Below are 144,179 nucleotides of genomic sequence, written 5' to 3' on the forward strand. Positions count from 1 at the left end.
GGTTGTGTTTAGAACGGAGTTGTGATCCAAAACGGTTAGAAAAGCATTACAAAATATGTCTGTTACGATTAGATTGTAAACTCAAATATCTTAAGTTAGAACATTTACGAATGACAATATTTAAAAATTTAATGGCATGTTTGATATTCTATTGGAAATTTTTTATCATTTCTCAAAATATTTCTTAAGAATACTTCTTTAAAATAATTTTCTTTAAGACTCAAAAACTTGATTAGTTTGCAATTTAAAATTTTTAATCTTACGACTTAAACTAAACAAAGAGATCTAAAAAGAGAAGGTCGCATGAGAGGGAGAAAGAGGAGAGAGGAGGAAAGAAATTAAGAGATGATTGAATGAAATAGAAAGAAGGGAGAGGATCGGATGAGATCGAGAGGAAGATGAGTGAGAGAAAAAACCGAAAGAATGAAGATAGTAGATTGAAGGAAAGACGAAAAATGTTATTAAAAAAAAGGAAAGAAAAAGAAGAAAAGAGAGAGAGATAGATTTGGAGTGAGAGGGGAGAAGGGAGAGAAAAGAAAGAAGAGAGTTTTAAGTTTGAAAACTCTAAAAACTTACTTTTTATGTTGTTAGATAAAAGACTATATTTTTGAGTTAGTCGTGAGTTTGGTTTTTTAAAATAGTCCTACCAAATAAGTTTTTAAGGCCTAAAACTTGAAAATTATTTTTGAGTTTAAAAAGTTAGATTTAAGTAGAGTACCTAACAGATCCTAATTAATTCACGCGATTTGTAATTGTAAGGGACTACAAGTGCTTGGGAGTAATCTTAAAACTTGGCCCTAAAAAGATGTAAAATTTTCGTTACCTGAAAGAAGAGCCTAGCAACTTCAAAAAGAAAATTGGAAAATCATGGTAATTGACAACGATTTTTTGACGTAGACTTTCAAAATTGAAGGTAGGCATGTTAAGATCTAAAGGAGGAAAGCCGGACAAACCCTAGACCACTCAAACTAATGTTTTAGATGTGGACCTACTGTATTCACTCGAGTAAACATATTGCAATCTCATCATGTCAAAATAACACTCTACTTCCAGTTTCGACCATATTAACAGCTCGATGCATAGATTTTGTAGTATGTTTCGAAATATCTTATTAATTAGAGCATAATAAAATTTCAAAAATTTATTAATTGATAGTTGATAATAAAATAAATTTAATACTAAAGACGATACAATAAGATTGAAGATGCCCATATGTTATGGCAAAGCGATGAACTTGATGTGCATTGTCGTTCTTTACGATACAATAAGACTGAAGAAGCCCATATGTTATGGCAAAGCGGTGCACTTGATGTGCATTTTCGTTCTTTACGAAATGACAGGTCATTGCCCAAATCAAGATTATGTTTGATTAATAAGGAAAATGTGTTAAGATTATTGCGATGAAAATTAATACTATAAATAGTCGATGATAGTCTCTAGTTAATTATTTGGTCATTTCGTAAAAGTTTATCATTAATTTGAGAGTATTTTTGTCAAATTAACTCCTTTACGTGAATTGATAGTTTCTTCAATTTAACAAAAATTCTTCACAAAATAACTAAAATAATTTATAGTAAACAATCCAAAGACCAATTTGGTTGATTTTAAATTTTAAAGATCATTCATAAGAACTAGTTTAATTAAAAAGCCAAAATAATTCGTCTCTCCAGTATTTGGGGATTGCTCTGATATGATGTTCAGTTTGAACGGTATAGATACGGACAAACAATGAGCTCAGAAATATAAAAAAGTTGTAGGGCCCGCCCATCCTCCCACCATCTTAATAGCCTCTGAATCATGTTAGACCCGCTGGTACTTTTTCCGCCAACATGATCCTCTTCAGATTTTTTTGGTAAAGATTCCGAAAATTCGTTATGTTCATTCATTACACTGTACAATTAATTTTGATTATGTATTGTTTGTATTTAATTTTAAATAAAAATATTTAAAATAATTTCTAACCGCATAACATACGATAAATAAATATGATTTAAGAATCTCCGGAATCTTCACAAAAAAAATCCGACGAGAATCCGAATTCCTTTTCAGGGATGCAGTGGTCAGTCGGCTCCACATTGTGACGTGACGTTGACAATTGTTTTAATAGCATCTTTAAAAGATTTGTTAGACAAGTTGGATGTAACTAAGTTTTGCTGTCATATTGCGTGTAACATCCCACATCTCCTAGGGGAGTGGATCATGTAAGCCTTATATGTATATTCTCATATCTACCTAGCACGAGGCCTTTTGGGAGCTCACTGGCTTTGGGTTTCGTTGGAACTCCAAAGTTAAGCAAGTTCGCGCGAGAGCATTCTTAGGATGGGTGACCCATTGGGAAGTTCTGCTCACGTGAGTTCCCAGAAACAAAATCGTGAGAGCGTGACCGAGGCCCAAAGCGGATAATATCATGCTACGGCGGAGTCAAGCCCGGGATGTGGTGGGGGCCTGGACCTGGACCGAGATGCTACGGCGTTTCATATCTAATGATACATTGTCAAGAATAAGTGTTTTCTTTATATGATAATGTATTATTAAATTGAGAGCCACATAGCGATAACCCGTTTTATGTATGGTTTACTCCCATGATAGCTCAAAAATTGGAAACATAAAGGATTCACACACTTAGGGCGCGTTTACTAATCCCTAATCAAATTGAGAATAATTGAATTGAGGAAATTGGATTGAGGAGGAATTGAAATGAGGTGGAAATAGAATCAGATTCATGTTGAAGTTGTTTACTAAAACTGTCTGGAATTAGAGTAGGAATGATGTTGAATCTGTATAAGTTGTTTACTAATTCACTTCAATCGGAATTAAAACTAGGTTGATTACTAAATTGCCCTTACATAAATAAATTATTTTTATACTAATTAATTAAATTTATATAATAAAATTTAGCTATATAAAAATATATAAATAGGTTTTATTTATTTATTAACAGATGGTTATTTTCATCCATCCCTTACATCTCCCTCTTTCCCACACCTCCCTTTCATCCTGAAGGTCCAGTTGCACTGCCCTTCACCCACTTCTGCCTTTCCTTGCCCTGTCTCTATCTTTCACCCCCTTACGCATGCATAGCCACCTCCCTATAGCTAGGCCATTCATGCTCCAGGGCGGAGTGATCTCATTGTTGTCTCGATCCCGATCCACTACGTCGGTTAAGAGTGCAACGATTGGATTCATGTAAGAGTCCAGCAATTCAGTGAAATGAATGGAGATTAGGTTAGGTATGTGATATGGCCTTGCTCGGCGGAAGGTGTGGTGTTGACAGAGATGGAGAATGAGCAGCGCTGGATGAGTGTTAAATGAAGGCAATGTTGGGATAATCATAAACAAGTGAGGGCATAATTGGTAGAAGAAATCCATTCCGGATTCCTCAGGTATGCAGGAATTGAAATACCTTTCTCATGTAGGGAGTCTTCCGAAATAAGGAGTGGGATTCCCAAATTGGTGTGGAGCCCACATACAATGAAATTCCCCAAAGTTAAGTAAATGAAGGAGTATTCTGTAATTGGAATACAACTCTTTAAATTGATTCCAATTATGACACATAAACACGCCCTTAGGTTTGAATAAGGCATGCATGTGGAAGATGATTCACTCCGGATCAATTCTATCAAGATTCGGGAATCAACAAATCTTAATCATTAAAAATAGATATTACGGTCAGAAATTCTCTTTATTTTTTAAAGTACAATACTCTTTCGCATCTGTTTCGATGGCCAACGAGTAAAGCAGGCTCTTCCTCATCCTCATCCTCACCAAACTCTGTAATGTAATAGATTTTCTCCTTTAGATTCACTTCTTCACCACTCACAAGTCACCCATTGCCATGATTGCCGTCATCCTACCCCCATCTTCTCCTCCTCCCTCCCCCATCGACTGCACCATTTTCCCTCTGGTTTCATGGCCACACGATTAAATTTAAAGGAAAACTAACGAAAATTCCAAAAAAACTCTAGTTTTAATATAAATGACAAATAAAGGTGTAGTAAATAGTACCAAAAAGGGTAAAAATTGTTATAAGTGAATAGTACCGAAAATGTTTCGTTAAACCTCCATAAATTTAATGGTTAGAATTAACGAGTTTGTTGGCTCCAGAAGCAAAGTTCTAAAGATAATCTTAGTCCCAATGCATGTATGCATTCAGGTATCGTTTGGTATGTGGGACGGGACGGAACGCACTGGGATGAGGTGTTCCGTCCCACGTTTGGTGCGCCAAATTGGCTGGAACAAGTCGTCCCATGGAACGAATTTTAGTCATTTTTTGGTTCCACCTTACTCCCTGGAACGACTTGTTCCAGCCCATGGGACACAAATTTATAATTTTTTTTGGACAACAATACCCCTCATCTTTTTCATTAACTCCATTGTCTACCCTCCATCTCTCTCTCGTAGCCTCCCCCTATTCAAACTCAATCCTAGCAAACCCAAACCCAGCTTGATGAGATGCTCTCACGGCAGCGCTCTCTTGAAAGCCCTCAAACCACTCCATTTGAACGTCCCCAAATACTCCATTGGAGCCAAATTCAAACAACCCATTTTCTAATTCTTAGCAGGTGTGACTGCAACTCCATTTGAAATCAAGCAAGGTTTCAGAAGAGCTTTTTTGCTCCTTGGCCTTAGAAGCTTCGTTACCCTCCATTTCTCATGTAGCCTCCTCCACCACAAACCCAGGAACCCAACTATGGCTAACCCAAACCCGGTTTAGTCGCATAGCAAAGAGGAGACCATAGCTGTTAGTTCAGTCCCTTTGCACTCCACCTTTTTCTCCAGTGCTGTCACCTCCGCTTTCCACCTTCTTCTCCAACGCTCCGACGAAGTCTCTGTAAATTAAAAAAAAAAAAAACAATTTGCAATTTTTTTGTGTTTGGTTTGAAGAGAAAGAAATTAAAAGAAGAGAAATATGGGTTTGAATTGAAGAGAAAGAAAATGAAATAAAGAGAAAGTATGGGTTTGATTTACTGAGTTTGATTTTTACTGGGATCAATTTGGGCATGCGAAGAATAAGAAACATATGGAATAAAAGAAAGCAAAGAAGAGAGAGAGAGAGAGAGAGACAAATAAAAAGGGTAAGTTAGTCATTTAATTTCATTTCGTTCTATTCCATCTTGCCAGAACCAAACATGACACGAAATCTTTGTTCCGTCCCATTCCATCCCGTTTCGTCCCGTCTGCGTACCAAACGGTACCTCAATGCAAGGGCACCAAAGGCCAATTGTCGTCGCTTGACTAATTTGGAAATACGTGCAATTGGAAGATGTCATGAAATGTATCAGAATAACAATTAACAAAGAGGCTTTAATTAACTTTTAAACCTAAATTTATCAACAATTAGCACGTGCAGATCCAGCTAATTAAGGTTGGTGTTTGTGAGTTGGCTGTTGTGGCTAGTGGTCGAGTCAAGACGTTGAGGCATGAAGGCAATAGAACTTGGCACACGTGTGGGGGGACAAAGAGCCGTGTGTGCCGTTTATGCGGGGACCCAAAGTCCGTGACTTCTTCTTCCTATAATGTAGAAAGGGGCCTCTCCTAATCTTATATTCGGTCCTGACCATTGGTCCAAGAAACCACGTAGGGGCCCATTAGTCCAAAACCATTCCCTTGGAATTAACAAATAAATTTATAAAGATAAATTACATTTTACCACCTCAAGTTTGAGTGTAATTATAATATCATACATTATCTTTAAAACATTTCAATCTCATACATTACTTATTATTTCATTTCAACTTCATACAATCGTTAAAAAATTTGTTAAATTAACCATTAAGTGATGACATGGTAATAGTGCGTTCTATATTCTTGCTGACGTGGTTGATAACTTCTGACACATGGCCAAACAAATAATATTTTATTTAAAACTTAAAAATGAAAAAAAATCAAGGGCAAATTTTTCAAACCACCCCACCTCTTCAGAGAAGATGCACCAGCGGTAGCGACAATGGGTCCCTTTCCACTCCCTCTCTGCCACGATTTCCTCTCTATTAAGCCCTCCCTCTCTACCACGCTATCCTCTCCATGGATCCTTCTAGCTCCCACCTTCTACTCGACATCGACGACTACCAAGGCCACATCGCCCTCCTTGACCTTCACCTGAAATCATGGTCCTCTTGTTGCTGGGTTTTAAAGCTTGAAGCTTGCAGATGGTGGGTTTTTTTTTTATTTGATTTGTGCTCCAATTTTGAAGTTTTGGTTGTTGAATTTGTTCTTTCGAGTGTTCTGTGAACTGGGTAGAAGACATTGAATTTTGCCTGAAAATTCTGAATTAGGGTTTTCTGACATTTGATTTGGGATTGTATTTTTGTAATGTAATGGTAGCTATTGTAAAAGTGACTAGTTTTGCCTTTGAATTTGGAAAGTTTAGTGATGAAATTGATATAATAAGCCAAAAAAGTAGCAAAATTTAGCATTCAATTTCACACAAACATGTCGGACTGAATCTTTTCAATTCCCAATTGCCCTAGAACAATGGCGGATACATTGAGGGGCGGACAAAGATCCCAGCTGGATCTCTCCCACCAAGTCTTAGGGATCCAGAGATTCTGACCGTTGAAATTTGATCCAACAGCTACAATTATTATCACTTTTAGAAGGGCCCCTGGATGTAGCTGTTGGATCTTTCAACGATCTGGATCTCCGGATCTTTAGGATTTGGTAGGGTGAGATTCAGCTGGGATCTCTATCCTTGAGGGGCAAGGAGGTCAGCTGACCCTCCCGAACTTCGGTGAACGTCCATGGATACTTCGGGTGTTGACCCTCTGAACTTCATTGAATATCCATAGATACCTTGAGTGCTGCCTTTTTAAAGATTAGAGTTAGCTTCATACGTGCCCTCTGATCGACTTCAAGCCTACCAAGACTCGGTGAATGTCCATAGATACCTTGGGTGTTGCCTTTACATGCATGATATTTCTTGTAATAAAATTTTGCGCGTTGCGTACACTATTCTTACTGACCCCCATAATATTATTTGCTAGAACCTCTGCAACTTTGGTTTCAGATCTTAGCCCTTCTAATCGGGTACCTTCCATTGTTGGCCTCGCTTCTATTATTCAAAATTCAAAAAAATTGAATCCCAGATCTGCCCAAGGCAGTATCACCCCTGCCACTCTTGGTCATCGTCTTGCTGCTACTGGTAGGGTGAGAACTCGCTGGAGAGTGAAGCAGTTGGTGGCGGTGAAGGAAGGTACCGGAGGCCATGACGCGCTACCTGGAGAGCCTATCGCCACGAGTGAGGCCCAGAGGAAGTGGGTTTCCGGGAATCCACCAGTAAGGCCTAAAAGATTTGGGTTTCCGGGAACGGGCAGGTTGCGCATCACCGGAATTGAAAACCTACATGAAGATGTTGAGCACAAGCAAGCTGCCCTTCGACGTTAAACTCTGAAGAAAGAAAGTGGGTGGGACCCACTTTGTTTTGATTTAGTTTAGTTTTTAAATTAATTTTTTAATATTTAATTGTTTTTATATGCCACATCATCAAAACATGTTGGTTTTCTATTTGCCACGTCATTATTTAACATCACATCTAACAGAATATTTAACGGTCGTATGAAGTTGAATTGAAATATAAGTAATTGTATGAAATTGAAATGTTTTAAAGATATTGTATGAGGTTGCAATTGCACCAAAACTTAAGGGTGCAAATTGTAATTTACCAATTTATAATCCCACCTCATGAATTGTTTTGATGGACAAAGTCTTCCTCTCAATTTTATTGTTCAAACCCTCATCCTTTCAATAGCTATTATAAATGTATGGCATGTTTATATAAAGGTAATCGAAATTAAAAAAAAAAAAAACGTAATTTTGATTACAGAAAACTCCTGTTTACCAAATATTGAGAAATCAAGAGAGAGGTGGAGCCCACACAAATTAAGGAATCTAACTGTTGAAATTGAATGAATTGAATTCCCTATATAAATGATGCATTTGAGTTCCGGGAGGGTAAGGGAATCGAAATGCAATTTTCCATCTTTTATGCCCTCTTGCTTGCTTGCTCATCCTTGTGATTCTCGCTTAGGAGACGGTGGACGTGTTTCTTACTCACTGGCTAGTTCTCGTGTGATGTCGCTTTCACGACCACAAACATGAGGTCTAGAGCCAGATTGCTCGTGACTTTGGCAATGTTGATCCTCGTTTGGTCCTTGACGGCTACAATTGCTTTCGAAATCGTGCTATGCATAATAAATTTGGCTATAATCGTGTTTGGTGGGTATAATCATGCTTAGTGGCTTTCTGGGGTGTAGAGTGGAATGGGTGGGTTATAATCTTGTTTGATCTTTGAGGAGGATGAATTTGGCGAGTTTTTTTAAAAGAAAACTAATGCAAAGAGCTTGAAAACTTTGAGTTTTAATGATAAGAACAAAATGAAGAGTAAAGTGAATAGTGCCAGGACTTTTTAGTGTAAAAATATGATTTTTCGTTAAAGTGAACAGTACATAGAGTTTTTTGTTAAAATTCTTTTTTTTTTAAACTATTGTTTAACCAAACAAATTAAGAAAAAAGACTAATTTTTATAGTCACGACATTTTAACTCTTCATATCAAATTATCAACCGACTTGGGTCCTCTCCGGATCCATGTATCCTAATCCACCAAAGCCATGTATCGGGACCATTGAAATTTGATCTAACGGCTACAAACAGAGGTCCACTTTAAAAATTATAATAACTTTAGCTGTTGGATCAAATTTCAACGGCTTGGATTCATGAATTTGGTGGATTAGGATACATGGATCCGGAGAGGACCCATGTCCGTTATCAACCAAACAAATAAAAACAACTATTTTTTTTTGTCGGAAAATAAAAACAACTAATTAAAATTTGGAAAAAAAAAAACTAATTAAAAATAAATATATGAATAAAATAAAGATTTTTTTATTTTTTATTTTACAAATAATAATGCTAGAGAGACCAAACTTTCAAACAAATGATGTGTCACCAATAGGAAATAAGAATGTTAATGAATACCTAAGTAATAATCAAATCAACAATTTGGTTTAAAAAATTTAATCTCTTTAACATTATCCTTAAGTCGCATATTGATTCTTATTCCAATTTAGGTGAATTAGGTCAATTTGACTCCTACTTTGATTCCAGAACATGGAAGTAAACATCTTTAACAAAAATCCAATTCTCACTCCTTATTCTAACTCCTCGTCAATTCAATTCATTTTCAATCCATTTTTTCCTATTTTGATTACGGTAACATAAACGAGATTAGTATAAGTTATCCTATCGTTTGTCAACAAAAGAAAAATAAAACATCAGTTCTGAAGTTAATAAACATTTCCGTAAATGGAAATCGTATACTGAAAGTTGATCGTATATAAAAACCCAATAACTTTTGGTGACTTGGGAAAATATTACATAACAAAATAATACCATATTGTTCTTCGTTTGTGGGCAATTCCTTGTGACATGCAACATAAGAATTCACGACTACATTCAGTTTGGAATTACATAACAGTGCCCTTAACTGGAAACCACAGCAAGCGCTGATTAAACGAGTCCCTTAAAATGATGAGCGTACGAGCGGAAGAACCCTAGTTACTATCCCAAGGAACTTGTTCGACAAAGTAAGCAGAAGATAGATATAAAAACAAAATGGTTTTCCTTATGGTCATTTTCAAAGAAGCATTCAATCCACGTACGTCGATGCAATGCTACATAACACAATGAAAAATTCACATTTGGACAGCAGTAAATCACTTGTTTGGATGACTTTGAACCGCCTCTGAGAATAATCCAACTTATGTCGATCAAACAAAAATGTACAAAGAACCCTAAGTAATCGATTACGACTAGTGGAAATTCTTCGTTGAGCAGGAAAAAAGAAGAGAGGTGCCTAAGCTAAAAGCTGACCTGTTTAGATAGGGATACCGAAGCCTGTGATGTGTGATACGCAACCTTGAACTGGAAAAGCCAGTAACATCGAGCACTTTCAACGACGTATGGTACTTACCCTGAAAAAACCAAGGGGAAATATACTTGTAAACAGAAAGCGTTCCTTCTGATCAGTTTCTGGTGTTTTTAAGGCATAAGGGCTCATCATGAATAACTGCAGTTGAACATCATTTGCGCATGCGACATATATGGTTCTCACCTCTTTCTAGTTTCTAGACCACTCGTATATCACAATATAATTATAATGCAAATATAAATAAGCAAATGATTTCAAACAAAATCACTCTACTTGTAATTTTAGAAAATGTACATTATTGATAACGATAAATAAAGAGAGATCCACGTAAGGTTGTACATATAATAACCTTTCAAGAGGGAGAAACATAAGAATGTTGGAAATTCAAATAAAAACAGGTTGTAAAAGGTTGCTGCTAGTTGTTAGTTTCTTTACAGGTTGTATCCACACATGCTGCAACTACAAAGTCTAAAGTTTCCTCCATGTGTAGCTGAAATGGTGATGAAAGACAGCAAGTGTGCTGCCATGTGATGTGCTAGCAGGAAGACAGCAGTGTTTCTCCATGTGTTAGCCGAAAGGAAGGTATTACAACCTGCCATGATGCAATGCATGTGTATGCCAACTATCAAAGTTGCTGCATGTGTTTGAAAGGGTGTAAAGATGTGGAACACCATCATTCATTATATGTATTGTTGGATTGTTTATTTTTTCTGTTTTTGTATAAATAGGCCATCTTGCTAAGCCTTAGATAATATCATCCAAATCCCATTTCCATTCTCATTTTCAGCTTGTAAGCTTTAAGAGTTGTAAACTCTTCTAATATTTCAAAGTGTTTGTTATCACCAAGCTTGCTACTTCTTTCATATATCAAAGTCCAAGTGTTTTACCAAAGCTTGTTGCTTCCCTCCTTTCTCTATTTCTTTGTCCAATTTTATTGAGAGTGAAAGTGAGAGGTGTGATAGAGTTTGTAAACTTATCACCCACATATTTTGGTATTGAGTTAGTAAACTCGTGTGAATACCAACAATTGGTATCAGAGCCAGAATACCATTCTGGCAAGTGCAGTAGCTATGGCGTCCAATTTAGTGCAACTCTAGGTTCCCACATTGAAGAAAGAAAATTATGAAAGATGGTGCATCCAATTCAAAGCATTGTTTGGATCACAGGAGCTATGGGAAGTTGTTAGTAATGGGTATGTTGTACCCACTGCCGAGCAAGAAGCCGTATATACTGCGGATCAAAGGAACACTCTCAAGGACTTACGAAAAAAGGACCAAAAGGCGCTGTATCTTCTATACCAGGGTTTGGAAGATTCAACGTTCGAAAAGGTTGCAGAAGCAACAACGAGCAAGCAAGTATGGGACACACTCAGTACAATCTACAAAGGAGTAGATCGGGTCAAGAAAGTGAGATTACAGTCACTTCGAGCAGATTTTGAAACTGCTCACATGAATGAAGGAGAGAGCATCTCCGACTATCACTCAAGGCTCATTGTGATAGTAAATCAGATGAGGAGAAATGGCGAGAGACTCGATGAAGTACGAGTTGTGGAGAAGATACTCCGGTCACTCACATCTAAGTTTGAGCATGTGGTGACTGCCATTGAGGAATCCAAGGATTTGGAGGTGATGAGCGCAGATGAGCTACTAGGATCCCTCCTAGTTCACAAGCAACGCATTCAAAAGAATGCAAACCCCACAACGCTAGAGCAAGCTTTGGAGTCAAAGTTGAATATTGACAAACCAAATGGAGGTCGTGGGCAGTGGAACTCACGTCGTGGGAGTTCATCTAACCGTAGCCGAGGACGAGCTCGAGGAAGAGGTCGAGGCTATGCACAAAATCTAGGTCAGTCTCAAGAGTGGAGATCTACTCGAGGAAAGGCGCATATCCAATGTCACAATTGCAAGCAATATGGACATTATGCCAATGAATGTTCACATAAAAATGGTGAGCATGTCAACATGGCAGAATCAAGTGGAAATACTGATGAAGAACTTACAGTCTTGCTAGCACACCATGATTCCAGTAGCCAACAAGATGTTTGGTATTTGGACTCTGGTGCAAGCAATCACATGTATGGAAAGAAGGAGTTTTTTGCCGAACTCAAAAATGGGGCCTATGGATCTGTAAGTCTTGGTGACTCCTCAAAGTTGCCAGTTGAAGCAAAGGGAAGATCAAGATCACCCAGAAGGATGGTAGAGAAGAATACATCTCTGATACCTACTACATACCAGGTATGAAGAGCAACATTCTGAGCATTGGTCAACTGCTCCAGAAAGGGTACATTATACATATGGAGAACATGCTTCTCACTCTCAGGAATGCAAGGAGAAAGCTCATTGCACGTGTTCGAATGTCAAAGAACCGGATGTTTCCGTTGAATTTAAACACAACTATTGGAAGCTGCAACATCGGTGTAATGGAAGATGAGTCATGGAAATGGCATCTTCGATTTGGCCATCTTCATTTCAATGGCCTAAAGTTGCTGTCAAGTGGAGGAATGGTTCGTGGTCTACCCCAAATTGAAGCCACACGCCAAGTATGTGAAGGTTGTGTGCTTGGCAAGCAAGCACGACTATCGTTCCCTGTTGGTGATACATGGAGAGCAAAAGCACCACTGCAGTTGGTGCACACAAATATATGTGGTCCATTGGATCCCATGTCTTATGGAGGTAATAGGTATTTTATTACCTTCATTGATGATTTCAGTAGAAAGACTTGGGTCTATTTTCTCAAGGAGAAGTCAGCTGCCCTAAAAATTTTCAAGGAGTTCAAGGCACTCACAGAGGCTGAAAGTAACCACAAGCTTGTGGCTGTGAGATCAGATAGAGGTGGAGAGTACACCTCCAATGCTTTCCAAGCATACTGCAAGGAGCAAGGAATTAGGCATCAACTTACTGATGCCTATACCCCACAGCAAAATGGGATAGCCGAAAGAAAAAATCGAACCATCCTTAACATGACAAGGTCCATGCTTAAGGAGAAGAATTTGCCAAAAGAGTTATGGGCAGAAGCTGTAGCTTGTTCGATTTATTTGTTGAATCGATGTCCAACAAAGAGTGTCAAGAGGATGACACCACAAGAGGCTTGGAGTGGATACAAGCCGAATGTTACACACCTAAGAATTTTTGGGTGTGTTGCATATGCTCAAGTTCCAGAAGCCAAGAGGAGGAAACTTGATGATAGAGGTGAGAAGTGTGTGTTTGTGGGCTATAGTGAAGAGTCCAAGGCGTACAAGCTCTACAACCCACTAACTGGCAAACTAGTGGTTAGTAGAGATGTCATCTTCAGTGAGGAAAAGGCATGGATGTGGAACAACAAAGAAGTCAGTAAAGAGAAGATCGTCTCCACTGATTTTGAAGAACCAGAAGTTGTACCACCTGTTGAGCAACAACCTGCTTAAACAATCACAACAACTCCAGTGCACTGAATTGCAAGGAGTGGTCCTACATCTAGTGAGGAAAGCAGCTCCTCAACTCCAGTGAGGTTAATGAGTCTCACAGAGATTTATGGACAAGAAGAAGAAGAAACCAATTTTTTCTGCTTCTATGCAGACCATGAGCCTCTCTCATTCAATGAAGCTGTGGAAGAAATTTGTTGGAAAAAAGCCATGGAAGAAGAGATCCATGCCATCGAGAAGAATGAGACTTGGGAGTTGACAAAGCTCCCATCAAATCTAAAGGCTATTGGTGTCAAGTGGGTTTACAAGATCAAACGCACTGCAGATGGGAGTGTGGATCGATACAAATCAAGGCTTGTAGCAAAGGGCTACAAACAGAAGTATGGAGTGGACTATGATGAAGTCTATGCTCCAGTTGCAAGACTTGACACGGTAAGATTGCTAATCTCTCTTGCCGCTCATCATAAATGGAAAATTTATCAATTAGATGTCAAGTTAGCCTTCCTTAATGGAGTTCTTGAGGAAGAAGTGTACGTGGAACAACCAGAAGGCTTCCAAGTACAGGGAAAAGAAGATAAGGTGTATCGTTTGAAGAAGGCTTTGTATGGCCTCAAGCAAGCACCACGAGCTTGGAACTCAAGGATTGACAACTACCTTCATCAAAATGGATTTCAGAAATGTCCATACGAGCATTCAGTTTACATGAAGAATGGTGCAAAAGGGGAGTTCTTAATTATTTGTCTCTATGTAGATGACTTGTTGTTTACAGGAAACAATGAAGCAATGTTCTGTGAGTTCAAGCAATCCATGTTCAGTGAATTCGAGATGACTGACAATGGATTAATGTCATACTTTCTTGGCATAGAAGTGAAGCAAGGAAGTGACGGTATCTACATCTCTCAACAAAAGTACATGAGAGATATATTGGAGAAATTCAATATGGACAAGTGCAATATTGTCAACACTCCAGTTGCAACTGGATTGAAGCTGTCCAAGGAAGGAGAAGGTGAGTTTGTAAACTCAACCGTGTACAAAAGCTTGGTTGGAAGCCTAAGGTACCTTACAATCACAAGACCTGATATAGTTTATGGTGTTGGACTCGTGAGTTGATACATGGAAACACCAAGGGAGTCTCATTGGCTGGCCGCCAAGAGAATTTTGAGGTACATAAGAGGTACTCTAAACTATGGTCTATTTTATAATTTTGGTGAAGATGCAAAATTATTTGGTTATTTAGATAGTGATTGGGGAGGTGACCAAGATGAAAGGAAAAGCACAACTGGCTATGTGTTTTTTCTAGGATCAACAGCTTTCTCATGGACTTCAAAAAAGCAATCAATTGTTGCTTTGTCATCGTGTGAAGCCGAGTACGTTGCTGTAGCCTCAACCGTGTGTGAGGCAATTTGGTTAAGAAATCTGTTGAAGTCAGTGTGTCATCCACAAGTGGAATCGACTGTGATTCGTGTGGATAACATCTCAGCTATCAAGCTTGCTAGGAATCCAGTCCAACATGGAAGGAGTAAGCACATTGATACCAGGTTCCATTTTCTAAGGGACCATGTGAAGCAAAAGACAATTGAGCTTGTCTATTGTCACACAAAGGAACAAGTGGCTGACATCTTCACTAAGCCACTACCAGTTGAATCATTCCGGTTATTGCGTGAAATGCTAGGCATGAAGGCGTTTTGATTTGAGGGGGCGTGTTGGAAATTCAAATAAAAACAGGTTGTAAAAGGTTGCTGCTAGTTGTTAGTTTCTTTACAGGTTGTATCCACACATGCTGCAACTACAAAGTCTAAAGTTTCCTCCATGTGCTAGCTGAAATGGTGATGAAAGACAGCAAGTGTGCTGCCATGTGATGTGCTAGCAGGAAGACAGCAGTGTTTCTCCATGTGTTAGCCGAAAGGAAGGTATTACAACCTGCCATGATGCAATGCATGTGTATGCCAACTATCAAAGTTGCTGCATGTGTTTGAAAGGGTGTAAAGATGTGGAACACCATCATTCATTATATGTATTGTTGGATTGTTTATTTTTTCTGTTTTTGTATAAATAGGCCATCTTGCTAAGCCTTAGATAATATCATCCAAATCCCATTTCCATTCTCATTTTCAGCTTGTAAGCTTTAAGAGTTGTAAACTCTTCTAATATTTCAAAGTGTTTGTTATCACCAAGCTTGCTACTTCTTTCATATATCAAAGTCCAAGTGTTTTACCAAAGCTTGTTGCTTCCCTCCTTTCTCTATTTCTTTGTCCAATTTTATTGAGAGTGAAAGTGAGAGGTGTGATAGAATTTGTAAACTTATCACCCACATATTTTGGTATTGAGTTAGTAAACTCTTGTGAATACCAACAAAGAAGTGGTGGCACTTTCTTAGAACTATAGACAACTTTTACGACTTATGATGTTATTCTATATTAGCAGTTGAGCACCATAACACCGGACGGTATCAAACTGTCATGTTTTCAATACTACATTGTCAAGTGTAAGTTTTTTCTTCATATAACAATGTATTATTAAATTAAGGAGTCACGTAGCAATAAACCCGTTTTTATACAAGTTATCCCAACAATTGGAAGCATAAGAGATTCACAAACTTAACAATGTATTATTAAATTAAGGAGTTACGAAATGTATCAGGATAACAATTAACAAAGTAAGCTTTTAATTGACTCTTAAACCTAAATTAACACTCGCAGATCGAACTAATAATGAAGGTTGGTGTTCGTGAGCTGGTTGATTCTCGCCTTAATATTGTTGATTTGTTAACATTTTATCAATTCAGAATTGTCATTATATACTTTAAAAAGGTTGAAAAAAATTAAAAAACTTGTAAATTATATGAATAATGAATTATTTTCTGGAAATTCCAAAATTACTTTGATTTGATCCAATCTAAATTTTTATTTAAAGAAGCCACCTAATCTGAAAAGTAGAAATCTTATTCATGGTGATCGGATAGTCTGAAAATCATCTTTAATCCGGCAGCTCCATTCCTGCACATAACTGCATTTCACTCGGAAAAAGAAACCGTCTCTTGAACAACATATTCCAATGTGAACGACCGCGTACAACTTGAAAGCTATCTTTTAGATTATCACACTCACATGGTAATGCTTCCGCACTCGAAATCTCTGCTCCCTTCAAAAGGTTCCCTGATCTGTTCAGTAGGAAAAATATGAGATGAAATATTGTGAGGAGCATATGTACCAACAAATTAAGCTTCATGTGAAACAACAAAGAAAATCAAGGTTAATTGCAGCACAAATAGCTTTAGATATTTAGGCTAACCACGAAAAGATTCATCACGTCAACTGTCAAGATATAGGTTGTGAGCTTACATAAAAAATTTGACTGACTCCATGTTTCACATTGCAAATTAGGGTGTTTTGCAGTACGCATTGGGTTCGGTATCTTGCAAGTTTTAGAAAAGAACCAAAACATACACTCTTTGAAAACAACACTGTCTCCAAACTCAACTAATCCATTATCCATTATTAAAATTAAGGGGGGAAAATATACCAATTCCCCCCCTGTATTTATCATTTGTTTTCAATTTGTCTGCTGAACTTTCTATCAAGTTTCAAGCCCTCCTATTCCTAATCCCTTAAAATGTGTGTAATTTCTCTCTTCTTAGGTCCGTCAACTTTTCCTTTAAATTTGGAGTATTTTTTGTTGAATTCAAACGAGATTTTCCCTTATCTATAATAATATCGGAAAAAGTATTTGCATCCCAAATTAATTCATATAAAAGCAAACCGATAGTGTTAACATGTTCAAGTATCCAAGTATATGGGTTCAGTTGCGAAAACGCTTTCTTAATGACAATGATAACAACCTTAAAAAGTACTAACATCACTGTGTATGTACTTATATAACATACAAGAAATATAAAAGCGAGGAGACAATCTACTTACAATGGAGTAGAGCCGGCAATATTCCTCTCGCCCAAACTGTAAAAAGGTATCAAGCAAGCACGTTGGGTGAAGAAAGGAAAGTCATAACCAGGTTTTGGGCCATCTTCACCTTTGACTGTTGAACAGTTTACATTTCTGGCTTTCAAAGTCCCAGCTAAAGATCAAATCTAAAGTGCCAAAGAAGATGACATGAGCATTCAGACTTATTGCATAGGGTTTAAACACCATATCTGCACCAGGTATAAACATTGTATCCGCCCCCCCATACCAAACTATTCCTAACAACACTATATTTGAGAGTCCATTGGTCACCAGATTCACGTCGATCATTATAAGACCAAAAACAAAAAGTATTTGAACCATCACATGTTACATAACAAACAAGATCCTTTGACACCCCAAGACATCCCATTGTTGCACCTGTCTTATCATCGTCCCCAAGAACATGAGGGCGTTCAAAGGCTCGAGCTTTAATGGTATTGAGGTCAATACACAAAACTTTCTGTGAACTAGCAAGGCCATATAACACCCCCTGCAAGTATACAAAATGCCTGTAAACCTTGGAACTTTTAAACCCATCAGTGAACATAGGGTTGAATTGTAACCCACGACGAACACACTGACTTAGAACTACTTTACTGGGTTTTAGAATGCCATCATTCCAGAATTTGGTCCAGTAGTTATAATTATGGTGCAAACGTACGTAATTGAGTTGAAGATACGTATCATCGTTAGCCGGCCACAGAGTGCGGTGGTAAAGACCTATACAAGAGACTGCGACCGAAATCTCTGCAACCAACATCAGAGATTATTCAATGCCATGACTTGGCAACTGTCTTGCATTTCGTAGTGTCTATATACAAATATGGTTCCCAGCTGTCTAAGCAAAAAGCTAACCTGTCTGTATACGGATAAGATAGTGTTTTCAGGCCATAATGGCTCATTATGAACTGCACTTGAACATTATTCGCGATCAGAACAAATATGATTCCCAGCTCTTTCCAGACCACTTATGTATCTCAAAATTATATCCCGCAAATATACGTGAGCAAATGATTTCAAACAATTCACTCCACTTATAACACTAGAAAATGTACACAACTATAATATATAAAAACAAATAGATATCATGATAGTGCTACAAATGCTTTGAGGTAGCTTTCCATGAGCAAAACAATGAAGAACTAAGTAATAAAATCCTCTTTCACAACCTCCCAACATTTAGGGAGAAAGAGAGCCTAGTTATTCTTACCAATGGATGGCATTGGCCCTGGCTCAATAGAACAATTGGCATGTCTTGCTCGATGCTGGCTCATTCGGTCCCCAAGGGCATGAATTCAATTGGACTGACCCTTTTTCCGGCCTGATTTTATCATCACATCGGATAAGATATCTGGACCCAACTGGATTTGGCTGCCTTCTGATTAAGAAATCAGTAATCAGATGCCTCGCCTCCAAAATCAGTCGGGGTCAACTGGGTCTGAATGGTGAAGATTATCCCTGAATACCCTTTATATCATCGCCAATGGGTCAGTGTTGAATTCTACAACAAATGGGCTTTTTGTCACAAAACTTCAACTTCCACTTCTCAGCATCAGAAGCTAGAAAATGGATCAACCGCTGAAAGTTGCACATAGATTACAGGTTGCGCCATAGGAAGAGAAACCGAAGGGGTGATTTAGGGAGAAGGGAAGGGAGTAAAAATGGAGGAAATGAACTAAATTAGGTTAGATCATTTGTGTATAAATACCTACAGTGATTGAAAGGGGATTAAAAACTTGAATACAAAACCAATAACTTCTGTCCCTGATTCGATCCTGGTTGGAAACTGAAGGATGTGTTGATTGTAAAATGATATCAAACCATTAAATGACAGAATGGAGACACTATTAAACGACCATCCATAATAGCAGTACTGCTAAATGAATCTTCGTAATGGATGGCTCATCATAAAGAAGTGCACTTAAACATCATTTGCAATCGCGATCACTCTTATATCACAAAATAATAATCCTGCAGATGTAACTAAGTAAATCATTTCAGGTAATTCGCTCCACTTATAACTTCAGAAAATTTACACACACACTGCACACACACATATATATATGAAAACAAAGTGATGATAATGTCAATCTCCAAAACATCAAGAGTGGCACTGGAAAACAAAAAGGCTTGAACTTAGAAGAGGGTAATCAAACTAATTAGCAAAAGGCTGTAATCTGAATTTCTTTCCCTATCCAAACGCTTCATAACAACACCTATATAGCACCCCAGAATTCTCAGAATTATTAGAAAGAAAAAAAAAATACACCAATCTCACATACAAGTTTCCAACAACCAATAACCGTGATAAACCAATTAATTACGTAAATAAAAAAAATATGAGAGATATTACCAATTAATATAGGAATTACCAAACCATGAGAATTAAGTCGTTCTCAAATCTATTGGTACAGTCGGCTTGGCTTCCATGTGAAATGGGGATGGGAACCCAGCGAAGGAAGAAGTTATGAAGAGAATGGAGCTTGTTAAAGTACCATTTTACCCCTACTCAATCATAGCACAGGATAGGGTCATTTAGATTACTATCAGACTGTAATCGCCCGAACAACGCGGTATCTCATACTTCAAAGTCCAAATATAAGAGGAACTTTGGAATCTTTTATTTTGGTATGAAATAAGACCGCTCTTATTTAGAAAGATTATTCAATATGACTGGAACACAAGATGATACATAACGTGTCATTATACAAATGGTAATAAATTAAAAAAGTAAAATTTCTCACAACTTATATCAAAACAGGTGGTGTACCACTCGTATTCCAGTTACAATAAAAATTTTCTCCTTATTTTAGAAGCTCTAACGACAAAAATAATTCTTCTACAAATTGTAGGGTAACATGAGAATTTTCGTCGGCTAAAACTGACGCCATTAATTGGTTCGGCATGAGTGTTCAATCGATAAATTAAAAATTTTGTCGGGAGAGGAGTCTTGTGCCAACAAAATTTGGCTTTGTCAGCTTAGAATTTGTCGACAAAATAAATTTTTCTAGCAGTGGGGGGTTTAATTCTGTGCTGGAAGTGCTAATAAATGTGCTAAATGTTTCGAGACAATTCAAGGGGAAGGGTTTTTTGTGCTTTCATGGGCGCATACTGTTGCTCCAATAGTGTGGAAGGAGTTCGGGAAGCTGAAATGCACAGGAAGGAAAAGAAGAGTCTGCAGAATGACTTTCTGTTTGCTGGCCTGGGGATAGCATTTTGATCTTGTGCTGCAAAACAATGCCCTTCTCCCGTCAACACGATGGCTTTAGTGTATGTGATAGCACTGGCAACATGTAATCAGTTGAAATTCAGTGGAACTTAAAAGAGGCATCAATCTGAAATGAATGCTTGGATAAAAAGCTACACAATGCAAGGGCCAGACCAGGTATTCAGAGGTGCTTGTAAACCAAGTTAACTGCATCAGCGTGGACGTTATGCTGATTAAATCGGATGGCAAAGCAGCGATCTTTGATTTCACACGCTTTGGAGTTCCCTTGATGGAACTGCAACTCTGCCGAGTTTCATTTTTCTTTTCTGCTTGTCAATTGTCATGCTACATTGGTTGCTTTTCAATATTGTTCTCTCTGCTGGAAGACTGCAAGTGCTCCTAATAAAGGACTTAAAACTATTACCTATTAATGATGCAACTGTTTGACTGACTCCATATTTTACATTGGAAATTGGGGTGTTTTAAGTACCCATTGGGTTCACTGTGGATAATTGCGAGTCTAGGCATTGTGTGTCTTGATCTCCGGCGAATACAAGGGGTGCGGGTTCATGCTGGGTGGCTGGTGCTCCGCCGGCGGAACAGGATGTCGGTGGCTGCTAGGTTTTCTGTGGGTTTGTTGCTTTGGGCTCCAATCCTGGTGATGTACTGGCCTATTTTCTTCAATTGTTTTGGAGGTCCATATTTTGCTTTCTACTTAGAATTAAAGAAAGAGTTCGTCCCTAGATGTATAAAGGTAAATGTCAACCCAAATTACACGTGACAATCTTTTTTCATGTCATAAATTTATCATATGCCAATTGTTTATTATATGAGCCGTGTACTTTCTAAATACGTGACAAACATGTATTGAAAATTAACACAACTAAAACTAAAATTTGGTTGTATGAGGAATCTCTTGCCAACTGAGATAAGACAAAGTTGAAAAACGAAACTTGAAAACTCCCAAAAAATTAAGTGACAAATTTGTAATTTACTCACTAAGGCCTTCTACAATAGACCAGAAAATTGAGTATGATGCCAATAATATATGAATCAAACTCCATTTAGGCCTGAAATCTTAGTGCAATGAGAGTGATTCTTCTTTTTAATACAAAATATTGAACTAATGAAGGTGATGACAATATAATAAATGACAAGAGAAAAAAAAGAGATCTAATTAATCATAAAATAGAGAAAAAAATGGATGAATTCCACATTTAATATATAAAACTTAGGCATATCAAACTCACACTAATGTATAACATATGTTTTAGAGTAAAGTACAAATAACTACCTCAACTATTGGGATCACGACAATTTCATACCTCATCTTTTAGAATTGACAATGTCATACCGCATCTTACGAATTTGTGACAATGTCATACCTCCGTCAATTTTTCTGTTAAATGCTGACGTGGTAAGAGACGGGGACCATTTTCTATTAAAAAATTAATAAAATATTATTAAAAACTAAAAAAAATATTTAATATTTTTTAAATATTAAAATAATAAATAAAAGTAAAATTTAAAAAAAAAGGGGTAAAGTACAAAAAACTACCTCAACTATTGGGGTCACGACAGTTTCATACCTCATCTTTTAAAATTAACAATGTCATACCGCATCTTAGAAATTTGTGACAATGTCATACCTCCATCAATTTTTTTGTTAAGTGCTGACGTGGCTTGATTTGGGACATACTTTCTATTAAAAAATTATTAAAAACTAAAAAAAAATTATTTAATATTTTTTAAATATTAAAATAATAATAAAAAGCAGAGAAAAAAAAAAACCATCAGTTTGTCCCTCCCCCCGCTTCCCCTCCTTTCTCTTCTCCCTATCTTCATTTTCTTTCCCCCACCTGTAAACCCAAAAAAATAAAAACAATTTGAAAACCCAACAACCCCTTGCAGAAGAACAAGAAGGAGAAGGAGGAGGAGGAAGAAGAAGAGGAAAAAAAAAGGAGGAAGGAAAAAAAAAATCCCCTTGTCGGCGCGGAAGAAGAAGAAGGGAGAAGGAGAAGGAGGAAGAAGAAGAAGAGGAAGAAAAGGAGGAGGAAGAAGAAGAGGAAGAAAAAATAAAAAACAAATTTGAAAACCCATCAACACCCCCCTGCGGAAAAAGAAGAAGAAGGAGAAGGAGAAGGAGAAGGAGGAAGAAGAAGAAGAGGAAAAAAAAGAAGGAAAATTTTTTTTTTTTTGAAAACCCATCAAACCCCAAATCCACCACTTTCATCCATTCTCCACATCCTCTTTCGCACCCATCCTCCACCTTTTTTGCGCACCCATTTTTCCGCTGACGAGATCTGGGTTTTTTTTTTTTTGGGTTGCAGGAGGGAGAAGAGTGTGTGTGTGGGTATGGGTGCGGGTGTGGGGAAATTGAGTGCGGGTGTGGGGGGAAGACAAATTGGATTTTTTTTTATTTTTTATTTTTTATTTTGTTGGGATTTGCAGGTGGGGGAAGAAGATGAAGATGGGGAGAGGAGAGAGGAGGGAGGAGGGAGGAGGGGGAAGGGGAGGGACAAAATGAGAGTTTTTTTTTAATTATTATTTTAATATTTAAAAAATATTAAATAATTGTTTTTTAGTTTTTAATAATTTTTTAATAGAAAGTAGGTCACGAATCAAGCCACGTCAACACTTAACAGAAAAATTAACAGAAAAATTGACGAAGGTATGACATTGTCACAAATTCGTAAGATGCGGTATGACATTGTCAATTTTAAAAGATGAGGTATGAAATTGTTGTGATCTCAAGAGTTGTGGTAGTTTTTTGTACTTTACTTTTTTTTTTTAATTTTACTTTTATTTATTATTTTAATATTTAAAAAATATTAAATATTTTTTTTAGTTTTTAATAATATTTTAATAATTTTTTAACAGAAAGTGGTTCCCCTCTCTTACCACGTCAGCATTTAACAGAAAAACTAACAGAAAAATTGACGGAGGTATGACATTGTCACAAATTTGTAAGATGCAGTATGACATTGTCAATTTTAAAAGATGAGATATGAAATTGTCATGACCCCAATAGTTGAGGTAGTTTTTTGTACTTTACCTTATGTTTTATTTTGAGGAAAATTAATAAAAATGGCTTGAAAACTTTGAGTTTTAACAAAAATGGCAAAATAAAGGGTAAAGTGAATAGTGTAATAATTGACTTTTTAGTGTAAAAATGTGGTTTTTCGTTAAAGTGAATAGTAACAGGAGCTTTTCGTTAAAGTTCCCCTTATTTTTTTGTATACCGATATATTTTTACATTAAAAGGAGAGGAAATTCAACTAAGCCATGCAAACGACTTAATTTAGTAACAAATTCACCATCTATAAGATTCAAATCTTAGACCTCTCATAATACATGTTAAAATTTTGATGCATGATTATTATATATAGAGGTTACCCTCACCCAAACATGTGGAAGGCCTAATAGTCAAAATATGAGACACAGCCGATTTGGACAGATTCTTCCTCCTCATAGTATGCAACGATTTTTTTTTTTTTTTTTTTAAATCAACAGTATTCAACGATTTCATCAACGAACAATTAGAAATGCGCGCGTTTTGAAAAGGACCGTAAAGAAATGTAATCAAATCAATAAATCTGATCGTAAATATTGGAAAAACGTAAATGGCTAGATTCCCACGTTTGACATAGTCTTTGAATATTCGTTTGGAAATTTGGTGATGAGTCCATGGGAGTTCAGATTGTTAAGGGCAAGTTGGGGTGCGTCTCAGATCCGCCATAGATTCAGGGTTTGTCCTTCCGGTTTCTTTGGAGTCCGTGGGAGGTCAGATTGTTAAAGGCAAGTTGGGGTGCGTCTCAGATCCGCCATAGATTCAGGGCTTGTCCTTCCGGTTTCTTTGGAGTTAGGCCACGTGGGTTCTTAATTAATCATGTTTAAGGGACTTAAACGCTCATTAATCAGTTTCCCATCATCTTATACTTCGTCTCGGTCGAAATCTGGTTTTTTCAGAAGTTTGCAAGCCATGAGGTGAGTTTGATTCTTCCCACGTTGTTGCTGTTCTTTGAATTTTTCGAAAGTTGTTTCCTTTTTTCTGGGATTCATGGGTTATAAAGCGTGTGTGTGTTTTCAGTCAAAAGTTTCTTGGTTTTAGTTCGATGTTTCAGATCTGGCAAGCCACTGTGGATAATATTTATTGAAGTACATGACTTGGCATTGTTCTACTGGCCAATTGTAAATCCTTGATGTGGTTTTCAACCCAATATATAGCTTTCAGAGATGATTGACGAGAGCTCGTTTGTTAACAATCTCGCTTTTAGTTTTAGTTTTTTTTTTTTTGGTTAGAGATGGAAGAGATAGGGGGAAAAGAGAGAAGAAGAATTGTGGATGAATAATGGCGTGAGGGGTGTGAAATAAACGTATATAGAAAGGTACACAAAACGAAAGTAAAAACCGTGAAAGCAATTTTAAGTCGCTTTCACTTTCTAGTTTTTGTTTCATACATCAACCACATACCTTCCACACTTCTTCATCCCTCTTTTCCCCATGTATTTTCCCTCATATATCTAGCACAAACGTGAAAAATAAACACTAAATACAAAATGGTTATCAAACTATCCTAATTTGAACGTTTTAGAAAAATCATCCTTTGTATTTATGATTCACCTTGAATTTTGGAGTGAATACAATTTGTGTATTTATGACACAAGATTGCGGTGGCCTTTGTTCTAATGTGTGTCCTACTATGCTTGTATGCGTTCTTCATGGAAATGTACTCAAGAATTATGCTCTTGATGCAGCTGATTTCTGGGGCTTAGTTTCACATTGCATTGAGTCGTTGATTGTATACACTTTATCGCGTTAATACGTGTTCTTTTCACAGGACAAGAAAGATTTTTGGGATTTCTCTGTCTCTCTTTCTGATCAATTTGGCTGCTATAATGGAGCGTGCTGACGAAAATCTTCTCCCATCTGTTTACAAAGAAGTCAGTGAGGCTTTCAATGCCGGGCCATCTGACCTCGGCTATCTGACATTCATTAGGAACTTTATACAGGGATTGGCATCTCCCCTTGCAGGTGTACTTGTTATTAACTATGACCGCCCTTTGGTTCTTGCAATGGGCACTTTTTGCTGGGCCTTGTCAACAGCTGCAGTGGGTGCAAGCCGGATTTTCTCACAAGTTGCATTCTGGAGGGCAGTGAATGGCTTCGGATTGGCAATTGTTATACCAGCACTTCAGTCATTTATTGCTGATAGTTATAAGGATGGAGTGAGGGGGGCTGGGTTTGGGATGGTAAGCCTCGTTGGTTCCTTGGGCGGCATTGGAGGTGGTGTTCTGGCCACACTTATGGCTGGCGATCAATACTGGAATATACCGGGATGGCGATGTGCTTTCATTCTCATGGCATCACTAAGTTCTCTAATCGGGTTCCTTGTTTTTGCTTTTGTGATTGACCCGCGGACGATAGTTTCTGAATTGAGTTCTGATAGGTATGAGATGATCATTTTATCACTTCTGCACGTAATTTCATTGATTATATCAGTTTCAAATCCCTGAACAAATTGTGAAAGAGTTCACTGTTGTGTTCTCCGTATCCATCTTATGTGATGATTTGGTTCCTTTCTGTTGCAGGGAAGATTTGAAAATTAAGGGACCTGCAAGTGCAGCATCAGTTTGGCTGGAGTCTTGGACAGCCATGAAGGCAGTTGTTAAAGTGCGAACGTTTCAAATAATTGTTTTGCAGGGCATTGTTGGCTCACTACCCTGGACTGCCATGGTGTTCTTCACAATGTGGTTCGAATTAATCGGTATGAGCTACTGACAATTCTTTTCCTGTTTAGATTTTGCACACCATACTTCAAAAGTAGAATTGGTATGCCACAGTTAGCTTGTTATACATTGTTTGGTTTCTCATTCCTAACAACTCGAGCATTTCGGGTGCAACAGTTTTCTGGCATGGAAATTTCTTTCCTATTTCTCACTTATTGTAAATTTCTACGCATATATTTTTTTAATTTTGTAGTGTAATATATACTCTATACATCGGTGGAACTGTTTTGGTTCACCTTCTACCTCTCATTTGTTTGCTGAACTACGAACTTTTAGCTTCTACTTTCATGACATATGACGTCTTCTAATTCGTTTTGTTAGGTTTTGATCACAACAGTACAGCAGCACTCCTTAGTCTTTTTGCTGTTGGTTGTGCCATGGGGTCTCTTCTCGGTGGACTGATAGCAGACCGATTGTCACGAATCTACCCTCACTCAGGCCGTATCATGTGTGCGCAGTTCAGCGCCTTCATGGGCATCCCCTTTTCGTGGTTCTTACTCAAAGTCATCCCACAGTCAGTAGACAGCTATTACACCTTTGCAGTCACCCTCTTGCTGATGGGCCTGACTATCAGCTGGTGCGCTACAGCTGCAAATGGCCCTATGTTTGCCGAGGTTGTCCCTGTCAAACACCGAACCATGATCTACGCCTTTGATCGAGCTTTCGAAGGATCATTCTCTTCTTTTGCAGCACCCTTGGTCGGAATCCTTTCAGAGAAGATGTTTGGTTACGACGCAAAATCAGTGGATCCAATTAAAGGGTCTACGCGGGAGGCCTTTGCCTTATCTCAAGGGCTTCTTTCGATGATGGCAGTTCCGTTTGGTTTGTGTTGCTTGTTTTACACGCCCTTGCATCTGTTTTTCAGAAAGGACCGCGAAAATGCCAGGAACGCCAGTGTCAAAGAGGAAGAGATGAGGGGAGAACTCATTCTATAGTTTGAAGGAGCAACCAAGCGCATGAGACAACCATTTATTAGCCTCCCCAAGCCTTCAGCTGCAGTCCTGACCAGCTCGAGAAACCGCTTTGTGAACCGATACTCTTTTACTTCCGACGCTCAAAGATTTTCTGATAGCCAAGTAATTTTTTTTTGAGACTGACACATTTGTAAGGCTGATTAGGAGATAACGAATTGACACATTGGTAAGGCTGATTAGGAGATAACGAAACCTTTTGGGTATATGCCTAGCCTAAGTAATACATCATCGCATTAAAACTTGTCGAGATTATCTCGTGTCATTATCTTAAACAGGCTCATTAACAAGTAATGAAACTTGTTTATAGGCTCCAAAACTGCTATCTGAAATAGCATATCGCCATTGAAATCCTGTCACCCAGGCGTTTTCCCAAATGCAGTATTGTATGCTCAAATCACTGCTACCACCCTAGCATGTATACGGCAAACACAACCGTACATACATGTGCGTACAATGTATGGTCACGTGACGTGATCAATTACCGTCAAAATGTTTTGTGTGTGAGTGAGAGATGCCTTCAAGACAACAAGGTAATATTTAGACAAGACAAGATACTACAAAGCATTCCGAAAAGTTACTATGACGTACAATTTTAAGCCCCCAACTCAATTGATTGAAAAAGAAAACGCAATCTGCAACGAATATTACAACCACATCTGCATTTCGGGCGTTGATAGTATGTCAATTGGCGCTCTTTGGTGCTACCAAACGAAATCTATGTGCACCGGGGGAACAAGGTTTGCCCCACATACCCACCGGCCATGGCCCTTCTTACATTAGATTCAAACAACTTCGGGTTGTCTCTCAACACTGCAGCTGCATCACGATTTAGTGGATCTTCATAATTTGGTTCCTGCAAACGATAGTAAAGAGAAAAATAAGCAACATTCAGATACCAGATGGAAACAAATCACGTAGGGGTGGAGGACTATGAAGAGTCTCATTAGTACCGTGAAGAGATGATATAGTCCATAAATGATAGTGTTTATATTGAGGACAGGTTTCCAATCTTCTCGTAGGATGTTGAGGCAAACATTTCCTTCCAAGTCAATATTCGGATGGTAGACCTGTGAGTGGTTTGTAGTACCAATTACACGAAAATGTTTCATATAAGCTATCAAATAGGAGAAAGGGGCCGAGTAAAGTTAAACAAAACGAGGTGAAATTTTTATTGGCAGCTTTACCTTGGTCTTACACTTGACTTTTGGTGCTTCATGTGGATAGATAGGGGCAACTTGGAACGTAAACAAAAACACACCGCCTCTGCAATAACAAACGGAAAGATAACGTAAAAAACTGATTACTATGCTAATTTTACAAGACATCAGAAACAATACATATATAATATGAAACCTTCCAACACCATTGCTTGTTGTGTCCATATTGACTTCGTTGCATGGTTAACTAAAACAATGGTTTGCAGGCACTCACAATGTCCAGTGTCTCACAATTGTAAATTCATGCACACGTATATTAACAGACATATTTGCGTTAGAAAGTGTGTATGTGGAAACAAAAGAAGAAACCAGCTTCTCTTACAATTAAAAGGTGTCTAAAAAAAAAGACGTTCGTCAAACTTTTGCGCACAATATGTAGAATTCCTTACTTGTAATATCCTTCATCCGGATGAATTGTAACCTCAAAGTTCATCAGCTCATCCTTGCCATCAGGATAATGAATGCTACAAGATTTTGGTAAATTCAGCTCAGACATATCTGCATCAGAAGCCACAAGAAGTAAGTTCTGTTTTTATTAAACGGATAGGTAAATTTAGAGAAACAATACAACTCCATACATAGTCCAAAAAAACCCAGTAAAAGTAATTCAGCATGAAAATAAGTTTAAAGCGTGCATCCTTAACCAAATTATAGCAAATTTAGAATTACATGTTAAATTCAATCAAGAATGCTAGAAAAGATTCAGTTGCCATTCCATTTGCTGACACTTTATAATCAGACAGAAAAAAAAAAAAGAACGAAAAAAAATTATCTCAACTTCGTATATCAACCGAATGTGAGAAAAGAAGAGACGTTAATCCATTTGCTAAAAACTGTTATGTTCTAAATTGACTTAAAACTCCACCAACCTACACCTCTAAATAATTTTAATTATAGCGGAACCAAGGACCAAGGACCACTCATAAGCACCGTGTGCTTAAAATTTTAAGTTCCAGTCCAGTCCAGAATACACTCAAACTTAAACCCAAAATATTGAACAAGTGAACCATCAACAGTACTGAAACCATCTAACGGAATTGATACATACTGCTTAACAATCATCAAACGCTTTTTCGAAAAGAATAATGAAAATGAGAAAGTTTCAATTACAATAATAAAACATATCAACCGATGCAATCATTAAATAGAAGGAAAACCTTTGTTAAGACGCAATTTCCCAGCAGACTGCTTTGTAAATGGCGAGGCTCCAATGGCATTTTGTGCTCTCAGCTTTTCCTTTTCTTTGAATAGCCTAATCATGTCTCCTGAAAATGAAAACAGAAAAACACAATTACCCCCAAAGGGCCTAAATCTGTGACAGGGGAAAACAATGGCACAGAATATACAAGATAAATGCCAAACGGATCGATACACTACATAATGTCGAAAATAACCAAACGAACATCAAATTGAGTACACAGCAAGCAAGAAAAACATAATCAAGAAACTATAAGAATTGTTATACACTGGCGACTGGTCCGTTAATTCCTCCTTGTTGCCTTTGTTTTTGTTGTATTATTTTTTCTTTCTGGACCCTTCAGGGTTAAATGGCAATACTCAAAACCCTGTATCCAAGATGATAATATTCTCCAACAAAATTACAATCTCCTTGAAAATAATAACCCAAAAGTGATCAAACACTAACAAATTACTCCTTTTTATGATACCCTTTTCGAATTAAGTCCAGTTCTCTAGAAAATTCATATAAAAAAGTATCATAAATTCCTAAAGGGAAACAAAAATCAAATCTTTCTGGAATACTAAAACCCAATAAACCCCGAAAGTTTACAACCATAAACAACCAATCAGATGCCAAAACCCAAATGGCACAAATAATAAAATATCAAAAATTGGGGGAAAAAGTTGAATACTTAAGCACCAGATGGGGTTGCCTGCAAAATTTAACAAAGCGAAAGAAAAGAGACTTGCAGACGTATAAATATCGCGATGGGTATATGCTGACCTGGTTGAGAAGAGAAGCTCTGCAAAAGAAGAGTTAAGGATGGGTGAGAAGTGAGGAGAGGGAGAGGGAAAGGGTAGATTTGGAATGGAACGACCCGTCGTTTAGGGGTTCGGGGAACTATGGATGATCGATCGTCTCCTCTCCCTGGCTTTATGCCTGACTTATTTATGGACTCAGATACGTTGGCTTTGGTGTTGCTTTATTTATACGCTGTCTCTTTACAGAATCTGGATAAGGAAATGTTTGACATGCGCTTGCGTTGTGGATGGAAAAGTTTAATTAAAGAATTGTTTTGGATATGGGTCATTATTCATGTCATATACAACTTGAATAAATTTCCGAAAATCCCGAAACAAACCCAAAAAATCTCGATTCCAAACAAAAAAAAATTCCAAACCGAAAGTACTGAAATTTTCGGGACGTCATACCGAACCAATCCTAAACCATTCGGTACAAGATTTGGTATTACCTATTTAATAGTTTGGGAATTTCGAATGGAACCAAAACTATATATGTATGTATATATATATATATGTGTGTATATATATATTGTGCTACAATTTTCCTTGTGTACTGAAAACAACATCGATTTTATAGGTTGATCCATTTCAACTTTTGTCTCTTTAGTTTTGGTATCAAAAATAAGATACTTGTACGCAGGATATACAACGCTTACAATTTTGGGATGATTGCAAATGTTTTGGAGATACAAAAATGTCCTCACATTTGGCGGTTGGTTGTATATTGCCATGGCAGATTGACCAAAAAACTTGCAGAATAACACTGCAAGATCAATTTGCCAAAGGGCTTCGAAAGGTAATGTCACTAGTGTTTAAGAGAAACTGAATATGGTAGTAGAGAGCTGAGTTAAAATTTTCCATTACAAGAGTATCCTGCAATTTGTGAAACTTGTCAATACGAAGCTTCATCTATTGTTGTCAATATGTAAAAAGTGTACTTCGCCAAAGTCTGATCGGACTTTGGGGGAGGGTTGTCACACGTTTGATTCCATTGACCCTAATTACTTAACTATGTCAACGTACAAAGTATCCCAACAGTTACAGTGACATACATTTAACTGCCCCCAGGCTACAGCTCCGTCGATAAATTTTCTTTCCTTTTAAAGGATGAACAAAGAAAGCGCAATCTGCAATTACAACCCCACTTGCATTTCGAGCACTGGTACTGCGTCAATTGGCACTTTGGTGGTACCAAACAAAAGCTATATGCACCGGGGGAAGAACGTTTGCCCCACATAACCACCAGCCATAGCACGTCTTACATTAGACTCAAACATCTTCGGGTTGTCTCTCAACACTGCCGCTGCGTCATGATTTAGTGGATCTTCATAGTTTGGTTCCTGGAAACAAAACCAAACAGAAAAATAAGCATTCATATAGCAGATGGCAACAGATCACAGAGGACTATCAAGACAATCATTAGTACCGTGAAAAGATGGTACAATCCATAAATCACAGTGTTTATGTTGAGGAGAGGTTTCCAATCTTCTCGTAGGATGTTGAGGCAGACATTTCCTTCCAAGTCAATATTAGGATGGTACATCTGTGAGTGGTTTGTATCATGTACGAGACAATGTAGCATATAAATCAACTAGAAGAGATGAAACGAATATGGTTAAACAAGACTCGGTGAAATATATATGATGTGCAGGTCTACCTTGGTCTGACACTTGACTTTCGGTGCCTCATGTGGATATATAGGCACAACTTGGAATGTAAACAAAAATGTACCTCCTCTGTAACAACATATGGAAGAGAAGGTAGTTAATTGATCGTTATGCTTATTCTAAAACTATGCATGTACTTATTTTCCTGAACAACAACAATATATATATATATATATATGTTAAAGTGAAAAAAATATTGAAACCTTCAACACCACTGCTTGTATTCGTGTTGACTCCACAGCATAGTCAATGCAAACAATGGCTGCAGGACGTTCACAATGTTGAAACAATATATAACTGTTCTCCTGAGCAACAACAATATTGAATGTTTTCATGTTGACTTCACTGCATAGTCAATGCAGTGTCTCACAGTTGAAAATCCACAAATACATCTATATTTAGAAAACAATTTTGTGCGAGCAAGTATGTACATGTGTTTGTGAGTGGAAAACGAAGGAACCCAGCTTCTCTGACAAAGTAGAGGTGCCTAAAATTAGCATGTGGAGTCGTGGCAAAAGCTTTTATGTGAAAAAAATTTTGCACACAAAAAGCTGAAGAATTTCTTACGAGTAATATCCTTCATCCAGACGAATTGTAACCTCAAAGGTTCATCAGCTGATCCTTGCCATTAGGAAATGAAATGCTACAAGTTTTTGCTAGATTCAGCTCCGACATATCTGCATCAGATGCCACAAAAAGTGTTTTTTTTAATAAATGGTGGCCACATTTAGGAAAACAACACAACTCCAAAAAGCCAGTAAACACAACATCGAACTAGTTTAAAACCCTTTCTCCTTTAACAAAATTACAGATTTAAATAATGATTGATTCTAACACCAATTTATAAAATGGCAATCAAGAATGCTCGAAAATTCAATTGCGACTCATTTTTTGAAACTTTTGTAGTCAAAATGAAATTATCTCAACTACGTATATCTATCTGACATGAAAAAAGATACAAACCTAATCATTCTAGGGGTTAGTCATTTGCTAAAAACTGTTATGTTTTAGAATTGACTTAAGGCTCCGCCGACCTGAGAACCCTTTAATCAAATTTTACAGCATCACTAAGGACCAAGAACGATGTCCTATCTCACCGTTCAATACTACTCAAAAGCACCCTCGATTAGAAATTTAATTCCAGTCAACATACAACTCCTCATCAACCAAATGATTAAACATCACAACCATCTGACGGCTTTGATCCATAATGTCTAAAAACCAACAAATTGTTTCTGGAATCCGAAATCAAGGGCATGTGAAAACTAGACGATTAATTAAAATGTAAAAGTTATAATCATAAATCAAACGTCTCAAAGGATGTGACCATTAGAGAGAAAGCAAACCTCTATGAAGACGTAATTCCCCAGCAGATTGCTTCTTCACAGGTGACGCACCATTCGCATTTTCAGCAAGTTCTCTTTGCTTTTCCTTTACTTTGAATGGCCTAATCATATCTCCTGAAAAAGTGAAAAAGAACACAATTATCCTAAAAGTCCTAAAGCGATTATATATATGTGCTGCATAACAACAATCATGCTGGTCGACCAAAGCAAGCAGATCGATACACTGAAATTTCATGTGGAAACCTCGAAAATAACCAAACGAACATTAAATTTACTCCTTTCTATAAAACCCTTTTCAAATTAACACCACTTCTCTACAAAAATCAAATAAACAAGCATCATAAATTGCTAAAAGGTAAGCAAAAATTCAAAACCTTGCTCGAGAGGAACAACCAAGAACTAAAGCCCAATAAACCCCAAAAATTTACAGACATAATCATCAACCAATCAGAATCCAAAAACCAAGAAACCTCAATACTTTAAGTATCTACTGATTGGATTTCCTGGAAAAGATAGCAAAGTAACAGAAAGAAAGAAACTTGCAGACATATACATACATCTATATAATATACATTAAGTATATTGTTGAGATGAGTAGATGCTGTCCTGCTAGAGAAGAACCTGCAGAGAAGACGACTTTGTGGGTGAGCGGGAAAGTGAGGAGAGAGAGGGAGGGGGAAGCTGAAATGGAATTGAACGATGTCGTCTAGGAGTTCTGGGGGTAGGTTTGGATGATTTGCCTCTCTGGGGTCCACGCTGCCACAGGCGACAGAGTATTATTCGTGTCTCGCTTTATTTATTTCCACGCCCTTACTTTTTCTTGGAGAAGGAACGTGTTTGGAAGCCAGTCCACCGCTCCACCTCTCGTGATTTGATCGTAATGTTATTGTAAAATAATTTTTGCAGATCATATTTGTAAATTATTTTATAAAATAAGTATATTAACTAACAATTAACTAATATAAAAAGTATGTCAAGTGCTAATTTATTAACTAATATAAAAAGTATGTCAAGTGCTAATTTTGAAAATTATGTAATGTGTCATTATTGATTAATAGATAGTTAGTTTATTTTTTTTGTATCCAACTGTTATAAATTGAGAATGGGTGACAAAGAACAGTACGCCACGAGCTATTTATTATTATTATTATAAATTTATCGTTTATTAACATTATAACATATGAATCAGTAGAATCATAATATAAAAAGTTCTGAAAGAAAAAAAATGCTCATAAATCTTTGCTACAATGCGTTTTATGTTTGAATAATGAAACTACAAATTAAAAATTAAAAGAGATAGCTTCACTACGTTAATTTACAAAATTTGAAATTAAATTCTAATTTTTATATGAAATGTGATATTCACACTTTTTTTTTTTAACTTTTTACACATCTTTTAATTTTACTGTTAGATCAAATGAATTAAAAAAATATTAAAAGACAAAAATTAAAAGAAATTTTTATGAAATAAAAATGAATATGTAGATAGCACATTCTTTTTCATAATTAAGTGGTGGATTTTGTAATTAGGATTATTTCATGAAAAATAAAAAAGTAATATACAGTTTAGCACGTGCGAAGTCCTTGCGCCAAAACCGGTTTTCAACGGTCAATTACCATCTCTGCAAAACCCTAACCGCACAGATATCGAAGAAGAAGAAGAAGAAGAAGAAGGAAGACCAACAATGCCGAGCCTCTCCGTCTTGGTCACCGTCCTCACACTTCTCCCCTTCGTCTGCCTCTCATTCTCACCGGAATCCCCAACCCACCGCCGCCTCCTGGTGCTCCTCGACGACCACTCTCTCCAGTCCTCTCACTCCATCTTCTTCCACTCCCTCATCTCCCGCGGCTTCGATCTCGACTTCAAGCTCGCTGAAGACCCCAACCTCTCTCTTCAGCGCTATGGCCAGTACTTATACGACGGCCTCGTTCTCTTCTCCCCCTCCGCCCACAGTAAGTTCATCGATCAGAAATTCAGAAATCAGAATCACCACACTCTGCTTAATTTCTTGATTTGCGTTGAAATGTGATTTGATTTGGTTGGGATTTAAGGTTTTGGAGGAGCTCTGGATGTACAGTCCGTGCTCGATTTCGTTGACGCTGGGCACGACTTGATCTTGACGGCTGATGCCTCTGCATCTGATTTGATTCGGAGTATTGCCAAGCAATGCGGGGTCAATTTCGATGAGGTTTGTGTAAAATTTGGAAACTTGGTCCGTTAGGTAAATTGGAAAACAAAATCATTGCTGAATTTGTTTTAATATGGTGCAGGATTCGTCGGCTGTGGTTATTGATCACACCAATTACGCGGTGTTGGAGACCCAAGGAGACCATACTTTGATTGCCAGTGACGGTTTTATTCAATCGGATGTGATTCTGGGAAAGAAGAAGTTAGAGGTTGGTTTAATTTTCATAAAAGTAGGTTGTTACTAGATAATTTGTAGCTGCATATGCCCACATTGCTAAATTCTAACATGGGAAATGAAATTTATAGTTGTAAAATTGTTGCATTCAAATTTCAGCAATTTGCATTGTGCTTTAGATTATTATTAAATGTTAATACCAATTTCTTATATATTCTGTGAAACAGGCCCCTGTACTTTTCAAAGGGATTGCGCACTCATTAAGTGCTTCCAATAGCTTGGTAAGCTCCAATATACATTTTAAGTTCTAAACTTTTTTTCTTAATGCAGCTTAACCCTAATTTTTCTTTAAAGTTTATGCAATTCTATGGGTTTTAATGCCTCTGAGAATATGGATTATTGTTTTATATGGTCAATGGTATATTTTAGGTTTTGAAAGTTCTTTCAGCATCTCCTTCAGCATATTCTGCCAACCCAAATGCCAGATTGTCCCACCCTCCATCACTTACCGGATCTGCTATTTCATTAGTGTCTGTTCTGCAAGTAAGTTCTTTCTCTGTACTGGAAATAACATTTATCCATGATATGCTTGCCTCCACCCTTGAACCATGATGTGGAAGTCTGTTATGAACTTATGAGCATTGGACAATTTTCTTTTTGTTCCTTTTCACACCGTCACATGCCACATTGGTTATTTACTTATTCAAGAACGAGTTAGAATATGTGAGTAATATTCGATTTGTTCCACTTGATGGAGTGGATTTGAAATCTTAAAATGCAGGCCAGAAACAATGCTCGAGTTCTGATTTCCGGCTCTACAGATATGTTTAGCAACGAGTATGTATTATAATTATTATATGGATACATTTGTCACTGAAGATTTCTGTGGCATTAGTTGATTTTTATTGATAAAATTTTCTTGTGATTTCTGCATGTAATTCAGATTGTTCAGATCGGCTGTGCAGAAGGTTGGGAACTCAAATAAGTGAGTAAAAACTTCTAACGACCTTTTTTCTTCCTATGGTCCAGTTAATTTGTTAGGCTTTTGGTTATAGGTTGCTTTCGTCATACCTATTACCTACGTATATTTGAACACACTTTAAAGTTGGGAAACCTAATTTCATTTAGATTCTCTCTAAAGAAAAGAAGTAGTTTATGTGATCTGAAGATTCAAAGAAGGCTTGCTGTGAATACTTTTGTAATCTCATGTTCATTCTCATGGACTCATATTTCACCTATCCTATTGTTTGTGTTGAAAGTGGTTGGATACTAACTCAATGGTGGCTTGGTCAAGGCAACAAATTCACATTATCTTGAAACTTTTGATCACAGATTTGAGAAGTCTGGTAATGAACAATTTGTGACTGAACTTAGCAAATGGATCTTCCATGAAAGAGGTCATCTAAAGGTAATAAATCATGAATTATTACGGTCTAAATGGTTTTCCATCTTTTTTGAGCTCAAAAAGTTAAATGAAGCTTTGAGTTTGTGATCCAGTTATCAACTACAATTACTTTCAGTTTCTATATGATATGTTTAGGTACTTATGATCTTATCTCCTTGTGCAATGGTCTGTTTTGTGTAAATTCATGGTGTTTATTTCCAGGCTGTCAATGTTAGACACAATAAAGTTGGAGAAAATAATGAACCTGCAATCTATAGGATTAACGATGACCTGGTAATGCCTCTACACTCTGTCTAGTGTAATGGTCTGTCGTGTACATTTTTCTGATGTTATGATTTATAAGTAGCCAGAATTATCTGAAATCGTTTAGTCATTTATATTTGCAGGACACTTATATTGAGATATATGAGTGGTCTGGAAAGAGCTGGGAACCGTATGTGGCGAATGATGTTCAAGTGCAGTTCTTCATGATGAGCCCTTTTGTGCTAAAAACTCTAGAAACTGATCAGAAGGTACTCTTGCCACAAGGCCATGTTTGGACTTGGTATTGTAACTATATAGAATTTTCTTTTACAAGTATACTTGGTTTTTCAGGGTCAGTACCATACGTCATTCAAGGTGCCTGACGTTTATGGGGTTTTCCAGTTCAAGGTTGACTATCACAGGCTTGGGTACACTAGCTTATCCCTATCCAAACAGGTCAGCTTTTGGCTTAGACGCCTTTCTACTTTCCTTTCCTTCTCGACAAAGAATTTTGACTGTTATCATGGCTTCATAAGTTTTATGAAGTATCTGTGTTTCCACTACTGACTTAATCATATTGTTTGAGAGCTGTAGTTTTCATTTTGTGATTGCTTATATAAAGAACGAACGAATAAATTTTTTGAGTTCCCATGAAACGAGGAATCTATCAAATAGTTAGGCATTTAAGTGACCATGTCATAGCTGAAACTAATAAGATAAATACAATGTGAAAATGCAAACATGATAGTTTGATACTGGTCATTGCTTGCTGTGGTGGGGGGTTGTTAAGGTGCTCAACTGCTAATATAGAGAAACATCATAAGATTTGAACAGTGGTTGTCTGAAATTCTAAGGCTGTGCCACCACTGTCTTAACCTTAAACTTGTAGATAGTTGGAAGTAAAAGTTTAATCATATTGCGGTCTCTATGATAGATTTCTCTTTTTTTTTTTTTTTTTTTTTTTTTGGGAAAATGATAAATTTCTTCGATAAAACCATGAATGTTATTGTTATTCTATGAGTAGTGCATTCATTTTTTAAGCTGCTAAAAGTTAGCTCACGATTAGTCACTTCTTATATATTACCTTTGTCAAAAATGTTAAATTGCAGATTCCTGTGCGGCCCTTCCGACATAATGAATATGAACGATTTATCCCCACTGCTTTCCCCTATTATGGAGCTTCATTTACCACAGTACTCTCTCTTTCTCTCTTTCTCTTTCTCTCTCCCTCTCTTGTGATCTTATTTCTCGATAAGTCCGCACCAACCGTTTGGTTTCGATTGTGCAGATGGTTGGGTTTTTTATCTTCAGCATTGTCTTCATGTACCATAAGTAAACAAACTGCCAATACAATGCACGAGGCAACTTTGCATGGCGCAGATCCTCCGTTTTTCCTGTTAACATTTGTTGAGGGACTTCTGATAGTTACATAGAAGGTAGGTATGGCATCATTTGACAGTAGTAAATTTCAGTTTTTACTGTTTTACTGACCTTGTAACTACAACTTGGCGTTATCCCAAATGCTGTTTTCACTTGGTCGTTTGTTTGCCAGTGCAAAAAATGAACCAGCATCCACAATGTAGTTGGTGTGGATTCGCTTCTACTTGGATTGAAAGTTGCATCGATTTTCTTCTTTTTTTCTGTTTGGTCCATTTCTTCTGCTCAATAGTTTTCGTGTTATGTTTGTGTGCCAAAAGGTTTCGAACTTTGTTTTTAATGCTATGTTACGACAAAAAGTGACCAAGAAATGTATGGTCACGTGATCAATTTTGAGTTTGTATCAAGAGTGGAGATTAAAATGATGTGCTTTTAACGTTTCAATCTCAATCCTTGATATCAAATTCAAGGGTGGATGAGATGAAACATTTTGGTCAGAATATGTCGGACTTCTGGATGGGGGTCCGGTTGGAACTAGGGGATTCTAATTCCATTTCGAAAGGGAATTGTTATTAGCAATTCAAAAATCTCATTCTACACTCCAAACTTTCTATAATAGAAAGAAAAATACACTTATGAGGAGTGTAGAATAAGATTTTTGGAGTGCCAATAACATTCCCTTTCGAAGTTGTTTTAGAAATTCACCATTCATTTTTATTATGATTTTCTGGTAGTTCAAGCTTGAAATACCAATATGTTTCCAAATTTTAGGATGCATTTCAATTCTATTTCAAAATTTTCCAGAATTTTTGGAATTTTGAATGCAAAATTCGGTTATGGGTATAGCGATATTTGAAATTTTTAGGTCGAAATTAGTTGGAAGCTTTACTTGCCATAATAATGTGGTTTAACCTTGCTTTTGATGAGATTCGAACTTAACATTTCTTATTTACAAGTAAGAGGAATACCACTAAATTGTAGTAATCAAATATATATTAAAAAAAATATGAAGGTTGTTAAATAAAATAGCATGGGAGGCATGGGGTCAGACCCTGTACAAATTTGGTATGGCTTTGGGGCTCCGAATGGTTATTGTTGAATCTAATTCCTATGAATCCATTTCCTCTCTTTTGGATTCGCTGGAAAATGACAGATGGGAGGCCTACCCTACCTTACTGAAGGTTAAAAGGCTAGTAGAGTCTTTCCAAGACTGTCACTGGTCTTGGACTCCAAGATCAACTAACATGGCGACGGACTCGTTGGCGTCACAAAGAAGTTCGGAGATGTGCGATGTTACGTGGGTCAACTAGACTTGTAAACAGGTTGGTTTTATTTGGGTATGGGTCGGGTTGCTGATCAATAAACCAGGGGGTTGCCGCATCCTCACTCAAAGAACCATGTAGAAACACATTTTGAACATCAAATTGATTACATGCGTCTCCAAATCTTAACATAGATCGGGCAATTGTTTAAGTAAAACATAGTAATTTTCTTTCTCAAGTCTCAATCAATGTCTTACTACAGAGTCTACAGTGGCTCTATTTCTTCTTGCATTGCATGATTGCATTCTCTCTACTTTTTTGCCAACCTTCTTCTTGCATTGCATCCTCTACTTCTTTTTTGCCTTCAACATTCACCTTAAGTAAAATTTCCTTGACAAGTGAAATTTCCATTAGTAAGAAGCTTGTCACAATAAAAGTAAGCATTAATCTTGCACAATCCATCCTAATCATTAAACATCACACAAAAATGTCTTTAAAAGAACAAGTTAAAATACATACCATGCTTAATCAAGACTAATACTATTGGAGCATTGTCCCGAGTTTTCGTTAAGGCTCATGTCAAAAATTTCTTCAGTGAGTTCTTCCAAGTGAACACCCTATTTCTCTAAAGCTAAACCTAAAAGGAAAAAAATGAAAACAATTATAACCTATTATATAAGGAAAAAAGTACAAAGTAATATAAAATTTACCTTCTTTGCCAAAAAGCCAATCTCTAGTACATAGCAAGGCTTGAACGGTTTCAGGCAACAAAGAACTTCGATATTGATCAAGCACCCTACCACTAATACTAAATACTGATTCCGAGGCAACAGTTGAGATAGGAATTGTTAAGACATCAAAAGCCATACAAGAAAGTACAGGATAACGAAATTGCTCCAGTTTCCACCAAGAAAGAATATCCAACTCTTGTTTTCTATCAAGTCTCTTTTCTTCAAGATATAGATGTAATTCAGTTTTTTCAACTGAAGTTGACCTATCTTGGTAAATATTATCAAATTCCTACATATAAAAATAAAATAGAAACAAAGGCATCAACGTACAATATAAAGATGCATATAAAAAGTATAAAAAGAGGAATAACAAATATAAATACTACCTCAAAAAGTTTGTCTCCAACTTTTATTTGAGTAGGAGTTTGATTAACTGGATTGGATACAAGAAGATGAGAGAACTCGTCCATGTACCGAGCAAAGAGTGCAAACAATGTGCCACTAACATCCTTCAACTTTCTCAACTCCTTACCATAAAGCTTGTCATAACCCCACTCTACAAATTGCAATTTATAGCGAGGATCAAGAATCACTCCAATGGCAAGGATCAAACTATACTCTGACCAATACTTTTCAAACTTCAAATTCATATAACTCCCCATTCGTCTCATGAAATCATCACAATCTTCCATAGCATTTTGAATACAATAATGGAATTTGAACACTTTTGGGAAGAACAAGTTTGATGTAGGGTAATTTGTTCCAGAAAATAAGCAAGTAACTTCATAAAAATACCCCAAGAAATTGGAAATCTTCTCTATTTTATCCCACTCTTCGAAGGAAGGACATGAACTAAAATTAGAATCAACAAGTGCCAAAATGAGAAAAGCACAACGATAGAAAATAGCACTATCAAGCATTGTATATGTTGAATTCCATCTAGTAGGCACATCTTGTCTCAACCCTCTTTTACTACCTGCCAACCCTACTTGTGCAACGCAAGTTAAAAACTTATTTTTTCTCCCTTCTGAACACTTTATATATTTGATGCACTCACGAACTTTCGTCACTGATCCATCAATTTCCTTTAGTCCATCTTGGACTATCAAGTTTAGGATGTGGGTACAACAACGAACATGGAAGAACTTTCCATCCATTAATAGCAAACCTCTAAAATTTAATTGTTTCTTCAATAGCTCAACTAGAACAATCCTTTGCAGAGGCATTATCCAAAGTAATGGAAAACAGTTTCTTTTCGATCCCCCACTCAACTAATAAGGCGTTAATTTTTTCAGACAAAGCAACCCCGGTATGTGGAGGAGGCATATGATAAAAATTTAAGATTCTTTTGTACATTTCCATTCTTTGTCAACAAAGTGAGCTGTGAGTGTGAGATATCCATCAGTTGCAGCAGAAGACCATAGATTAGATGTCAAACAAATTCTTCCCTCAATTGTATTTAACCAATCTCGAAGTCTTGTCTTTTCATCTTCAAACATCCTCAACACATGTTTCTTAACGGTATTTCTTCAGGGCAGTTTGATATCAGGAGATATGTATTTAAACAAAGTTCTAATGCCCTCATATTCAACAAACCTAAAAGGCAAATCATGCTTAACTATAGCCTCAATCAATAGCTCACAAAAACTAATATGGTTAAATTGAGGAGAACGCAATCCAACTTGAGATTTCTTCATATCAATGTGATGCTTTTTAGTACACAAATCCATATGATTCAATAGGTTTTTCGTCCCACAATTACTATCACATACGTAAACTATCCCACGGTTTTTACACTTCACATGTTGTTTATTATCAGGACCAACAGGCAATTCTTCAAACAAAGTCCAAACACGGGATCTCTTTTGATGTATCTTACCTACTCGTATACCTTTAGCCTTTCTCTTTGAAGGACTTGGTGCACTTGTTGTACGTTGCGTATCACTTAGATTGATTGTAGCCTTAGTGTTCTCTTCATCAATATCCATTTGCACTAACCATAAACGAATAAACTGTGTGAATACCAACAGAAAAATGATGAAAATTACTTCTCTCAAATCAGCATATGACTACTAACAAGCTGAGATGCAATTTGAGAGCAAAAAAGAAAACACTACTATACTCAAAGAGAGCAGAAAACTTCATGGCTTAAATATCATTGCCACTGCCAGTTCTCGATCCACAATCACGAGACAGTGCAAAATATAAAGTATGACTTCAAATTAATTACTAAAGTTCAATATAATAGAGGAAAACAATAAACATCCAACCTAAACTCTAGAGTCTCAAGTCTGGGTAATTCAGTACAGAGTCTCAAGTCTCAATCAAATTAATTACTAAGCAGTAAGCACCTATGAATATAAGAAGCACCTAAAAGGGAAACATTTCGAAGGCCAAGAGAAAAATAGAAGGAAATATATAAGTATGAGCAGGATGCCTACACAGGGAGGATATAGAAACTTACTGAGCAGTAACTTATGTTGTTCGTATTAATTTCAATAAAACCAAACAACAACAACAACCCAATTCCAAACCAAAACAAAGCAAACTCAATACTTTTAACTTCATGAGCCTCAGAATCTCAAAACATGAGCCTTAACAAATTACACACCTCGGCATTAACGAATCGCAAAGCATTTCTTCTTTCATCATCCAAATTTCACACCTCAGCATTAACGAATCACAAAACATTTCTTCTTTCGTCATCCATTACTTTGAATCGATGCGAAGAAATAGGTAAATTGACAGCTCCAAATTACCCAAAAATGGAAATTTTAATCGAAGAATATACAAATGAACAAATTTTACACAAAACCCATGAACAAAAAGCAAAACCCATTATCCAAAACACAACAAAAAAATTAAAAAAATAAAATAAAATAAAGAAAAAGAAAACCAAAGGTGGAAGGGAATGAGCACAACCCATGAACAAATTTCAGTATGTATATTGTTACGCATGAAAGAAGAGGTGGAAGGGAATCAGAGCTTACTAGAGAGATAGAGTGATGGAGTCGGAAGGGAAGGAGCACAGCGATGGCCGATGAGCGATCTCTTAGTCTTAGAGAGCAAAGCCGTGCGACAGTGTGCGAGAGAGAGACGTGAGGAGCCTGAGCGGCTGAGCCTTGAGGGTTTTCTATTAGGATTGTTGAAATTACACAAAAGTCCTCAATAACGGGGCCTTAACGAGTGGTTAACGGGTTTCACAGGTTCACCCAAAATGACCCGTTATTTAATGGGTGATTAATGGGTTGACCCGTTTATCACCCACCCGAATACTAATTTTAACGGGTCAGGTGAAAAATGCCAGGTCTAGGGTCAACAGACCCCCATCTTTGTTAGTTCATGTGCTTCACAATGATAGTTTACCTTGTCCTCCTTAATGTTGTGGAGGCAGTGGAGGGGGCAACGCATTAGCTTGGCTAATGCGTCTTTCTTATAACTCCCTCTACTGCTCTATGTATTTCTTTTGCTTTGTTGTCTGCTTGCCTTGTTGTAGGCTCTCCTTATTATATTTGGCATCTTTGCCCAAGTTATGAATCTCCCAATTTCCAAATCAAAAACAAAAAAGATGCATGCAGGATAGAAATTGGGAAAACGCCAAGAGGATGTAACGACTCTTCTCGCTGTAACATGTAACGCCTCCTTCTAACAAAATTACAAATACAAGAGATTATTCAGCAGCAAATGGATCGTTTCATGGGTGTTGCCATTTAATTTTGTACAGATTCAAAATAATATTTTCTTTTTTGATTAATGCTTAAAGAATCCTTTTAATAACTTTTGCCACTTAGTACTACGGTTTATTGGTATTCCTCTTCACTTGTAAGTGAAAGGTCTTAGGTTCGATTCTTGTCAAAGGCAAATTTGAACCATATTATTGCGAGCCCATTGTGAGGCTAAGTTCATCTCTCTCCCTCTTAACGTGGATAATATCGTTTGTTCACAAAAGTTGGACTTTTCACCGTATGTTTTTGCTACAATTTTTATAATATTGAAATGAAAACTAACGTTAAACAGTAAGGTAGCAGATAGTCCATAAAGAATTCTAGTTTTGAAAAATGGAAATGTATACACAATTCCACTGGTAAAAGAGGGGTAATAAATAGGATGAAGTTTGTAATTAATACGGTATCTATTAGTTTGAATAAATCAAACGAAAAATGACAAACAAAATAAATAAAAACGTATAGAGGAAAAAAAACATAAATGAGTTGTTATTATTTTTCTGATGTAACTTAGAGTAGTTTGAATCGTGTGTTCAAAATATAGGATGTCAATTGTGTAGATGCTTTAAACACAAAAATAAGGGTAAATTACATAAAACTACCTCAACTATTAGATCATTAATAGTTTCATACCTCATCTTTAAAAAGTTTCAATGTCAAACCTTATCTTCGAATTTGTTGCAATGTCATACCTTCCATCAGTTGTCTGTTAATTCCTCTGTTAAATGCTGACATGGTTTGAGGCGGGGCCCTTTTTTATTAAAAAATTAATAAAATAATAATTTACCCTTAAAAAAAAAACCAGGTTGTTTCCTACCCCTTCCCCATTTCCCCCCTTTCCCTTCTCCCTACAACCCAAATCCAAAACCTTTCCTCCGCCACCTCTTCGACTCCCCCTCCATCCGTTCTTCTCCTTCCCTTCCTCTGTTCATCTCTTCCCTGCCTCTCACAGGCTCAAACCCGACCCGATCCCACACACTCTCTCTCATTTCTCTCTTCTATAAACTCAAAAAAGCAAACCCCAAACTCTCCCTCTCCTGACCCGCCTCAACTGCATGTCACCGATGCCGAGATTTTGATCAAGAGCGGTAGGTGTACTGAGGAATTTTGCAGGTTTTTTTTTTATTTTTTTATTTTTTTATTTGTTTGTTTCTGGGTAGAGATGAGAAGATTGGGGGAGTGGGATGAGTGTGGGCAGGGAAGGTGAGGGAAGACGCGAGCTGGAACAAAATTTGATGGGGATAAGAGGTGGGGTGATGGGTTTGTAGGGAGGGACGGAGATGAACGGAGGGAGGGGAGGAGATGAAAGGAGGGAGGGACGGAGATGAACGGAGGGAGGGGAGGAGATGAAAAGAGGGAGGGAAGGAGAGGAACAGAGGGAGGAGGATCTAAGTCGAAGAGGTGGCGGAGGAGAGGTTTTGGATTTGGGTTGCAAGGACAAGGGGAAGGGGGGAAGTGGTCGGGGAACAACCAGATTGGGCACGGAAATGTTATATACATCTCCATAACCACGAAAACTAACCATATCCATAACCGCAAATTAACCATTGGGTATTATCTATAATCATACCCATTGGGTAACGGATTCACCATTAGTTAACAGTTATATCCATCTTCATCAATAAAAAAAAAAATATTCATTCAATTGACGCATGATAATTTAGTAAATATTAATTTCATCATTAAATATTAGATGTATAAAATGATTTAATGAATGTATCTTGTGAAGCATAAAAATTAAAGCTAAACGTTGATAATGTTGGTTTGATCTTTGATAACTTCCCCTTGAATTCTCATAGATTTTGATTCATATTAAAACTTTTGAACTTTTCCACAAAATGCAACTTACACAAGCAATTTTTGTATCTTCAAGGTAATGGATTCGGTGAATAATAAATAAATAAATATATATATATATATATATTATTCAGTTCGGATTTAGTTATAGATACGGATTGGGAACCCCTATAACTATATCCAAAACCATAACCGAATAATAATCACGGTTTTTCTCCATACCCAAAATATACTCGAATTTTCATACCCAAATCCAATCAATTTGGATGGTTATCCACGGTTATTGGGTTTAACAGTTAGAATTGCCATCCCTAGTGTTATGTTTAGGGTCTGTGTAAAAAAAGAAAAATTTGTGTTGCATGTAATTATCAAATTGTCCACTTTTTTATTTTTGTTTAGTTTTGACAAGAGAGTTAGAATAGTAATTTTCTAGAGTTTTGGTTAACAAAGTTCTATTACTAAGTAGTTTAGATTAGAGATTAAAGCTAAAAAATTATATAATAAAAATATTTTTTTTACATAGTTTTTAAGCTTTAATCTCTAATCTAAACTACTTGGTACTGGCTGTGTACAGGATTTTTCGCTTTAATATATTCTTTTTCTATATAAAAAAAATGAGGAACCGATCCGGTACATAATTATTTGGGTGGTTTTTTTTTTTTTTTTTCATTTTGGGCTACCAATTTTTTGTTGGATTTTTCGGTACTCAATTCAGGATTTTTCGTCGGTTTGGGATTTTGGGATAAAAATTATAACACTACCAAATATTAAGAAATAATAATAAATTGCATGTGCACATGTGGTATAATATTCTATTGAATAAAGTGCTAGGTTTCCATTCATGCATCCCGGATTCGAAACTTTTTCTCTCCTAAATTATTGTTAACAATCCTTCCGATAAACACTCGTATACAAATCCAAGCATGTTGCCGTAAAAATTAAGTCGCCACGCAAAACCAGGGCCAGGAAAAGTTTGAGAGGGAAGTGCCACTGCCACTGCTTGAAAGTAAAACATGAAAATATTGTCAAGGTATTAATAGGTTGTGAATCTGTTGACTCTAAAAATTACAAAACCTACGTGGCGCGCATGCCGCGTAACTAATAAGCTAACTACGTCCTTCGGTTTAATGCGAGGCGTGCCAACTCGACGGCCGAGCTCGGCCGAGGAGTAAAATTCGTTGATGTTACGTTGAGCGCGTTGTTGACTTCTTTATCTTGCGACTGCGACCGAGGAAGAAACACTCTCGGTCTTTGGGTTCTAGAGCCTGAAGACAAGGTTGCTAGTTCTGTGAAGTTCACAAATCGTCAGCGCCCAATTCGGTCACTGTGATTATATTCGTAAGAGTATAGGCACGTCGAATCGACACCAAATTATACGGACACAAGTACTTAAATGTGATGTATGTCTTAATGGTGAATGTAGTTCGGCCGTCAGAATGCCGAACTCTGAAACTCACTTGTGAGTATCCAATCATGAAATCACTCGTCGTCCAGCATGTCGAATAACGTAATTCGTAACACTTTATTATACCGAAAGGGCTAACAAGGTGACCTCTGCCAACAAGGATTCGAAAACCCTTCTTGTCCGAGTTTGATCGCCAGATCTCCGACCTCCAGCGTCAGATTGGTGAACTTCAACGGCAAAGGTCCGCTACTGCTTCAGAGCTTGAGAGGGATTTTGAGGCCAAAGAGCTCGGCTGACGGCCTTCGCTGCCAGCATGCGGCATATCCAGCAACTGCAGCTCAACAAGAAGATGAGGCAGGCTGAGATAATTTTGAGCGAATTGAAGTGGCTAGAGTTAAAAGCTGCCCTCGAGACTTTCCTCCTTTCGACCCCCTAGAAAATTATTTTTGTATTTGTTTACTTTTGTTATTAATACAATGGTATTTACTCTTGCATCTCCCACGTGACTGGATAGTACTTTTTTAAAAATTTTCCATTAATTGGCAATTTGTGAATTAAACTGGTCCGATCTCTAAGATGATATGCCCCCTTGCTGAGAACTTTGTGAACAATGAATGGCCATTCCCAATTCGACGACCATTTGCCAAACCTGGGGTCTTTAATCCCAACAGGCAACACCGTTTGCCAAACTAATTCTCCTTCGCCGAACGTTTTTTGTCTGACACGTTGGTTATACGCTCGCTCGACAATTTTCTTCTGTGCTATTAATAAGTTACCTGCGTCGATCCGATTTTCTTCCAAGTCTTCTAATTCTTGTCGCATAGCTTGACTATATTCGACACTAAACAAACTACTCTGCTCGATTACTCGTAATGAGTTTATACTCAACTCGACTAGTAACATAGCGTTGTGTCCATAAGTTAACGCATAAGGAGTCGTTCCAGTGGCCGACCGGGGTGAAGTTCGGTATGCCCATAATGCTTCGTTTAACTTCAAATGCCACAGCCCAGGCCTTTCTCTTACCGTTTTTTCGAGAATGCCGATCAACACTTTATTGCTTGCCTCAGCCTGCCCGTTTGCCTGTGGGTAGTACGGTGTAGATTGCTCAAGTCGGATATTCAGACTTGCCGCGTATTCTTTAAACCTGTCGGCCGTGAATATGGTGCCATTGTCGGTTATGATCGTTTCTGGCACGCCGAATCTGGTCACAATATTTTCCTCTACAAAATTGTATACCTCTTTGGCCGTTAGTTCGGTCTATGACCTTGCCTCGACCCATTTAGTGAAATAGTCAGTTGCTACTATTATCCACGCATGTTTTGCCGCCCCCGACGATGGCATGATTTTGCCAATTACGTCCATTGCCCATCCCCTGAACGGCCATGGTTTAGTAACCAAATGGAGTAATTCAGCCGGTGCTCTCTGCACCGGTCCATGAATTTGGCACGGTACACATCTCCATGCATATTCGATGCAATCCTTTAATATACTGGGCCAAAAGTAACCGTGTCGTCGAAGCAACCAGCAAATCTTTCGTCCTAATTGGTGAGCCCCACAAATTCCTTCATGTACCTCGACCATTGCTTGGGCAGCCTTGTGTGGGCCGAGGCACAATAGTAGTAACCCGTCCTCACCCTTGCGGTATATTTCATTTTGGTATGACACATAATTGGTGGTGAGGACCTTCGTTCTCCGATTGTGTTTCCTATCGGGGTTATCGAGGTATCGTAGCATCATCTTTCTCCAATCGTCTGGTTGCACCTCGACGGCACATACTTCTACGAGGTCTTCCCGTTCTAGTAGGGACGGGAGCGACATCACCCTTGTGCATATTACGTGCGTGCACCTGAGAGTTTGCCAATTGACCAAGGCTGGGTATAATCGCAGACTTATGGGTGTTACCCGGCCTAGCTTGCCCCTCGTGAGTTGTGCTTCAGAGGCAATCTGGGCGAGTTCGTCGGCGTCCGTGTTGTGAATATGCGAAATATGTTCAAATGTGATACGTTCAAACGACTCGACCAGGTAGGTGGCGACCATGTGATAGGGCGCTAAAGTACAACTCATGCAACGAAACATGCCATTGAGTTGGTTAATCACGAGTTCGGAATCATCGAGGACGAGAACGCGGGATGCTCGTAAATCGTGTAAAACTTGGAAGCCGATGATGAGGGCTTCATATTCGGCCTGATTATTTGTACAGCTAAAATCCAACTTGAGAGAAAAATACCAGCGGTAGTGGTCGGGTGACTGAATGACAATACCAACACCAGCTGAGGTCGAAGTACTGGAACCATCAAAATGCATAGTCCAATGGTTATCACGTGTTGTGACTAAACCGATGTCGACATCGCCCCTCCCCCCCTCCCCCCCAAAACCATAAGGGGAAGGGTGTTGGGCCAAGAAATCGGCGAGAGCTTGCCCTTTGACGGCCTTTTGGGGTACGTACTGTAGGCTAAACTCGGACAAGGTGAGCGTCTATTTCCCAATTCGGCCTTTGACGATAGGCCGAGTGAGCATGTAACGAATCACATCTGTTTGGGCGATGACCTGTGTAACAGATGGGAGCATGTAGTGCCGAAGTTTTGATGCGGCGAAAAACAAAGCTAAGCAAAGTTTTTCGACAGGTGAATAATTGAGCTCCGACGAATTCAGATTACGGCTGAGATAAAAGATAGCTTGTTCATGTCCTACATTGTTATCTTGCGTGAGGAGACAACCAATGGATTCAGCGGCTGCCGAAATGTACAGTTTAAGGGGTTTGCCGTGACAAGGTGGAATTAGCACAGGTGGTGTAGAAAGGGCCAACTTGATTTGCGTAAATGCCGTTTGGTGCTCTTCGCGCCATTCAAACTTGTCGGAATCTTTAAGTTTGAGGAGCGTAGAAAATGCCTTCATTTTACTAGCCGAATTGGCGATGAAGCGGCGAAGGAAATTTATCTTCCCGAGTAATGACTGGAGCTGCTTCTTTGTTGTCGGAGGTGGGGCGCTAATGATTGCGCGGACTTTATTTTCGTCAACTTCAATGCCACCATTATAGTAGTTTAGTGATTCAAAATATTGTACATAAAATTAAACAAAATGTCATAGTAATAGTAAATTCGTTCCACAAAATTTCTTTTTGCATCATTAGGAATGGAGTCGACGAATTAAACTCAGATTGGAAGGAAAGGCCAGAGTTGTTATGTGAAATGGCGTTATTAGAATGTTAGCAGGTAATTTGACCACCTCAAATGTTCCAATTTTCAACTAAAGGCTAAATCCCATTGCATCATATGCGACCATATGTGAAGGAGAGCGACTTGGTTGATAGACATCAAATAATAATGTTCTTTTTTCTTTTTATAAAGCACAAAACAAAAACATAATCCACACATTAAAGAGAAAGGGTAAAGAGAATATGTCAAAATGCATTTTTTATCTACTATCTGTCACCCCATTCAGCATTAAATTTTAGTTAAAATTAGTAATATGTCACTTCTTGAATGACAAGCCACTTTCCCAATTTCATCTCACCTTCCTTTTCCCATTTCATCTTTCTCCTGCATTATTCTGCACCATTGACTTGTGGGGTTTGCAAAGCCTCTATCTGTGGCTTGGCTCCTTCTGTTGGATTTTGCTTGGGTTTTGGAAATCTCTAACTTTCTGGAGGGTGTGGAGGATTGAAGTGAGAGATCTAATCTGCCAAGTTCATATTTTTCTTTGCGTTTTAAGCTGAATATCTGGTAAGCAAAATCCATCAAGTTTCATACTTTGTGCAGAAATTTCATCTGGGTTTTTACTTTTACTTTACCAAGTTAAAAATTTAGCTCTGGGGTTGCTTAGTATCTAGCCAAAGCTCAAATTTTTTAGTCAATTTTGCAGTTCTTCGACCGAATCATCGATTGGATTGGATTCCATTTTAGAGCACTTTGTTAGCTTGGCGAGCACTTGGTTTGCTGCATTTTCAATGCTTTTGCTAGATTTTAGATTTACTAGTCAAACATAGTTAGGTTTTGGGAATTTCACCCATATGATGGGAGGAAAATTCAGTAAAAACAAGGGTGTTGATGCCTCAGGAACACCCTCACCACCACCCCCACAACCACCTGAAACCCTTGAAAGCAATACCAATTCCCAGGACACTGCCGATTTGAGCTCCTATGAGGCAGCCTGTAAGCTCGATCCGGCCTTGCAATCGTTTGATGTCAATCTCCAGCAGCGGACAAGCCGTGTCATTCACTCGTTTTCAGATGGGCTGGAAGTTCGGTCCCTATCCCTTGACTCGCTCAAGGAGGTTACCGATTGTTTGCTCGACATGAACCAGGAAGTGGTCAAGTTGATTCTAGAATGCAAGAAGGATATATGGAAGAGTAAAGAAATGTTCTCTCTTGTAGAGGAATACTTTGAGAACAGTCTTCAAACATTGGACTTTTGTACTTCCCTTGAGCAGTGTCTGAAGCGTGCGCTCAATAACCAGCTGATAATTCAAGCTGCAGTTAAGCAGTTTGAGGAAGAAGTAGGGGCTGGGGCAGATGGGAATGGGTGTGCGAGAACCTTAAAAGAATTGAGGGCATTTAAGGCGGCTGGGGATCCTTTCACGGACGAGTTCTTTATACTGTTTCAGGCAGTTTATAAGAATCAGGCATCAATGTTTGAGAAACTGCAACTTCGTAAGAGAAAACTTGATAAGAAGTTGAAATCAGTGAAAGCTTGGAGGAGGGTGTCAAATGTTATTTTTGTTGCCACATTCATCTCTGTATTGGTTTTCTCTGTAGTGGCAGCTGCCATTGCTGCACCACCACTTGTAACGGCCTTGGCAGGAGCGTTGGCTGTTCCCATAGGTTCAGTTGGAAAATGGTGTAATATGCTTTGGAATAACTACGAGAGGGGACTGAAAGGGCAGAGGGAGATAATCGGCTCAATGCAGATTGGAACGTTCGTCACATTGAAGGACCTGGACAGCATCCGAGTGCTTGTTGACAAATTTGAAATTGGGATTGAATCGCTGTTGCAAAATGCTGATTTTGCTATTAGAGAAGAGGGCGTAGCTGTGAAGCTAGTGATAGATGAGATCAAGAAAAAGCTTGATGTGTTCGTGGAAACCATTGATAATCTAAGCCAACATGCTGATAAGTGTAGCCGGAATATAAGGAAGGCAAGGACAGTGATTTTACAGAGAATAATTAGGCATCCCAACCAATGAAGTTCCCTTTTGGTATGTGTTTCTGACCACTGTTTTCTTCCTGGAGGTCTATTAGTGAAACAGGTGCACCACCTTGGGTCAAATGAATTCTATATGGCATTTCTTAAAGGCAAAAGGTAGAGTTCACAATTTTAATTTTGTTTGTATCTTTTGGATTGAAGGAGTCACATTGTTAAGCAGAGTTATACTTTATGTTTAAAATTTCAAAGAAAGATTAAATCAAAAGGATTACTTACTACCTCATCTGTTTTGTTATTGCACTATGCACTAGAACTTGATGGACTTTACTTAGCTGTGAAAAGCCGAATATTTGGATGTGATGGTTACTAGGGGATCACTTTTAAGACATTCATATAGTTTGTGCATGCAAACACTGCGCCACCCTCTCACAAGAGTGGTTTTCTTCGCTGTTGTGCAGTTGATCCCACCACAGTGAAAGGAAGATACCATGTGCCTTGCACGTGAAAGAAATTCTTTCATTGCTGGAACCTCTGCAAGCATTATAACCATCTGGAATTTGGAGCTCTCTTTCATCAGTCTATCCATATTCAAATCAGTACCTGCTTAATTTGATACGCAAAATGAGATGAGCTTAAGAATAGGTATTTTTCTTGATTCTCTATCACATAGGTAGAGATAAAGATCGTCCATCTTCAGTCTGATATATATTGGACGGGCTAATGGGTCCAACGGCTGAATAGTAGATGCATAATGAAGGAGTTGAAGTTACACTTGATTTTATTAGTCAATAAGCTGAGAAATTGTGCACTGTTGAAACGAAGATAATTGTTTCATGATTTTGCTTTATTTGATTACATCACTTCATCTGTGAAATCTTGGGGACAGATTGTTTTATGGTTCTCAACAGTTACATGGTTAATGGATTTAAGAACTTATAAGTGAACGGATTTCTTCAGTTGCCATCTTTGAAACGTGTTGAGATGATATGTGTTTGTGAGGACCAATCCTTATTACACCAACTGCCTTTGACACTTCTGTTCATTGCACTAGATTCTCTTTGAAATAGTTAGTGATACTGTGATCAAGATTCGAGTTAACCAGCCAAAGGTAAAAGATGAGCATCGGACGAGTCAGAACGTTGGATGTCTTAGTTTACTCGATTCATCAAAGTGTTTGTAGATGATTGCAGGTAGTCGAAGGTTCTTCGAAGGCTTTGTTCTCAATGGAGTGGGTCATGAGATATAACTAGTCACTTAAAAATTGTAGTTAGCATCGTATGGATGGTCTATACATAAAAATGGTATGGTCTTGACAAAGTGTTTGATGAATCTGTTAATCGTGAAAACAATACTTTTAGTTTATATGATGTTCTGATTAGATCAATAGTGGTAGAATGGTACTGGTATTGTTAACACGTTATGAATATAGAGGCAACTTGAAACTCAAAAATTTACTGATAACCACGATCGTTTTCTATGTTGATGTATCAACAAACAACGGTGTGCACAAGGGAAATTAAACTTCTATTTGTATGTTGACGATTGCATTATTCTAAGCTGGCTGCTCTAATAGAATAAGGATTTGAACTCGAGTCCAAAGAATGGGTGCATTTTTCCCTGGCATAACTCACATTTGCAATATTATGCGTTAATCAAGCAAGTTTAAACCCTAAACCAAACTGGCAAAATTGGGTTTCGTCATGTTGGTTAGAGGGTTAGAGTAGTGTACTTTTTTCTTCGTCAGTACGTATAATTTAGCAGAGAATATCCTAGATAAAAGAAAATGTAAAAAACACCGTAATTCAAATTGGGCCCAAATATAAAACCAGTATCAAAACGGCACTATCTCATCTGCTACCAGCGACACAAAAGAGCGCGGAGACCGAACGCAGTTATAGTTAATGAATCGCTCCTCCCATGCGCAGTTTCTACAACCTCCATGGATTTCTCAAGCGCCTTGCAGCTTTCACCGCCGTCCACGATCACCAATGTCCAAAATTTTCCACCAAATCCATCCATTTCCTCAAACCCCACAAACCCAACAATCGAATTCCCAGAAAGAACACAAAAAACCATCCCAAATCCACTTCAAAGCAACAACCTTTAGACCCGAAGACTTACATGCGAGAAACAATCACAAACATATACAAAATCCTCAAATATTCGACATGGGATTCCGCTAAAGAACAACTGCAGAACCTTCCCATAAGATGGGACTCTTACACTGTGAGCCAGGTGCTCAAAACCCACCCTCCGATGGAAAAATCGTGGCTTTTTTTCAACTGGGTTGCTGGTTTTAAAGGGTTTAAGCACGACCAGTTCACTTACACAACAATGCTGGACATTTTCGGAGAAGCCGGGAGGGTTTCGTCAATGACCCATGTTTTCAAGCAAATGCAGGAAAAGGGGATCAAGATTGATGCCGTTACTTACACTTCTCTGATGCATTGGCTCTCGAATGCCGGAGATGTCGATGGGGCTGTGCAGACTTGGGAGGAGATGAGAGCTACAGGGATGTGCTCCCACTGTTGTTTCTTACACTGCTTATATGAAAATTTTGTTTGGTGATAACCGAGTGAAGGAGGCTACTGATGTATACAGGGAAATGATCCAGTTTGGATGTTCCCCAACTTGTCATACTTACACTGTTTTGATGGACTACCTGATTGGGACTGGTGAGTAGCTTTTGCTGTCGCATACATAGTGCGCTCTATGTGTTTGTTATAATGTCTGAATGGGTGATTGTTCGATGTTGGGGTCAGGCATGTTTTGTTTGCTAGGAAGGCGGATGTACACTGAAAGTTACCATTTTGTGTATATGGTTATACTAGTTGTTTACGCATGGTGTGTTGTTTGCTAAAGGAAGATAAGATTTTTCGTTATTGGTTTTGTTCTTCAATAAGTTATGCTACGGTTGTTGCTGCCAAAGCCCCCCGCCCCCCCCCCCCCCAAAAAAAAAAAAAAAAAACCACACAACAAGATGATGTGTAAATGCTTCGTTGCTTAGGCGTATTAGGAAAAGATATTATGTTTATGTAACCTTCATATTAATAGTTTCAGAAATGGACATATCATGCTATGATATTTATGCACATATGCACTTGGTGGGATACACGCGGACTCATCTTTGTGATGTTTCCCGCCGAAATATAGATAAAGTTACTCAATCTGTGATGGGTTTCAGGCAAATGCAAAGAGGCACTTGACATTTTCGGCAAAATGCAAGATGCTGGAGTACAACCTGATAAAGCGGCTTGCAATATTTTAGTTCAGAAATTGTGCAAAGCGGGAGACACATGGACAATGAACCATATCCTTTTGTTTATGAAAGAGAATCGCCTTGCCCTTCGTTACCCTGTATTTCTAGAGGCAGTCGGAACTTTCAAAATTGTTGGCGAGAGTGATTCCCTCCTCAGGCAAGTTCATCCGCACTTTTTCGTTGACTATGGCAATCAGGAGGCAAGTGAGTTTAGAACACCTGCTGCTGATGCTCTTGTGACAATTGATGAAGGGCTTGTACTGATTCTTTTGAAAAAGGAAAATCTTGTTGCCATAGACATCTTACTTGCTGGAAATGGAGAAAAGAAAATACAATTGGATTCTGCTATCACTTCAACCATCATTGAGGTAAATTGTGGACATTGCAGACTTGATGGTGCTTTATTGGGTTTCGAATATAGTGTGAAAATGGGTATAATCCTTGAGAGGAATGCATATCTTGCTTTGGTAGGAGCTTTGATCAGATCAAAGTCATTTCCAAAAGTGGTGGAGATTGTTGCGGAGATGATTAGGGCTGGATATTCTCTCGGAATATACTTTAGTACACTTCTGATACATAGGCTCGGGCGTGCTAGAAGGACACCTTGTGCATGCAAAAATCTTTAAATTACTACCCGATGATCACAGGTGCACTGCAACTTACACTGCCTTGATTGGGGCTTACTTCTCTGCTGGGAGTGCTGATAAAGGACTTCAAATTTTCAAAGCAATGCAAGGGGAAGGATTCCGTCCTTTCTTGGGCACATTCAATGTGTTGTTAGCAGGTCTCCAAAAATGTGGTAGAGTTCGTGAAGCTGAAATGTATAGGAAGGAAAAGAAGAGTCTGCAGGCTGATGGTGAGATTCAGGATGCTGTCCCTGTTGAGCAAAAGATTTGTGACCTTCTGTTTGCTGGGGATGTTGTCTCTTGATCCTATTCGGCATGCTGGGACTCCCATACTGATCATGCGATGCAAAAAATTGCCTTGCTGCTTGAGAGAAAATGTCGTAGATAAGGAAGCAGTTCTCCTGTAAACATGATGGTCGTGTATATGATAGCTACAAGAGTTGTCGATGGAAAGAAAGCTATACGATGGAAGCAATCAAATTTTTGCGAGGGCAATACTCGGTGTTCAGTTGCTACATCGAGGCAGAAGTTCTGCTGGTTAGCTCAGATGGCCAAGCAACAGGGGTTTATCGTCTTTTGAACGTGATGCAGAGTTCACGCACTTTTGAGTTGTCTTGATGGGCACTTAGACTTGTATGTAGGTTAAGGTTTAAGGCCTTGTAAACATACTTTTATCTGTTATTTTGCTTTATCCATGTACATTAACGAGAGGGATTATTTGGATTTCGTGCATTTTCTTATTTCTCTCACACATATTTTTGTTTTACAAGTGAGATTAGTTAAATCTCAATCCTACTAATAGAAATATAGCCAAATCTCAACCGTTCATTTTTAATTAAAAAAAAAATATGTGCAAGGCAAAGTTCAAGAACTTTTAAGTACCACAACATTAAGAAATTTATAGAACTGAATATAAAAATTAGGTATGTAATATGGTTTGTGTTAAAAAAAATAAAATAAAATAAAAGCTAAAAAGATTAGATAATTCAATACGTTCAGCTTTAACATTTTCATGCTGTAAAATGTCATGTTTCAAAGGTCCTTATTGTCATTCAATCATCTCCTATGTTCTTCGTGTACCGAATATGATTGGTAGTGTGTCCTGGTCAACACAGGTCAACCAATATTGCGGCAACATTGGTTTCGCTGGCATTGCTTAAACTTCGGGAATAAAATTGTGAGAATAAACATATTTTTGTCTGGGAAAACGGTTGGTTGCCATGGTGAATAAAACAACTAACTGCGTTCCAAATTTAAACCCTCTCATCTTCTCCTGAATGTAGATTTTCAAAAATATATGTTATCCGATATAAGAAAATCCAATTGGTTTCTCTATCAATGAGACAATTATTTGTACTAATATTGTTAGGAGGCTGAGGTTCCTTCCATATGGTATTGTTCCTGTCACTTTTATTTTATGTACAAGTTACATGGTTTAAGTGCAAATAAGAGAAGGAATAAAGCATCATGTACTCAATCAAAATTTGGATATTATTCTATACAAATAATGGGGTTATATTTTTTCTTGCCTCTCATTTTCATTAAGCAATAATGTCAACCATGCTGATCTATATATTCCCATGATTTATTTCATTATTTTTGGTGAGTTAATACTTCATTTTGCTATCAGATCAAAGCATATTCATTGAGATTTGGATTTGACAAGGAATTAGATTTTGTTGAAACAATCGAGTTTTTGGTATTAAGGGAGCTTCGTTATTGCCCTTCGGAGTTGAAGACACGGATACATAGATAGCATGTAGCATTACCAAAATGAGCTTAATCACGTCTCGTTTGGTGGTTGCGATTGAACAAGATTAAGATTGAGTCCGCTCATCTTTGAGAGGGGAACTTTGTACCCAATATGTTGAATAATGTCCAATTTGATCAATCTAGTTCCACCGTCGTTAAAGTCATCGCCAGTAGGAAAAGATAGTTAATCCTTTTGAATTGGTCATGTTATGTTTAGTCTTAGACACCAAACAAGATTAAAGAGTAAGGGCACATCTGAGATTGCCTTTATAGTAAGTACTTCTACTCATAAATTATTATATTATAAGTGCTTGTATTAGAGAAATGTTAAATTTTTATTAATAACGCATGTGATTTTTCATGTTCGAATTTCATGTCAAATGTAATATCATAGAGTTCTGATTGTAAGAAAGTGCTTTTAACCTTTCCAACCAAACATAGACTAAACTTGTTACAAAACCATAACATTGGGTGCTACCAATATTTTGACTCCAATTCCATCAAGGGAAGAACTAATAAAGTCTACAAATGCAAGTAGATTTAGCACGGGGCAAAAAATTTGGCCAATGAGGGATGCTAGTGTACCAAGTGGAGAAAGGATAACAAACTAAACCATAGAGAATCAAATACTCTAAAATTATTGAATTAAAAAAGCTGCAAATGTACAACTATATTTATATGTGTGTGCATCTTCTGGAACTCATATACGTTATTTGGTCGAAATCAAGGTACCAAAATATAAAAAGCAAATTGAATAGTGTGGTTCATGACTCTTTGACAGCTGTTAGGCTTGTGGACAAACATGATTACGTAGTTTGATTAAGCTAATCATTATTTTCGTTGCAACAATAAGGGTTTTGATACGTGACGATTTATTTGGTCGCACACGTAAATGAAGGTTTTGAGTAAATTAAACACCATTTTGCAACTCGTGGTTAATAATATGCAATGCATTGACTAGAAAATTGCCTAATACATGGAGTATTAGGCACATGTATTTGTAGTATAATTCAGATAATCATAATCAAACAACGAGGTGTTTGAGTATGAATCTGACATGTCGCTCACCAATATTGACGTAAATTATAAGTATTTCAATATGAGTGATTTTGTAGTATTATAAGTGTTATGGATAAGCACATATTAATTATTACGTGAACTAATTAATAAATTTACGAAAAACTAATTAAGATGGAGATTAGGACGTGTGGGAGACCTAAAAAATTTGACCAAAACCTAGTTTACAACAAATGATCCGAAGGACGGGTAAAAACATAGAATTTGACATATCTTGTATGGAGAAAATGTCCACCCCCAATTACTCCTATCAATTTACCTCATACTTTAAACATTTTTTTTTTTTTTTTTTTTAGAATGATTCAACAATTACCTGGTAATGTCCCCGAGAACCACAAGACTCGATTTCGGTTGAAATAATCTTATCAGCTAACCATTGGCATACGGATATTTCTCATGTTTGGATCTCACTACTTTACTGCTTGGTACTATATCCAAGCAACACTCGAGTTTACTTCCGATGTAATAGACTTATTGACTCACTTGTAAGAGTCAATAAGTTGAGGTCGGTGATTAGTTGAGATTGCAATCTCACCACGTATATGGCAAACATCACATAAGTTGATTTCGGATGAAATAGACTTATCAACTAATATACTAGCATTTGTTTATGTTACTAAGATTTCATAGCTACTTCTTCTAACAAACATAAGTATGTAATAAATTCAACTTGCGATCTCAACTAATCACCGACGATCTAAATTATTTGTACACTTTTAAACTAAACAAAGTAACAAACCAACCAAAATTGATTAGTAGATAATAACAAGGAAAAAGAGAAAAACTTCACATTAATCACAACTAATCACACCATCCTTTTTGGTCAAAAGGAAAATCCCAACTTATATTTTCGACCATAAAACTACCATTTTGCCGGCTCTCTCCTCTATTTATTTTTTTTTTTTTTTTTTTTTTCATGATATGAACAAAACCTCGGTCGTGAGCCTATGTGGCGCCACGTTTTGCGTGAACGTTTCTAAATTCCTAGCTGTGCCATCCAGCTTTTTGGGGCACCCAAAAAAATAGTAACTATTATCCAGTGCAGCCAACCCTAGTATTGATCCATGGGCTCCGAAGATAACGACGCCTCTCTAGCTTCCACGTGTTCATTACGCCACTCCACCTCGCGAGTCCACACAAACACCAGTCAACATCCATCAGCTAACTAAAGTCATCCAATCCGACCGTCAGAAGTCGATAAGGTCGCGTCGCTGGAAGCCAACCATCCACGTGTACGGTGACTGATCCACCAACCCCTGATCTTATCACCCGTGAACGCGGCTGCATTTCGCCGCATACGAGAAACTTGAACGAGCGAGATAAACTCGGGAGTACGCATAAAAAGAATATGCCCAGAACGTAAGGCATAAGTTCATCGGGACCGTGCAAATCGGATTTTCTCCCGATTTGAAATCTCGTGACTCGTCAAAAACTCGTGAGGGTTTAAAAAAATCGTGGTCGTCCCGTTAATTGGGACACCTATATAAAGAACCAGAGGCCTTCATCGTTGATGCGCTCAATAACCATTACAAAGCTTCAATAGCTCTCTCTCTATAATTCTCGCTATTTTCTCTCTAGATTATTACAATGGCGTTCAAGAAACCCCTAGCCGAGCGCCTGTTCAACATCTCTAAGGCGTCGACCCAAACCCTCAGAAACTGCCGGATTTCGTCGTCGGCGGTCCACACCCGACCCGCTCCCAAGCCCCGCGAGACCAGAATCGCCCCCGACCCTGGGGACAATGTCATTTTCCGAAGGTTCCTCCACAAAAGATCGTCGGCGGGGAATTTCCAGAAGCAGGAGATCTGGTCTTTGCCGATGGGGGCAAACCTGATGGAGAAGCTCAAAGTCGTGGCCATTGGCCGGGACCGGATCCGACTGGACGGTTTGGCCCCGCCGGAACCCGAGTCGAAGAGCTCGCCGATGGAGAAATCGGGATTGACGACGGAGGAAACTAAGAAACTGATGAGGATGGTCCAGCTGGAAGCCGTGAAATCGAAGCTTCGAGAAGTCCAGAAAAGCTGGATATCGTATCCGGAGTTTGTTGGGATCTGCCGGGAAGGTTGCGCGGATCCGGATATGGGTCTCGGGTTTGCGAAATCGTTGGACGAAAACGGTTCCGTGATCGTATTGGGAAATTCCGTTTGCTTGAGGCCTGAACAGGTAAAATTAATATCTTCATTCATTAATCCAAATTAAATATCGTTAATTATTTTATTCGAATTTAAATGAATTATTGTTGTTGTTACGTTTAAAATTTTGTGGTGTTTTCAGATAATTGTTGTGATGGGTCTTGGTCGGTTGGCCGAGAGGGTAGAATTAAATTTACGATAAGTGAATTTATTTTACTGTGATATGGGAAATGCCGAAAACTGATATAGTTTTTTATGATTATTTTGTTTTCTTCAACAGGCAGAGACCTAAAACGTGAAAAGGGTGTCAGTCTTTCACCGTGGCAGATTTTTGTTTTTCACCCTTGGGGCTGTTAAAATCCCATTTCACTCTTTCGGGAGACTACAGTGAATTAAAAAAATTTAAATTAACAAAAAAGAAAACAAGCAAAATTACATTTTTGTTGGGTGGGTTGTTCTAGATGGACCTAGAAATTTAGGAAATTTCATTGGATGTCATTACTATGGAAGATTAGCGAAAATTCTATTATGCTCTGCGGTATCTTATAGGTTAGGTATGGATGAAAAATAGAAGGAAATTAAAAAAAAAAAAAAAAAAAAAAAAGAGAAATAGTTTCCTCAAATGAGAAATTTAGTGGGTGTTAGTGTCTTGGTTGGCATAAAGTTTTTTCTCTTTTCTGGGGGTGGTGGTAATGAGAAATCTAGGAAATTTCATTGGATGTCATTACTATAGGAGATTAGCGAAAATTCTATTATGCTCTGTGGTATCTTGTAGGTTAGGGTATAGATGAAAAATAAGAGGAAATTAAAAAAACAAAACAAAAAAGAGAAATAGTTTCCTCAAATGAGAAATTTAGTGGGTGTTAGTGTCTTGGTTGGCGTAAAGTGATTTTTAATTAGTGCTTTTATGAAGTAATGATGGCTTGCAGATTTACTTCTTGGATTTGCTTTTTGTTTATGGATTTGCATTTGGCATGCATACCTAATTAGGTATGGGGTTATCCATTTTGTTCCCATATCTTTCTCTATCTTTTTGCTTGCATATCTCATCAACTTAATGGATCAGGCTACAATAAACCGGAGTATGTATGGCAATATTCCATCATTTAGAGCCGTTAGATCTAATCCGGTGCATTGGAGAAAAATTCCAACATAACATATTTTGAAATATTGTTTTAAAAAAATTTCCCTCTTTATTATTTTTTGAAGAAATTAGTATAAAACATAGAAGTTTTTGTGTTATTTTGATTATATTTTGAGCAGTTTTTTGTCCAAGTAATTTTTTTGGTGTAGATGTTTAGGATTAATTAGTAATAGGCTGAGCATGCTTTACCCAATTCTTTCAAACTGTTTGGTTACTGCAGATAGCCAAAGCAATCCAGGAACTAATTCCTATTCCAGGAACAACAACCAACTCCAATGATCCCAGGATTAGGGAATTGGAAGACATGGAGAGTCACAAGTTTGAGATAGACCGAAAGGCGGAGTCCCTTGTTCGAAAGGAGCTTTTGTGCGGTCTTGGCTATTTGGTTGTCTCCACAGCCGGATTCATGAGGCTCACATTCTGGGAACTCTCATGGGACGTCATGGAACCCATTTGCTTCTTCGTTACTTCAATGTACTTCATAGCCGGATACGCCTTCTTTCTCAGGACCCGGAAAGAGCCCTCTTTCGAAGGGTTTCGCCAGATTCGATTTGAGGCTAAGCAGAAGCGCCTCATGAAGCTTGAGAACTTCGATGTCGGAAGGTATGACGAGCTTCGTAAAGCATGTTGTCCCTACTCATCGGCTTCATCAGAAATGACCCTGTCAACTGCTTTTGATGGGCCAAAGAGGATGCAATTTGGTTCAGTACATAGTTAAATGAAAAATACATAAGCAACAGAACAAACAAATAACAATATGAATGATTGGAAAACCCCAATTTTGTTCTAACACCCCCCTTCCCTTCCCCCACAGAATTTAACTTTACCAATTTAGTGACCGGCTTTGTGTAAACAATGATGTGGAGAGTGTTTAGGTCTGTAGTTCTTGATCAGTTTACCCGAAATCATGATTTACAAGTTACAACTGTGAATTGAAGTTGTAATACTTTTATTTAATTTGCTTTTTTTATTCTTGGGTAGATTTAAAATGGGAAAGTAAAAGAAAAGCTCCACGTATCTAAACTTTGAAACTTAATCACCAAAAGCACTTCCACACATAAGAGTGTTAAAGAAGCGTTTTAATTTTTAATTTTAGGGGGTGTATGCAATTGGGATTTTGAGGGATTTTAATTTTTTTTAATGAATCTAGGGATATTCAATCAGGATTTTAAGATAGTTTATTAAAATCTTTACAAATCCGGGTGTATTCAATTAGAATTTAGAAGTTAAAAAATTTAGGTACTAAAGTAATTGAATTAAATTGAAGTTGAGATAGGAATTAGAGAGATTTTGTAGTATATTTTAAACATTCACAAATCTCACATTTTCTCATGAGATTTCGAGAGAATTGAATTAAAATTTTACATAGAATCTCTACAAATCAGTTAAATTCTATAAAAATTTATGGATTTATAAATCTATTAAAATTTCTCAAATTCTCAATTGAATACACCCCATAATCTTTATTTTGAAGAATTGATGTTAGGGAGTTTTAACAAAAAACTCACAGTACTGTTCACTTTAACGAAAACCCATATTTTTACACTAAAAAGTCAATCCTGATACTATTCATTTTACCCTTTATTTTGTCTTTATCGTTAACACTCAAAGTTTTCAAATCATTTTCATTAGTTTTTCTTTGATATCATCTACAACGAAGGGGAGATTTAACCTCACAATTGACTAATAATAATGTCAATCAAATTAGCATTTGTCGAAAATCGAAATTAAAACTTCTCACTTACAAACGAAAATATTCACGATTATGAATTGCTTTTAACAATAGCCAAAAATTCAAAATACTTTTAAAATAAGAGCTATTTAAAATTTGATAATATTTGACCGAAAGTAAACCCCTTCATTACAAAAGTAATTTTTAGTGGAAATTAAAAAATTTGATAATGTCTGTATTTCTATCATAATCAGCAAAAGTTTATGAAGTTGGAAACTAAAAGCACTTTATACGTGAGCTTACGTGAGCCTGCCTAAATGCTATTATAGTTAAGCCTGTTTAGAAAGAGGTTTTTTTTTTTTTTTTTTTTTATTTTTTTTATAGATTTTTTTATTTTTTTTAATCAAAATACTTAATTGTTTAAGTCACTACGAAGTTGGAAATTAATTTTTTTTTTCCAACTTTTACGATAATATATGAGGCTTAATGTTTACTACAATCATTTAAGCTCTTTTTTATGTGTGGAAAAAATCACTTTGGTACGAGAAAAAAAAAAAAAAAAAAAAAAATACACTGAAGTTATCTCAAATTTCCTCCTTGACAATCTTACTGGCTAAATTCCCTATACAATTTTGATTAAAGAAGCTAATTCATAATTTGAATGGTTATCTTTGTGTTCGAGATTTTAATTTCGATTCGTCTTCGTATAATTATGGTTAAATCCTTGTACTGAATAACATATGAATAAAAGAATAGACATCCACTCCACTCTAAAATATTTCCAAAAGGAGAGAGGTCATTCAAATGTATCGGCTGCATGTGCTTTTAAGGAAAAAGAAAACGGAAACAAACAAAAAAAGTCTCAGTTAGCAACAGTTGCAGGCTGCTCGCCAACTAAGATTTTTCCAGAAAAAACACCCAATTCAAAGAGAAATTCTAAGGGACGGTTTCTAGACCAACCTGTAAGGATCTAGATACCAAAATCTTTTCTCAACTTCAATCCCGAATTTGTAAGGTTACAGAGTCGAACAACTTCTAACGAATGATTTAAATGAAATTCACGTTTTCGTCGTTGATTAAAAATCAATCACACGCATCAGCAAACCCTAACAAAGTCAATCATTTTATACTAAAACGTTACTCTTCGTCCTACAAGCCGTTAAATAAAGGTGAGTTGGTTTTGAAATGACCGATTGCCATGCATCACCCTCTGACCAATTTGATATGTGCCTTCCTGGTGACTGGGGAGTCGCCCTTTGGCCAGGGGAGGTTTTATTTGGACAGGACACGTCTTCATTGTCCTTAGCTTTTTTTATATGGGATTGATCATGTCGTATTAGGCCTATGCATCTATGAATGCATTGACTGATGAGCCATTCGGGTCCCAAATTTGATAATGACATACATGATATATGTTACGTGTTTACTGCTCTCGTTCTTTCATGATCTAATTTTATAATATAATAAATAATAATAATACTGTGTAAGTTTTTTTTTTACATAACATTATATTATTAAACAGAAACGTTCATAATGTAAATTGCTCGATCCAAATTCACACTAGCCAAGACAAATGTCCCAAGTTCATGGGTCATGTTATGTTATTGGGAGAAAAACTATTAGTTATCTTACATAGTACTTTTATCTATTTCTCCTCTCACATGATAATGAATTATGTGAGTAGAGAAATAAAGATAAAAAAAAAAAAAATATGCACATAGCCACTTGCGGTCTAGTGGTATTGGTATTCCTTTTGACTTGTAAGTAACAGGTTTTAGGTTCAGTTCATCGCCAAATGACGAATTTAAACCATATTATTGCTAGCTCATTATAAGGTTAAGCTCACTACTCTTCCCTATTAGTGTAAATAATATCAGTTTTTTTTTTTAAATATGCACATATGATGACATTCAAGTGAAATTATTTTCAAGCAACCACCAGTAATGGAGAAAGTCGAGGAAGAATTTTAGTGGCTGTAACTTGACCAGAAAAAAAAAAAGCCAAATGTATACCATCATTAAATCCATGTCTTAATCACATAAAAGAAAAAAAAATTACTTTGAACATTTTTGTATGCAAACTTATGTACTTGTTCTACATTATCACTACCTCATTGTGAGGTTTTGGCCTACATCTCCACCCCGTAGATAATTGTTAAAAAAAAATAAAAAAAAGACTTATGCATCTGAAAACTACAAGTTTGTGTACAATCACAAGTTTATCTCACTTTCTTAAACCAGAGATATGTAAACTTGTGTAACCTGGAGTAGTGAGAAGGGGAAGGGGCCTAGAGAAAAATTAAGCCTTGAAAAGAATCTAAACGATTGATACCATGTAAAAAATTTTAACTAATTTCATTGATATGTGTAGAGTAGACTATATGCAAGTTATTGGAATACAAGTAACATTCCCATTTGACATAAGAATAATAAAAAGTTGTTTTGTCGACACCCCATTTAAAATTTTAATATTGAATATTAAAATATTATACTAAAATGACTATTTAGGCCTAAAATTTAAGACTTTGATTTCTTAATACACCCCACGAAACCAACGTGAATCAAAACTTACAACCCAAAAATATTTTTCTTGGAGCTCTCAAATTAATTTTACTCTCAGACTCGCGGTTTTTTATTTTTTATCTGTAACTAGTCCATAGTTTGAAACGAAACATCAAACTTGGCGGTCCAGAGACTCGAAAACCCTCCCACTAAAAATTAAAATAATTACAACTTAGTAGCCAAATTACTCATTTACATTTCCCACAAGGAGAATCCAAATCTGATTTCCCTTTCCTAAAAAGTTTAGGCAGTGTCCGATGCAGTAAGTGTGGTAGAGCACCAAGAAATATCCAAGAAGCTGGGGCACTCGTATTATTATGCTTACTGCCAGTATGGTGGGTGACAAAGTTCCGCAGACCGACCTCCTTAGTCCTATCCAGTTCTTGGCATTGTAGCCATTTAAATATGGTGCCTGCCACCGACTTAATATTTTTGCTTGCCATATGAAATTATTCCTTCAAAATAATATACAATTTTTCTGTTTGGATTTGCATAATGGCTGTCCATGGTTATCCTCACAAATGAGATACTCCCTCCCAAGATGCTCTCGAGAAATATAGTCCAATCCACAGTTGTCATGACATAGGCATGTGGGTGTAAGTTAGGTCTTCTTTTTCAATTCAATTTTAACCCCTACTTTATGGTTTATGTTCTTCTCTACAAACATGGTTTTCCTCTTTACCGATAAGAAATCATTCTTCCTTATTTAGATATAACAATCGGATCGAAACATACATAATTTCTGAAAACACAAAAATTAAAAGTTTTAACACACTTTTCAGATTGTGTATTACAAGTTATGACTGTTTCCGAGTGTTTTTCTTCTTAACTGGTTTTCATCAAGAAAAATACTTGTACATGTTCACCGCATGGATGCCCCTACCCATCTACCCAACTTATGATTAACATATTTTTTCTATACAAACATCATAATCAAAACTATTCATTCTCTTTATCTTGTTTTAAAGATCATTTTTAGAAAATAAAGTAACTTTTAATTTTAAACTCATTCAGTCATTTGTTATGCATACAAAATAAATGGAACCCATCATGAAAATGGATGTTGTTATCAAACTCGATTTATTTGACAATATAGATGACTAAACGAGATTTAATTGAATGTTTTTTCGTTTCATAGATGATTTTTTAGATGACGGTAGAGAACGAAAAATTTCGATTATGATATTTGTACATCAAACTACGTTATTTACAAATGGGTGAACTAGTAGGTACTCTATGCATGATTTTTAGCCCTTTGTTTTCTCCTCCTTTTTCTTCACATTCTACACGTTAAATTTATGTTCAACGAAGTGTGAAATTGTTTATGTGATGGTGCTATGACATGCAATAGTATGGGCCATATATGTCAACAAAGTTTTGTGGCAAAGCAGCTAATGTTGAAGTGTCATTTATATTTTAGTCAATTTTATGTGGCCTTCAAGCCATTTCCAATCAAAAAAGCGTCAAAGGATCATGTTTAGCTCTATAATTCTGCAAGAAATTATTTTTAATGAACAGTGTCAGACCATATTTTATACTATCTTCAACCAAGTGGGCCAAATGGCCATAGGTCAAAACATAACCCTTCAACAAAAAACCATCTTCAACCGAAGGAGGCTATTTTTTACCCCATCAATAATTTATTATTTTAATTGAATTAAACTATCATATTAAAATAAGGTTTTCGAACGTATTTTGAGTGCCACTTGTCATTAAATTAATAAGCCTCCGAATTTCTTATCTTTATATAATAAAAAGAATGTGAAAAATTGGTGAAGAATTGAAATAAAATGAGGAATGATAGTATGAAATGATGAAAAAGATGTGAGAAATAGGGTAGAAAGGGCTTAGGTATTTATAGGAAAAAAAAATTAGATTTTTTTTTTAAATTTCGTATAAAAAAAAAAAAGTCAAATCCAATAGTAACCTGACGTCAGCATGATGTGAGGTAACAGGTGTTTGGGCTGGGCTATAGAGCTGGTTGGTTGGCTGCTCTTCGCCGGCCCTTTGGCCGGTTGGAGCTCACGAGTCCTTTAGCCTAACCCTCAGTTGGAGACAATTTTCGTATCAAAACGGGCTGTTTTTTGGCCTATGACCCTCTGACCGGATCGGTTGGGGATGGCCTCATATATTTGACAATGTTCCCTACACTTGCAATTGATGTCTTTCTTTACCATGTTCATGTTTGGCAGTTCAGAGGGATCAGAGGGATTGTGCCGGCCGAGATCTCTGCCATTAAAACAGACACGAAACCTTTGTTTAATTTTCTTGTTATTCGGCTGTCTCTGCTTTCTACCCTTACCATGCTAGAAGTAGGGTTTAACTGACTTACCTATTTAAAGTAAGATAAATGATTGGAACTTGTTCATAACAAAAGTAATGAAGCATGTAGTCTGGACCGTCGTTTCTCCGTTGTACGAGATCTCAAACTCGACTCCCGCATGTCACATTGAGAAAAATAGTAAACAGAAAGTTATGGCTCCAATTCTTCCGTTAGACAAAAGATTTCTGTTTTCTTCAAGTTTTAGTGAGATGGTATGAATTTATTGTTGTATGAGCTTGACGGAGGCTAAGGGCTCGTACCAGATGAGACTGTTTTTATAGAAAACACTTCTATTTTGAAGCATTTTTATTTTTAAATTGCTTTTCATATATACATATTGAAATTTTTGTTGAAGATGCAAGGACTTACTAGAAAAGCACTTGAATTTGCTTCTTGATTATGAGGTACTTCACCAGAAAGTGCTTCGACAAGTGCTTTCAAAATAATTTGTTGAATGTTGTTAGAAACATTTTTTAAATTTATTATCAAGAGGAATTTTCAGCCATTTTAAAAATAATTGAAATAAAGGGGCCCTAAAAAGTTGGAACTAAATCTACAGACGGTGAAGTTTTTTTTTTTTTTTTTTCATACAACGATATAAAGGTGAGGGGTGGGCTAAGCTGCACAATAAGTCAACAATAATTTAGTATTAAAGTCGCATTAATCATACTTAAAACCTCTCACTTACAATTGAAAGAATTATTACTAGATTATAGTACAATTGCGAAATTTGATACAGAATAATGTGGAATTAGATATATGGTTGATTTGGTTTGATAAAGGTTGGCAAGAAATACAAATTGGAGAGACTTTATTTAAGCCCAATATGTTCAAAACACAAATATGATGTCCAACCCATTCATTTTACGCCCAAAATCAATCCTAAGGTTAAGCCCTATTTGTTCATTCAGATATGAACTTTCCGCACTCAAATAGCTTTCTTTTCGCCTTCTTATTTTATGCCATATTCTCCTCAGCTATGCAAAAGCATGCGTTCAAATTTTTATGAAATTCCATGGGCTTGGTAACCTCAGCTATGCAAAAGCATGCGTTCATATTTTTATGAAATTCCATGGGCTTGGTAACCTCAGCTATGCAAAAGCATGCATTCATATATTAAGTCAAACTCAAATGCTCTACGTTAAATAAAATTTAGAGACCAAAATTATAAAAATTCAGGGACGAATTTAAAAGTTTAATCTTAATGGAAAATGATCATCGCCGGATCCTTTTTCGTTAAATACTATTTATATTTAATTTAAAATTTAAAATTTAAAATGATTTCTGATCTTATGATGTACGATAAACGATCACAAAATTCTCATACATTCATGTGGTCGGATCCTCAATCATTATTTTATTTTTGGTCCAACTTTTTCAACTATACCTTTTCATTACCGAGTAAGTCACTTGTCAATTCAGAGTGAAAGTTTAAGTAAATAGTAATACCAAGACAAAATGTGGAGGCATACAACGAAATAACTACTCAATTAATTAAACAATTTATGAAATTCCATGGGCTTGGTAACCTCAGCATCTCAAACAAATCAAAATGTAAATGTAACTTTTTCTCTCAGTTTCTGTGCCATCTCTCATCTGAAGCTCTGATCGATACATGTTTATTAACATGGGAACATTCGCAGCGAAATTGCTCGCTATCATGGACTCAAAAACTTGTGGTGGAAGTATGAATTATTGCAAATGGTATCCTTCACATCCTCATCCTCATCTAGTCCAATCTCCAATTTAAAGTGACCTTGCACCAAATTGATTTAGAATTTAACACATGGATAAGAGGAAATTGTAGTAATGGTCCTTCAACTTTAACTGAATTTGAGCAAAGGTTCTTCAACTAAAAATTTATGATCATTGGTCCCTTAACTCATCAAAACGTGCAACTATGGTGATTTTCGTCAACTCTATCAGAATGTATGTCAAAATGAGTTACGTGCCAAGCACATGAGGATAATATTTTGCATTCATGATCTTTGGAGGATGTTAAAGAAAATGAACATTCCGATTATAATGTTTGTAGGATAGAAGTACTTTAATCATAAGTTAATGGACAAGTAGGTTACCATGGAAAGAACATATGCATTATCCATGTATTAAATTTTATATCAATGTGGTACAAAGTCTCTTTAAATTAGGTTTGGACTTGATCAGGATGTGAAGGATATTATATGCTGTACTTTCTGAGTCCTTCATGAAAGCGAGCAATTACGTTGTGAATATTCCCTTGTTGACAAACATGTATCGATCATTGGTTCAGATGGGAGATGGCACAGAAAAAAAATGAGAGATTTAATTGTAAGTGGAGATTGTTTTAGTTATTCATACGTTATTGTGAGTGGAGGGACACGTAAATTTCCTTATTCTATATCCAAACTCCCGGCTTTGAGATTGACTATTAGGATAATACTTGTGTATTCCTTTTTACAGTCCGAATACTATAATGGAATTATTCATTCTTTTCATCATCATCATCTAAAGATCAAATATGCAAAAAAAATTATTCAATTTGGAGATCTAGATCAAATATGCAAAAAATTGTTCAATTTGAAGATCTTTTTGTCATCTATATGCATAAAACAAATGGACGGTTATCATGAGAATACTATTTGCCACCAAAATTGTTGATTGGTGTGAGTGGACGGTTCAATTTGAAGATCTTTTTGTCATCTATATGCATTAAACGATTTTCAAAATTAAATAATTTTTTGTGTACATAATCTTTAGATGATGATAAAGAAAATAAATGGTTCCGATTATAATGTTCGGAAAATTAAAAATCGTTAACCATAACTGAAAAATAAGTCCCATTATAAGGACATGCATTATCCAACGCAATATGGTCTAAAATGACTACTAGCTAATAACGAAGACATAACTAATGGAGCTCTCGCAATCATGAATTTGGGTAGGCCTAATCAAAATATGTAGTAATACAACAAGTATATATGACTCGACTTACATCGCACCAGCCCAAGTACAAAATAAAACTAAGTTATCTGTACAATGCGTTGTACGCAAAACTTTGATAATTTAGTAATTAGCATTATGATTTAGTTGTTTTCGTTAAGAGATTTCAACTTCGACTCACACGAATAATGAATTCAATACTTCAATGTTATTGTTTGTTCATTGTGTAGTTTAAGTCGGATTTCCCCCACTCAAATAGTAGTAGACCATTGTATAGAAAAGCACAAATAGCTTAGTGATTGTCTAACAAGGCTTATAAAAGGATCACCAGATCGGGGCTTTTGATTAATCATGCACGTACCAGATTGTCGAACAAGGAAGAGGTGCAGGTCCCTTTACATAAACGCTATTTTGTTATTAATTTTTTTTGCTAATCTATTAATCTTGGCTATGAATTATATTTGTTTTGTGTGACAACGATATTCGAAATTACTTTAATTTTCAAGAAAAGAATATCAAGCTTAGAATAAAGATACAATAATACTAATTTGGCCAAAAAATCTAATCCACGTATGTGTGCGTAGATAAAATTTGTTTGTGCTGGGTTTCATACGCGCCATAATTTGTCTCCAGCCTATTTAAGTTTAGCACATATCTTACTATGAAGTATGAACTAGGATATATTCAATCGATGATGCCAATTTGCCAAATCAATTCAATCAGTATTACAAAATTATACGCATTATAAGATATCATCCGGCTTACACTACTACAAAATTATTTATAACTGGTGGTCCAAAAACCGACAAAAAACGTATATTATTGTTGGATTTTAAGCAAAATCTGACAAAAAATGGATGCAGTGGTGGATATAATAAGGTCATCTCCAACCGAAGGGTCCAGAGGGCCAGAGGGCCGAAAATAGCCCGAAAACCATCTCCAACCGAGGGCTAGGTCAGAGGGCTCTGGATTTTGAGAGGACCCCATGGAATCGGAGAGGACTAGAGGACTAGCTGTTGCATTTGAATTTTTATTTTTTATTTTTTATTTACAAAATTTTTCCTATAACTTCTATTTTTAATATTTTTTTTAATTCTATTTTTTCCTATAACTTTTATTTTACAAAATTTGTTTCATTTTTTTTTAAATTCCATTTTTTCCTATAACTTCTATTTCACATAGTTGCTTTATTTTATTTTAAATTCTATTTTTATCCTATAACTTCTATTTCACAAAATTTGTTTCATATTTTTTTTAAATTATATTTTTTTTCCTATAACTTCCTAAGCCATTATACAACATTAAATTAAATTAAGTAACATGAAACAACAATAAACAATATGAAATAACATTAACCAACATACAAATTATACAACATAAACAAAAAACATTTAACAACATGAAACTTAAACAATATTTTAAAAAACATTTAACAACATAAAACTTAAACGCTTACTCTATGCTTCTTTTGGCCCAAAGATGTGCAACAAGATCATGTTGTAGGTACTTGTTTGTGGCACGAGAATGTATCATTCTATAGTGCCTCATGTATTCATTTATAGAGATACTACCAGTTCTTGGATTGAAAGGCAAATTAGGCCCATCATATATTTTTGCACGAGCCATTCTTGACCTATTTGGATCTTCTTGGTTGTCATTGGACTCTCCATCAATATACTCATCTCGCTCATCCTCCACTATCATATTGTGTAATATGATGCAAGACATCATTATGGAGTCCAAATTTTCTCGACTCCACCCTCTTGCTGGTTCGCTAATAATCTTCCACCGTGCTTGTAGAATACCGAAAGCTCTCTCAACATCTTTCCGGTTTGCCTCTTGGTGTAAGGTAAACAACTTTTCTGTGTCATTCCTAGGGTTTGGAATTGCTTGGACAAGTGTCGCCCACTTTGGGTAGATGCCATTTACCAAGTAATACCCCATATTGTATTGACGGTTGTTGATGTAGTAGTGAAGTTGAGGTGCTTTACCTTCCGTCAAGTTATTGAAGAGGGGTGAACGCCCAAGAACTGTAATGTCATTTTGGGATCCAGGGACTCCAAAAAAAGCATGCCAAATCCATGTGTCATATGAGGCAACCGCCTTTAACACAACAGTTGGCTTTCTCGACCTTCTGCTAAAGCCTCCTTGCCATTCGGTGGGACAGTTCTTCCAATCCCAATGCATGCAATCTAATGATCCTATCATGCCTGGAAACCCACGGTCTTCAGCTTTGCGAAGGAGCCAATTCAGATCTTCTTGATTTGGCTCACGGAGGTACTCGTCTTTGTGAACCTGAACAATTGTGTCACAGAATTGTTGAAGAGTATCAAGGCATGTAAACTCAGACATACCATGGGTTTCATCCATCGAATCAGCTGGGGAGCCATAGGCCATCATTCGAAGTGCAACAATAACCTTCTGATGAGGTGAGAAACCAGGACGGCCAGCTCTGTCTAGCTTCTGTCGAAAGTATGGATTGACTTGTTGGACATCACGAAGTAAATGCTCGAAGACATGACACCTCATCCGGAAGCGACGTCTGAAATCCTCTTCTGTGTACATCGAGTTAAGGTTGAAGTAGTTGTTCATCATATTGGCATACGACATCGCTCTGTTTCGTGGTTTGTAAGAGTAACCAACAATAGAGCCACCCTATTGAGGTTGTTCCTCAGTTGGCTGACACACCATGGCCGCAGCCATGGCTGCTGCTATGTTTTGTTTGTTGCGCCTTACTTGAACTTCTTCATCACACTCCTTATCTTCTCGTCTCATTTGCGCCCATTTTGCTTCCAATTTGAAATTGGATGAGGAACCCCAGTTGGAATCTGAAGAGGATCCAAAGTTGAAATTCATTGCAAACTTGAATTGAAAAAGATTGAATTGAAATAAATTAAATTCAAAGTTGTGTGAATTATAACCCAATATCCACCCTATTTATAACAAAAGAAAAATTCAAATCCAACGGCTAGCTGACGTCACTTAGCCGTTGGATTTGAATTTAAATTGTAGTTTTTAAATAATAAATTATGTTTGGCCCTATGGCCCTTGGTTGGAGACGGTTTTTTATGGCAGGGCTAAAACGAGCCCTCTGGCTCTCGGTTGGAGACGGAGTTAAATATGACCCTGTACTATTCATTAAAATATTAATATATTGGAGAATCTTGTAGGGCCAAAGGGCTAAAACGAACCCTCTGGCCAGCCCTCGGTAGGAGATGGCCTAAGCGACAGAATTGCCAGTGTCAGGAAATGAATTTTCTGATAGAAAATAATCTAAAACCGATAGAAATTGTGTCGGATATAACTGACAGAGAATATAGTAATAATAAATAAATAAGAGCATTTCTGTCGGTTAAAACCGATAGAAAATACTAAAACCGAAAGAACTTGTGTTGGATATAACTGACATAAAATTTATTAATAAGAATAAATAAAAGCATTATTGTCGGGTAAAACCGGTAGAAAATATATTAATATTCCATATTCTTCCATATTCACTGCATTCACTGCACTTTTTGCATTTTCAACCTGTTTCTGCATTGTCGGATATAAAACACTTTCTGCATCTTCAACCTGTTTCAAATCCTTTCATATTCATTGCATTCACTGCACTTTCTGCATTTTCCATATTCAACATGTTTCAAATCCTTCCTCTCTGATGACAACATGTTTGACAGGGGAAGAATTTGTATGGACTATTTATCTTAAACAACATCCATTATTGTTTGCTTCTTATAGTTATCTTAAATAAATGTGCTTGAACTCATGTCTAGCACACGCATATACCTTGAGCAGCAATTTTCCTCCGCTTCCTCCTATGCTTTGTGACCTCGCTGGCCGTATTTGAGGTGTCTCAAGCAGCATCAACACCATAATGTTGTGCTAACTGTTCTGAGCAACGACATCCGCTCGTAACACCACCACCAACAACATCCAACCCACTGAAACAAACAAAACAAAATTATTCAAGTTTTTGTATCACCTCTCGGTTGGGTAACTACTAACTACTAACAAATTTTAGCAAGTTTTAATTCGGAACCATAGTTCCCCATATGAGAGACAGAGAGAGAGAGAGAGACAGAGGGAGGGGGAAAGAGAGAAAGAGAGAGCGAGAGTGTTACCTTCTTCTCGTCCGACAACGGTAAGAATTGGAGTCATCAGAGCGCTTCGCCATATTCGAGATAGCTAAAGTTAGGGTTTCTGAACTTTGGTTGCAAGTGTTAAACTGGAAGTAAATGAGGAGAGAAGAAAAGGAAAAGGAAATTAGGAGAGGAGAAAATGGGGAAGGGAAGGGAGAAGGCACCGGTGCAAGGAAGAGATTGAGGGGTTTTATTCTGAAAAATTTCATTACTGTCGGTTAAAACCGACAGAAACATTTTTTAAAATATAACAGTGACAGAAACATTTTCATTACTGTCGGTTATAACCGACATCAATAAAAAAGGTGGCAAAAATCCCCCCAACATTCCCTCCCAAAATTTTAAATTCCCTCCCAAAATCTTAATTCCCCCCCCCCCCAAAAAAAATGTTACGATTTTAAAAAATAAATAATAATTGTTTGGTTTAATAAATCAATAAATAATATGTATTTAAATAGAATACATTTTTTAAAATTAAATAAATAATTGTTTGGTTAATAGATAATAGCCCATGTAAAATATGCAATAAAGAAACAAAAAGATAATTGTACAATGAAATTGTCATCACACAAACTAAATACTGTCTAATCAACACTTGGAAAACATAAATAAAAATCTAGCACAAATTACTTTTCCCACTTAAAAATGTAGGCAAATTTAACGGAGATATGCATTCTACAAAACTAGTTTCAATGATCGAACCGTCAAACTTGTTTGTAGATACTACAAGATCGCATATGTAAAGAATCGTAAAAAAACAAACATTGAAACTAGTTTCGCAAATTTAACGGAGATATGCATTCTACGAAACTAGTTTCAATGATCGAACCATCAAACTTGTTTGTAGATACTACAAGATCGCATACGTAAAGAATCGTAAAAAAATAAACATTCAGAGATTATGTAACGGAACAAAAAATTTCGACGATTATAAACGAAAAATCAAAATTTAACAGTTATTTTAGCTCCAATTTTAATGATTTTTTACAGATACACATCTTGACTCTATAAGAATGCAGTGAATGAATTTGATCTTCAATTTAAAATATTTACGCTAGTGGACACCACAAAATCTTATTTTATTCTTAATGGAAGTATAACATTAACAATTAAGTGTTTATCTAATCTACTGTTTTGACGCGATACACATTCTACGAAACTTTTTTCAATAATCTAACCGTCAAACTTGTTTGTACACACTCCGAAATCGCATATGTAAAAAATCACAAAAAACAAACATTCAGAGATTAGGTAACAAAACAAAAGTTTTTGACGATTTAAACGAAAAATAACAATTTAACGGTTATTTTAGCTCTGATGTTGATGATTTTTTACAGCTACACTCCTCGACCCTATAAGAATGCATTGAACGAATAATATGACACTAGTGGATAACACAAGTCTTACTTTATACTTGATGGAAGTATAATATTAACTCTAAGTGTTTGTTTAATTTACCGTTTTGACACAATATGCATTCTACGAAACTTTTTTCAACGATCCAACCGTCAAACTTATTTGTACACACTCCGAGATTGCATATGTAAAAAATTGTAAAAAACAAACATTTAGAGATTACGTAACGAAACAAAAGTTTTCGACGGTTATAAACGAAAATTCACAATTTAATGGTTATTTTAGCTCCGATTTTAATGATTTTTTACATCTATACTTCTCGACCCTATAAGAATGCAATAATAAATTTGATCTTCAATTTAAAATATTTACACTAGAGGATACCACAAAATCTTATTTTATAGTTGATGGAAGTATAACATTAACTCTTAAGTATTTAATCTACTGATTTGACGCAATACACATTCTACGAAAATTTTTTCAATGATCTAACCATCAAACTTGTTTGTACACATTCCGAGATCGCAGACGTAAAAAATCACAAAAAACAAACATTTAGAGATTAGGTAACAGAACAAAAGTTTTCAACGGTTATAAATGAAAAATCACAATTTAACGGTTATTTTAGCTCTGATTTTGATGATTTTCTATAGCTACACTCCTCAACCCTGTAAGAATGCAATGAATGAATTCGATCTTCAATTTAAAATATTTACACTAGTGGATAAATCTTATTTTATACTTAATGGACGTATAACATTTTCTCTTAAATGTTTGTTAAATCTATCAATTTGATAGGATATGTATTCTACGAAACTAGTTTCAACGATCCAATCGTCAGATATGTTTGTATATACTCCGAGATAGCATGTGTAAAAAATCACAAAAAAAAAAAAAAAAAAACATTCAGAGATTATTTTGGCGGTTGTCCAAAATTTCTTTTTGTTCGTGTCGGTTATATTCGACATGGCCATGAGTGAAAAAAAAATATTTACAATCAATATAATATTTTAAAATAATAAAATCAGACATGATAGAGTACACCAAATATTTATGTGTGTTTAAGTGCTAGACAATGTGTCACACCCCGTCCCGAAGGAGGGCATGCTGGCCGTCACGTGAGAGTGACGTAACCATTTACACAGTTCGGAAGCTTTAAAATATACAACTTCTAAGATGAACCACCCGAAGGTGAGTCCTCATTTGGTCCATTCTGTCAGAACACCGTTGAATTTCCTCGTAGTCACCACACCTTTGTAATTCTTGAACCTGGAGGGGCGCAAAACCAAAATTGAGTGGGTCAGTAAAACAATTCTTTTTTCAAATCCAAACACTTCTCAAAACTTTGTAACCCCTCTCCGTAAAACCTGTATACTTTTCTAGAAAATAAACATATATACGTATGTATAGATATGTCAATCAAGCTCAAGGGTATGACAATCACACTCACAGGTATGCCAATCAAAGCCTCATAATGATATGCAAGTGCTCAGGTATAAACCATATCAATAACATGTTACTGGCAGCCGGGAGTCATCCAAAAGTGACCTGTACGGCTGAATCTAGAGCTCAAATCTCAATCTCAATAACTAAACAACTGAACCTGACCACGATGTTGGAACCACCTAAAGTGGTCTGTACGACAAGGCTGGGTGTGACGTATAAATACGCTCTAGTGCTACGATCACGTGAAGCTGGGCGAATAATCGCGGGTCACCTACGAGTCGGAACCACCTAATGTGGTTTGTACGACAGGCTGGGCACCTAGCTTGGATCCAAGCTGAGCATAAGGTGCGGTGAGGTGAACATCACGTGAAGGCTGGACCCTGCTCAGGGCAGGAGCACTCACACGGAGGGTGCAGGTTATGAGCTCGATAATCATCTCAAACTACTGCTGAATGTAAATACGAATAACCTTTACCTAGCACTTACCTGTGCATCCACAGCACCCAATACGCATAAATAGACATATGCATATTTGAATATATAAGTAACGTATATGCAACTAATCACGCATAACCACCAATTATATAAAAGGAATGACATATCACATCTCTATCTCAAACGTATCTCAATCAAATCTCAATCATAAATCATTTGTATTTCCATCGTATTCCAAACGTATTTCATACGTATATCAAATGTATTTCATACGTATATCGAATGTAGCTTACCTGGGCCTCCTCAGCACCATGCAACAGTATGCATAATTATGGTAATGCACATATTAAAATATGATGCATGTATGACAAGATATTTAATTCGTATTTCTTTTAAAATACGTTTTCTGGTAAATACGTCAAGCATACGTATATATATATATACTGAAAAATAACTGCCCACTCACAGATCACATCGACGTCTCGTAGGTCCCTGAGCCTCCCCTAGATTGGTTACATTCTTCTTCTGTATAATTTTCACCTAAACAAAAAGTAACCAAATTGACGTTATTTAACGCACATACACCAAACATTCGTCAATAACTTTCTCATACGTTGCTCAATTTGGGTATGTGAATATACCACGGTGATCTACACGACGTCACGAATACGTGACAATTTTCAGAACTCAATTTGGAGCTCTCACGCGCCCCCACGCGCCCTGTTCACGCGCTGCCCACGCGCGCGTCTTCTTCCTCGCGTCGCCGGACTGGTTTCGCCGGAGGTGGGTGTTTTGCCGGAATTTCTGGGTAAACTTCAAAGTGTCATAACTTCTTCATTTCTTAACCATTTTCGACGTACTATATATCAAAATGAAGGTATTGACGAGACAAACACATCCATACCTGCCTCGACCCCTAACTCGCCGTGGATTAGCCGGAAAAAGCCTCGAAAGCTCCGGCCAACTTTGACCACAATGATCCCGACGTCCAAACTTCTCCAACGAAGTATTCCGAGGCTCCTTGGGACCTCACTAAGACATCTACAAGCTTAAAAATCCCAAAAACACGCTAGTTTAAGTTTGCATGAATAGTACCTAAATCGGACTACCTCGAATCGACATGAAAACGAAGGATTTCTCACCTGAAAATGGTATGGTTGCACTCGTACGAGCTTCACGAGTCCAAAAATGCCCTTGGTTCCTTCGATCCATCAAGGTTTGGGTGATGTGTGTATTGTCCGTACGTTTTCAGAAGGAAGAAGAATGAATGGAGCTCGGGAGAGAGAGAGAGAAGTGACAGAAAAGAGACAGAGGGAGAGGAAAACACGGGAGAGTGAGAGACAGTGTGTGTGAGTGTGTGTGTGTGGTCCAACACATGCCACACAACACAAACAACACTAAACGTAAATGTAACGAACTAGGGGTAAAAAGGTAAATTCACACATACGTTTTTATAATCTCGGGACGGGATGTCACACAATGTGCTTTGTGGCGCATTGAAAAAAATTGTTTGAATTTCTTTGTATCTTGTTACTTGCCTGTGAGGGAGCGTAATCCTTATTATAAAAATGATAGAGCTTTAGATTGTAGTCTGTTGTTATTATTCTCTCAGAAAATTTATGGCTGGTGGCAATTTTGTGCATTAGACTTTAGGGTCATGGGTGAAATTTTTTTTTTAAAATATGTGTTTATTTATTTATTTTTAATCAATATAACATATTAAAATAATAAATTTTCATTTATGTCGGTTATAACCGTTAGAATACTAAAATAATAACCGGTAGAAAGTAAAATAATAAAATAGTCAATTTCTGTCGGTTATAATTACCACCATTAACTTAAAAACCATCAGAATCTTCAAAAATATTAAAAGAAAAAAAAAAGATTCAAAAATACCGACAAGACTTTTTAGATATCCGCCGCTAAATATCCGCCAGGACTTTATGTCAGATATAACCGATATGATTTTTCTAATATTCGTTACTAATTAAATGATGTGTCAGATATAATTTATCCGACATAATTTTTCTAATATCTGCCACTATCATTCGCCACTTAAAGTTAATATTGTAATAGTATTAAAGCAGTAAATTAAAGATCATTTCGCTAATGTACTAAACAATACAATTACCGAACGTTAATGTTTGTGTTAGTTGGATTTTTTAAGAAGCATAAAGTTGCATATTTGGTGATAAGTATCAATCTAAAGTTGAAGAGGGATAAGATGAACCCGTCACATCTAATAGTTAAAAGGGATGGTGTGAAGTAGAGTATTCTATCAACATCTGTAATTGTTGGATTGTCAGAGTATTTCTATATGAGATATCAAGATCTTATGTAGAATGTCATTATGCATATTTAATATTAAAAGTTTTTTTTATCGAAGCGTTATTTGCTGATTGAATTTAAAGACTTTGTGATTTGGAATCAAATTTGACATCAATATTAAATTTATTTTTAATTCATTTTAATGGTGGATCTTTTGTTCCACTAACATATCAACCAATAAATATTTTGTTTCAATATTTTTTTAATAATTACAACCATTTAAAATTCTATTTAAATAATAAAATAAAATTTGATCATTCGGTTGGAGAAGTATGAAATTTGGCAGAAAACTTCAAATTATCATATCAGTCATCAATTGTAATTTTATTCTTATAATTTGACATTTCTTTTAGGGATGATCTTAGCTGCATATTCACACTCTATTCTTTCAAAGCACATATTATACACTTGAACATAATAGAATTTTCGTGATCGTAATTGTATTAATTTGTAGACATTGTACAAATTCAAAAAAAAAGTACACTCCCCCAAAAACTTAAATTTCCGCCCCTAAAATTACATCCTACACCATCAAAGCTCCTTGTCCTTCAGTCCAACAGACTTGGCCGCCGCGTCGGCGCCGCCAGCTCCGCTGCTAACACCCCTTCCCTTTCCCTTCTTATTAAAAAACCCCAGATGAATTCTGACGTAAAAATTCAAAAATGCCAACAGAATCACACCGTTGAGGACGGAATTGAAAACCCATGCGCCAATCCCGTTGCACCCGCCTTTCATGAAATGCACCATCAGGACGCCGACGTGGCAGGCCACGTTGCAGACCAGCAGCGCAATCTGGCAGTTCACCACCACCGGAAAACACGCGCCCGGCAGCCCCACGGCGGTCCAGAACCGGTACCCGTAAACCACGGAGTAGACGAGCGTCGTGCAGAGGATCGCCATGACCTGAATCGACTGCGAAAACTCGAGCCAGAGGAACGAGATGACGGTGAGGATCGAGTGGTTGAAGAGCTGGAAGGGGACGAGCTTGCGGCGGCGGAGAATGGTGAAGAATGTGCGGAGCATGTGGGGAAATCTGGAGAGGTAGTACACGTAGGACCAGAAGAAGACCCGACCCGACGGCCGGGTCCCCAGCGGGAAGCAGAGGAGCCACTGGAATGGGGTTTTGGACCGCGGCCAGAACCACCGTGTCTCGCGGATTTCTGCGGCGGAGGATAGGGTGACTCCGGCGAATATTGTGAACGATATTAGGGCCATCGCTAGGCTGTGGACGGCGGGAATAGGTCCGAGAGGTACGGGTCGACCCGACCGGTTTACAGCGAGGAGGAAGAGGTGGAGGAGGAGGGAGAGGGTTATGTAGACGGCGATGGCGGTGAAGAGGAAGGACCACGTGGAGCCCCAGGAGTGGGTGTGGGACCACCGGAACCCGACGATGGTGGGGTGCTCCGAGAGCCAGAACGTGAGGGTCTGGATACCCGGCATTATTTTTTGCCGGGCTGGGGACGGATCAGACGGTAGAAGTGACGTGTCTCGTCGTTCTAGGGGAAGGAGAAAACGACGGGAGACGGCCCTTCACGCGGTGGCGGGTGGGTCTGGTGGCTCTGGCTCACATCGAATCATTCATCCACAATTTTTGCTTCCAACATTTATTTTTATGGTTTGGGAATTTTAGGGGTCTTTTAATTTGAGTCTTTTTGGGGATGGATGGATAAGTGGATGGACAAGTAGAAGTTGGAAACTGAATCAAATGACCGGTCGGCATGAAGCCAATAAATAGTGTTGCAAAAAAACTGCAGTTTTGGAGGACACGTCCAGGGTTTTGCTTGGCGGTACGTGTGAATTCTTTGCTCGGCACGTGTGGGATGACTAAAATAAAGGTTTGCTTTGGTAAGTAGGTTTGTTCGTGTGCATTTTATTATGAATAACTTTTCTTCTTCGGTAGAGATGATCGTTTGCGTAGTGATTTATAATATAAACATTTTCGATCATATACGACATTCTGTAAACATATCACAATGTATTTTACGGAGTACCTCCTCAGTTCTTGAGGATCCCAATCTTTCGCTTATTATAGTTTGTGGATTTTAGGAGGAAGTAATATTATTGAGATTGCAAGGATAATGGGGACCATTGTGGACTTCTTGTGTATTTATGAATGTAATTAGGAGCTGAATAATTTGATTCATGGTCACAAAGTCAGTATTTACTCTCAAGTAGGAGCAAAATATAGACGACGAAGGTGAACTAATGCTTTGATGTGATCCTCACCCTAACTATTTAGGATTTGGCTAAATCAGATAAATGGTTTCTGTGGTGATAAGCTATTTGGAACATAGCCCATGTGGTAAAAAAATTCGGATTTAAGCCCTTATGGTAAATTCTGTTAGGATTTATGCCCAAAACTCAAACTTCCATTTTCCCTCTGTTAATAGTCTACACATGACGGTCACGTGTGGGGTTAAAATGATCATTTCATCCCTTCTATAGTTGTTCTCCATCCCTTCTGCAGCTGGCAGATAAAATTGCAGTGTCGAACTTAGAGATCGAAATCGCAATCGCAACCATCATTAGTAATCAGTGTGAAACGGTGAAATCGTAATCGCAATCATCCTCAGAAATCAAAATGGATTTTGAAAATGTTAGTGCTGCAAGATCCAAATTATTTTTCTATTTGTTATGGCTCTACCACTGTTTTCGACCCCATTCATCTCCCCCACGATCTTTCTGTTCTCTATCTTTTAGAGAATTGCTGTTTTGACTATGAACAAACTCCCAATTTTCACAGGACCCAAATTATTTTCTGATCAGCCCATCTACTACCTGTCATAGAGGCAACATCCTGACAGCCTCCTTCCCAAGGATTGACACCATTATCCCAACCCTTTGGTGGAGTGATACTGTCCCCCCATCTGGTTCCATCCCCGCGACTCATTCCTACTATCTTGCCATGCATTCTTCTCCGTGTTTCAGAATTGGGAACGCCAGGAATGAGGGTTTTAGTGATGGGCACACTACTAACGATGAATTGATCACCTTAGCCTCACATGTGACCCTCATGTGCTGGCTACTAATGGGAAAGATGGAAGTTTGAGTTTTGGGTATAAATCCTAACAGATTTCATTACAGGGGTTTAAATCCGAATTTTTTAAACACAGAGTTTATGTTCTGAATATCTTATTACCATGTGGACCATTTATTCAATTAGGCCTTAGGTTTTCTTACACTCAATGAATCAAACATTTGTCGTGAACGTATTGGTATAATTGGAGCTTAAAATTCCACAACTTAATTAATTACATAAAACAATGCAAATAGGAAAGGAAATGGACTGTTGATCGTCATGATCATGCTTTATCTTAGAAGGACCCCTACTCTTGTTACATAAATCTAATATAACGGAGGATATATGTGACAAAATTTGAATCACATTATTAATAGTCTATTGTGAGGTTTAGTCTATTTTTTCACATTATTAATAGTCTATTGTGAGGCTTAGTCCACTTTTTTACATTCTTATTGTAGATAATAATAATATCGTTTGTTAAAAAAAAAATTGAGGATATATGATGTTTTGATTCTATATAGTGTATACATTTGAGGTTGCATATATGCTCTCAGCCAAAATAATTATTAATTAAGGGGTGTGATATCTACACATTTTTTTTACTTCTCACACACCCTTCTAATTTTCGGCCATCAGATCGGATGAATTGAAGAAAATCAAATGACATAAATTAACAAGGGATGTGTGAGAAGTAAAAAGGGGTGTACAATCCACACACTCCTTAATTAATTACACTTGTGATGAGAAGCACGTATAGGAACAATAGGCCAAAGATGTCAAAATTTCCGCGTTGGTGCATTCAACTTAAATTAGGCCAAATATGTTCAGATTCCGGCCTAAACTTAGATTTTTATTATGTGGAGTGATTTATGTACATTTTTTGATCTCTTATTATATTTTGTGTGAATTTTTAGTTATTAGATTGAATAAATTAAAAGAGAATCAAGAAACATTATAAAACAAAAGAATATAAGATAAAAACATGTGAAAATAACTTCCCTTTACAATAAACATCTAATAATTTGAAGCCAACAAGGATTGGCTCAGTTGGTAAGTTCACAGCCTTGTGTGTCGCCCCATCAATACATAACGGTGACAACTCACAGTTAAGTACCATGCGTAATTCATCTGGCTTGAAATGATGAGTATTACTCTGGTACTGATAGTTAAAGTAATCAATCTTCCCCTAAACTTTTAAAAACCCTATATCTACTGATTTGGAAGACGATAATAATGTTCGAATAGCGGACGTAAGAAAATTCATTGGACTTCCATCTAATTATGTGTTTTCGTCATCTTTCAATGGTAAAAGCCATCAGGAGAAAAGCCATCCTCTACAACGTATTGTTTGGTGTGGCTGCATGCGGAAGATATCGATATATGGTGGTGCCACTAACTTTATTACACCAAAAGTCTTCCTAGTTCTCAATTACTTGGTTGCTTTAGGGATTCAAAATCATATCTCATCCGGAAAGGTCCAATATTAATCATGTAATGTAGATAAATCACGAATGAATTATGATGGATCATCATACTCCAACTTATATTTAAGAAATCATATCTCAATAAGAACATAGGGGCGTTAAACTTTTCCTCACCATAAATGCATTAAACGTCTAATTAATCATTAAAATATTACACGCAATACTTATATTCGTGAGTCACACACGTTAAGCGATTTACAACAATTGATGCATTCGTGGGCGACTCACCATAACACTATCATCGTACCAACGCACTCAAATCATTTCAGATTTCAATTGTCTTGTTTAATGAATTTTCGGGAATTTTAATGAAACATTCCCGGTACTGTTCATTTTAATGAAAAACCATATTTTTACTCTAAAACTCAAAATTTTCAAGTCATTTTCATTAGTTTTCCAATTTTCTGGCTACAAATATTGGTGCGTCAGCCATCTATTTTTTCGGTGTCTTGAAAATTTGGCAGGTGGGTGTCTCTATAAATTCAGTTGCTGAAGATATCCTGAAGGAGAGCAGTAGAGACTTAAATTAAGGGAATAATGGCATTTGGCTAATGTCCAAACCAACTTCTAGAGTGACAACTTTCCTAAGTTTCGATCAAATTGTGGCTCAAAAAGTTTGAATATGTATAGGGTCTAGTCATAATAGCAGTTCCACCGTGGGAAAGACCCTCCAGGGCTATCCACTATTTAATCCACCTAGTGAACAGTAATTGTCCTTAATGAACAATAAATGTCTTTTGCATCTCCATCCCTACTCTTGAATAGCCATGGCAATAGGTAAATAAAATAATAGTATTTTTTGCAACTTGCTTGGAATTTCCCATGCACTCTCCACTCCCTCACGTCACTCCCTCTCTTTCCACTCATCTTTCTCACTTCTCTCCATTTTTCTGAAGTTCCTCTCTCTCTCTCTCTCTCTCTCTAATCTCTCGACACTCTCACTCTCTCTAGAGCTCCGAGAGCTCTCACCCACTTTCCTCTTCGAAAATTAAGCAAATCAAATTCCAAAACCATGAAACCTTAATCTCTGGGACTAAAGGATCCTAGCTATACCGTTGCATGCATCATCGGACCATCACGGTGTAAACCACCATTGAAGCCGAGAGCCTCAAGATCTGAAACTCGAACCCAGGTGAGGTTCTCTATGAAAATCTTGTTTCATTATGTCTTAATGTTGCTTGGGACAAGATTTGTGGTGTTTTTCCAGTTTGAAACCAGAGGTTTAACCCCTTGCAATTTCTCTGAAACCTTGCCCAGTTTTTGGTCACCTCCTCGAAGCAAACTCTGGCAAGTTTGTGGGACATGTGTCGCGGATGCGGAGGACTTCGGCTGGGCATCGTTTTGTGAAGGGAGGAGGAGGCATTGGGGAGAGTCGTCGTCGCCGCCGCCTATCCACCGTAAGACGACGACGTTGTTCAAGAACCATGAAGGTTGAGAGAGAGAGAAAGGGACATCCAGGTCTGTCTACCACGTGGTTGACGTCGCCCAGACGTCAGCCTTGCGTCATACGCCCTTCGGGCTCTCGGGCTGGTAGCTCATGCCGGGCCTTTCCCTCAGGCTCGCTCGGGCTCCATCACCAACACACGCTGGACCAAGTTACTTAGACTTTCTGGCCTGTTTGAGAGCCAATCCACCGGGCTATTGCCCACGGTGGAACTACCCTAAGTGATGGTCATAATCAGATTGTGACTGTAATATTGCCATATCATATATATGCTTGCTTTTCACGAACTAAGAAAATGCATGAGACTTTTGGTAATTGTACTTACGCAGGCCGAATTATATACGTACAAAAACCGAAGGTTCTTCAAAGACAGTATTTAGGTCATTTGCGTGGTTGCCATGGTTTTACTATATATTGTCCTATGAGACTCAAGTTTTGTTAGAATAAGAGCTCTCCGATTTATTATTGAAATAGAGCGAGGGAATCGTATAACAAAATAATATTTTCGCATGCATATGTATATAGGTGTGGTTATGTATTGGATATACATATCATGCATGCATGTCCAAATATGTTACCCTTACTACAACATTTTAGTTCTTTTACGATACAACATTTTAGTTCTTTTACGACTTGGCACATATGACATACAGTACTGGTATGTTGTAAATAATATCATTCACGACATTCATAAAGTTCATGTTGTAATACTTGTGCATAATCTCACGTTCACAGTAGTACTTTTGTGCAAGTCGTTAAACACAAATATTTACGCCTTAAGCGTTGTGTGTCGTATTTGACAATTTATACAACACACTTTCCTTCTCTTTTAAGGCTTCACGTTATGTCGTAATGTGAATTTTTCATATATTTGTGTCCCTACCTTTTATGACACGAATGACACATTGTAAATAATGACTCTAACTTTGGAAAATTATTATGTTATAAACAAGCCAAAATTTTCTAGTCAATCAATAGACAATTTGGTGCCAAAATTTTTTTTTAGTTCCCGCCGAAATTTTCCCAACCCACATTTTATTATTTTTTTATTAGACCAATTCATATGTTTTGGGGTGCCCAGCACCATTAGACTTGTTTCAGTTTTCCAATGCTCAAAAAGGAGCTTTTTGGCTTGATTCTCTTTTCTTTCTCCAGAGTCCCTAGCTTCTACGCCTCGTCAAGCTCCCCGGCCGGCCATGGTGATTTCCTAATCCAACACATCACTCTTTTTTCACTTGTTTATTCTTTTTAGAAAATGCAATTTCAATATTTTTCTTGAAACTTTTGTATAGTTTTAACCATTTGGTTTTATCCTTTTCAATGATATAAATGTTGAGTTTGTAATTATGAAAAAGTATGTAGATTTCAATCTTTTGTCTGGTGCTATGTATGCATTTTTGAGTATTTGAAGGAATATGGCTTGAATGAAGGTGTTGTGATGCTGCATCTATTGATGCTGCATATGAAGTCTACTACCAAGGTGACCCCTAGGGTAAATCTCTAGGGTAAGGCTCATTGTAATCTTTAGGGTAAAGGTATGTAAATCACCTTTCCCTTGATTTAAAGGAGGAGACTGATTGGAGTAATGTCTTTGTGTAAGGTTTAGATTAGGTAGGCAACATGCCTTCCTCTTTCTTGTCGGTTGCTTGCTGCAACCATCCTTCCCATCTCTTTTCCCTCTCTTTTCTCATATATACCCCGACTCTCTCTTGTACAAAAATACATGAAATATACATTGAAACTTAAAAAACCAGAAAATCTACATGGTATCAGAGTAGGTTTTATAACCTGCCTCTGGCTATTTTTTGCCGCTACATCTTTCATTCAATCTTAAGCCATGGCTGAAGAAGATTCAATAAACATAGAGTGTGACATCTCGCATACCTCTCCTTCAAATTTCTTAGATGTCGAGGTTAACACCAATCAACATTTGTATTCAGTTCTCTTGAACGAGTTTAATTATCTCCCTTGGTCTCGAGCTGTGTCTCTTACTCTCGGAGGCAAAGGGAAATTAGGGTTTGTAAATGGAAGTGTGGAAGCTCCAGACATCTTTTCCTTTACATATGATGCATGGCTTTACAAGGATTAACTTGTCATGTCCTTGTTGCTCAACACCATGGAGAAACATGTTGCTGAGATTTTCAGCTACTACAATTCTTCATGTGAGCTTTGGAAAGCCTTGCAGGATATGTATGGAAATCAAAACAACTATGCACGTGTCTTTCAACTTAAGAAGGACATTGCCAGTGCCCAACAAGAAGGGAAAGGTGATTTACATACCCTTACCCTAAAAATTACAATGAGCCTTACCCTAGAGATTTACCTTAAAGGTCACCTTGGTAGTACACTCCATATGCAGCATCAGTAGATGCATCATCAGTCATATGTAGCATCACTGATGCAACATCAGTAGATACACCAGATGCAGCATCGGTCATATGCAACATCACAATAGAAGGTGAAATGGTGAAATTTCTATACTTGCTGCCTTTTATTGAGTTTTAGTAGGGGCAAAAAGGCCATAGTTATATAGGGGTGTTTGATTCTTGCTGGAATTTGTGTGGTCTAGACGAAGAGAAATAAAGGGCTTTTGAAGGTATGGTGGAGTGAGGGCTGAGGAGTTATGGGATAACTTGGCGAGGAGTCTATAATGTTGTAGGCCTGCTAATTTTTTAGATTTTAGGAGGGTTTTGTTTCCCTCATGCATTTCTGTTTTCCTTTAGTGGTCCTCTTGACCACTTTTTCATTGGTTGTTTTATTGTCTTTGTTGCAACCAGAAGATGATTAGAATCCGGGAGAAAAGTAGTTTATTGGCACGACAATTCCATGCAATTACAAGTTATGAATCTTTTTGATTTTTAATGCAACATTATTAGTAATTTTGTTAGTTTTCAAACTTTTTTCTACGTGGGATCATTATAAAGTATTTGATTACTGTTGGGCTGTTCATTTACAAGTGTGTCTGTTTCCAAAAAAGTATAAAACGATTGATAACATATATGATTGATGATTTATTTATGTAATCCATTTGAATGTTGATATTGTGATTTGTGATAACCAAGGAAAACTAAAGAAGAAGAATTTGAATGCATCAACTTCAAATTACCTTTGTAGGAAAAAGAGATTACAATTCATTTGGTTAGGAGTTAGGACTTAGGTCTAAATCTTGTAGATTAGATGAATTTGTTGATGTGACAAAATTATGCATCTTTCATGTCTTCACTCCTAAAGCATTGCTTATTTGGCTTTTGCAGGTTTGATTGTCACATCCCGGCCCTGGACGGATCACTTCCCGGGCTCGCTCCACCACCGTAGCACGATATTGTCCGCTTTGGGCTTACCATTCCCTCACGGTTTTGTTTTTGGGAACTCACGAGCAACTTCCCAGTGGGTCACCCATCATGGGATTGCTCTAGCCCCCTTCTCGCTTGACTTCGGAGTTCCTATGGAACCCGAAGCTAGTGAGCTCCCAAAAGGCCTCGTGCTAGGTAGAGATGGGAATATACATTTAAGGATCATTCCCCTAAGCGATGTGGGATGTCACAATCCACCCCCCTTAGGGGCCCGACGTCCTCGTCGGCACACCACGGCCAGGGTTAGGCTCTGATACCAAATTGTCACATCCCAACCCGGGGCGAAACACTTCCCGGGCCCGCTCCACCACCGTAGCACGATATTGTCCGCTTTGGGCTTACCATTCCCTCACGGTTTTGTTTTTGGGAACTCACGAGCAACTTCCCAGTGGGTCACCCATCATGGGATTGCTCTAGCCCCTTTCTCGCTTAACTTCGGAGTTCCTACGGAACCCGAAGCCAGTGAACTCCCAAAAGGCCTCGTGCTAAGTAGGGATTGGAATATACATTTAAGGATCACTCCCCTGAGCGATGTGGGATGTCACAATCCACCCCCCTTAGGGGCCCAACGTCCTCGTCGGCACACCACGGCCAGGGTTAGGCTCTGATACCAATTTGTCACATCCTGGCCTGGGACGGATCACTTCCCGGGCCCGCTCCACCACCGTAGCACGATATTGTCCGCTTTGGGCTTACCATTCCCTCACGGTTTTGTTTTTGGGAACTCACGAGCAACTTCCCAGTGGGTCACCCATCATGGGATTGCTCTAGCCCCCTTCTTGCTTAACTTCGGAGTTCCTATGGAACCCGAAGCCAGTGAGCTCCCAAAAGGCCTCGTGCTAGGTAGAGATGGGAATATACATTTAAGGATCACTCCCCTGAGCGATGTGGGATGTCACATTGATAATATGCATGCATCGTTGCTTATTTGGCTTATCAAGGTTTCATCACTGTCAATGCATGCCCATAAATTCACGTATAACAAATTATGTAAAAGAGCAGTCATTTATTTTCATTATTGTAATTGATGGCTTATTTTGTGTCTTGCCTTTGAATATGCTAAGTTTTTGTATTATAGTGCTTTTAAACTTGATTTTATTTTCTGTATATGTTTTAGATACTATGTTGACTACTAGAACTAGAGAACTCAACAATGTAGAATGTAGAGTTTAATTGGTGTACAATGGATAAAGAATGGGCATACTTTCCAAGGTTATATTTTGAACTCTGTGTGTAAATGTTAAGATTTCTTATTTATATTCCACACACATTGAATTTGTACTTTTCCCTTGTAGAAGTTTAGCAGCGTATCAAAATGGGGTACGTAGTTTTTTGAGGATGTTCTGACTAAGGAAGGTAATCCAAAAAAAATAATGTCCTTGCAAGGATTGTCTTAACATGCACTTCCAACTTTCCACAGTAGTGTATGATCATTTAATTGAATACGGATTTGACCCTACGTACGATAATTGGATATGGCATGGAGAAAAATCGAATGCATCTCTTCAACATGAAATGTCCGATGTTTATAGAATGTACAGGGATGCATATTTTCAAGATGATGGTGTTGTAGAACCAGAACATGAAAGAAACTCAAGCCTGATAATGTGAGTTTGGTACGATGGCGGAGTTTCGTTAAGAAACGCTTAGGTTCAAAATATAAGGTAACAATATTTCTTTTGTTTTATTCAAATATATCTATTCTATTTTCAATACTTCAAATCCATAACAATTATATTGAATAAATTTTGGGTATATAGGAGATAAGTGAGAGATTCAAGAAAATGAGGGCAAAGCAAACTATGCTACACACAATGAGTCGCAAAGGCTATGCTTGCTTTGAAGATGAGATGGTAAACTACAATTTTTATTTCTGTTAGTCATATTTTACTTTTGTAGGTTTTCTATTTTAGAGTTTCAATGTATATTTCATGTATGTTTGTACAAGAGTGAGTCTGGGTATATATGAGAAGAGAGAGGGAAAAGAGATGGGAATGATGGCTGCAGCAAGCAGCCGACAAGAAAGAAGAAGGCATGTTGCCTACCTAATCTAAACCTTACACAAAGACATTACCTTAATCAGTCTCCTCCCTTAAAACAAGGGAAAGATGATTTACATACCCTTACCCTAAAGATTTACCCTAGGGGTCACCTTGGTAGTAGACTCCATATGCAGCACCAGTAAATGCAGCATCACAACAACTTTTTAACATAATTGTGAGTAGTGCTGCTATATGAAGACTATGATATTCTGTCTAAGTACTTTTTATTTTTTTTATTTTTTTATTTTTTAATTTATAATGATGTAGATAAGAGAAAGTGAAACACCTGATGCAATAACAAGGGGAGATGTATGGATTTGTGGGCACACAAGGAAATCTGGTGAATTTTTAAACGAAGAGGTTACAATTGTAGCGGTAATGAATGGAACAATTTATACTCATTTGTATTAGTATTATAGTCTTTATTTTATAAGTTAACATTTTGGTTTTTCATCGTAGAAAAAAATAATACAAGAAGCAAATAAGAATGTAACAGATGTTGATAAAAACTTTGTTAAGAATGATGTTCTTGCCAAAGTGCTTGGACCCGAACGTAAAGGTAGAGTAAGGGGACTTGGGTTTGGTGCAACACCTTCACAAGTGAGTGTTCAAACATATAATCATGAGAGAGTTATTATGCTGGAAAAAGAGTTGGGAAGATTTGAAAAATATTGTCCATTCCCTACTAGTTGGACGGATATTGTCAAAGATTATGTTTCTTAGTTCTTTTTTTTTTTTTTTTTTTTTAACAAACAATATTATCTACCTCAGGGGAGGGGAGTGGGCTAAACCTTGCAATGGGGTAGTAATAATGTTATGTTTCCTAGTTTATTTCAATTTATTTTGTTTTCTAGTTTTATTTTAAGACCATTTCTAGGAAGAGTTTGATATTCTATGTAGTATAAATACAGGCATTGTGGCCGGTCCTAGTTGTTTTCTCAACGCAAGTTTTTAGAGAAGAATTTGGTCAAATTTTAGAGATTTTAGACTTTTACATTGAAGGTTTTTTCAATCTTTTTTTATTTCAATGAAATTCCTTTTGATATTGATTATGAATATGCATAACTAATGTCTTTTGCTAGGATGAGGCCACGAGGCTTAGCAAAAATATGTAGTTTCTTTTCATTTGCTAATGATATTATGCATGCAGGTTTTGAATTATCAATCACCAGTTTAAACTATCTAAGTGTCTTGGTGATTCGCAACCATTACGATTTTTAGACAAGTAATTTGATGCAATTTTGGTTGGAGGCTAGTCCCTAAAATTGACTAAGACTTCTTATGGTGAATAAGCGTATTTTCACTTAGGAAGAATACCATATCTTAAGGATTGCATAGTTTTTCAGATGGTTTTCACAAAACTTAATGAGTCTTGAATGTTTAGATTTGATTTGAATACCACAGGTGGGTTGCATGTTTGATATGCGTTCTAGATTGGGGTCCAAGTAGATCATACTTTAAGAAAACCTAACCTTCAAAATATGCATGTATAAGTCATAAGTTATTAGGAAAACTATGTAAGATTGTTAAGATGACGGTGGAACCCTAGTGCTTTTACAACTTAATTTCTAAAAATTGTTTTCTTTTCCTTCTCTTTAATATTGTAGATTTTTCTAATTTTTTAAATTAAATTCGTTTTTGCTAATTTAGGTAATAAATTAATCTTTCCAAAACTTTGTTTTTAAATAATTAATTGAGATTTGGAGGACGACCTTGTTAGAGCCGACTATATTACGATTATCTTGCTTCTCTTACAAGTATTTTAAGTGTTTTTAACCCTTATTGTGCGTGTGGCAGAATCCCTATTAGTTTTTCTTTGTCCTCTTCCATGTGGTCGTTTTCATCTTCTTCATTACTCAATCCCAAAACTTCCGCTTTGTCAAACATACCGAACAAAATTATCTTCTATGGCTTCATCAAATGAATCCTACCTTGTTGGCCATAATCTCTAAAAAATTAATGATGGTTCTTATAGCCTTCCTTCTCCTCTAATTCCTAACCCTTGCAACTGAAGGTATCAAAGCCCCTGAAGTTCCTAATCCTGCCTATGCTACATAGATTTGGTAAGACCAACTATTTGACTATTTCATCACTAGTGAAATTTCTAAGCCTTTTCTCACCCTCAAGATTGGGCATGACATCGTCAAGGATCTTTGGGACTGCCTTAAGAACACTTTACTCAGAGTTTCATGGCTAGCGAGGGAGTCTCCAGTTTTAAGTAACTTCTCGATCTATCCAAAGGTAGTCAAACTTTGTTCAATATATGTTGGGGGACTATTAGGCCGAGCTAGGGTTTTGATGGGTACCATTTACCTTCACTGGTCCGTTTGAATAACAAGTCCTAGGATACCTCGAAAGAATTAGCATTTCTTAGGAAGTATCTTGGTTAGATTAATGGCTTGAAGATATCATGATAAGACAAATAATGACTTGCTTAAGTAAAGCGTGGCATGAAAGCTAGAAGCTTGTTGGTTTAGCATGATAGAGAAATTTGCATGGTTACATGATGTTCAGGGTTGGCTAATATGGATTTGTTAGGGTTCTAAGTAAGCTTCTATTGACTAAGGAAGATCAAAGGAAGCTGGGAGGAAACCTTCAGATTGTAAGAAGAAGGCTTTCTCTAGGATTCAAGTCTGCTTGCACTTAGGAAGTGATTTCCCTTGCTTGATGCAATACATCTCCTTCCTCTCCTTCCTCTCTCTCTCGTTTTGTCACTTCTTTTGCATTGAGTTGAACCTCCCTTATTGTAGGTCAAGGGTCCTTTGTATGCTTTCTTAGATAATCTTTAGGCTTCTCTATCTTCTACCCTTATAGCTAAGGCTTCTTCCTCTTTTTCCTAGCACAAATGTGAAAGGAATCTTGAAATTTTAGGAATAAGTGAGGATATAATGGAAAGGAAATATTCATTATGATTCCTTCAATAACTCTGAATTCTATTACTACCAAATTGTAGAGAATCCAATTTTTATCTAGTTGGATTCCAAGATTATGCGGGTGTTACCAAATTTTTAATTTGTCAATATTTAATAAACGCCGAAATATTCTGTAATCAAAACAATTCAGCTTTTATTCTGAATTACCTGACATAAACGTGCCATAAGTTGTACTGAAACCGTTGCCCATGTAAGTTTCCACACACATAAAAAGGTCCAATGCGTATGGGCCGGACTTTTGTGAATGCTTTGTAAATAACAGTACGCCCCCAAAACGCACAGAACTTCATGAAAGCCCATCGCCATCACATCAGTATAGCTCAAGGACGAAGCAAAACCGTCGGATTGGGACCTGAACGCAATATCACCGTCGGTTTGAGATCCGGACAGTTTGGTGGGAAATACAACGAACGCATACTTAAAAAAATAAAAGAATAAACAGCACGCCAGCGTGGAATAAGATAAAAAGGAAAAATTGGGAAGAGGCTAGAATCTTCCACAATCCGCGCACAACAGGAAGACGGACGGAGAGGGAGGGGGACGATAGAGTTCCTCGGTTGCCTGCTTCTATTAATAGACAAAGACTTTTTATACCCACGAAGCGCTGCATATTTTTCCTCTCTCTCACTCTTCTCTCTCTCTCTCTGGCTACGGTTCCCAATCAAATTTCACTCGCCCTAAAGGTAATTTTATTTCTAATTTAATTTTTTATTTCGTTTTGGTTTTCTGAATATTTTCTAGGGTTGATCGATTAGGGATTTGGATTTGGGATTTTGTAATATATTGAATAATTTGTGCAATATGTTGATATACTTGCTTAATTGTTTTGATCTCTGTGTTCCTTTTGCTTAATTGTCTTGATCTGCGTGGTTTATGAGGTCGGTTTGGCTTCGAATTGTTTCCCTGATCTTATTTTGTTCTAGATTTAATGTGTGAATTTTTCTGGGAGTTGTTATCTGCTTTGAGCATTTAGTTTAGAATTTGCAGATCGAATATTTAACTCTTTAATTTAGTTATTGTTGTTTTGATAGTTAGACCAATTATACCAACAGTCTGAATATTTTCTCTGTATTTGAATTCAGTTGTGTGTTTTAGCTGTATCTGAATCTAATTCATGTCTCTAGTATTAATGGGTTTCGGTGATTCGTAAAAAAAATTAGTGATGAGTATGTACGAATTTCAGGTGTTTGCATATTGAACTGTTGTGGCTACTGAGATGGCAAGTGGTTTTGGGGAGTCAACAAGCGTGCCGCCCCAAAGCACGTCTTGCTCGGGTAACAATGCCAACGATGCAGGAGACTTCGAGTGCAATATTTGCTTCGAATTAGCCCAAGACCCGATCATAACCCTTTGTGGCCACCTCTTTTGCTGGCCTTGCCTCTACAGATGGCTCCACCATCACTCGAATTCCCAACAGTGCCCGGTTTGCAAAGCCCTCATACAGGACGAGAAGTTGGTTCCTCTTTATGGTAGGGGCAAGACGCAAACTGACCCAAGATCAAAGTCATATCCAGGGATCAACATTCCCAATCGCCCCTCTGCGCAGAGGCCTCAAACTGCCCCTCCTCCTCATACCAATCAGTTTGCCAATTATGGATTTGGATTCATGGGCGGATTTGTCCCAATGGCAACTGCAAGGATTGGTAACTTCACGTTGGCAACTGCATTTGGTGGTCTGATACCGTCGTTGCTTAACATTCAGTATCACGGGTTCCCTGATGCTACTGTATATGGAACAACTTCAGGTTTCCCTTATGCGTCATTCAGTTCATTTCACGGGGGCCATGCTCACTTATTCCCTCAGCCGGAAAATCATCAAGGGCAGCCGGGTGATGTTTTGAAGTATCTTTTTTTGTTGGTCGGTGTGCTTGTGATCGTTGCGGTTATTTTCGGTTCGTAAAATGATTTACTCGTTAAACTTTGAAACCAATATGGTTGTTTAGTGTTGCTGCTCTTCTATGTGTAAATACGTTAGCTGCATTTCTGATTTTTTGAGAGTTTTCCCCCCAGTTTAAGTACTTCTGGGATCAATTGTGTTAAATGTTATAAACATCTGCAACGGACACAAGGGTTTCGTAATAAAGGGTTTGCACTCACTTTCTGAAATTAGTTTAGTTTTTTCTTGTTATTGTGTTTTGAACTTTTGATGGGGAAGGAGAAGCATGAATTATTGAATGGAAAACTACCATTTGATCTGGTTCTGCCGTAATTTGCAAAAATCATCTTCTTCGTGTCTGGTTTCTGTGCAATGATGAATGGATAACCATTAAGGAGTTAAAAAGTTGATTTTACCGAATTTTTTTATAATTATAAGGTCGTTTAATAATCATCTTGATTCAACTTTCAGTTGGTTCTCATCTTTTTCTGTACGGAAAATAGGACATATACTGTTCAAACTCTGGCTCTTCCCTTCGATCATCTTCAGTCCTTCGGAATTTAAGTCACAAGCTAGAAATTATTTTCCTTCTTTAACATTTATGGCTTAAAATTGTAGTCCGTGATGATTAAATAATAATTTTTCTTAATGTTTTGTTTTTAGTAGCTAGTTTTAAAAATAAAATTTATGTAGATTATCTTATTTTATTTTTATGAACATTTCAATCTAAAAATATTTAAATTCCGATAAGTATTTATAAAGTTTTAAGTTAAATTTGATTTAAATTATTTTAGACGTTAGATTTAATTTTAGGCTGTCAATTTTTTTTTTTTTATCTCATTTGATCATAGCCATTAGATTATGAGTAAAAAACAAAAAAAAGTTTGAAATATGACAGATTGGTGTGTCTAGAATAATTTAAGTCAGATTTAAATCCGGGGAGAATCTAGGCTAGGGATATATTTTCTCCCTAGACTTATTTTAGCCCATGGTTGGAGATGGTTTGGAAGGTTTTAAAGTTTATATTTTAAGTTTTGTATCATGAGTTAGAGATGATCTTAGTAGAACATGGCATTTGCAAGTGTCTTGTAACTCAAGAAGTTACGAGCCTATTTGAAATTATTTCTAGAATTACTAAAAAACGCTCTTTGACCGCCAAAAGCAATTATAATTGCATTTAACATTAAAAAATTGAAAAGTATTCAAACTCGTAGAAGTGTTTTATGAAGAAGGCACTTGAATTTTTAATGCAAGTTTTAACATGATTATAATAAAATCCCTAAAATGCTTTTAAAAGCATAGACTTTCTGGTGAAGCAATCCTGGCCAAAAGCAAGCACAAGTGTGAAAGCACTTGTCATCAATCTACCAAAAAAAACCACGTCGGTGAATTGCAGTACTGTGAATGTGTACCTACCTAAAGGACTAATCTAATTAAATATTGCGTGTTGTACTTCCCATTGTCTTGATCATATTCTTCCTTTCCTTTGACTCCCACCCAACTCAATTTTGTTCTGCTAGGCTCAAACTTGTTAGTCTTTGTCTGGTTTGTTTTCATGCTTCAATCCAAGATGGTGCACCAAATGAACCTTTGGATTTAAGTGTGTTTCTAGAAAATCGTCTACTATACGAACAATGTTTGAATCGTAAATTTGTTGAATTATGTTAATTTTTTAATGATTCTTACAACTTTTTTTTTATGTCATGTGTTGTTGGTGTGGTAGAATCTCCTTGTTGTTCACAAGTTGACCAATCTGATAGATACTTGTTCCTCCAAGTCATTTGAGCTCAAGTAGCCGTTTAGTTAAAGAAAAAGTCCAAATCTCACTAACCATGATCGTAGGAATTTAAAAAGACACGTTTGTAAGCATTATCATGATTCGTTCATGAGTCATAACTTTCCAAACCTTTTCTTCATAATCTTATAATCGGAAAATAAAATGGGTAGAATTCCAAAGTGGATTATATAATCAAGGGCTCATTTTGTTCTATTATTTAAGATTTCGTTTGAATGTTTTAAAATGACTGAAAGCGTTATTTTTAAAAATATTTTTAAAACCAATCATTGGTAAAATCCAAGTGAATCATGAAAAAAATACTTTAAGGGCTTCCTGCATGAAGTACATATGTGTCTTCCAAAAGACAATTAAAGTGTTTTTGAACCCAAAATCAATTTCACGAAAAGCGGTTTCAATCATTTTAAAAGTACTTCCAAACAAGTCCTAAGGTAGTGCTATCTATACACCATTTTACTTCTCATACACTCCTTTCAATTTTTGGCCGTCGGATCGAATCAATTGAAAAAGATCAACAACAACAAAGCCTTTTCCCACTAAGTGGGGTCGGTTCTATATAATCCGAGAATGTCATTGTACTTGATTTTGTGTCCATTGAAAATGATGAATGGTAAAAAATTAAAAAGAGTTTGTGGGACCCAAAAATAGGTGTATGAATAACATTATCTATTATTTAAACTATATTTCTACTAGTAATGTTATTTGAACACACAAACTGATCTCCATAATGCAAGTTATACACTCAATAGGAGAGTCCATTTATTAAGAACTTTGTTACCAAGGGGTAGTTTTATAATTATCTGTTTTCAGTTTTTAAAATTTAGCATTTAATTTTGTAAAATTACAAATTAAAATTATAAGCAAATTTCAAGTGTGTGAGTTTTTTTTTTGTATAAATTTTCTATCATCAAACGAGTTGCTAGTATCCAAACCTACTACCTTATGAGGTTCTTACCATTGCTTTTATTTTTTTGTCAAACAATAAATTTATTAGATTAAAAAATCGATGAAGTTCGAATTCACTTGATGGTGCAAGAACAATACTCATCTTCTCTACCGTGGTGGATGACCACTTGCGCTTCCTACCATTGTTTTAAAGCGATGTAATCTCACCAAAGGGCAGAGTAAAACTCAACCATCCATTTTTGCAGGCCTTTAGAAAATGGAGTTAGCGGGGCCCATGAGGAGATGATTGGGTTGATATAAACGCCTGGGATCTCACTGAGTCACTGGGGCTTCCGTCTTTTTGGGTAAAAGTAAATCGTGGACAACCTAAAGCTTTAAAATTTGATACTTCCAGTTACTACTGTTATATTTGCCATGCTAAAAAAAAAAAGAAAAAAAGAACACAAAGAGACAAAGCCGAGGGTTTAACCGACAAGGGAGGGTTGATGCATTGGCCATTTCATCTGACTTTTTCGGCCGCCCTTTGTGTCGGTGACACTGCCTCCACAGTAATACTCGCACATGCGTATGCAACCCCTCCAAAAACAATATCTTTCAAATTTTCAATCAAAGTATCATTTGAGTACAAGTCAGCGAGCAAAATGTGAACCATATAGCATTTTGTTCTAAAATCAATGAGCAAAATGTGAACCATAATAGCATTTTGTTCTTAAATCAATGAGCAAAATGTGAACCATATAAATTATATTCCATTTTGTTCAACATCTAAGGTGTACTCCTCTCGGTTGATCTAAAAACTTGATAAATTCAAATTGTTTGATAACCATTTCGTCTTTATCTACCTCAGTTAAATACTAAATTTTGGAGCACAATTAGAATACATACGAATCAATATAACATTAATAAATGTTATAATGACAACAAACTCAATATAGTCGTTAGAATAAAAACTGTAACAATTTTATTAATGATATAACTAAGTTTGGTAGAACAATAAAAATAGACTAATATGTTTTAGCATATACAAATCTTATAACAATATATAATAGTAAGAACGAAACCAATAATACGAAAAAGAAACGGTTTCGAAAACTAACATTATGAAGTGATAGAGGCTTGCAAATTGTTGCAATGACCTTTATAGACAAAATTTTGCCTCTACTTAGGTGCTTGTAGTCTTTTTAGGCGTTGTCCACCGAATTACTCTATCAATCCAAGTTCCTAGTACCAGGAAGTTGAATCTGGTGAACGTACAAGTGCGTCTCTCTGGAAAAATATACTAGAGTGATAGAGAAAAGATTGGGTGTTTCTTTGTTGTGTTTTTTACATGGAGGAGGCAGCGAATATAGACTTGAAGACACCCTTTTTGAGCAGATACAAAGCTGCCAAGAGCAGTTGTGTCGTTTGCATGAAACCCTTCCAACGACTCAAACCGCTACACTAGGTTGAATTTTGATATGATCGTCTAGATTATTATTGTGGAACTTGTAAAATATCATGTTATGGAGAAGTAACTTTTGTAATCTTTCAATACTCTTGGGTTCATGATATACTTTGATCTCAATGTTAGTTTTTGTTTAAAGAAACGGATTACATGTTTGATGAAATGCATCGAGAGTTTGTTTGTTGAAACTTCTCCCATTAAGGCAAAATTCTAGGTACGCCCACACACACACAAAACACACATATACATATACATATATATATTGTTTCGTAAAATCTAACGTAGGGTTTTATATGGCCAACAAAAGTATACGTAGGAGTGGATTGATGCACCCGAATAATTGGAAAGTGCTTGTGTGAGTTTGTCATGTGGCTTTCGCACATGCTTGGTCTCATGGTGGTTTGAGCAATGAAGCTCAAATAATGGAAGGAGTTTCTCCATCTTTTCTGTTAAAAAGCCAAATCACTTATAATTGAAGGCCATGTTAGTTGCACATGCCATTTAATGATACAGCATGAGGCTGCTTTTTTAGTCTCTTTTGGCTTAAGTACACATGACATGCACATGACGGGTTTCAGCACAATTGGCATATATCTGACTAACTAGCTCTTATTTCAGAAGAGTTCCCAACTGTGAAAACCCCTCCTCAATGGTTAGGGAAAAAAAAAACGATTTTTATAACAAGTAGTATCATTATGAACTGTTGATTGGTTTATCCATAAGATAAATCAGTTGATTGGTTTAGATGTATGGATGACTAAACGATATCTAAATTGAACGACTTTTTGCAGATATGATCTTTAGATGATAATAATTAAAAAAATAAATAAAATAAAAAACAGTTTCGATTATGATGTTTGGATTATAAAGGTTCGTTAACCAAATACACCAATATAATTAATCGGAGAAAAATTAGAGGTTCTTTTCATTATTGGCATGAAAAATTTATGAAACAAGAGTGATGGGATTTTTAATTTTTTTTATGAAAAATTTAATATTGAGATGATTATATCTCAAATATAGAACTTGTTTACAAGCTTTAATAAATAAAAATAAAAATAAAAGATTTGAACAAAAACCTAAGGTCATGATTTAAACTAGGGTTCTTTAGATAAAGACCCTTGAAACTCCTATTTTTCAAACAAAAGCCCAACTAATATTAAACATTCAAATTAAACCAAATTTCAAATAAACTACCATGTAGATAAGTACAGAAACCAATTATTACAACATATACAACTTATGCCACAAAAACCCTAATTATATTAATAATATTATTACTCACCCTAATTATGATTAGCAATTAACCCCCATATGGAAATTTTACCTTTTTTATTTCATAAATATATTATATATAATATATTATATATATTAATTTATCCATATTCATAAACAATTATAGGCACATTTTTCATATGAAAAAAAAAGGATCCTTTGTATAATCAGTATTTTGCATCAAATAATATTGATTGATAAAAAAAACAAGAATCAATTAATATTCTTTTATTTTGTAGGTAAATTATTTTACACAGATTATTACATACACTAGCCATTTTGATTTGTTATTATATATGCATGTCAAAAATAATTTATCTATATTTATATGTAAGTATAAGTAAATTAATTTTTTTTATAAGAATTAAACAATAGGTAAATTATATTGTAGGTACATTATGTTTCAAAAAAAAAAAATGGAAAATTGAAATTCATAAACAAAAAGTAGTAGATATATTATCTTTTCAATCAAATTACATTCCTTTATTTTGTAGGTAATTTTTTTTTAAAGCATTATTATATATACCGGGCACATTTTACTATGTGCAAATGTATATTAGTTTTAGTAGGAATTATATATTGTAGGTACATTATGCTTGTACAAAAAAAAAAAAAAAAAAAAGGGTAAATTAAAATTCATAAACAAAAAGTAGTAGATATATTATTTTTTTAATCAACTTACATACCTTTATTTTGTACATAAATAATTTTACATGCATTATTACATATATTGGGCACATTTTAGTAATATATATGTACAATTATATTTTATTATATCAAATGTAGATAAATTAATGTTAAATCAAATAACAATTTTTTATTTTGTAGTTAAATTATTTTGCATACTGGGAATATTTTATTACTAACGCATATGTCCAAATAATTTACCTGTGTTTTTATGTAAATTACTCCATAGTTCCCTTTCAATTTCCATTTGGTACGAAAATGATAAGATTAAATTAAAATTGTCTAATTTTATGTAAATTTGGAAAATAATTACAAAATCTGAAGGAAAGTATAACATTAATGTTTATTTATTTATTTATTTTTTGCCAGAAGCATTAACATACAATTTGTTATGATATATTAATATGCAATGAATTTAAATGTTAATACATTTTTTCATTAATCCTTCCCTTCAAATTTGCATAGAATTAAATGTATACATTAAAATTGTAATTAGGGGTATTTTAGGCATCTGAAAAATGCAAAATGTGTAAAGTCAAACATAATTAATGAATTTGTTTATGTGGTGCCTAGTCATTGGGTTTTATTCAAGTAAAACGACTATGTCGGGTTTTATATAAACTATTATCATGGAGTTTTACTTTCAACATAATTAGACTATTTCTCTAAACTAACCGTATAAATCTTGTTTTATATGAATTGACCAAAAACAAGAAATTAGTTTTTATATGGTAAAACAAACGGCTAATTATTTCGAACAAAAATTAAGGTCATGGTTGAAAATTATTACCATGAGGTTTTACTTTCAACATAATTGGATATTGCTCTAAACTGGCATCAACATATTTTGAACCCATGGAATGATGGAATTGTCACACTCCACTTGCAAATGCACAACAAACTCTTTATTATAAGAAGGCTTTTTAGCCAAAATGGTCTCTGAGATTTGCATAACACATAACTTTGGTCACTGAGATTGAAAATCAATAGAAATGGTCCCTGAGATTATCCATCATCCACCATTTTGATCCTTCTGTTAAAAACTCTTTGGGCAATTTTCAAAGCTTTGTAATTCAATATAAAATATCAAAATGAAGATAGAAAAGTGTAGAACAAGATTATACCTATTTGGAATCCAAAGGTTGCCAGAGATGGCTGGAAAATAGCTTGAAAGGTGACTGGTCCGTGGGAAAACTGGCCAGAAATTGGTAAATTTTAAACGTTCATAACTTCTTCAATACTCAATGAAATCGGGTGATTCAAAAAGAAAATCACACTTCTCTATGAGAAAAAGAGAATGGTGCCTTTCTAGATGGATAATTCATAGTGGTTTGGCCGGAAAACGGCTCGAAAGTGGCTAACTTGAGACCAGGAAAGCCACTTTCGAGCCATTTTACGGAACAACTATTGTGATCTAGCCATTGAGAAAGGTACCATTCTCTTCGTCTCGTCGAGAAGTATGATTTTCATTTTGAATCACTTGATTTCGTTGAGTATTGAAAAAGTTATGAACATTTAAAGTTTACCTAGTTTCCGGACAGTTTTCCAATTTTCCTGCGGACCAGTCACTTTCAGGCTATTTTCCGACCATCTACGGCAACCATCGGGCTTCCAAATATGTATAATCTTATTCTACACTTTCCTATCATCATTTTGATATATTATGAGTCAAATTTGGTTAAGAAACGATTGAGTTACGAAGCTTTGAAAATTGCCTAAAGAGTTTTTAAAGGAAGAAACAAAATGATGGATGGTGGACAATCTCAAGGATTATTTCTATTGATTTCAATCTCAGGGACCAAAGTTATGTGTTATGCAAATCTTAAGGACTATTTTGGCTAAAAAGCCTTATAAGAAATAGCAGACAATAAATATAGGGGTATGTTATCCACACGCCATGTTTTACTTCTCAGTTCTCACACATCCCTTGTTAATTTCTGTCATTTAATTTCTTTAATTCAGTCGATCAGATAGCAGCAAATTAAGAGAGTGTGTATGAAATAAAAAGGGTGTTTGGATAACATACCCCTAAATATATACTCCTAAAAGTTCAGGACAGGCTTAGGCTAGCCTCTATGTGGCTCCGCCACTGTTAAGTCTCCCATGGAATGAAACAAGCATTATCTTATTTTAAAAATAGAATAGGATCATTTCCCTCCATATTCTCTCCCTCTAGTTCCCTCCTATTTGAATTGTCACGATTAAGCTATGTTAATATCTTGTGTTGATCTTTTGTTGAGAGTATAAAGAAAAAGAGAAAAGTGTGAGTGGGCGAGACGGGAGGAGAGAGAATCCAACTCCTTTCAAAATTATATGCAAGATAGATTTGGATTGAACCAAGTTAGATAAAACAACATATTCTAACCCAAGTTTGATTTCTCTTTAGTCTTTTACGTAAATCACTTTTATAAAATAAAAGTAAAAATAGATTGCTCTATAATAAAACATGGCATACGAAGTCGAAGCTTTAGACAAAGCATTGCATCAACCAAATAATCCTCCTAATTAATCAAGACTCAAAAAAAAAAAAAAAAAAAAAAAGTCGTAAAGACCTCAGTAAGCTTGATTCTTGCATTTTAGTAGTTTCAAATGTGATTGTGGTCGCGTCTAGGTCGGAAATTTCCAGAAAAATATATTTAAATGTTAAAAAAAGGAGGGAACAACTTAATCATATATATATATATATATATATATATATTTACCTTGAGATATATTTGTGATCATTAAAATGCAAGATATCCAGACAAATTTAAAAATTGTTAGAAGGATCACAAGAAACAAATCATCTTCTAATGCGTTTTAATCCGTTTTGAGAAGCAACCAACCTTTTTCCCTTGGAGGCAGATTGTCTACCCTTCATATGGTGCCATTTTCGTGTTCTCTTATTTTATGTGATCATAGTTAAGTCAAGTCAACATTTTATATTGATTTTTTTTATAGAGATAATAAGACAAAAAGTAATAGGAATATAAAATGTTAACGTAACTTAACCATGACCGCACAAATAAGAAGGCATGGGGAGACACCATATCACGAGGGCACGATCTGCCTCCTTTTCCCTTTGGTTGCATTCAAACCAACATGATCCTCTTTAGATTATTTTGGTGAGGATTTTGAAAATTCGTAAATCGTGTTTGTTTATCATACATCGTACCGTTAGTTTTTATCAGGTACTGTTTGTATTTAATTTTACATAAAAATATTTAAAATAATTTTTAACTGTATAATGTACGATAAACAGATATGATTCACAAATTCTCAGGATCTCACAAAAAGGATTCGGTGAGAATCCAGATTTGCATTCAAAGGGCCAGGTGGCAACTCTCTTACGTCAGTTAAGGCTACAAAAATATCAGGTTGTACAATGCAATGAGGTGGCCCAAAAGATCAACACAAATTTCGGATCCCAAATTTCTAGTGCCCCCATCATATGACACATGAACAGTTTATGTAGGGTTTCGCATTAAGTATTTTCCCTCCACTAACCGGAACAAAAGGAAAGGAATAACATAATTCAAGTTAGTGCTCCCCTCTTGCTTCAATAATTTCAAGTTTAGTTTAATTGTATTATAATTAGGGTTTAAGATGGTACTATATAATCACTTAGTACTACGGTTTAATAATATTCATCTTTACTTGTAAGTGAGAGGTCTTAATTAAGTTCGATTTTCATCAAAGGTGAAGTTGAACCATATTATTGTTAGTCTATTGTGAGGCTTAGCCCACATTCTTCCCCTTAGTGTAGATAATATTGTTTGTTAAAAAAAAGAAGAAGATGATACCATATGATTAGCCCACATTCTTCCCCTTAGTGTACATAATATTGTTTGTTAAAAAAAAAAAAAAAAAAAAGAGATGATACTATATGATTAGGGAAATAGCCAATAGGGATTCAGGGTTACTGCAAAAGCAGGGTAGGACACTGATCAACGTCCATGTTACAAGGGTTCACGACTTACATTTCCTTTAGTTTAGGGTTCGTTTAAAAGTACGTACTCTTTATAACATCAAATGTCAAATGTCATATGGCTATATCTTAGTTAACTCATTTTCTTCTCATTAGTGGAAGATATCTTAAGTGAAATCCGTTTCTCTTTAGTTTAGGGTTCGTCTAAAAATAATAAAATACTTCCCCATGAATTGCTAGAACTATTTCTATAATTAGCCCCAAAAAACAATACTGGTAAATGATGTCCATACAAGAAATATTTAAATTTTTAATGCAGACTTTTTAATGATAGAAACGTTATCGGACAAAAATGTTATGTGTGTGTTGGTCGTCTGGTAACTTGTTGCCTTTTTTGTTACATCCAAAGTACAACATGTTTTGACTTCGATTGGCATTGAGTCGAGTAACTACCATAAATGTATAAAAAAAAAAAAAAATGTGATTTGTGTGTTTTATGACCAATACCAATATATAAACACTACCGTTTGGCAATTGATTCCAAACTAAGATGAAGCTATAAGGATATTTCTTTCTATACCAAATTAGATGCATTAGTGGCAGAACTTTCTAGTTCCCATTTCACCCTTCTTGGAATCACTTCTTGCTGGGAGTTGTATATGAAAACAGAGTATAGCTTTGAACAGAAGCATACACATATAGATGATATGAGGTTGGAATTTGATTTCCCTGAAGGGGATACCTCACCAGCTCATCCACACGATATATGATGCTAGCAATAAACTTTTAATTTGTGGAAATTTGTGCAATTAATACAACAATCTTAATATTTCATGCTCATTTTTTGCTTAAAAAGTAGTCCAGCTCAAGGGTTATGATGTCCTAATCACTTTTTATTTTACAACCTAGACAATTAGGGAAAGGGGATTGCTTCAATTCCTTCCCTCCAGTACTTTAATATTCAACTTAATTAGATAGAGTAATAAGAAATTAATAGAAATAGAAAAATGATAGGAAGACTATCTTTTTAGACCATATTTTGTAAATCATATAATATAACGATCAATAGTTGGATTATCTTTTGAGAAAATATATATCTAAATTAGTAGAATCTAATGAATTGTTACTTTTCACGTGTATATCAAGTTTTCCTTAGCAAGCTATGCAAATTGATAATGATTTATAAATTGAAACTCAAGTAGTTAAGAGCGTTGATTTGTGCACCCGAAGTTTTGTGTTCACGTATTACTTCATGCGTTATTAATTATAAATTTTAATTCAAGATTTTTTTTTTTTAAAAAGAAAAAAAATTGAGTGTGACTAGACGAAATTAATGTACACTTACATAGCTAGTAGAGTAGCGGTCTGGGTCTCGATGGCATATTACCAAGTCTATTGGTTTCCAAAAATTTTGGTAAAAAACCACACGTAAGGAAGAAGAATAATCCCATTCTTTTCCTGGTGAGAGAAATAAACTGACTCCATTTTGTTTAGTTTGAACAACGACCCCCTTCCCTTGACTTTGCTTCCTCAGCAGCTCAGTTTTGAAACCAACGTGGTTTCAAAGCCACGCAGAAATCGCAGAAGTGTCTTCTCCCCAAAAACTCTACACAAACTCCCTCCCCCCCCTCTCTCTCTCCGTCCCTCCCTCCCCTTGTCCCCAAAAACTCTACACAAACTCCCTCCCCCCCCTCTCTCTCTCCGTCCCTCCCTCCCCTTGTCAAAAATTAAATACCCTCTCCTCCCTCAAATTAAAACCAAACCACCACACACCTCCTCCCTTTCCTATCACCACCTTTCCTAATTGTCCAATTTTTCTTATCATGCTCTCTTTCTTCATCAGCTTCATCTTCCTCTTTACGACCACCACCAATGCCGCCGTCACTACTTCTGAACGACTTAGGGAAGCGCTCGCCGCATCTACCACTCAACGATTCAAGGAAGCACCGAAATTCTACAACTCCCCCAGCTGCCCCGACCTCAACAACCGCGAGAACAAGGTGGCCGTGTGCTCGCATGAGGCCTTCCACGTGGCAATGACCCTCGACGCCGCCTACCTCCGCGGCTCAATGGCTGCCATTCTCTCCGTCCTCCAACACTCCTCCTGCCCGGAAAATGTTATCTTCCACTTCGTGTCCTCCTCCACCTCCAACTCCCAACTCCTCCAGCAAACCATCGCCAAGTCATTTCCCTACTTGAAATTCCGAGTCTACCCCTTCGATGACTCGGCCGTTGCGGGGCTTATCTCGACGTCGATCCGCTCCGCCCTCGACTGCCCTCTCAACTATGCCCGCAACTACCTCGCCAACATCCTACCGACATGTGTCCGCCGTGTCGTCTACCTGGACTCCGACATCATCCTTGTCGACGACATTTCCAAGCTGGCGTCGACACCGCTGGGCCCCACCCAAGTCCTTGCCGCCCCGGAGTACTGCAACGCCAACTTCACATCCTACTTTACGCCGTCGTTTTGGTCGAACCCGACACTCTCCCTCACCTTCGAGAACCGCAAGGCTTGCTACTTCAACACCGGCGTCATGGTCATCGACTTGGACGAGTGGAGATCGGGCGGGTACACGGATCGGATCGCGGAGTGGATGGAGCTCCAGAAGCGGATGCGGATCTACGAGCTCGGGTCCCTGCCGCCGTTCCTATTGGTTTTCGCCGGAAACATCGCCGCCGTGGACCACCGATGGAACCAGCACGGACTGGGCGGAGATAACTTTCGTGGGTTGTGTCGGGATTTGCATCCGGGTCCGGTGAGCTTGCTGCATTGGAGCGGGAAGGGGAAGCCGTGGGTGAGACTGGACGCCAACCGGCCGTGCCCATTGGATGCTCTGTGGGCCCCATATGATCTGTTACAGACGCCCTTCGCGCTGGAGTCATGATTCTTAATTAAATTAGACTAATAATCGTCACATTATCAAATTCATTAATCATTACTACAGGGGTTTAATATCTTTACAATAAAAGCAAATACATTTTTCTTCTTTTCTTTTAAGTCCATGGAAATTTGTAGGTATTGGGTGAGAAAACTATACTGTTCGGAACTGAGGCTTCTGGACTCTCTGGATGTGTCATGGCTCATGATAATTGGTGAGTAAATTGAAGACTTGGTCGCTCGATCGAGGTTTTTGTTGTAGTACATCATACAAAGGCATTAATACACTTAAATTCTACAATTCTGTTTTTCCTTTGGTTAAATTGGAAACAGTTGAATCATATCAGAGAAAATTTGATACTGTGTTTGTTTTTCCATTCTTGGTTTTATGTATATGTGTAATTAGTGTTTACATTATACTTACCTATTAATCACTTTTTAAAAACTATTATTAGTACCAGTGGTGAGACGGTCTTCCTCTCCGCAATATTGCTTATATTATAAAGAAATTGTTTATTAGCATGTTGACTTTTGTTCTTTTGATTAAAACTCAAAGTTTTCAAGTTCTTTTCATTAGTTTTCTTTTCTTTTTTCTTTATGGTGTTCTTTACCCTTCAAGACTTGTTTTAACACATCTTGTACTTGGCTATTGCTTCTAGGGTTTGACCACTATTTTAAGTACTAAACGAATTAAGCTCAACATTTTATTCATTGCAATCAGCGTGTTAATTATTAGTTAATTAATAACATATTTTAATTAGTACAGTTATATATTGTTCTTTCAAACTTGTTAATACTGTGATTAAGTTCCATTTGAGAGTACTAGTGGCAAGTTTTGGTGAATGAAAAGTCCTCAGTACGCTATTTGTTGAAGGAGAATTAGACCTAAACTATAAACCAAATATTGTTGCTCAATTATTTGTTGTTAGGTCAAGATGAGATTGGTGAGGTCATGCTTACACTTTCTCTTTTTGGTGAAAATCGCTTACATGATGATCGCCTTCAAGTTTCAACCCCTCACTTCTCCTTAGATATTGAAATATATTTGTATACATAGTCTACGATACCTGTTGAAAATAGTATTGTACACTTCGAACGGTGTTTTCATGCGTTTTTATGCCCACACACCTTGTTATGGCGTCCACCACGTAAAAATTAACATTGTTATTACCATAATAATATTATGTGTAACCGTTGGATAAAATTTCAAATACAACGGTTAGCTGACATCAGTTACCGTTGGATTCAATTTTTTTTTTTTCTAGGCTAATTTTTTTTAATGAATTAAAAAAATTCCTTCTTTTTTTCCCCTATAAATACATAAGCCATTCCTACACCATTTATCACATAATTTTCACCATTCTATACTATCTCACTTCATTCTATTTCAATTCTTCACATTATATTTTCTTACATCTTCCAATAATCTTTCCTTCAATTTTTTCAATATTTTTCAAATGGCCTCATCTGCAATGAAAGGTAAGGTTTGGATTCGAAAAGAAGATGAAGCTCTTTGCAGGGCTTATAAATGGGTCTTGGAAGATAGTGTGAGGGGGATTTCTCAAACAAGTGAAGGTGTTTGGACTTGTGTGTCCAAAAAATACTATGAGTTCTACGAAGGCACCATTCCATCAAATACCTGAAACCACGAGAGTTGTTCTTCAAGATGGAAGAAACATCTTCATCCAAATTTGAATAAATGGCATCAAGCACTGTTAGCAGCCACAAGTACACATGAAAGCGGCCCAATTACTACGACGAAGTAAGTGTTTTCACAATTTATTTTAAATATTTAATTATATTACATTTAATTTCATAAATTAATTTCCTCTAATTTTTGTAATTATATTTCATTATATTACATATAATTTCATAAATTAATTTCCTTTAAGGGTAACTTTGGATGCGGCACCTATTTATCAACGTTCTTTGATTGAAACCTTGTTGGTTTTCGGTTTTTGATTGAAGTCCATGAAATTAATGCAATAATGCCTTTCTATGAAGGTTATTATAATTTTTAAATTAAAATTTGATATGTGTAGTTATTTATATTAATGAGATTTTAAATAAAATCCATAATTTGTTGAAAATATTTTAAAAAAATATACTTAAATAAAACCCATGATTTGTCATTACTTGTATTAATGACATTTTACTTATGAAAAATTGGTAATTTTTATACGATACATTTTACATACAAAAAGTTGGTACATTTTATACAAAATAAAGGTGATACATTTTATATATATAAAAAAAACAATGGGTACATTTTACATAAAAAAGAGATGGTACTTACAAAAAAAAAAGGGTACATTTTACATATAACAAAGTGGTACATTTTTAAAGACAAATGGTACATTATTAATAAATTATGGGTACAAATAAAAGGTCAAAAAATATGAGTACAAATAAAAGTTTGAAAAATATGGACACAAAAAGAAATTAATATATCGGTACAAACTAAAACTGAATAGAAAATTGGCACAATTTAAAAAAAGGGTACAAAATAAAAATAAAAATATATGATACAAAATTTAGCCATAAATATAAATATATCAAATGTAACATTCTAACACTAAATGAATAATTTATAAATAAAATTTAATTATCTTGATTTGTAAAATATTTTATTATTGAAATAATTAATGATGTTTATTAAAACCAAGGGCCTTGATTAAAAATTAAAAAAAGAATTCAATTTAAGAAGTTGAAAAAAGAGGGATGAAAACCTAATTTCTCCTTCCTTAATTTTTGTAATTATATTTCATTATATTACATTTAATTTCATAAATTAATTTCCTTTAATTTTTGTAATTATATTTTCTAGGTACGCCAAGTGGAGGAATTGTATATGGAAGGCAGCTCGAAACCCTTTTAGCATCAAGGTTGATGGGAAATTTGTAAAGGGTGGGTGTTATTTGAAGATCCACCTCAACATAGAGTAGCTCCTACGCCGGTGTTCGGAACTGCCTCAGCTGTAGATATGGACATTGTTCTAAAAATCCTCGCCTAGGTGCTAGATGGTTGGCCACCATCCCGAGTAATGCCTAGGAGTTTGAAAATTAAGAAGGGCACCTTGAACTACTGAGGCGCCCGCCTAGACCGCCCAGACCCGCCTAGACACCTGACTGGGTTGCAACTTACTTACACAGATAATAGATAACTCTCATTTTGCATTTTATTTTTTCAATAAATTGTAAGAGACTTGTTGAATACTTAAGGGAACACACATTATATACTTGTTCCCCATGTTTTCATTATGTTATAATATATATATCATTCAATTTTGTAGTTTATGATGAAATAATATATATCTTAAGTATAAACAAACACTTATTTATATGAAATACAATATATTTAATTAAATCCACCTAGACCCACCTAACCGCCTAGGTACTAGGCCCTAGCCCGCAGCCCGACTAGTGCCCATCGTCTTTTAGAATCTTGGATATGGATGAAGATGGATCTCCTACCATTCAACAAACAAGGGTAGAAAATCCGTCATTGGATGAAAGTTCCATACCTAGGGCTATGGGACGAAACAAGGCCCGAAGGTTGAAGGAAAAGGGCAAGGCAAATGATGATTGCGCCACTCAACAGGAAGTGGCGGCCTCATTACGATTAATGGCTGAGCAAAATGCCATTGTCGCGGAAGAAAGGAACCATAGGCATGAAGAACGGGCCAAACAAATACAAGAAGAGATGGATGATAAGAATATGGAAAGGAACACGTTGAATTACACTTCAATGAAAGCCTATTTTGATTGGAAAAAAAGAGATATTATGACCCGGCAACAGTTGTTTACCTCTGACTATACTCCTACAATGGTGGATGATGAAGATGATGTTGATTATGGATATTAAATTTAAGTTGTTGTAATTTTTAAATTTAAGTTAATGTTGTTTTTGAATTTAATTTGTAGTTTTTAAATTTAAATTGTAGTTTTTAAATTTAAGTTGCTTTTGTTTTGAAATTTAAGTTGTTGTAGTTTTTAAATTTAAATAATAAATTATGTTTGGCCCTATGACCCTCTGTTGGAGACGGTTTTTTGTGTCAGGGCCAAAACAAGCCTTATTGCCCTTTGGCCCTTGGTTAGAGATGGAGGCAAATATGGCCCTATAATGTTCATTAAAATATTAATATCTTGGAGGGCCAAAGGGCAAACGAGCTCTCTGATCAGCCTTCGATTGGAGATGGCCTAATATCATTAGAAGTGATGGTAGAGACTCAAAAGTGAAAGTAATAAGACTATCTCCAACCAAAGGCTGGCCAGAGGGCTCGTTTTAGCTCTCTGGTCCTCCAAGATATTAATATTTTAAGGAACAGTATAGGGCCATATTTGCCTCTATCTCCAACCGAGGGCCAAAGGGCCATATGGCTCGTTTTAGCCATGTCACAAAAACGGTCTCCAACTGTGGGCCAAAGGGCCATAGTGCCAAACATAATTTATTATTTAAATTTAAAAACAACAACTTAAATTTAAAAACTACAACTTATATTTAAAAACTACAGCTTAAATTTAAAAACTACAAATTAAATTTAAAAACTACAAATTAAATTTAAAAACTACAAATTAAATTTAAAAACAACATTAACTTAAATTTTTTAAATTCATAAAAAAAAATTTGGCCCAAAAACAAAAAAAAAATTGAATCCAACGGTATCTAGCCGTTGAATTTGAAAATTTGGCCTAGCATTCTTATCGGTTATATCTGACAGAAATGCTCAAATTTCTGGCCCAGCCCGGGCCTGGCTGGTTAGCTCATTTAGACCAGCTGGTTGGCCCTTTGGCCATTTTTTGTCCAGTGGGGCCCACGTGCCATTTGGCCTAGCCCTCAGTTGGAGACGGTTTTGGGCGTTTTTCGGCCCTCTGGCCCTCTTGACCATTCGGTTGGAGATGGTCTAATTTACGGCTATATAGTGTAGGACACTCATGGTTTAACAATCAACATTGGTAGTACTATAATAAACATATCATTCTAGAACATCACGATTATTATATCACTCTGCAAAAGTCTTAGCAACTGGTCCCTTACTTTGGCTCAGGGGTGGCGGCAACCTCTCCCCCCTTCCTCTAGGGCCTCCCCTCTTCCTAACCTTTCACCTTCCTATCCTCTCCACTCCCCAGCTTCCATCCCCCCTTCCCTCGACCACTCCTCGGCGACCCTCCCTTTGTTTTTCCCTTTTCTCTCCGATCCTTGGTGTTGCGCAACACCTTTTCACCCCCACCATTTTATGGGCAACAAATTTTCGTGGCTTCAATGTAGCCACCATCCAAAACTCGAGAACTATTGCCTTGCAAGGCCTATTCCCTTAATTTGGGGCAAGATTTGCGGGTTTGGGTTGATGTATTAATTGGTTGTTGGTGGGTCGAATTCTCGCTTATGAGCAATATATGGTTTCGATTTGACCCCGCTTATGAGTAATGATTTTGATGTGGCCTCGTTTTTTAGCGATGATTTGATATGACCTTGCTTGACTTTGCTGTAATATGCATGTCAAAATTTATGCAGTAATCAAGTTTTGGCTTTTGCCTATTGTGCGGCTAATTCAATTCGACATATGTGTTTTTATCGATTTCTGAATTGAATTAATATGTACTAAAACTAATTATCAAGAGCATGTAAATATATTTTGGCTCATATTAAAAATTCAATTTGACAGTTTTGATTGCACCATATATGTAATAAGATTTTGGGGTTTGCCGTTATATGAGTAATTGGGTTTGGAATGGTTGATTCATGTTGATATAATCATCTTTGATATTGGAATTATTGTATAGCAATGGCACCAACTTTGAATAACATACATTGACAACTCTTTTCCATCGGATTGGTTTCATAGATTGACATTTTGAATTAATATTTCGTGTAGCCCGTGAATAATCATTTTTCATACGTGAATATTTCGTCATTGTTACTAATTAATAACGATGGCATATAATTATAAGGACTTATGGGGTTAAGGTTTCAACCAACTACATAAAATAATTGAGATGTATTAGGTTCGATTTTCACCAAAAACGAATTTGAACCACATTATTGCTACCCATTGTGAGGCTAAGCCACATGTTCTCTCTTAGTGTAAGTAATATCGCTTGTTCAAAAAAAAAAAAAAAAAAATAGAGGTGGATTATGTATTGGATGGTGTACTGGTATTTGAGTTTTCCAATTGCATTTGATTTGATCATTATCATTCGACCTTATTGTGGCTTCTACCATTGACACAATTTGTGGAGAACTGAAATCTATATAACACTATCCGTACAGATACTTGTCTATTTTTTTAGGCCGTACTTTAATTTATATTGATGCATGTATACAAGAAATGTATGAATAGATTTGTGTGTGCGTAAACCTACAGATACTTCTATTTTTTAGGCCGTACTTTAATTTATATTGATGCATGTATACAAGAAATGTATGAATAGACTTGTGTGTGCGTAAACCTACTGATACTTGTCTATGTTTTAGGCGGTACTTTAATTTATATTGATGCATGTATACAAGAAATGTATGAATAGACTTGTGTGCGCGTAAACCTTGTATGGAATGATATAGATTGTTGGGATGTAACCTTAATGGAAGCATGCATGATAGTGTTGACATGGAATTAAAGTATGAGGAATTTTAATTTGGGTTACAGTCGATTTAATTATGTTATCATAGGATTAATTGACATATTATCGTTTATGATCTGTTTTATTGTATTGTGAAAATCATGGAGTTCAAGGTCTTGTCTTATGTATCGGGTTTTATGATTGTTAGGGCCGAAAAATTTCACCCTAAGCCCAAAGCCAATTGTAACATCCCACATCGACCAACGGAGAGGGGGTGATGTGCCTTATATGTACATGCCCACCTCCATATAGCACGATGCCTTTTAGGGACTCACTAGCTTCGGATTCCATCGGAACTCCGAAGTTAAGTGAGTTTGGGCGAGAGCATTCCTAGGATGGGTGATCCACTGGGAAGTTCTTATGTGAGTTCCCAGAAACAAAACCGTGAAGGCGTGGCCCAAAGTGGACAATATCGTGCTATGGCGGAGCCGGCTTTGGATGTGACAGAGTGGTATCAGAACCACTCTGCTGTGTGGTGCAAGTGTGCTGACGAAAACATCGGGCCCCTAAGGGGGGTGGATTGTAACATCCCACATCGACCAACGGATAGGGGGTGATGTGCTTTATATGTACATGTCCACCTCCATATAACACGAGGCCTTTTGGGGACTCACTGGTTTCAAATTCCATCGGAACTTTGAAGTTAAGCGAGTTCGGGTGAGAACATTCCTAGGATGGGTGATACAGGAACAATGAGGAGGGAAATGACAAACTAGGGTAAGAATGCACCATGCAGGGCAAGCTTTCTTTTACCCCGTTTGGTATTACTTTTTTTACCAACAACTGCTTCACTTTAAAGTTTAGTAATAAAATTTTTTTGACAAAAATGAAATATCATGCTTATTTTCAAAGCAATGCCCTCCAAACAATAGCTTTTAAAAGCAGCATAAGGGAGCTTTTAAAAGTTGCTTTAATAAAAAGCGGAGTTGAGTCTTTAATGAATATTTTCAATTCCTGTAATACCCTCATTAATTTTCAATCCATGTGATATCCTAATTAGTTTAACCTTTCACACTGATTTTACCTCTTAGAGAACAAAGTGACCATCACTTACCATTACAAACACTCACCTTACACCACCACTGTCATTACCACAACCATTGTTGCTACCCCCACCACCACCTCTTCCACAACAACCATCACAACAGCTACGACCACCATTGTCACCACTATTGTTGCCACCGCCACTGTCCCCATTACCACCATAACCATAGTAGCCGCCACAACCACAATCAACAATATTGCCGTTGTCGCACGCCTCTACCACCATTGTTACCTTTACACACCAATCACCACACTACACTATTGGCACTACCAACATACCTCCACTTTTGTTGGTGCCATCATCACTACCACCGCCATCACCACTACCACCACCATCACCATAACCACCACCACCACCGCCACCACCAACATCATCACCACTGCCCTGTCAACCATCCCCACAACCATGTCCATTTTTGTCAGTATATACATTTATATCATTTCTACAATACAATTTACAAAACCTTTTTATACAGCTTTTCATATTCATAACACTTTTAAAAATACAGTTTATTCAACACTCAACTATTTTATGTCACAGTTGATTATTATTAAACCACAACATGAACATATATATATATATATATATTTTTTTTTAAGTGCAGCTCCCAAACTGGCCCTTAGTCTTTATAAAACCACAAAAGTATTAAAAATCCTAGATTAGCCATCGTTAAATCATGTAAGAAAGCACATACTCTCTCTCACACTACAAAAACAAAATATGAAACTAATACGATGGAAAATTGTGAATTTTCAACGAGTTATTCATAGGGTAAACCTCTCTCTATGTATTCTCATGAACGATTCCAGTCCTTATTATATCAACAGAAGACACCTATCTTATGCAATATGATGATTTTTTTTTATTAGATATTAGTCACAATATATGCATGCTTGTATTAGATATTAGTCACTAAATATGTAATATGTGTTGCAATCCTACTGGATTAGGAATGTGTTTGGACCGGATTTTACACTATCGGCCTGAGTAATCGAGACCGTTGAATGACAAAGTGGTTGAAATAATTTTCAATTATTATCAAGAAATAATGTTGTGATTTTAATCATCATATTATCTCTTAATAATATATTAAATTATTTAAACTTAATATTTGTCTAAATCCCCATTGATTTGAACATATGGGATATTGGGATACGCACGGCAATTAAGTAGGCAAGGATGGGATTATGCATGCATACAACTACAAATGGATGAATGTATGTGTGAGTTAATGCGACAGGATGATAGGCCTGGTGATGTGACAAGCCTAGGTGTTGTCTTTGTTTTTTTGAAAAGTCATGGATAATCATAAATAACCCTGAGATTTTGTCAGATGGGGTTTTGGTAGAGAATGGTTTCTTAAAGTGATCAGGTTGTGTTGCAGATAAAATGCAATTTAGTATGCATGCACGGTTGCACCTGGACTAACATGGTGGAAAAAGAGAAGTTTCAGTTGGAATGCGATGCTTTCATTTGGTGAGGCCACGTATGTAGAGATATATATTTATTTTTTCAAGGAAAATTAGGAGATAACCTTTATCATATCTTAGAGATACTTGATAGCCAAGATGATTAGACACCAGTTTTGAAGTGATGTTCGACAGAGTTTGAGTTGCAAAGTGACTCTACACGATTATCTAGCCGTGCCAAGCAAGCATGTCAGTCCTATAAATACAGATGCAATGGCAACGGAAAAGGGGCCTCCAATTCAACACATAACTGCCCCGCGTAAAACCTCTCAAACATCTTGAGATTTTTTATTTTCTTTTTCCGTCGACACATCTTCAGTTTGGATAAACAATACTGTAAAGGCAACCGGCGAACACCTTCAGTTTGGATAAACAGCACTGTTGCCGTAGAATCAGCAGACCAAGGAGCACCTTCAGTTTGGATAAACAACATTGCGTCGAGGCCGACTGGTTACCTATCCAAGTCTCGGTCGAAAAGGGTTTTCGAATCCTTATTGGCAGAGGTCATCTCATTAGCCTTCTCGGCGAAGTGAGGTGTTACAAGTTACTACATTCGGCACATTGAAAGTTGAATTTGATATTGAACTTCATAGAACTAGTAGCCTTGTTTTCAGGCTCTAGAATCCAAAGGCCGAGATTTGTTCTTTGCTTAGCCGCAATCGTAAGATAAAGAAGTCAGCAACACGCTCAACGCAACATCAACAAATTTTACTCCTCAGTCGAGCTCGGCTGACAAGTTGGCACGGCCCGCATTCAACCGAAGGACGTAGTTAGCTTATTAGTTACTCGGCCTGCGCGCCACGTAGGTTTTGTAATTTTTAGGGTCAAAAGAATGTGATTGTGTAAATCCTAGTGTATCTAGGAGTATCTTTGTATATTCCCTTTAATACTTTAATTCCTATTAGAGTTGTAATCCTAATAGAGTAAGTATTTAATCTTCCCTACTGCTATAAATAAAGGCACAATGGGGTGATATAACACACACCTCAGAATTACATCTCTCTCTTCTCTCTCTGTTGCCGCCGGCCCCGCTTCCTCTCTGTCACAAATACAGTTTAGTCCAATAGGCCTACAACATGTTATCAACACACTCTTGCCAGAAGCTAAAGAAATGAAGGATCGTGGAGGAGGCTTTCTTTTACAAAATCAAAGGCTTTCAATTATTTTCTGCCAATCAGGTTCTTATAAAATAAATTAAGATATTTGAAAAAACCTTGAAGCATGAAAACATTCCCCATGATGCATGAACCCCCTATATTTTCTTTCAATTACATAATATATATATATATATATATTGTATATATGTTCATATATTTTGTCAATATATATACTTGTTTATGCAATATGCAATTACGCTATGCATAATTTATGAGTCAAAGCATCAAAATTAATTTAGAAGCAATTAGGGCTTTTAACCCTAGAATTCGAAAAAAAAAAAATGGGATCCACTGCTGAACCACCGCGCTTGCCTACAGCCTAGCCGCGTGGAGAAAACTCTTGGAACGGTGTCATTCTCGACACCTTGGACTGATCGTAACAGCTTTTTGAGCTTGTTGCCATTAAAGTGCAACTAGGCCTAGGCTTGGGTTGAATTGCAAACGGACCTGAAGTCTCGGCCCACAACAGCATGCCTGAAGCTTGCTGGGCTTGTTCCCTTAACCCAGCTTGTAATACCCAGAAAAACAAATTAAAATATATAAATCAATTATTTATGTTTATGAATATGTGGAGAAAAATAAAAAATAAATCGATTTATGGTTATGAAAATTTAATTGAAAATTTTTAAAGTGTTGTTTCCGAAAAATTATAGTTTACGTTGTAAAATTTATCGATAAGTGGAAAAGATGAAATTTCCCCTAGTTGGCTTAACGTAATTATACGAGGACGTCTTTTATCCTCATATATTTTGTTGTATTTCTTGGCATATTTGGATAGAGCTCAGTCTCACGAGTGCGTAGGTAAAAACCGTTCGCGAAATGGAGTTACAATGAAGGAGTTATTAATGATCAAAGTTGAGGGCAAAATGGTCATTTGACCATAATCTAGAAGCCTCCAGATTTTCTGGAGCAATGAGGTGTGCCACGTGTTTGGCTGGGAGGAAAGGAAAAGAAGAGAAAGAAGAGAGATGAACGGTTATGATGAAGAGAAATGAGAGAAAGGAGGAAAAGAAGGGAAGGAACGAGCCCAATCAAAAAAAGGAGGAGGAAGAGAAATGAGGGGGGAGAGAAACACAAAACCAGGCCTTTTTCTCTAGACTCGTTTTAAGGGTGATCAGGTCGTTCGACCCTAGCCTGTTTCTTGACCCGGTCGTATCTTTCTCGTCCGACGTCTATTCGAGGTGATTTTGGTGTCCATGGAAAGCTCTCGGCGAGCCCAACATCTTTATAGTATTATATTTCTCAAATTTTAACTCAATTTTACAGACCAAAGCCTTAAAGTCCCTGGTTTTCTGATGGTTTTCCCCTTTTTCGGTGATTTCGACAACGATTACCATTGATCACCACCACCAATGGACTCCCCTCAACCTCAAGAACAAAGTCTATGCATTGGTTAGGGCGTCAGAGCTGTTTTGGAGACAAATCAAGAACACCCAAAATCAAGGGTTTCTGGCGATTTGAGGGCGATTTGAGGTGTTTCCTGACTGAATTGGACTTCGGCCCAGGTATGAAAGTTGTTCATCTCATTGAGGTCTACTTGCCTGTAAAATATGGTAATTTTTAGTGTTAGTCGGAATTTGGGGTTTCCGTTCAATAGAAACCGCCACCGGCTGAATTGGATTTCGGCCCAAGTATGAAAGTTGTTCATCTCATTGAGGTCTACTTGCCTGTAAAATATGGTAATTTTTAGTGTTGGTCAGAATTTGGGGTTTCCGTTCACCAGAAACCACCACCGGCAGCGGTGCGTGGCCAGTGAGTCGATGCTACTTTTTATGTGAATTTTGATATTTCAATTACGTATTTGGTATCCGTTTGATGTGTTTCGATTATTAACACGAATGTTGGATATTTCGGTTAATAGAATACTTTCAGAAATGAATTTAAAGGAAATTGTGAACTATGAAATGCTTAATCTCGGTCATGGGTACGTAGGCAGTTTAATAGGGGTTAGATGCAGCCTTAAATAATCGAGTTTTGACCTTTTTTTTGGAATTTGAGTAAAGAGAAGAAATTGGCGATAAATAAAAACAATTATAAACGTATGTTTTTGATAAAATGATTTTGGTTGTAGATTATGTGAGTAATTATTGAATGTTAAATTAAGAATAGTGTTTAAAGGTAGTAAATTAAACAAGAGTTTAATTGGGCCTGTCATCGGAATTATTTCCCGAAAATAAATATTTCGGGGGCGGGGCGTGACACAGCCCACCTTCAGCAAGCTTTGCTTACTAGGTCTCAACCTTTGATCACTGTAAGTTAGCCCAGGCAGCTGGGATGGCCTAGACCAGCCCAAAATCGAAACCAGCTTTTGCTGGGCTTCGCGTGCACCCACACCCCAAGTCAGCCTGTGTTGGGCCTATGTACCCGTGCCATTTTTGGCCCAAAAGCCAACAATTTTGCTGATGGGCTTATCCCAGACACGCGGTCCGTGGCCTATAGCCATGTTTGGGCTGCTCTGCAGCCACCCGAGGCCCAATTTGCCCTTTAGGGCTTTGCCCTACTAACAGTACCCCGTGCCCACCGCAATTGGGCTATGATTTTTCGAATCTAATGCTATTTTTTGCATTCTCTATAATTTTAACCCGAATGTTATAATTATTTTTGCTTCTACGATCGACCCCGAATGGTCCCGATCTATTGAATTAATTAAAGTGACCATCAGTACATTAATCTGACAATTAATCCAAAATTATTGGCTTGAAGCTCACTTTTTGGCAATTAACGATTCAATAAATTATTTCGTTTCTTTGAACCGTTGACTATCTTTCGTCGTCCCGAAGCACTCACACTTGGGTTCCTGAAGCAATCCCCAAATCCACTACACTTGAAGGACTCACAACACCTAAAGCCATTCCATTGGAGGCTATGTGTGAAGCACGACCTATTGTGAGCAAGGTTTTATCTTAAGCTATGGATAATATTGTGTTAGCCCCACTATGTACAATAATCCAGCATTGTATGAGCTCATATATTTACTCTTACAATAAATTCAATTAACCACAGCATGTGGTTTTGTTAAAGTACTTTTTGTGACAAAAAAAAATACCAAATTTGCTTTCTTTAGTTGGATTCTTTAAAAAGTTGTACTGGCCCCAGTTTAAGGGTCTTAAATAAATAATTGAGCCTTTAAAAGTTGTGTTGCCTTTAGTGAATGAATGATGATTGGACTGTCGAAAATTTGTGTTTCTTTTGTATATTGTATTCTGTGTTCTTACAGGTACCCCTATATATGAACTGAACGTTTATAACTAAATCGAACATGTAGTTTTGAATTTAGTGCCTTTGAAACCTGAAGTTTTCATTGAAAACTTACCACATGAAACCTGTAGCTTTCATGCTTAAATTAAACCAATACATGTCTATAGAACTCGAATATTCTACGATATATATCTATGGCTTTCCATATGACTAATCATGTTTTGTTACCCTCTGTTTAGGGACATGTCGAACTTGAACAAGCTCGATTTCACGGCTCTGGAAGTCACTGGAAGAAACTACCTAAAGTGGGTTCAAGACATGAAACTCTATCTTACTGCAAAGAGTCTTAGAGCTACTGAACTAATCGACTATGAACTCGTCGACGAAGCTTAAAAAGCTGCTTCTATAATCTTCATTTGTAGACACATCCATGATGCACTACAGACGGAATACCTCGCATAGGAGGATCCATATACCATTTGGCTCGCTCTGGCCGATCACTTCGATCACCAGAAAGACATTTACTTGCCTGAAACAAGACACGATTGGTAGCATTTACGCTTCCAAGACTTTTAAGTCTATGAATGAATACAACTATGAAGTTTGTAGAATCCGATCATACTTAAGTTCTGTAATGAGGACTTAACCGAACAGGATCTCCTGAAGAAGACCTATTCGACCTTCAATGCCACCAATATTGTCCTGCAGCAACGATAGGGCACATAAGTTGATCAAATTTTTGGATTTGATATCTGTTTTACTTCTCGCTAAAAAACAGAACTAGCTTTTGATCATAAATCTTCAAGCTCGACCCACTGGCTTGAATGTTGCACCTGAAGCACATGCGATCAATTCTAGCAGCCATAACCGACAGAAACCCCGTTGTGGCCGTGGAAAAGGGTGGCAAGCCCCAGCATGGGCCCAAGGTCAACAAAACAAAGGCTCACCCAAAAGAGGAAATTTGACCCAGAAGTGCCAACCCTTTGCCCATAAGGCCCCAAACTTCAAGAACAAGGGAAAAGCTACAATTTAATCGGTTTCCACTGAATTAGACATGTGCTATCACTGTGGATCAAACGATCATTGATGATGCATATGCCAAGCTACCCTCGAGGCTATCGCCAAGTGTCATTCACATCGTGAGTGTAACTTTGCGCTTGTAGAACTTCCTAAAGATACTACTACAACTTTAGAGGTTTCAGATTTTTAGGAAGCATCAGCTCCCATGGAAGAATAAAGTTTTATTTTTCTAAGACATGTTAGGGTGTTTTTACACCCCTAGTGGCCGAACCCACTAAGAGTGGCCAAACCCATTAAGAGTGGCCAAACCCTCCCTAAATTTTAGAAGCTCGTCCAAGTAATCAGTATGCGTAAATTATCTAAGTTAAATTGCTTGTAGTTCTTTTATTTGGAAGTTATGTCTAACTCAGGGAGAGTATCCAGAAGCATACTCACTTGATCTTAATGTATTTTTTTTCCTACGATTAGGAGGATTTTTCCCACTGGTTTTTGCTACTTAACGAGGTTTTGACGAGACACCCATCCTGGGACTCTGTACGTTTGTTTTAGACATTATGCATACTTCTCACTTTTCTCCTTAGTCTATGGGTTTTTCCCCTGCCTTGGGTTTTACCATAGCCAGGTTTTGTGAGTTTTACTACCCATGCATGCCTTCTTTTAAATTTGAGACTCGCATTCACCCGTTGTGCCAACGACTTCATCAACTGTTCTACCTTATCTGCTGAAGATTTGATACGATGTTTTGTTTGAGTATTTACACACTCAAGGGGGAGTGTTGCAGTTTTATTGGATTAGAAATGTGATTGTGTAAATCCTAGTGTATCTAGGAGTATCTTTGTATATGCCCTTACATAGTTTAAGTCCTATTAGAGTTGTAATCCTAATAGGGTAAGGATTTAACCTGCTTTACTACTATAAATGAAGGTACAGTGGGGTGATACAACACACGCCTTAGAATTACATCTCTCTCTTCTTTCTCTGTTGCCACTAGCCCAATCTCCTTTTCTGTCCCAAATACAGTTCAGTCAAATAGGCATACAACAATATGATGATTTTCTTGTATTAGATATAAAATAGCGATATGCTATAATATTTAACTAGAGAAAAACTTGGCTTCCATCACATGATAAGAAAAATAGATACAAGAGAACACACCATGAAAAATAGCTAGCTAAAGAATCTCTTTCAAGTCACTAGGTCACCCCTTGTTCTCTTTAATACATGATTGTATTTGATCTATATGTTTGATTACCAATGCTGATTCCTAGAGAATGCTAGAAATCTAGTCTGAAGACAAATTCAACTAGTCAGGAGTAGCAAAATTCCTGCACATCTTGTCGTCACTTTAATTGTCTTTGAACTCCTTTAAAATTCTAAGATACAAATATGGCTGACATGCGCGCGCGCGCACACATACATACATACATACATATTTATATATAACTGTACAAGAGCCAGTGGTTCATACTACTATACTATGGAGTCAATTACCAATACGATCTAATAAAGTCAGGGAGATCGGCTTCCATACACGCGTTTTCTTTTCTTTCTTTTTTGGCTTTGCTTTTTGTTTTTGTTCCTTTTATCATTTTTTTATTGGAATCGTAAGAAAACATACATTCATCCGTCAACTGCAGGTAATTCTGTAAGCGAGTAAATTGTCATAACATTTCACACGCATTATGGGAAAGTCACAGGAATTTTAGCTAGATATATAAAGCAAATATAAATCGAATTAGAATTAAAAAAAAAAAAAAAACAATAACAACAACAACAATTGGGAAGAACCGGTACCTACATAGCAGTTTTTTACTAGTTTGAAAATTACTAGAGAATTTAGAGTGCTGAAAATGAGACCACCTTAGATGTATACGTGGGTTGACAGTCCAAGAAATGGTTTCCACATTTTTTTAATCGATTAACTGGATCCAGTGCATATGTTGTTCATGCCTTCATGTGTGATTTAAAAAACTATTCAATTAATAAAAGTAACTAATGATTTAGTAATTTATTTTATTGGGTTGCATAACAATCTAGCTTGTATGCGGAAAAGGGAATAGTTTTCATAGCAATAATGATAAATTCACTAATTATGTATCAGCATGCGCACATTTAGCTTGTTGAAACCGAAAAAATTGAAAACAAGATGGTAGAATACAAGCATAAATCTAAGTACTTTAGACTGGCACTTGTGATCTACATTGGTATAGAAAAGTCTTATTAAAAGATGATTACGTACTTATCCATTTGATGAAATTGATTTGAATATATATGAAAACTGATAATCTTGCCACTTAGAACTTAACAATGAGATTATGTTGGTTTTCTATATGAATTTTAATAAGAGAATCATATGGCTAGAAAAAGTGACATTTGCTCTCACACAAAGGTACAGTTGAACTAAAGGTACCGTTGAACTAAAGCCTATTATTAGTTGAGCATAGAGCTTTCAGCTGATAGGGAAGAAAAGGACTACTTTGACCGATCATGATTTCATCTTCGTTGGCTTCTAAATGTTTGCTTCTTGTTCAATTGTTCATTCAACTCATGGCATGAATGTTTACTGTAGTTGTGATTTATTTAACATAATCTTCAATCTTGTGAAAGTTGTTTTGATATCACAGAAGAGAATTGAAGCTCCAAAATTCTAAAGCAAAATCACAAGAACGATAATGCTACTAGCTCTCAAAACTTGTGTGACCACCAACTCACAACATTTTGAAATAGGCATAAATTAAAAATAAATGATAAATAATACATCGTCGCCTTACTTCTGAACATAATTTGAGAGCAATCTAAGGCCCTTGTAAAGGAGAAATTAAATGATCTCCGATCGAGAACCAAGAACCAGTTTCTCCGGCTGCGGGATCTTGGAGTTGCAGCCATGCACGGGACTATTATTAATTGCGTCCCTTTTATTGGGATTAAATGTTTAATTAGTGAATTTGGATCACTTTTATGCATAAACTAATTGTGCATGTATTAGTATATTGTAGATTGTCAAGCTTAGTCTGCTTATCAAAGTGTTTTTCTTCATCTAAAAACCACGATCTAACATGGGAGGTTAATGTGAACTCCGAGGGTTATATTTGTATATTATGAGTTACAAAGTCAATTGTCAGGTGTAGTTAGTCAAATCCTTATATTGAGTAAATCTTAATCGAACAGTGGATGGTCTAATAGAAAATGTAGAAATCGAGCTTTTAATTTTTGCCGTTTTCTCATTTGACGAAAATGAATCTGCAAAATAATAACACCTAAGATTAACGCCAAAAGCCTCACGTGCCCACAATGAATAGGGGGTGGCTTTTGCCGAAGAATCTCAGATGTCAAAGTTAGAATTTTGAAAAGAATGTGTTTAGGAGTTTGTGGATAACAAATGACTTAGCTTTTTAGTGGGAGAACATAACTATTTATTAGGGAGTGGCTGGCCCTATTTGGAGAATAGGGCCAGCCATATATGGTCAAATTGTGAGTATAATTGTAAGATTTTATGTGAAATAATATCTTGCAATTAACTTGGCAATTAAACCTAAATTGAATAGGAAAATTGGGAGTTACCTTTTGAATAAGGATTTGATGAAAAGTGATGAGAGGGATTTGAATAAGTACCATTTTGATGATCTTTCACTCATCCTTGATTGAGCCGTTATTGTCCGTTGCATGTGCGTGGGAATACCGATGTGCCTCAAGGGTAAATTTGTCATTTTCATCCAAAATTTCACGTGTCACCTCCATAATTTTCTTGATTGTTTTTGGTTCTACAAATGCCCCCATACCTGTTGGCCTACTTGCAAGAAAAGGTAGCAGGTGTAGAGATCTTCCCTTGATTTAGGAAACATAAGATTGTTTCCTATTTTGATGTAGACTCCCACATTAATTGGAAATTAGATCCTTCTAGGAAAGGGAAATAAATCACTTCCACAGTCTATTTAAGTCTACCTTAGGTAGATGATTAAATCAACTTCGGAGAGCAATTTATTCTACCCTACAAGAGAGAGAAAGTTAGAGGATATTTGTTCCTCCTTCCTTAGCAATCTTTTATACTTGCCCGTGCAAAGACCGTTTTTCGTTGCTTTCTTCGCCTTCACGCCGCAGCAAGGTGAAAAAAAATAATTTTTCCTTGTCTTATTAATTTTTGGGAGCCTCGGGGCTTGAAATTTGGCTCGATGGGGGTCGAGGATGTTTCAAAAAGTGGTTTAGAGGGGCCACGACATTGTTGCCATGGGCGACTTGGTGCGGCGGTGGCTCTGCGTGGGCTGAGGCCTGGGTGTAACGACGAGTTGGGGCTCAACTCGGGTCAAGACTTGTCAGCTTGGGTTGAGACTATGAGGCGCTAGGGCGCTGAGCTTTAGGCCTGTGGGCTTGGGACCGTGTGTGAGATGTGAGAGAGGGAGGCGCACGAGCGCCATCCCCTTTCTTTGGATTAGGCTGTGAAGCCTTTAGGCCAAGAGAATGGCAACCTGGCGAGCTGGGCTGCCTGGAGTGCTGGGCCGCTTGGCATGTTGGGCCAATAGTGAAAATAGGAGCCAACGCAGGCTGGGCTCCCTTTGTTGTTGTCTTTGGGTTGTGGGGCCCAATGTTTTTTTTTTTTTTTTTTTTTTTTTAGCCATCTAATGATTTTTCTTTGCGTTTTTGTGGAATTTCTTCGAGCATGTCTTCTTCAAGCCATAAGAGTGACGATGGTGTGTCGTCGTTGTATCGCCAAGGTGGGCCTTTGAGTAAAGTAGGCTACTTCAAGGTTGTTCACTTCAAAATTAATTCTGATGACTCTTTCAGAGATTTGCTCAAAGTGTATAGGCATGCCATTCCGTTGGAGGTGCGTGTGAAGAGTGTCAAGGAAGGTAGCAGCCATGAGCCATGTAGTGGGGCTCAGAGAGCCATCAAGTTTTACCCCTACTACTTTGTGTTGGGATTTACTTTTCTTATGCCACATTTATTCCAAGAAGTGCTTTACCCCATGAAGTGTGTTGCCGCTCAATATTCTCCAAATGTTGTCCGTGTAATGGTGGGATTCTCAATATAAGCCAATTCTTTGACTTGGATCTGACCGTCAACGAATTTTGGTACTTCTTTGACATAGGCCACGTTGATGGAGTTGGGCAGCTACAATCCCACCATAGGCTCTTCGATCATTCGAGCAAGGGAGATCATGACTAGGCAAAAGAGACTTTGGAGATAAGTAGAGAGTGGGAGTTTGACTATTCCATTGGATTACGCGTTTCGACGATTTTCATCACTGGTAAGTAGACTGCTTAGTCTCTAGGCTGCTTTGTGCTTTTGCTAAGATGCTCTTTGATTTGTTGACTGTCCTCCTCTGCTTATGTAGATTCGAAATTTGGCTCAACTCCCAAGACTTCTCCAGATATGAAGAAGGTGTATATTGCTTTAGGTATCCCTACTATGTACCGTGAATGGTGCTGGTTACTTAGTCCTCTTCGTTGGAAGAAATGTGGGCTGCTCCCGAGAGAGGAGATAAAACAGATCAAGGCGGAGGCATTAGTTTGTCTGATCGCAGTCGTGGAATCTACAGTGAATGAAGGTGGAAAAAAAATCTTCTTCACCTGCTTAAGAAATGTTGGCTGAGAAGAAGCTGAAGATTTCCTCCACTGTTTGTGAGGGTTTACCTGTTGTCAATAGGCTTTTGATTGACTTGACTTCTTCCAAGGGGAAGAAAGATAGGGCTGCTAGATTCGAGCCAGTGACGCCTGCCATGCCAAAGGTGGCTAGTACAATTACTAATAGGATTGCATAGCGTTGAGGTTATATCGTGCCCCCAATGCCAAGACGTCCGTTGGGAGCTAAGTTTGGTTCACTTTTGGAGAGGTTTGCTACTATGAAGAGTGATAAGGTGGACTCTGTTGCTAAAGTGGCACCAAGGCCCACTCCCCTTGCTGCTGAGACTGATTCGCCTGTTGAGAAAGAGGAGATTGCTTACGTGGGTAGTTGTGAGAAATCCACTAAAGCCTGTTTCTTGGGAAGCTACTGAGATTTGTGCGCTCTTGAAACCAAATCTGTTTGAAGACATGGATGCATGTGCCAAGCTTATCAATGGTGTTAAAGAGGTTGTTTGCCCAAGTTCATTTGCGAAGCATACGACCGAAAATAGAATGACTGCTCTACTTACTATGATGCAGAAAACGACGATTCTCGCAACTGAATCTATGATCCTTGATCAAGAAAATACCAAGGCTGCCAAGGAAGTGGTAAAAACTATGGTAGCTTAAGCTTATTCCTCTGTCGAGAAGATCAAGAGGTAGGAGTCTGAGCTCATCACTGTAAAAGGATCTAATATTTCTACCTTTACTTCTTTGTAGCTTGAGAATGCTTGCCAAGAAATTGTTGACCTGAAGACCAGGCTTGACGCAATGCAAGTTAAGTATGAAAGTGCAAAGAAATAGATTGGATGTTACATACCTCAGATTCAAGATCTTGAGCGTGCTATTTCTGAGCTTCGTTCTGCTGCTTACACAAAGGATAAAGGGTTGATTGTTGCTAGTAATTTAGTGATCCACTTCAAGAAGATCGTTTATAGGCTTGAACCCCAAGTGTTGGAACTCCAAGGTGCACTGAAGATCAACGAAAGTTTGAAGAAGGAAGTGGATGAGCTACAACACGTCTATGTTGGTCTGCTCAAGAAGAACAAGCAGCTGAAGGGTGAGAAGCTAGGCTCGAAGCTTCACTTGTAAAGATAGATGAAAAATTCCATCAAAGGTCTGCACTGTATTAATTGGATGATCCTTTTTTTTCTTTTTTTTTTTTTTGGTTTTCTGGATCAGTAATATAGGCTCTCGTGTAATGCCATCCATTATCCAAACCCAAACCCTGAAATATTAGTATATTATTTACATGGGCTTGATACGTTTATGGAAGGTTGCCCATCTAGGCTTGTTTCAACAGGGCTTTGAATGTCGGGCCCAAAAACTAAACTTTGCAAAATTTATTCCTAGACTTGATATGTAATCAAACGAATTTGGCTCCTCTCCAGATCTTGTTGTCCGGAGCCTAAGAACTAAAAAATTTGGGTCCTTGTTTGCGTGGAAGCTTTTGATATGTGTGAAATAGGACAACAGAATGAGTTAATGATTAGTGACATATTCAATTTTAGTAGTCTAGATTGCCTGGTCCTTGACCTAAGGACAATACGATCTGAAAAAGATCTTTGTCCCAATCAAACAAAGAGCTCATAAGATCCTTTGTGAAAGATGGAGGCGAAATTTTTGTGAAAGATAGTTTAACTCACAATCCCATTTCTTTTGAAGCACAAGAAATGAATATTTCAAGCCATATATGTTAGCTTTTCTTGAGAAATTGAATTCTCTATAAAGTAAAGGTAAGATACAAGAAAACTACTTCATGTCTATTTAACTATATGCTAAAATCTATTTCATGTCTTACCTTTAGTAAGCTAACTGTTTTGTATAAGTTTGATCACACTATAAATCTTATTGCATTTGTAGCATGAATATACTCATACTAGTCATTGCTAATTCCACATTTTCTCTATGAATGACATACTTTTACTTTGTAAATATTGGAGGAAACTAAAGGATTAATGCCCTCGTACCAAAAAATTCAGTTGCGTACAATCCTCATCAGATGATACGGTTATAGGTCCAAACCCGTCTCATTCTGACCATTGTCTTCCTTGCTTGATGATTCACTTGCAAGTCCAAGCCCGTCTTTGTATCCATCTCCACTATCAGGTCTACTTGTGAAGTGATATCACCAATGTCATCTTAAAGGGTAGCTCCAATTCTTAATCTTGGGATGCTTGGTTGGCTGCTTCTAATGTTGGTGATTTGAAAATTGTGTTTCATCTACTTCCTTTAACTGAATCTTTATTGTAGACCGAAAATTTTCACACGTTGTTTAAATGTATTTTTCTTGCATACTAAATATAAAAGTTGTCAATGATTTATACTAATGATTGGATCGATTTCATTCGGGGTGAATATATGAATTGTAGTAGGTTTCATTAATTCTAGTTGTTTTCAGTATATCTTGTGGTTACAGTGACGTATATACCAAGATTATTCATATCACACACACACACACACACACACACACACACACATGGGTTAATCTCAGTTTACTACCCTGAAGTTTCTTAGTTTTCAACATTTAATACATGAATTTTTTTTTTCATCCCAGAGTGGTACCTAAAGTCATAATTTTAGGACACTTTCATACATCTGTGAAGGTTGCTGTTAAATCAGTCATTAACTGGTGACATGGCGCCTATATGGACAATGATAAACATTAAAAAAATTAAAAATTTAAGAAATAAAAAAAATAAAAAGGGTGTCTTCTTCCTTAAGCCGCCTCCATTATCTCCTCTGCACCTACCCAACCTCTGCCCATTCATCTTTCCCCTTCCTTTTTCGACTCCACCCACTCAACCCTCATCCTCTTTGACGGCCTTGTGAGCTCGAATGAGTATGCCCCACCTACCAGATTTAACGGCAAATCTTGAGAAAATCGACTGCAAATTTGGAGAAAAGCAGTGGATCGAGCTGCATTCCCATCTCCGACTTCATTCTCGATCCCATTGAGCTTAAGCTTGATCGGATCTGAATGGTGCAACAGGTTTTTGAGCTCGTCGCCATCCATACTAGGCCTCCTGAATCCTTTCCTCCATGATAAGCTCTTCCCCTCATTGAATGATTCCAACACTGTATCGGCCTTGACAATGTCTGTTACCTGTGAACCGGTACGGGGAATCGAAGAGGAGATGAGGGTTAGGTGGGTGCAGAGGAGAGAAATGAGGGAGGGCCGAGGGGGGGGGGGGTGGAGTGTGGCGGCAGTGTCTGTTACCCATGAACTGGTGTGGGGAGTCAAAGACGAGATAAGGGTTCGGTGTAGAGGAAAGAAGGGAATGAGGGTCGGGGGTGGGGTGAGGGAAGGATGGATGTGCAGAGGTTGGGTGAGTGCAAATGAGAAAAAGAATGGAGGGTCCCCGGGAGGGGGGGTTGAGGAAGAAGACACTAATTTTTTTTCAATTTTTTCAATTATTTTTTATGTTATTTTTTTTAATATCCAAATGGGACCCATATTGACATGTGGCAGACAATCATTGTCCACGTGGGCGCCATGTCATTAGTTAACGGTTGATTTAACAGCAACCTTGACGGATGTATGAAAGTGTCCCAAAATTATGACTTTAGGTATCACTCTGGGATGAAAAAAAAATCATGTATCAAATGTTGAAAATCAAGAAACTTCAGGGTATTTGTTAGAGACCTCCCTCCCTCTTGAAGAAATCAATCAAACAACTAAATGCAAATGAACGAAACATGAACAGAACCGTATCTCTGGTACCGGTGCAACTACTTTTCTTCAATATAAGAGAACAATATTTGATTACAATTACACAGATCTGATTAAATTTCTCTCTTAAGTTACACAAGCAGCTCTAGCTTTAAGCATTAAACGTTCGGGACTACAAAAAGAGTGAAAACAACTTAAATTGTTCACTGAATGATAATTCTTTGTCCAACTCTCAAAACCTCTAGCAATATTGATTCTTGAAGGCTAATATATCTCAATATTTAGTAAAAATACTTTTCACTTTTTCATTATTCCTAAAGGCAAAGAGTAATGCTAAGGGAGCCCAAACTCCACATCATAGAAAGGCATGACCAGAGTAAAGAGAGTAGTCTAGGGTTTAGCTTATATACTAATAATCATCACATTATCAAATTCATTAATGATTACTACAGGGGTTTAATTTCTTTATAATAAAAGCAAATACATTTTTCTTCTTTTTTTTTTTCAGTCCATGGAAATTTGTAGGTCATGGTGAGAAAACTATACTGTTAGGAACTGAGGCTTCTGGACTCTCTAGATGTGTCATGGCTCATGATAATTGGTGAGTAAATCGAGACTTGGTCGCTCGATCGAGGTTTTTGTTGTACATCATACAAAGGCATTATAGACTTAACTTCTACAATTGTGTTTTTCATTTGGTTAAATTGGAAACAATTGAATCATATCAAAGAAAATTTAATAGTTTTTGTTTTTCCTTTCTTGGTTTCATGTATATGTGTAATTACTGTTATACTTATCTATTAATCACTTTTTAAAAACTATTATTAGTACCATTGGTGAGACAGTCTTCCTTTCCGCAACAGTGCTTACATTAAAAAGAAATTGTTCATTAGTATGTTGACAATCAGCTTCAGCACCCAGTTACTAATCCAACTTCCACGTGGTAGTCAATTTCCCAAATAATCTTCTTCTTGTTTGCTTGTTTTCTTTTCTTTTTCTTTCTGGTGTTCTTTACCTTTCACGACTTGTTTGAACGCATCTTGTGCTTGGCTATTGCTTCTAGGGTTTGACCACTATTTTAAGTACTAAACGAATTAAGCTCAACATTTTATTCATTGCAATCAAATGCGCCTGTTAATTATTAGTTAATTAATAACTATTTTAATTAGTTCTTTCAAACTTGTTAATACTGTGATTAAGTTCCATTTGAGAGTACTAGTGGCAAGTTTTGGTGAATGAAAAGTCCTTAGTATGCTATTTGTTGAAGGAGAATTAGACCTAAACTATAAACCAAATGTTACTCAATTATTTGTTGTTAGGTCAAGATGAGATTGGTGAGGTCATGCTTACACTTTCTCTTTTTAGTGAAAATCGCTTACATGATGAACACTCTCAAGTTTCAACCCCACTTCTCATTTAGATATTGAAATATATTTGTATACATAGTCTAAGGTACCTGTTAAAAATAGTATTATACACTTCAATCGAACGGTGTTTTTATATGTTTTTATGCCCACGCATCTTGTTTTGGCGTCCACCACGTACGTAAAAATTAACATTGTTATTACTATAATAACATTATGTGTTATCGGCTACAAATTAACTATATGAGCTGTGATTTTAATGTCATGTTGTAATTTCATTAGAAGTGACGGTAGAGACTCAAAAGTGAAGGTAGTAATTTACGGCTATATAGTGTAAGACACTCATGGTTTAACAGTGAACATTGGTAGTACTGTAATAAACATATCATTCTATAACATCACGATTATTATGTAATGTTGACCACTCCTCCCTCTGCAATCAGAAACCCTAACTCTGCAAAAGTCTTAGCAACTGGTCCCTTACTTTGGCTTGGGCGTGGCGGCAGCCTCTCCTCCCTTCTTCTAGGGCCTCCCCTCCTCCTAACCTCTCACCTTCCTCTCCACTCCCCAGCTTCCATCCCCCTTCCCCTGACCACTCCTCCGCGACCCTCCCTTTGTTTTCTCCTTTTCTCTCCTGTCCTTGGTGCTGCGCAACACCTCTACACCCCCCACCATTTTGTGGGCAACGAATTTTCATGGCTTTAATGCAGTCACCGTTCAAAACTCGAGAACTATTGCCTCACAGGGCCCATTCCCAGGATTTGGGGCAAAATCTGCGGGTTTGGGTTGATGTAGTAATTGGTTGTTGGTGGGTGCGGTTCTCTCTTATAAGCGATATGGTTTCGATGTGGCCTCGCTTATGAGTAATAATTTTGATGTGGTCTCGCTTGTCAGCGATGATTTGATATGACTTCACTTGTTTTGCTATAATATGCATGTCAAGTTTGTGCAGTAATCAAGTTTTGGCTTTTGCCTATTGTGCGGCTAATTCAACTCGACATATGTGTTTTTATCGATTTCTGAATTGAAGTACTATGTGGTGCACTGCTAAAACTAATTATCAAGAGCATGTAAATATATTTTGGCTCACATTAAAAATTCAATTTGACAGTTTTGATTACACCATATATGTAATAAGATTTTGGGGTTTGCCGTATATATCAGTAATTGGGTTTGGAATGGTTGAATCATGTTGATATAATCATCTTTGATATTGGAATTATTGTATAGCAATGGCACCAACTTTGAATAACATACATTGACAACTCTTTTCAATCGGATTGGTTTCATAAATTGACATTTTGAATTAATATTTCGTGTAGCCCGTGAATAATCATTGTTCATATGTGAATATTTCGTCATTGTTACCAATTAATAATGATGGCATATAATTATAAGGACTTATGGGGTTAAGGTTTCAACCAACTACATAAAATAGTTGAGATGAATTAGGTTTGATTATCGCTAAAAGTGAATTTGAACCACATTATTGCTATCCATTGTGAGGCTAAGCCACCCGTTCTCCTTCAATGCAAGTAATATCACTTGTTCAAAAAAAAAAAAAAATATTGAGATGGATTATGTATTGGATGGTGTACTGGTGTGTGTGTTTTCAAATTGCATTTGATTTGATCATTATCATTCGACCATTATCATTCGACCTTATTGTGGCTTCTACCATTGACACAATTTGTGGAGAACTGAAATCTATAACTATCCGTACAGATACTTGTCTATTTTTTAGGCCGTACTTTAGTTTATATTGATGCATTTATACAAGAAATGTATGAATAGACCTGTGTATGTGTAAACCTTGTATGGAATGATATAGATTGTTTGGATGTAACCTTGATGGAAACATGCATGTATGATAGTGTTGACATTGAATTAAAGTATGAGGAATTTTAATTTGGGTTACTGTCGATTTAATTATGTTATCATGGATTAATTGACATATTATCGTTTATGATCTGTTTTATTGTCTTGTGAAAATCGTGGAGTTCAAGATCTTGTCTTATGTATTGGGTTTTATGACTGTTAGGGCCGAAAATTTCACCCATAAGTCCAAAGCCAATCGTTGCGTATACATCACAAGCTGAGTTTAAATTCATGCACCAAAGTGCGAAATGAGGGGTATGTAATTTTACAATCACGGCACGCTAATAAAATAATAGTTTATAAATTGCGACAATTTACAAACTATTATAATAAATCTCACCAATCATGTATGCTTATCATGCCAAGCCATATTATAATATTACTATTATAATAAATCTCACCAATCATGCAACGTGCTTAAGTGGGCCAAGCCATGTAATGGGGCTTGCTAATTGAATCGTGGTGTGGATTGTTACGTAAGTTCATTGGGTCTACATAAAATTAAGGTTGTGGAAGATTTTTGGCTGCTTTGGATCACCAAAAATCGAAGCCCATGATTCTAACTCCACATAGGAAAGCTTAAGAGAGAACTGACTCATCTTTACCTTTTCCCTTACAAACCAAATAGGACACTTAGAAAACAACCAAAACTCAAAGCTGATATGACTAAATCAAACGTGATCACATTTTAACCAAGAGCTACGCACCTCTTTAATAAGTAGAGAAATAACATTTCATCTCCAAGCTCATATAGAACAACGAGGTGGGAGAGGACAAACTAGAAAAAGAATGCACCATGTAGAGCAAGCTTTCTTAGGCCCCGTTTGGTATTACTTTTTTTTACCAACAATTGTTTCACTTTAAAGTTGAGTGACAAAAATGATATATCCTACTTATTTTAAAAGCAATACCCTGCAGACAGTAGTTTTTAAAAGCAGCATGTGGGAGCTTTTAAAAGTTGCTTTAATAAAAAATGAAGTTAAGTCTTTAATGAATATTTTCAATTCCTGTAATATCCTAATTAATTTTCAATCCATGTGATACCCTAATTAGTTTAACCTTCCATCCTCATTTTATCTCTTAGAGAACAAAGTGACCACCAATTACCACTACAAACACTCACCTTACACCACCACTGTCAGTACCACAATTATTGTTGCTACCACCACCAACACCACCTCCTCCACAACAACCATCACAACCGCTACAACCACCATTGCCACCACTATCGTTGCCACCACCACCGCCTCCATTACCACCATAACCATAGTAGCCTGCCACAACGACAATCACCAATATTGTCGCTGCCGCGCGCCTTTAGCACTATTGTTACCTCTACACACCAATTACCCCACCGCACTGTTGGCACTACCAACATTCCTCCACTTTTGTCGTTGCCATCACCACTACCACAACCACCACCACCGCCACCACCAACATCACCATCCACTACCCTCGCCACCATCCCCACTACCATGTCCAATTTTGTCAGTATATACATCTATATCAGTTCTACATTATAATTTACCAAACCCTTTTATACTGCTTTTTATATTCATAACACTTTTAAGAATACAGTTTATCCAAGACTTTTATGTCACAGTTGATTATTATTAAACTACAACAAAAGTAGTCTTTTTTTAAAAGCGCAACTCCCAAACTGGCCCTTAGTCCTTATAAAACCACAAAAGTATTAAAAATCCTAGATTAGCCATCATTAAATCATGTAAGAAAGCACAGGCTCTCTCTCACACTACAAAAACAAAATATGAAATTGATAAAATAGAAAATTGTGCATTTTCAACGAGTTATTCATGGGGTAAACCTTTCTCTATGTATTCTCATGAATGATTCCAAGTCCTTATTGTATCAACAGAAGACACCTATCTTATGCAATATGATGATTTTTTTTTTATAGATATTAGTCACAATATATGCACACTTGTATTAGATATATTAGTCATTAAATATGTAATATGATGATTTTCTTATATTAGATATAAAATAGCGATATGCTATAAAATTAAACTAGACAAAAACTTGGTTTCCATCATGATTAGAAAAATAGATACAAGAGAACATACCACCAAAAATAGCTAGAGAATCTCTTCTAAGTCACTAGGTCACCCTTGTTCTCTTTAATACATGATTTTATTTGGTCTATATGTTTGATTACCAATGCTGATTCCTAGAGATTGCTTGAAATCTAGTCTGAAGACAAATTCAACTAGTCAAAAGTAGCAAAATTCCTGAACATCTAGTCATTACTTTAATTGTCTTTGAACTCCTTTAAAATTCTAAAATACAAATATGGTTGACATGCATACACACACACACATATATATATATATGTATATATGTTTGTGTGTGTGTGTGTGTATATATATTACCAACTACAACCTTAGTCAAATACAAGTTGTCGACCTTTTGATCGCTGAATTCATAGGAATGCTTCATTCTTGGTGGGAAAAACATCTCACTGAACAGTCTAGAAATGAAATTAAGCACGCAGTCAAAAAAGATGAAGATGGAACACCCATCTTTGATGAACATTGGACAAAGAGTCCCAGATGCAGTCAATACCATACTCTTTACCATCATAGAACAAGTTCATAGGTACTCCCAGTAATGTCACCTTCAGAATTCATGACCAACTTAGTAATTTAAGATGTCCAACCCTAAGTGATTTTAGATGGTATAAAGATGTTTTTATGTCTAGAGTCATGCTTAGAGAAGATAGTAATCAGCCATTTTGGAAAGAAAAATTCATCAATGGATTACCAAACCTTTTTGCCCATAAATTAGGAATGTTTTAGCTAATGAAGAAGGTATCATATCATATCATACCCTTACTTATGGAAATATAATTAATATTTTCTAGAAGGACGGATTGAAAATGTGTATTGATATGAAGATCTCAAAACAAGTTAATAAAGACAAGTCAATAGCTAAATACGAATTATGAACATTCTGTGAACAATATGGATTACCTCCTATTGCTCCATCCAACAAAAAGAAAAAATCAGAAACCTATAATAGGTATACAAATAAGTACTCCAGTAGGAGATATCCCAAATATAGCAAATTTAAAAATAAGAATTTTGAAACAAATAAATTTTACAAGAAACCCAGGTTCAATAAGTGGAAAAGGAAACCCTCAGGAAAAATTCACTCCAAAAAACAAGAAAAAAAAGGAAATTGCTACAAATGTGGCAAATTTGGTCATTATGCAAATAAATGTAGTGTCAAGAAAACAATCAACCAATTGAAAATCTCTGAGGAAGAGAAAGTCCAATTAATCCAAGTCCTAGAATTAGGAAACACAGACCATAGTCAATCCGAATATGATTTAAGTTCTAATTTGTCTTCTTCCAACAATTCATCAAGTAGTCTTGCATCCCCCGACATCAAAATATGTTGCACTGACACTTGTTGTAAAAAGATTTCAGTATTCAATAAACAAGAAGAACAAGAAGATCTTCTTATCGAATTAATTAGCAAAGTAGAAGACCCTGAATTAAAGTCATTTTATTTAAAGAAACTTAAGAAACTAGTCTCCCAAGAAGAGAACAGTACTAATCAACCGCAAGTACCCCAAAAAATTAGCCCATTCAATAAGTCTAAGAAAGAGATTACAGTTAAGGACTTACAAAGAGAAGTCAATAAAATCAAAGATGAAATTAAGTTTCTAAAATCAGAAAACTTAGAAATTCGTACATATCTCAGTAGAGTTCAGACACAAACATTTGTCAACAATAATGACGAAGAACACACTAGTTCTTCCTCAAGCCACAATTCAGATTCTCAGTCTGAAGAAAAATCATCAAAAGGTTTAATATTAGGATTATTAGACTAGATAAGAATCCAGAAATGGTATTCTAAAATCAAAGTAATAATTGAAGATTTTCACTTAGAAACAATTGCTTTAATTGATTCAGGAGCAGACTTGAATTGTATTAAAAAAAGATTAATTCCTACTACGTATTTTCATAAATCAGCAGAGATACTTAGTGATGCAAACCAATTGCCAATGCAATTAAAATACGAAATTCCAAAAGCCCATGTCTGTCAAAACAATGTTTGTTTTAAAACCCCATTCGTTTTAATAAAAAACATTTTAGATCCAATCATTTTAGGTCTCCCTTCATAGCTCTCCTATACCCCTTTAAGGTACACCATAATAGGATAACTACTAGAATGTTAGGACAAAAAAAAAATCACATTTGAGTTCTGCACGGAAACAGAACTCAAAAAATTAAGACAATTACAAAAAGATAGCATCTCAAAAACCATCAATCTAGTTACCAAAAAATCACAACAAATTAATTTCTTAAAGGAAGAAATTAATTACAAAAGAATTGAAGAGCAATTAACAAACAAATCTTTGTTACAAAGCATTAACAACTTTCAAAAGAAACTTGTTAATGAAATTTGTTCGGATATTCCCAACTCCTTTTGGCACAGAAAACAACACATTGTCAAACTTCTTTACAATAAGGATTTTGATGAAAAGAAAATACCCACTAAAGCCAGACCGATCCAAATGAGTCAAGAAGTTATGGAATTCTGCAAAACAGAAATTCAAGAGCTTCTTAATAAAGGAATAATTAGAAAAAGTAAATCACCATGGTCATGTCCTACTTTCTATGTTCAAAAGAATGCAAAATTAGAATAAGGAACCCCTAGGTTAGTTATCAATTACAAAGCTCTTAATGAAGTCCTAGAATGGATACGATATCCAATTCCAACAAAAAAGATTTAATTAAGAGACTTAGTCAAGCTGTAATTTTCTCAAAATTTATATGAAGTCTGGATTTTGGCAAATTCAAATTCATGAGGATGATAAATACAAAACAGCATTTGTCACTCCGTTTGGTCATTATAAATGGAATGTAATGCCTTTCGATCTTAAGAATGCATCCAGTGAATTTCAAAATATCATGAATGAAATATTTAATCAATACAATCATTTCTCAATTGTTTATATTGATGATGTTCTCATTTATTCCAAATCGATAGATGAGCATTAGAAACACTTAAACATGTTTGTTAGGATAATTAAGTCAAACGGATTAGTTGTCTCAGCAACCAAAATCAAGTTGTTCCAAACCAAGATTAGTTTTTAGGATACAATATCCACCAGTCAACCATTCAACCAATTGATAGCGTAATTCAATTTGCAGATAAGTTTCCAGATGAAATCACTGACAAAACCCAATTACAGAGATTTCTAGGGTCATTAAACTATGTTGCCGAATTCTATCCCCATCTTAGACAGCAATGCAAACCTTTGTTTGATCGTCTCAAAGAAAATCCCTCACCATGGTCCAACACTTATACTTCCATAGTCAAGCAAATCAAATCACATGTTAAAACTTTGCCTTGTCTTGGCATTCCAACCCCCTAATTCATTCAAAATTGTTGAAACTGATGCCTCTGAAATTGGTTACGGAGGTATTTTCAAACTATCCATTTCTTCCGAATCTCTTAAACAAATTGTTCATTTCCATTCAGAAATATGGAATTCAGCACAAAGTAATTATAATACTATTAAAAAAATATTATCTATTGTATTATGTATTAGCAAATTTCAAGATGATCTATTAAACCAGAAGTTTTTAGTCAGACTCAATTGCAAATTTGCAAAACATGTTTTACAAAAAGATGTTCAAAACATTGCATCAAAACAGATTTTTGCACGATGGCAAGCCATATTAAGTATTTTTTATTTTGAAATTGAATACATTAAAGGCAGCCAAAATTGCATCCCTGATTTCCTAACCAGAGAATTTTTGCAAGGAAAGAATGACAGACAAAAGAATTGAACAGAGAAGGCTTCCAGCCACTGTACCACCACCAGTCAAACAAGAATCAAGCTCAGATTCTTCATCGGTCTTAGCCATTACCAACAGATTCACTCCTTTAGGTTCCACAATAGGAAACCTTAGACCAAATTACCAACCATCCCGTCCAAACTACCAAACGACATTAGTCAGTCAATATGATCCATATTCAATT

The 144,179-nt window shown here is 36.7% G+C and overlaps 11 protein-coding genes, 3 long non-coding RNA genes and 1 pseudogene across 22 annotated transcripts; 8 read left to right on the top strand and 7 right to left on the bottom strand.

The window, feature by feature from the left end:
• Positions 1-16,137: 16,137 nt before the first annotated feature.
• LOC103963177 lies at positions 16,138-18,280 on the bottom strand. Of its 2 annotated transcripts, XR_007260224.1 has the most exons (4): positions 18,141-18,280; positions 17,947-18,032; positions 17,244-17,775; positions 16,138-16,486 (listed from the first exon to the last, which is right to left on the bottom strand). It is a non-coding gene; the product is annotated as an uncharacterized LOC103963177 (long non-coding RNA). The 2 variants fall into 2 exon arrangements; XR_007260222.1 differs by having other exon boundaries at positions 17,244-18,032.
• Positions 18,281-18,299: 19 nt separating this feature from the next.
• On the bottom strand, positions 18,300-19,863 carry LOC125479747. The gene is made up of 2 exons (XR_007260225.1): positions 19,639-19,863; positions 18,300-18,844 (listed from the first exon to the last, which is right to left on the bottom strand). It is a non-coding gene; the product is annotated as an uncharacterized LOC125479747 (long non-coding RNA).
• Positions 19,864-23,992: 4,129 nt separating this feature from the next.
• LOC103963176 (multidrug resistance protein 2) lies at positions 23,993-27,505 on the top strand. The gene is made up of 4 exons (XM_018651391.2): positions 23,993-24,480; positions 25,334-25,942; positions 26,085-26,260; positions 26,604-27,505. The coding sequence occupies exons 1-4, from the start codon at positions 24,383-24,385 to the stop codon at positions 27,215-27,217; spliced, it is 1,497 nt and encodes a 498-aa protein (XP_018506907.2). The 5' UTR covers positions 23,993-24,382; the 3' UTR covers positions 27,218-27,505.
• A 267-nt stretch (positions 27,506-27,772) lies between these two features.
• Positions 27,773-30,614, bottom strand: LOC103963175 (NEDD8-conjugating enzyme Ubc12). Its single transcript, XM_009375950.3, has 6 exons — positions 30,437-30,614; positions 29,631-29,738; positions 28,863-28,971; positions 28,441-28,519; positions 28,207-28,323; positions 27,773-28,109 (listed from the first exon to the last, which is right to left on the bottom strand). Exons 2-6 carry the CDS (start codon positions 29,731-29,733, stop codon positions 27,972-27,974), a joined length of 546 nt encoding a protein of 181 aa, XP_009374225.1. The 5' UTR covers positions 29,734-29,738; positions 30,437-30,614; the 3' UTR covers positions 27,773-27,971.
• Positions 30,615-31,299: 685 nt separating this feature from the next.
• On the bottom strand, positions 31,300-34,234 carry LOC103963174 (annotated as a pseudogene).
• Positions 34,235-35,093: 859 nt separating this feature from the next.
• Positions 35,094-39,121, top strand: LOC103963172 (dolichyl-diphosphooligosaccharide--protein glycosyltransferase 48 kDa subunit). Its single transcript, XM_009375949.3, has 13 exons — positions 35,094-35,422; positions 35,522-35,658; positions 35,741-35,866; positions 36,060-36,113; positions 36,262-36,375; positions 36,614-36,669; positions 36,776-36,817; positions 37,165-37,240; positions 37,439-37,510; positions 37,624-37,749; positions 37,832-37,936; positions 38,590-38,673; positions 38,769-39,121. The coding sequence occupies exons 1-13, from the start codon at positions 35,155-35,157 to the stop codon at positions 38,814-38,816; spliced, it is 1,308 nt and encodes a 435-aa protein (XP_009374224.2). The 5' UTR covers positions 35,094-35,154; the 3' UTR covers positions 38,817-39,121.
• A 1,123-nt stretch (positions 39,122-40,244) lies between these two features.
• LOC125479756 (zinc finger BED domain-containing protein RICESLEEPER 2-like) lies at positions 40,245-43,410 on the bottom strand. 5 transcript variants are annotated; one of them, XM_048589611.1, is made up of 5 exons: positions 42,742-43,410; positions 41,237-41,406; positions 40,830-41,139; positions 40,639-40,750; positions 40,245-40,494 (listed from the first exon to the last, which is right to left on the bottom strand). In XM_048589611.1, exons 1-4 carry the CDS (start codon positions 42,836-42,838, stop codon positions 40,737-40,739), a joined length of 591 nt encoding a protein of 196 aa, XP_048445568.1. In that variant the 5' UTR covers positions 42,839-43,410; the 3' UTR covers positions 40,245-40,494; positions 40,639-40,736. The 5 variants fall into 5 exon arrangements, with proteins under 5 accessions (XP_048445568.1, XP_048445562.1, XP_048445565.1 ...); XM_048589605.1 differs by having other exon boundaries at positions 41,237-41,442; positions 42,730-43,410; XM_048589608.1 differs by having other exon boundaries at positions 42,730-43,409.
• A 7,788-nt stretch (positions 43,411-51,198) lies between these two features.
• LOC103963167 (UPF0496 protein At4g34320) lies at positions 51,199-53,863 on the top strand. Of its 4 annotated transcripts, none has more exons than XM_009375944.2 (3): positions 51,199-51,499; positions 51,639-52,971; positions 53,378-53,863. In XM_009375944.2, exon 2 carries the CDS (start codon positions 51,787-51,789, stop codon positions 52,957-52,959), a length of 1,173 nt encoding a protein of 390 aa, XP_009374219.1. In that variant the 5' UTR covers positions 51,199-51,499; positions 51,639-51,786; the 3' UTR covers positions 52,960-52,971; positions 53,378-53,863. The 4 variants fall into 4 exon arrangements, 3 of the variants coding, with proteins under 3 accessions (XP_009374219.1, XP_048445580.1, XP_048445575.1); XR_001954530.2 differs by having other exon boundaries at positions 51,200-51,499; positions 51,639-53,075; XM_048589623.1 differs by having other exon boundaries at positions 51,200-51,499; positions 51,627-53,863.
• Positions 53,864-54,823: 960 nt separating this feature from the next.
• LOC103963168 (pentatricopeptide repeat-containing protein At2g01390) lies at positions 54,824-57,544 on the top strand. Its single transcript, XM_009375945.3, is given in 4 exon segments — positions 54,824-55,427; positions 55,429-55,594; positions 56,104-56,789; positions 56,791-57,544. Coding segments are annotated over 4 exon segments (1,761 nt in total). The 5' UTR covers positions 54,824-54,836; the 3' UTR covers positions 57,109-57,544.
• Positions 57,545-61,008: 3,464 nt separating this feature from the next.
• Positions 61,009-63,879, top strand: LOC103963169 (calcium uniporter protein 2, mitochondrial). Its single transcript, XM_009375946.3, has 2 exons — positions 61,009-61,796; positions 63,130-63,879. The coding sequence occupies exons 1-2, from the start codon at positions 61,221-61,223 to the stop codon at positions 63,625-63,627; spliced, it is 1,074 nt and encodes a 357-aa protein (XP_009374221.2). The 5' UTR covers positions 61,009-61,220; the 3' UTR covers positions 63,628-63,879.
• Positions 63,880-82,506: 18,627 nt separating this feature from the next.
• On the bottom strand, positions 82,507-84,160 carry LOC103963166 (elongation of fatty acids protein 3-like). Its single transcript, XM_009375943.3, has one exon. It carries the CDS (start codon positions 83,529-83,531, stop codon positions 82,623-82,625), a length of 909 nt encoding a protein of 302 aa, XP_009374218.1. The 5' UTR covers positions 83,532-84,160; the 3' UTR covers positions 82,507-82,622.
• A 12,688-nt stretch (positions 84,161-96,848) lies between these two features.
• On the top strand, positions 96,849-98,475 carry LOC103963165 (E3 ubiquitin-protein ligase RNF185). The gene is made up of 2 exons (XM_009375942.3): positions 96,849-97,052; positions 97,553-98,475. Exon 2 carries the CDS (start codon positions 97,586-97,588, stop codon positions 98,267-98,269), a length of 684 nt encoding a protein of 227 aa, XP_009374217.2. The 5' UTR covers positions 96,849-97,052; positions 97,553-97,585; the 3' UTR covers positions 98,270-98,475.
• Positions 98,476-109,787: 11,312 nt separating this feature from the next.
• Positions 109,788-111,441, top strand: LOC103963163 (probable galacturonosyltransferase-like 1). Its single transcript, XM_048589643.1, has 2 exons — positions 109,788-109,887; positions 109,948-111,441. The coding sequence occupies exon 2, from the start codon at positions 110,083-110,085 to the stop codon at positions 111,145-111,147; it is 1,065 nt and encodes a 354-aa protein (XP_048445600.1). The 5' UTR covers positions 109,788-109,887; positions 109,948-110,082; the 3' UTR covers positions 111,148-111,441.
• A 1,183-nt stretch (positions 111,442-112,624) lies between these two features.
• LOC125472353 lies at positions 112,625-114,431 on the top strand. Its single transcript, XR_007254290.1, has 2 exons — positions 112,625-112,902; positions 113,968-114,431. It is a non-coding gene; the product is annotated as an uncharacterized LOC125472353 (long non-coding RNA).
• A 24,849-nt stretch (positions 114,432-139,280) lies between these two features.
• On the bottom strand, positions 139,281-139,638 carry LOC108868377 (loricrin-like). The gene is made up of 2 exons (XM_048582723.1): positions 139,512-139,638; positions 139,281-139,435 (listed from the first exon to the last, which is right to left on the bottom strand). Exons 1-2 carry the CDS (start codon positions 139,636-139,638, stop codon positions 139,281-139,283), a joined length of 282 nt encoding a protein of 93 aa, XP_048438680.1.
• Positions 139,639-144,179: the final 4,541 nt, after the last annotated feature.

The sequence above is a fragment of a genome, unplaced genomic scaffold, assembly GCF_019419815.1.
Source record: "Pyrus x bretschneideri cultivar Hongxiangsu unplaced genomic scaffold, Pyrus_bretschneideri_v1 Contig1, whole genome shotgun sequence".
Taxonomy (NCBI): domain Eukaryota; kingdom Viridiplantae; phylum Streptophyta; class Magnoliopsida; order Rosales; family Rosaceae; genus Pyrus; species Pyrus x bretschneideri.

Bases quoted from the DNA above. Each gene is read 5' to 3' on its own strand.
- LOC103963176 (XM_018651391.2), top strand. From the start codon at position 24,383: ATGTTTAAGGGACTTAAACGCTCATTAATCAGTTTCCCATCATCTTAT. The intron at 24,481-25,333 runs GTGAGTTTGATT...TTCTTTTCACAG, and splicing joins AGAAGTTTGCAAGCCATGAG to GACAAGAAAGATTTTTGGGA. The intron at 25,943-26,084 runs GTATGAGATGAT...TTTCTGTTGCAG, and splicing joins TCTGAATTGAGTTCTGATAG to GGAAGATTTGAAAATTAAGG.
- LOC103963175 (XM_009375950.3), bottom strand. From the start codon at position 29,733: ATGATTAGGCTATTCAAAGAAAAGGAAAAGCTGAGAGCACAAAATGCC. The intron at 28,520-28,862 runs GTAAGGAATTCT...TTGTTATTGCAG, and splicing joins CCGGATGAAGGATATTACAA to AGGCGGTGTGTTTTTGTTTA. The intron at 28,324-28,440 runs GTAAAGCTGCCA...AACCACTCACAG, and splicing joins AAGTCAAGTGTAAGACCAAG to GTCTACCATCCGAATATTGA.
- LOC103963172 (XM_009375949.3), top strand. From the start codon at position 35,155: ATGCCGAGCCTCTCCGTCTTGGTCACCGTCCTCACACTTCTCCCCTTC. The intron at 35,423-35,521 runs GTAAGTTCATCG...TTGGGATTTAAG, and splicing joins CTTCTCCCCCTCCGCCCACA to GTTTTGGAGGAGCTCTGGAT. The intron at 36,376-36,613 runs GTAAGTTCTTTC...CTTAAAATGCAG, and splicing joins CATTAGTGTCTGTTCTGCAA to GCCAGAAACAATGCTCGAGT.
- LOC125479756 (XM_048589597.1), bottom strand. From the start codon at position 42,076: ATGCCTCTGCAAAGGATTGTTCTAGTTGAGCTATTGAAGAAACAATTA. The intron at 41,140-41,236 runs GTAGTATTTATA...TTTTATATGTAG, and splicing joins TTGGAGACAAACTTTTTGAG to GAATTTGATAATATTTACCA.
- LOC103963167 (XM_009375944.2), top strand. From the start codon at position 51,787: ATGATGGGAGGAAAATTCAGTAAAAACAAGGGTGTTGATGCCTCAGGA.
- LOC103963169 (XM_009375946.3), top strand. From the start codon at position 61,221: ATGGCGTTCAAGAAACCCCTAGCCGAGCGCCTGTTCAACATCTCTAAG. The intron at 61,797-63,129 runs GTAAAATTAATA...TGGTTACTGCAG, and splicing joins TTTGCTTGAGGCCTGAACAG to ATAGCCAAAGCAATCCAGGA.
- LOC103963166 (XM_009375943.3), bottom strand. From the start codon at position 83,531: ATGCCGGGTATCCAGACCCTCACGTTCTGGCTCTCGGAGCACCCCACC.
- LOC103963165 (XM_009375942.3), top strand. From the start codon at position 97,586: ATGGCAAGTGGTTTTGGGGAGTCAACAAGCGTGCCGCCCCAAAGCACG.
- LOC103963163 (XM_048589643.1), top strand. From the start codon at position 110,083: ATGCTCTCTTTCTTCATCAGCTTCATCTTCCTCTTTACGACCACCACC.
- LOC108868377 (XM_048582723.1), bottom strand. From the start codon at position 139,638: ATGGTAGTGGGGATGGTGGCGAGGGTAGTGGATGGTGATGTTGGTGGT. The intron at 139,436-139,511 runs GTAATTGGTGTG...TCGTTGTGGCAG, and splicing joins AGTGCCAACAGTGCGGTGGG to GCTACTATGGTTATGGTGGT.